At 37.1% G+C, this 144179-nt stretch overlaps 9 protein-coding genes and 1 long non-coding RNA gene across 20 annotated transcripts in view; 5 read left to right on the top strand and 5 right to left on the bottom strand.

The window, feature by feature from the left end:
- The window catches only part of olfm1a (olfactomedin 1a), a 12554-nt gene extending 5773 nt beyond the window's left edge, over positions 1 to 6781 (top strand). For 2 of the 3 annotated variants that reach the window (XM_083526651.1, XM_083526650.1), the window contains exons 4-6: positions 618 to 837; positions 3385 to 3491; positions 5151 to 6781. In XM_083526651.1, coding sequence (XP_083382777.1) covers positions 618 to 837; positions 3385 to 3491; positions 5151 to 5819 — 996 coding nt within the window. In that variant the 3' untranslated portion in view covers positions 5820 to 6781. Of the gene's footprint in view, positions 1 to 56; positions 427 to 617; positions 838 to 3384; positions 3492 to 5150 lie in introns of those variants that run through there. The other variant, XM_083526652.1, reaches the window with a different exon arrangement.
- Positions 6782 to 22425: 15644 nt separating this feature from the next.
- Positions 22426 to 29899, bottom strand: lix1 (limb and CNS expressed 1). Its single transcript, XM_083527588.1, has 6 exons — positions 29638 to 29899; positions 27565 to 27728; positions 26049 to 26189; positions 24255 to 24350; positions 23630 to 23707; positions 22426 to 23526 (listed from the first exon to the last, which is right to left on the bottom strand). The coding sequence occupies exons 1-6, from the start codon at positions 29681 to 29683 to the stop codon at positions 23131 to 23133; spliced, it is 921 nt and encodes a 306-aa protein (XP_083383714.1). The 5' UTR covers positions 29684 to 29899; the 3' UTR covers positions 22426 to 23130.
- Positions 29900 to 36188: 6289 nt separating this feature from the next.
- lrrc8ab (leucine rich repeat containing 8 VRAC subunit Ab) lies at positions 36189 to 44268 on the top strand. Its single transcript, XM_083526754.1, has 4 exons — positions 36189 to 36357; positions 37546 to 37846; positions 37985 to 40088; positions 42757 to 44268. Exons 3-4 carry the CDS (start codon positions 37992 to 37994, stop codon positions 43030 to 43032), a joined length of 2373 nt encoding a protein of 790 aa, XP_083382880.1. The 5' UTR covers positions 36189 to 36357; positions 37546 to 37846; positions 37985 to 37991; the 3' UTR covers positions 43033 to 44268.
- Positions 44269 to 48454: 4186 nt separating this feature from the next.
- Positions 48455 to 50719, top strand: ppil3 (peptidylprolyl isomerase (cyclophilin)-like 3). The gene is made up of 6 exons (XM_083526741.1): positions 48455 to 48542; positions 48763 to 48837; positions 49297 to 49390; positions 50060 to 50127; positions 50211 to 50329; positions 50405 to 50719. Exons 1-6 carry the CDS (start codon positions 48540 to 48542, stop codon positions 50529 to 50531), a joined length of 486 nt encoding a protein of 161 aa, XP_083382867.1. The 5' UTR covers positions 48455 to 48539; the 3' UTR covers positions 50532 to 50719.
- Positions 50720 to 52449: 1730 nt separating this feature from the next.
- LOC310718726 (3-oxoacyl-[acyl-carrier-protein] reductase FabG) lies at positions 52450 to 55270 on the top strand. The gene is made up of 8 exons (XM_083527708.1): positions 52450 to 52602; positions 52695 to 52865; positions 54046 to 54224; positions 54347 to 54440; positions 54571 to 54640; positions 54732 to 54768; positions 54860 to 54923; positions 55030 to 55270. Exons 1-8 carry the CDS (start codon positions 52579 to 52581, stop codon positions 55186 to 55188), a joined length of 798 nt encoding a protein of 265 aa, XP_083383834.1. The 5' UTR covers positions 52450 to 52578; the 3' UTR covers positions 55189 to 55270.
- On the bottom strand, positions 52876 to 54039 carry LOC310718731. 2 transcript variants are annotated; one of them, XR_014531252.1, is made up of 4 exons: positions 53544 to 54039; positions 53439 to 53500; positions 53101 to 53343; positions 52876 to 53045 (listed from the first exon to the last, which is right to left on the bottom strand). It is a non-coding gene; the product is annotated as an uncharacterized lncRNA (long non-coding RNA). The 2 variants fall into 2 exon arrangements; XR_014531251.1 differs by having other exon boundaries at positions 52876 to 53343.
- A 73-nt stretch (positions 55271 to 55343) lies between the features above and the next one.
- On the bottom strand, positions 55344 to 59854 carry zbtb26 (zinc finger and BTB domain containing 26). Of its 4 annotated transcripts, none has more exons than XM_083527701.1 (3): positions 59687 to 59831; positions 58410 to 58801; positions 55344 to 57838 (listed from the first exon to the last, which is right to left on the bottom strand). In XM_083527701.1, exons 2-3 carry the CDS (start codon positions 58413 to 58415, stop codon positions 56606 to 56608), a joined length of 1239 nt encoding a protein of 412 aa, XP_083383827.1. In that variant the 5' UTR covers positions 58416 to 58801; positions 59687 to 59831; the 3' UTR covers positions 55344 to 56605. The 4 variants fall into 4 exon arrangements, with proteins under 4 accessions (XP_083383827.1, XP_083383828.1, XP_083383830.1 ...); XM_083527702.1 differs by having other exon boundaries at positions 59708 to 59810; XM_083527704.1 differs by lacking the exon at positions 58410 to 58801 and having other exon boundaries at positions 59708 to 59854.
- A 3972-nt stretch (positions 59855 to 63826) lies between these two features.
- krt1-c5 (keratin, type 1, gene c5) lies at positions 63827 to 67685 on the bottom strand. 2 transcript variants are annotated; one of them, XM_083526703.1, is made up of 9 exons: positions 67609 to 67685; positions 67083 to 67481; positions 66893 to 66975; positions 66637 to 66793; positions 65154 to 65318; positions 64942 to 65067; positions 64287 to 64504; positions 64141 to 64166; positions 63827 to 64037 (listed from the first exon to the last, which is right to left on the bottom strand). In XM_083526703.1, exons 2-9 carry the CDS (start codon positions 67461 to 67463, stop codon positions 63928 to 63930), a joined length of 1266 nt encoding a protein of 421 aa, XP_083382829.1. In that variant the 5' UTR covers positions 67464 to 67481; positions 67609 to 67685; the 3' UTR covers positions 63827 to 63927. The 2 variants fall into 2 exon arrangements, with proteins under 2 accessions (XP_083382829.1, XP_083382830.1); XM_083526704.1 differs by having other exon boundaries at positions 63827 to 64040; positions 67609 to 67643.
- Positions 67686 to 72366: 4681 nt separating this feature from the next.
- Positions 72367 to 90651, top strand: ptgs1 (prostaglandin-endoperoxide synthase 1). Of its 4 annotated transcripts, none has more exons than XR_014531215.1 (12): positions 72367 to 72735; positions 72817 to 72912; positions 76634 to 76750; positions 79096 to 79236; positions 82447 to 82590; positions 82706 to 82887; positions 83004 to 83087; positions 83592 to 83838; positions 85168 to 85454; positions 87260 to 87407; positions 88641 to 89791; positions 89902 to 90651. XR_014531215.1 is itself a non-coding variant. In XM_083527624.1 (11 exons), exons 1-11 carry the CDS (start codon positions 72729 to 72731, stop codon positions 88991 to 88993), a joined length of 1806 nt encoding a protein of 601 aa, XP_083383750.1. In that variant the 5' UTR covers positions 72618 to 72728; the 3' UTR covers positions 88994 to 90651. The 4 variants fall into 4 exon arrangements, 1 of the variants encoding a protein (XP_083383750.1); XR_014531216.1 differs by having other exon boundaries at positions 72372 to 72735; positions 88641 to 89726; positions 89822 to 90651; XR_014531217.1 differs by having other exon boundaries at positions 72375 to 72735; positions 88641 to 89726; positions 89840 to 90651.
- Positions 90652 to 90753: 102 nt separating this feature from the next.
- Positions 90754 to 111058, bottom strand: LOC310718689 (cell adhesion molecule DSCAML1). Its single transcript, XM_083527615.1, has 22 exons — positions 110467 to 111058; positions 110216 to 110290; positions 105332 to 105449; positions 99964 to 100145; positions 98560 to 98823; positions 97430 to 97581; positions 96939 to 97092; positions 96623 to 96812; positions 96369 to 96463; positions 95501 to 95687; positions 95319 to 95416; positions 94819 to 94972; positions 94595 to 94713; positions 94327 to 94488; positions 93778 to 93894; positions 93640 to 93668; positions 93372 to 93438; positions 92684 to 93278; positions 92435 to 92595; positions 92238 to 92307; positions 91936 to 92134; positions 90754 to 91757 (listed from the first exon to the last, which is right to left on the bottom strand). The coding sequence occupies exons 4-22, from the start codon at positions 100061 to 100063 to the stop codon at positions 91353 to 91355; spliced, it is 3318 nt and encodes a 1105-aa protein (XP_083383741.1). The 5' UTR covers positions 100064 to 100145; positions 105332 to 105449; positions 110216 to 110290; positions 110467 to 111058; the 3' UTR covers positions 90754 to 91352.
- Between the last annotated feature and the right edge of the window lie 33121 nt (positions 111059 to 144179).

The following is a 144179-nucleotide window of genomic DNA, read 5'->3' as shown; positions in this document are numbered from 1 at the left end:
TTTCAGATAGGCTAGCAAGTTAGCTATTCAACAGTTTCTCATTTTCTTGCTTGCAGGGCTAAAATTATGAATTATGAATATCAAAGCTGCAGAGACTGAAGAGCAAGTTCAATCCCATTGTAATCCTGAGCTGGTCTACTGAACCTTTGCACCGTTTAGTTTATTTGAAGCCAATAAGCACTTTTAAAGCTCCATGTTGCGCTCTTTCTGTGCATGCCATTGTAGAAGCATTCCATTACTAGATATTAATTTCTGTTATGGTGAATTTCTTCCGTGTCTTTCCTCATTCAGGTTTGTTAATGCACATTTTGTTACCAGGGGAAAACTAAATAACAAGTAAACAATGTTGTATGTGATGCAAAGCATGTAATCACTTAAGACATTGCATTTTAAACATTGAAAAATAAAGGAGTTTTGCCAATTGTTCTTTGTGTACTGAGGAGTTGTTTTATGATTCCATTGTTTTATGATTTTATGATGTCCAATTCCACATCTGTGTTAGGCACACATTGCACTCAGGCTAGGTTAGACAGAGAGGGTATGTTAGGGCCAGACAGGTGTTTGGACAGGACGGTTGCACACATGCCTACTGAACCAAGCCTATTTTAACCTTACAGGCCATAAAAGCGAAAATGGAGGAACTTAGGCCAATGATACCAGTGTTGGAGGAATACAAGGCCGATGCAAAATTGGTATTGCAGTTTAAAGAGGAGGTCAAGAATCTGACGTCAGTGCTAAGCGAGCTGCAGGAGGAGATCGGAGCCTTTGACTACGAGGAGCTCCACAACAGGGTGTCAAATCTTGAGGAGAGGCTTCGTGCATGCATGCAAAAATTAGGTAGGCTGAGTTTGAGCACTAACATCAACACCCTCTTGCTAAACTTACATTGGTCAGATCTATAATCGGTCTGGGCTCACAGTAGTCAGATATATTTGCACAAATAGATATAACTGGGCTTTTAAGCACACCCAGATGATCAAACACGCACAATTCATCATGCATGTACAGAGCACATGACAAGCAGGATATTTGCTGAATCTTAACATGGTTAGGATGGATTATAAGACTAACTAGCCAAATACACAAAGGTAAGTTTAAATGCTTTTTGGACAGAATAGAAAACAGAGTGAATCTATAGTAAGCAAATACAAAAAATTTTTGTAAAATTGATAGCTTTTGTATGATCATTTCAGTTCTCTTCAGTGTATTACCTGTCGTCTGGGTATAATTCGATTTCAAGATACATATCTATTAAGATACATATAATAAATATCTATATCTATTACATCTAAAAAAAATTGACACAAGTGTACAGAAAATGAGATTTCTTTCATGATGCAGTAATACAGTTGTCATCCTCAATTTCAGACAGTCTGTGGCCTGACCTTGAGTGATGGATCTCTTTTTTTTTCACACCTAGCATGAACTGATGAGCATCAATCTGCCATAATGAATAAATCAAGGACTTCGAGCTATATAACCTTAGCGCAGTTGGGGGGAGGACAGATCCTCTATTTCAGCAAACAGCTCTGGGAATGTGGGATTCATTTTAAAGCAAATAGGACATTTTCACAGAAGTACAAAGGGGGAAAAAAATGTCATACTAAATAAATAAAGGACTTCTGGACACATAACCTTAATATAGTTAAGGTAGGATGGATCCGAAAATGCAGTTCTCCACTTAACACAAATTGTTTTGGGAATACACGATTCATCTCAAAACGAAATAGGCATTTTTCCACAAAATTACAAAGGAGGGAAAAGAATGGAATTGTAAAAAAAATTCCCCTGTGAAACAGGGTGGTTAATTATATATTTGGGTTGTTTATCTTAACTGAAACTAAACAATTATTTCTTGCAATAGATGCAATTTATCCTTTTTTTTTTTTTACATTAGTTTAGAGCTGGCACCATGCTAGGATTTCACTGCCATGTAAAACAGAGAGTGGGCTGCAAGCTTATGTTTTCTTCTGGGTCAAAAGCTACATCAAGCATGAAATATAAACATCTTTAAATAGAGGCAGGATTTAAAGAATCGCAGATTATTGCTCTTGGTATACTACTATCCTGCCTGTAGAAACTGGTCATGGTTCATTGTACTAAAAGAGGTTCATTGTTGGCTGTTCTTTTAAAACTGAAGCCAAAAGAATAATTTTGATGTCTGTCTCTTTCTCTAACTCATTCATGTATGAGCAATTTTATATAAACCAAAGCTATATGCACTAATTGGCTTGCAAGAGCTTGACTGATTATATGAAATATGTAGACATTAATGGTAGGAAAAATGCCCCTCCCCCTCATGCATACTCAAAAGCTCCTTTGAATTATGGTATCTGGCCTATACTACACAGTATATAGATGAGTGTTTTTTTTAAATGACTTAGCATAATTATTCACGCTATCAAAGTATATGAGCTCAATCTTGTTTACGGCACATTACAGAATAAATACAACATGCACACTGATCATGAGCTGTATCTTTTGACGTTTTAGTAGGTTGTATTTAGTTCGATGCATTTTGAAATCTTTGTTTAAAAAAATGATCATAATTCTATTTTGTACTTCATAAGCCTTTTTGCCAAGATTTGCCCATCAGATGCCTTCCAGTGATTGCCCATCTGTGGCAAATATTAAACAAATACATTTTAAACATTCATTTCCATAGAGGTTGCTTGAAAATGGGTCATGTCATGTTACCAAATCCTGCGTAGATTATGGGATTACATTGGTCAAATATCAGATCGCTGGTGTGCATTGTGCAGTGCATCGTGTTACAGTATTTCACACACTAAAATTTGTTGAATTCAGCATATTTCCAGTGATGTAAAATGATACTATATTTCATGGTAAATTTCATTCCACACATAAATACAGCAAAAAAATTCATAACCTATTTGAATAATATATATATATATATATATATATATATACACTATTTATATGAAAAAATACAGACATAAAAAAAAATCACTGGCCTGAATTGGTGGAAATCCAAGTTTATTTGAGCCAAGCTATACATATAAAGTTTCACTGATGAGCATAAAAATGCAGCACAAGGGAAGTAATAGATGAGCTAAAAATGGAGTTTTGGTAAGAAAATGCATTGTCTGGTGCTCCCTAAGGATGTCATATGAGGAGAGAGAGAAATAATGACAAGTGGAGTTTATTTTCAGCCATGGAAGGATGGCTGAAACCACTAGTGAAACAAAGAATGTGATCCTGACACTAGCTTAAGGGTGTTCTATTGTCTGTGTGTGTGTTTGAGAAAGACAGAGACGGTTAAGAAGACAGGGAGAGGGATGGGGAGATAATATTCCACATTTATGTCTAGCACTAAATGATGTCACTTATCTAATCTGTAGCAATTTTATTTACTATTTGCAGCATGCGGAAAACTAACAGGAATAAGTGACCCTGTCACTATTAAGACATCCGGATCAAGATACGGATCATGGATGACTGATCCCCTTGCCCCTGATGGTGACACAAGGGTAAGCAACAACAACAAAAAAAATGCTGTGTAAATGTTTTAAAGGAACAAATAAGATAATATAATAAATCATAAGGTGAATTGCATTAACATTGAACACTGTGCCTTTGACTTACATCTCCCCTTGCATGACTCTGCAGTTTCAGATCTAAATGCATTTTTTTTTTGTGCACCTTATCAGCATTCTTGTTTGTCAAAACAGTGTGTGTTCTGCTATTGTACCAAGGCTTATTTAGATGCAAATGTTGTGTATCAATCTCCAAAGATATCATTAACTTGACGGCTAAATCATTCCCAAAGCCCAATAAATGAGCACCCGTGTCGGTGCTTCTTATAGACTGCAGTTTTATATTATACTATTTTCCAATATGTTTATATATCAGGACTAGTCTTTCCTAGGCTATTTTATTTACCTGGGCCTGTTTTTTTTCCCCCAACTTTTTGTAATTTACAGAACATGGACGCCTCGTAGCACTTTGTTAAATATCAGTAGGGTGCTTGAGAACTAATCTAAGACCTTTTCTCATATTAATGCATAACTTCAAAGCAAATAGCCTGAGGTGAGCCTGTTGGAATATTAATTTCTGAGAGAGAAAAAGCTAATAAAAAAAGTACCTGTTTTATGTGAGGAATGAAAAGTCTGAATGTTGCCCTTTGACTTAAAAGCCACAATCTTTTTTAACAAAGGTTATCTCAATCAAGGGTTAATTATCATGTAAGGATGCTAATTTAGGATTGTGGAAATTAGTTAATATTTCAGTTTATAGATCCTCAAACACTTTCAGTTACCACTTTATCTTGATCAGGTGTAGATCTGAAACCCGAACCCAGGAAAAAGGGTGCTCGTTAGTATTGATTGTATATTAGGTATATTGCTTATTGAATTGCATAAATTTCTCACTAAACATACATCACTTTCAAATTACCAGCTTGATGGCTTATATCCAGTTTCATTAAATGAACAGAGGACTCGTGCCAATGGAATTTTAGATATCGACAAACGTTTGGCCGTATAGTGTGCATCTTTTGTATTGCAGCCCAGTGTAAGTGGCAAAAGCAATGCAAGAGTGAATTTACATTTTTATGTGCTCTTTATATGATCTAAACACATACTTACAATAGCAGTAGTGAGTAGATAGGGATTTAACCCTATCTACTTACAATAGCAGTAGTGAGTAGATAGGGATTTAACCCTATTTGCTCCAGGGGCGCTGTACCATACCTTGTGCTTTGACCCCAGCTTCCTGACAACCTGGGATATGCGAAAACCTTGCAAAATATGGAAGCTTTGGGTAACTGAACGTAAAGTCAAGGGTTCAAGCCCTGGTATTGCCAAACTGCCACTCTTGGACCCTTGTACAAGGCCCCAACCCTCTGTGCTCTAGGCATGCTGTATCATGGCTGACCCTACACTCTCACCCCAGCTTCCTAAGATTGCTGGGGAAAGAATTTCCCTGTGCGCTATAATGTACATGTGACAAGTTTTGTTTGAGATGTGTTTCTTGTTTTGATTTATTTGGCTCAATGTTAAAAATAATTGGTTGTCATATCTAATATTTCAGTTACAGTGTAATATGAGGACAGCTTGTATTATTTGGGTTTAAAAGCCTCTCTCTGTATTGTTATTCATTGATGAACATGCTGTTCTTGCATCTTCTAGGTGTATTACATGGACGGGTACCATAACAACCGCTTTGTACGCGAGTACCCGTCTATGGCAGAATTCATGAACTCCGATAACTTCACCTCTCATCGGCTCCCTCACCCTTGGTCTGGCACGGGCCAGGTAGTCTACAATGGCTCCATTTACTTCAACAAGTTCCAGAGCCACACTATTATTAAGTTTGACATCAAGACGTCGGTGATCAGTAAATCTAGCCAGCTGGATTATGCTGGCTTCAACAACCGCTACCACTACTCATGGGGCGGCCATTCTGATATTGATCTGATGGTGGATGAAGGAGGACTTTGGGCCGTGTACGCCACCAATCAAAATGCAGGGAACATCGTAATCAGCAAGCTAAACCCAATTACATTGCAGGTCATCAAGAGCTGGACCACTAATCACCCGAAAAGGAGTGCCGGGGAGGCTTTTATGATCTGTGGAACTCTCTATGTTACAAATGGCTACTCTGGAGGAACAAAGGTCTATTATGCCTTCCACACCAACTCCTCGACGTATGAGTACATCGACATCCCTTTCCAGAACAAGTATTCGCACATCTCTATGTTGGACTACAACCCAAAGGACAGAGCACTGTATGCGTGGAACAATGGACACCAGGTGCTGTACAATGTAACTTTGTACCACCTTATCCGCTCTGAATAGACCCTGTCCGGGTGACCTTCTCCAGCCACGTGAGATGTAGACCTGAAAAAGTGCTGAAGTAAAGTAGAAAAATAACCAGTGTTTGTTCAATAAAAGAAGACGTCAAAATATATTCAAAGTAATATTAGGCAATGATATAAACAGCTGCCAAAAGGTTATGCCTTTCTTTTTTAATATTTGGACACTGAGGTCACACTTTCTTTGATTGCATTCAGAATTTTGTATCACAGAGTACTTGTACAGCTTTGTCTATAAATAAGAAATACAGCATCCTATTGGCAGAGTGAGAGCGAGGTGGGGGAGAGTATGTTGAAGAAAGGAAGACGTTACTGTTTATTTACACTATCATAGCCTTTGTATCAAAAGCAATCGATAACCTTTCAACACCAACTAAAGATAGGAAGGCACTGACTGTTGGAGGAACCCTATTAAAAAAGAAAAAAGAAAAAACTATTGTTGTGATTGTATGTACTGTTCTAATTTTTTTAAGTTTTGCATGGACATTTGATAGCCCTGAGGTTCACATTGATAAATGTATTTCTTAGTAATATGGCACATGTATCTGAAAAGGAGAGTAGATTAGCAATGAGTTTTTACTTTATTTGCTGTGTTTTATTTGTCTACTTTTCATTAACATTAATCATGCATCTGAAATCTTTTGTCCATAGAAATACATTTTTGGGGATATTTTTTTTTTGGTAGTTTGGAATGTAATAAAAAGGAACTTATCAAAACAATATCTATGTCAGCAAAATTAATAAAATGTATTACAATAGAATGTATCAGAAATGTATTTATGAGATAGCAGTCTATACTTTGATTGTATTTCGAAAAACTGACTTTCACATATCAACTGTCTTCGTAGTTTAGAAGAGATTGATGGTGGCATCTAAAACTGTTGCGCTTGCATATGTGTTGTATCTGCAATGTGATTGATATCAATAAAAACGGTCTTTATTTTACATCTGCCTTGTCATGTGCGTTGGAATAAAAATCATAGCCATGTCTCAAATTTGGGGAGGAAAACCTTTGTCAAGATCTCAATCTAATTTGAAACGAAGCCTAAAATCCCAGGGGATGTATGGATTAGCCTGAAAGGTCTGATGGAAAAATGACTAACCTGAATTAATTCTTCTAGCAGCTGTGCCAGATTGTGATGACCTCATCTGTTAGACCAAGGGGAAACAGCTGATCAGGAAACAGACCCAGGCTGTGCCGTGTAAGACAAAGTGGCTCATTAGCCATGTGCAGTACCCTAAAGGCGAAATAAAATTGAATTGTCGAGGCTTCCAGTGCTACAGCAAAGAGAGCATCAATATTTTACCAGTGACAAGCAGTAGCAGCCTCTAAAAGCATACCGCTTTCTTGGCTGCAAACTTGAAATATAAATGGGTTTTTCTCTTATGTTTTTAACAAAACAATCATTAGCAAAAGTGCAGCTTCAGCAGAGTTCTGAGGTCTTTGGATATTACCCGCCTTCTACAGTTATTACATAGCATTTTGACATCTAGAGAAAACAGATTTAAAACAGGAAAGCTTTTAGTCTTAAATCATTCTTCTGAATATCATTCATTCTTGTTTTCTTTGTATCAGGCGTGATGAGTAGAAAATGTTCCTCAGAGTTCGTTCCATTATCTCAGTGAAGGATATGTACAACCGTAATTAAACACTTAAACACAAAGTGTTGGTCTTTTCTGTATTCTCTATACAGCATGGTTTTGATTTCAATATGAGGTGGGTCTTAACCTCAGCCTACATGCAGAATTTCAATCGTGAGTGGATTTTGACTCTTTATCTTGGAAGTGACCTTTCTGAAATAGTTTTCATTCTCACGCAATGAATGAAATAAAACAGGATTTAAATGACATCCATACTGCATCCTTTATACTACAATAGTAGGTTAGGATGTAATAACTAAATCAGTTTCTTTTTTATTGTTTTTTTTTTTTTTTTTTTTTTGCATTTTTGCATTTTTGCAAATTGTAACCAATTTAAAGCATTCTACTACAAAATCAGTATGCAAATAAACATGAGGGAGCACTGTAATAATGGTGTTGATTTCTGCATGCTGGTTTGAAACCGGTTATTTTATTGCTGTATGTGGTTTCAAACTTGCTGTAGAACAGATATTGGTACAAACTGGCCAGTCAATGTTCAATTAACTAGAGACCAAAAAGAGAAAATAAATTTGGCTTTTCCCCCTAATAAATTTGCAATAATTTATTATAGATATTTATTACAGTGGAACCCGGTTATGTCGATGTCCTAGGGGGTCGCCAAAAAGCATCGAGGTAACCGATGATCAAGATAAACGAAAATAAAAATGGCGGCAGTATATTAACGTGCTTGAAATTTCTTTATGTACATGATGTGCGTTAATAAATGAGAATGTGCATGCACGTGTTTTTAAAGGGTTTTTTACACAACAGCGTTGCCGCGATTTGTTTGATGAAGGCATGCTATAAAAATACATACAGTACATGTTTATCTGTCAGGAATCCACCTGCCACGCCCCCTTCGGCCCCCTTCAGGGTGTCAGGTGTTTTTACGGCCGCTTTCTCTGAAGCTCCCGGCTTCAATCGCGCACATATGGTGCTCGTTTATCATCATCACCAGCTCCTATTTAAACTTCCACACTCTCACTGTCCGTTATTGTTGGTATATGTTGGTTCACGGCGGTCGTTGTTATCGCGCATGCGTATCCCGGTACGTGTCTTCCCACCGGCACTCTCTCACCGGCTGCTCTTTTCTTCCCAAAGCGCACCGCGGATTAACACCCCCCCCCCCCCCCCCCCCCCGATCCTGCCGGTGTTCATTCTATGCTTTTGCTGCTCATCCCACGTTCCGCGCCGCCAAGCGCGGCCTCGCCTCCAGTTCATCGCATAACATTTAACAACAAAAGGCATATGTGCACTAACTAACAGCAGAGATTCACCAGTATACAACACAACACCTGGAACAGCTGTAAGGTTTGATTTTTCCCCCACTTCCGCGAGTTCTTCTGCGGCTGCACCGAGATAACCGACGTTAAATGGCAAATTTTTCCCCCCTTGTGTTCGAGATATCAGGCGACATAAAAAAGTCGACATAACCGATGAAAAATGCTTAGAAAAAGCGAGAAGTTGGCGTTTCCACTTCAAAAACGTCGACTTAAAAGGGTTGTCGAGGTAACCGAGGGCAAGATAACCGGGTTCCACTGTATTTACTTATCCCACCTTAGCAACCACTTTATGCTGGTCATGGCCATGGATTTACGAGAGAATATCTCAATCTCAAGGCAACATTCATATACTCATTTACAGATTATAGCTAGGGAGCTAATCAGAGTAACTAGTCTACCTACTAGTTTGTTTGGGAGGTTGGAAGAAAAACAGAGAACCCAGGAGACACCCAAGTAAACACAAGGAGAACATGCCAGACTCAAACAGTTAGCAAACTGAGCTCAGAATTGAACCAGGGAGCCTGGAGCACTTTGGCAGGGATGATACTGGCAATGAATTCATTGGTCAATATATCAATATATGTTTGAGTCTTCTCAACCATGTTTGTCTTGGTAGTTGCTGATGTCTCAAATGTGCATTGACTATTTTAACAAAAATAAACAGGTGTAGCCAATGATTTAATTTGTTTTTATTTTTTACTTCCATTTACAGCACCAGTTCCACAGAGACTGGGGTTTTTCCTCTGAGCAGATTTCTTAATGTCAGCTGCCAAAATGTCAGGAGAATGAACAAATATTGCATGTGTGTGGGATAAACTTTACATACCCCTTCTTTGAAAATAATACAAAGAAAGTAAGGTCCTGGTCCAGTACAATCTGTTAAGTATTTTGTCCTTATGGCTGAGCTATACAAAGAGACATATGTACAAACAATAAGTGGCCACCCACGCTAGGTGATAAAAGCTCTATGCACTTGCTTAGCAAATCATACATGCAGTTTGTAACACTGAAAGAGTTTGCAACAGCAGATACATTGGTTCATCTGCTCCATAATCACTGTTTAATAGTGCAGATGCTGTCCAGACCACAAAACTGGAGCCAATATGTCATTATTTTCCCCAGAGGCTAAATTAATTACTGTGGAAAAATGCTTAGGGATTACATAATGAGACCTTTTATTCGTCCACTCTCCGACCTTTTTAAATGAAAACAACAGGACCGATATTTAATATGAGTAATCTGTGAAAAATCCAGTCAAGCTGAAAAATTTCTTATGTTCTAGCAAGCTTACCAGGCAGAAAAACACAGCTGCTCACATATCTGTTGTTCAGCACTGTATGTCGAAAAAGATGGGTTATTTCAGAAAAAAAAAAGAACGGTTGTACGCCAGCAAATGATGGATGCAGGAACGAGGTGCGCAACTGTAAAGTCATCAGAAATGAAGACAGTCGCTGGTGGTCCCTGTAGGCATCCTAAATGTGCATTTATCTTTTAAACTTGAATAGCATGTAATGTCTTCCTCAGATGCTTCATTCCAAACCGCTCCCTCTCTGAATCCTCATGCTGTATTCCCTCATGGCTGGATTTGCTTTCAACTGCTGCTTTAATTGTGTTTTCATCTGATATTTTAGCCTTCTCATGTGTTTGCTTCTAAAGCTTACAAAGGCAGTTATGCTGCATGTTTTCATGCGCTCTCATTAATTAATAATCAAGTTATCAGATGCAATTAATTTTTATGTTGCAATTTTTTCTTAATAGTAATCACTCTGAGGCACATTTTATGCTTCAGTAAACATTGCCTTCTATATTGACCTTGTTTTAGATAATAATCAGATACAACTTTTTAACCGAGCATTCTTCTTAAAAAAAATATAATATTCGCTTACTGTTCCAATCATCATCTTTCTAGTGCATAATGACTTTACACTCCAGGTGTTTCAAACCACACTAAGTAAATTTTCGTGTCTGACACTTACACCTGAGGTAAAAATTCACTCACTTCTAATAAATATATGAGGTTTAAATCTCATTTCTGCCACCAGTGACAGATCTGCAGGTTTGAAGAAAGAAACCAGTCCCAGAGCATTTGTAACATTTTTGTAAAATACCATTTCAATGCAATATTTCAAAGCAAATATTAATGCAAAAAGAAAGCCCATTGTAAAGAAATGGGTAATGGGTTGAATACATGATATTGCATTTCATGTCTGTATAAATGCTGATGCAATTAGAGAAACTGAGAGACAGTGTAAATACATTATGGTTTTTATTGCTTATCTCACCTTATACTTACCATCCCCCATTTCTCTTCTGACCTGCGATGTGTGCACATACCTCTGCAGCAGCCCCAGAGCAACACCTCGCCTATGACTGATAATGGCTTTCAGTAAGCTGAGCATCTGCTCTATGCTATTTTTACTCCTTATTTCCTGTTCAGCTCTGTATTGGGGGGAAGTGCTGAGGGCAACACACCTTACAAAAACACTCACAAATACAAAAAGCTCCTGGAGGATGTCAGGATTAATACTGGTGGAAACATTTAGACATGTCCTTACTGAATAGCCTGGAAAATGTTTAAAAATGCTAGTCACTGTAATTTATAATTATTTATTTTAATGCTATGTTTTAATACAAGGAGTGACATTATCAGCTTTTAGATCCTCCGGACTGGCCCCAGGTTTGAATTAATTCCTGAATGTGTGTACATGGTGCCCTTTGATGGACTAAATTGTCATTCAGGGTATATTTCAGCTTCAATCCCATTGTTCTTTTGAATTAGCTCAATTAAATAGGGTTATTTTGTATGCTCTAGAGTTATAATTTCCCTTTACTGGAACTAAATGGCCTTGAAAAATATTCCTTCATGACAGTGTACCTCTGCACAAAACAAGGGCTATGAACATTTGGTTTGCCAAGGCTGGTGTCTGCCAAGACCTCCTTGACCAAAATCGGTGCCTGTTCTCACTAACGCTCTTGTGGTGGAATGAACCAATTCCCACAGCCGCACCCCATGATTCAATGAAAAGACTTCCCAAAAGAGTAGAGGTTATTATAAAAGAAAAAAAAAATAGATTATATTTAAAATTGGATGTTCACCAAGCACATATAGGTTTGACGGTCAAAGTTTAACCCCCTTTTCTCCAGAGGTGTTGACCATGTGTGATATGTGATGGAAAAAAATAGAGTTACTGTGCTTTAATGTGACAAAGTGACAAAGTCATTGTCATTAATTTGGACATATAGTTTTTATTTTGGACATGTCAGTATGTTTATGTAAATTAAATTTTTTACTTTTACCCAATGTAAATGTTTCTTTTTTAGTTAATTAACATTAGCTTCAATGTTAAGTTTAGCTTTAATATCTAAATACACTCGTTTATCAGAATCATTCAGATTCTGATAAATGATGATATACTGTGGCCTGCTTATAATACTGCTAGACTGACATGGCTGGTGCACTCTAAAACCCTGTCAGCTTTTTATCCTGAAAGCGCTTTCTGTTTTATTCTGTTTCAGTGTCAACTGCAGCTGAATCGAATCAGCTGAAGCTTTCTTTCATCTAATATTCATTGATGAATGTTTATCTCCTAAGTCTCTGTTTGATCAAAACCCACATTAGACCACACAGACAAAGCCAACTGCTGTCCTATTATCCTGGTTAAAAGTGCAAAACGTAATCCAGTGCAAAACTAAAACCGTGCAAATCAAATGAGTAATGATGAATGTTTCTCATTTATATGCTGCATGTCTGTGCAGTGTGGGATGTTCTACTTTCACAAAGATCCCACTCATCCATTTATTAACACCAGAATCCCAGGCTCGTGGTCTTCTCACGTTTTTTGCCGAGCCTATTTTAGGATTGGGAATGAAGACATAACTTAGTCACAAGCAAATAAATTTTAAAGACTTTAAAGCCATTACAAGTCAGGCTTCAAGAGCACAGTCAACAAAAGTAGAACAAAAGAACTGACAGTGAAAAGAGTCTTATTCCACTGGCAATTGGACTTTTACTCAGATGTACAAATCACAAGCACTACAGGAATAAAGATAACGAGGTCCCTTGAATTGAATGCAAATTTGCTAAGATGACTACGTCTCAATAAGTTTCCAAGACCTGAAACAAGGCTGTTCATAATTGCACTGTTACTATGTAACTCCTGTTTATGCTTTTGGTGCCCATATAACTGCAGTACATCATGCTTGATGTATTACAGAACATTGCATAAGCATCCTTGTGCCACAAGAACCTTATGAACACTACAACAACACAGCTGCAACAAGGTTTCTGTGAGAACTATTTTATTATCTGACCATAACCAATGTAAACTTTTTTAATTCAGCTCTATAAAACACTTATTTTTATATCTTGTGAATTTTATTAACTCAATAAACCCCAAATCATTTAAATTTGTTTGATGGATTCTTTTCTTTTGCTGAAGTAGTTCCCTCTGTCGAGTCACGAACAAGCTAGTTATTCACAAATCTAGATGAATTATATTTACCTTTGCTATTAATGGTTCACAGTGATGAATTGGCGTGTTTTAATTACATATTGAAAAGCAATTACCAGCTGTTCAGAGGGCACACAAAATGTTTGTTTCATTGGTCTTCTTAATATTGTAATTTGTCACAGGTGAAATACCAAATACAAAACCTTGTAGGCATAGAAGTTTTTTTTTTATGCTATTAATCACAACGTGTTGAGTCTTGGCATGATTGTAATGTTAGATTTGCTAAATATTTTCCACTTTGATCATCATGTGAATGCAAAAACATGATTGGTTTTGGTAGTTCTTGTTGCACACTAGTACACCCTTCTGAATTCATGTTTCGATAAATGAAAATAAAATTTAAATAAAACAAAATAATATAAATAAACTGGCAATGGAATAAGGCAGCTGGTAATCATAAAAGACAGACAAATGGATATACAGGCTAACATTCTGGAACATACCTGAATTTTCCAGCCATATCTGGTTCTTCCCTAAACTCTTACCACAAATATGAAGACACACAACTGTATCATATGCCTGTGGATTTGGTAGCATTACCTTTTTCTTTCAATTATACTAGTAGACTCAAACCTTCTCCAACATGACAGTCTTTGTACAAAGCCAGCTCCATGAAGATATAGTTTACATGGACTGGAGGATCTTCACTGGCCTGCTATAGAGCTATGATCTCAACCCTATTGAATTCTTCGAAATGAACTGGATCCCAGGCCTTTTTACCTAACATCAGTACCAGACTTTAAAAACACCATTTTAAATGAATGAGCACAAATCTTCACTCCAAAATCTAGGGCAACATCTTCCCAGAACAAACAAATGTTATTGTCAAATAAGTGTAGAATGGGATGTTTAAAAGGCACAAAAATGTATCTTACAGTCGTGTCCACAAAATTTTGTAGATATAGTGTAAATAGAAAGATAGGCTGAATGATAGAAATAAATGTACATGCCGATTCCTTGAATATTTTTCCACATTCTCCTTTTACTCTGTTCAATAAAGAATACATTTTCAAGAGGTTTATATCACACACTGTTGTTCTGTAAATATACATATTTCATACCCTTGAATTTTTATAATATTTTGAGATATGGTTTGCAGCTACAAGCCTTGTGAATCCTCCAACGCTTTTAACCTCAAGGTCTTCAGTTATGTGGGCTTGTCTCACCAATCAATACAGCACACTGTGCAGGATAAAGATAGTTCTAGAAGTCAATACACAGACCAAATATAGCAAGGCTTCAAAACAGAGAGACAGAGCGGACATTCTCTTCATCTTTGAGGTAAACCAGAGAAAGGGGGAGAAAGGGACACTTGCTTTTTAAAAAAAAAAACATTTATGTCTGTTGTTTTGATATTAAATTATATTTCATATTTTGAAAATTTTCAAATAGATTTTCATTTGTAGCTAATATACAAAACATGAAACTAGATCAGTGTATGGAACAATTTTTGTCTCTAGATCTTAATTTTTTTAATGTGATATTATTCCTTATCTAACTGTCCTACATTCTCCACTCTGGGAAATGTAATTTGGTGATGAAATCTCAAGCCACTAGCACATCCTTTCACTTACCACCAGCTTGTGCCCTAACTCAAGAACTTTCCTAACAGGAAGAAAAGACAGTACAGCAACAAATGCAGCTTCCAGAGAAGTAATTCCTCTTTTATCCTCCAGCATTAGTGTCACGCTCCCACTGAGAATACAGTGATGTCTCACAGAGTGGCTCTGTGGCACAGCAAGGCTGTGTATGACAGACTGAGCTATCAGTCTCACATACAGTCCCAGTAGACCCAACCAATCAATTGGCTATTTTAGGAAGAGAAGGTTTTGACAGGGAATCTTGAGCTGGGTTTGAGCACAAAGTACATGACTCGATCTACATTCGGTGAAAAACAGTGTAACTGACAGTGTTTACATTACATATACATTACATTTACAATGTACTTGCAAGTATGACAAGAGAGCTTTAATGAATAATATAAAACTAAACTTTAAAACTAAAATGGAAAATTTGGTCTGAGCTAAATATGATACTTGCATAAAGCTTTTCATTTAAAATTCTCTAGCTTCAATAATAAACAATATATAGTGTTTAAAAAAAACATAAATAAATAAAACAAGTATCATTATCTATTAATGTTACTTAGCCTTCAGAAGTAAATCAGTGTCCAAATGTGTGTAATATAGATGAGAATGAATGCAGCCTTTTACTACTCGTGACTGTTTGACACTTCTAGACTATTTAAAATCAAAGTCAAAATATCATTTTGAATTTAGTAATAAAAATATAACATTAATATTTATAGTGGTACCCAGTCAGACCTTTAGTGACTATCTATCTATCTATCTATCTATCTATCTATCTATCTATCTATCTATCTATCTATCTATCTATCTATCTATCTATCTATCTATCTATCTATCTATCTATCTATCTATCTAAAGTCATCATTCACAACTTGATTTCAGCAGGAAATACACATTTTCTATTTATTAAATAATTATATTACTGTCCAACTGATCCAAATCCAAGTTCCATTATAATCATGGAGCAGCATGCTCACTACACAACAATAAATACATACACTGTAAAAATTTACAACATAAACAGTATTTACAAAGAACTGCAATAAACTACATGGTATTAAATAGCACACAATCCAGGTTAAAGGTCATATTCACACATTCAACAATGGCTGATTGACAGTGGTGGTATTATACATTCTCCTGATATGAAACTCAAAGCCTTAACAACTGTGCCACCTGTACTGACTTTTTTTGCTGATAGGAAGTGCACCTGTTGTATTGAACTTGAACAATAACAATGAATCAAACAATGGTTTCCCATTGAAGAAAAGGTCTGTGCAATGGCATGTGTAGACCTATTCACTAGATATTAACCTATGGCCTCCACACTTGAGGCTCTGACATTAATGATGTACCACTACAAAAATATTTACGATCACAAACCATTGCTGTTTAATAGATTTGGTTACCTGGCTGTGGTGAGAAGGACTAACTATTTAGATTCAAGACCGGTGGCAGACATTTCAGTAACCATAATATTTTTTATTCATTAATTTTCTGCAATCAGTTTCTCGTAGTAAGGGTTGCTGTGGATTCATTTGTTTTTTCATTAGTTTTTACTTACCAAATACTACTCAGGCTGCTTAACTTGTGCCACTGAACTAATGTTTCTCAGGACACTGAACTGCGAGGCATGCAAGCACAAGTTTAATTTGTTGGAAATAAAGCAGGAGAGGACACACAAGGCTGGATGGAAGTTTACCAATTTATTCATGCTGAAACACATTGGCCACTGGGAATACCGCATGGCATTTGTGATTAGCCAAGTGGGAAATCAAGGGAGTTATACTGCTAAAAACCCTGATTAAAGACCTCATTTGCGTTCTCAACCTTCAATAATAAACAATATATAGTGTTTAAAAAAATAAATAATAAATAAATACAAATAAACAAAACAAAACAAAAAAACTGAGCTATTAACTATTCATGTTACATAGCCTTTAACATTTACAATTAAGTCAATGTCCTGCAAATGTGTGTCATATAGATGAGAATGAATGTAGCCTTTTACTACTCGTGACTGTTTGCCACTTCTAGACTATTTAAAATCAATGTCAAAATATAATTTTGAAGTCAGTAATAAAAATATAACATTAATATTTAAAGCGGTACCTTGACAGATCTTTAGTGGTTATCTATCTATCTATCTATCTATCTATCTATCTATCTATCTATCTATCTATCTATCTATCTATCTATCTATCTATCTATCTATCTATCTATCTATCTATCTATCTATCTATCTATCTATCTAAAATCATCATTCACAACTTCATTACAGCAGGAAATACACATTTTCTATTTAATAAATAATTATATTACTGTCCAACTGATCCAAATCCAAGTTCCATTATAACCATGGAGCAGCATGCTCACTACACAACAATAAATACATACACTTTAAAAATGTACAACAAACAGTATTTACAAAGAACTGCAATAAACTACATGGTATTATATAGCACACAATCCAGGTTAAAGGTCATATTCAGAGACTCAACAATGGCTGATTGACAGTGGTGGTATTATACATTCTCCTGATATGAAACTCAAAGCTTTAACAACTGTGCCACCTCAGCCAGCTGCTGAACCAGCTTTGATACAATGCCATTTTTTGTGTAGTTTGACAGATAGTTGTGCTGTAAATTTGCTGAAACCCAGCAACGATATTCCCTGAATGACTTTTTTGGTTGATAGGAAGTGCACTTGTTGTATTAAACTTAAACAATAACAATGATTCAAACAATGATTTCCTATTGAACAAAAGGTATCAATGGCATATGTAGGCCTATTCACTAGATATTAACCTATAGCTTACTGTCAAGTGTAGTAGTCATCTACACTTAAGGATCTGACATTAATGTTGTACTACTACAAATGTTTATGATCATGTTATTCAATATATATAGATATTTATAGATTTGGTTACCTGGCTGTGGTGAGAAGGACTAGCTATTTAGATTTAAGACCAGTGACTGATATGACAGTGAACTAAAAATTTTTTATTCATTAATTTTCTATCATCAGTTTCTCCTGGTCAGGGTTGCTGTGGATTCAGAGTGTGTTCTGGAAACACTGAACCCAAGGTAAGAATACACTCCGCAGGGTATGACATGCAGACACACACATGGGAACAAACACAAACAGACATACCTAGGTGTAATTTTAAAACCCAGAGGAAACCTGGGGGGAAGATGTGAAGCTCCACACAGACAGTAACCAAGCTAAATACTGTTATTTTTCAATCTATAGCTTGCATTCAAAATATTTCACATAAAAGTTTGTACTCCTCAGCATTCTGATTTTATTAAATTTATTTATCCTCTAATTCAGCAAGACGCAGTCATTCGTAATTACTTACAGAAACCTCCTGAACTTGAAGTTAAACTCCTCAGGCCACTGAACTAATGTTTCTCAGACCGCTGAACTCAGAGGCATGCAAGGACAAGTTTCATTCGCTGGAAACAGTAAAGGAGAGAACACACCAGACAGGATGAAAGTTTACCAATTTATTCCTGCTGAAACACATTTCCCACTGGGAATACAGCACTGCGTTTGTTGTAAGCCAATTGGGAAATCAAGGAAGCTATTTCCCTGAAAAACCCTGATTAAAGACCTCATTTGTGCATCTCATCTTATTATGAAGACACGTCTTTAGCCAAAAAAATTTATTTACTGTCTACCTGTGGTGTTTTTTTGAGGCAATTTTCTTTACATGGCTGACAGACACCTACTCGAATATTTTTGAGGGGTGAAAAAAAAAATTATATGTACATAAACAATACCTTACAGCTGAACCCTATTTTGCAAACACAATATTTTCTGACATGGAAAGGACAATAATTACTTATTCCTAACTGTTTTTAAAGTTATATACACTGATTAAGATGTATTTTGGCACCATTATAGCAAATTGCAAGGTCTACATTCTGATTTTAATGAAGGTATACTCCAATGCAGCCGATGCAGTCATTTGTTTTTACTTACCAAATACTACTCAGGCTGCTGAACTTGTGCAACTGAACTAATGTTTCTCAGGACACTGAACTGTGAGGCATGCAAGCACAAGTTTAATTTGTTGGAAATAAAGCAGGAGAGGACACACAAGGCTGGATGGAAGTTTACCAATTTATTCATGCTGAAACACATTGGCCACTGGGAATACCGCATGGCATTTGTGATTAGCCAAGTGGGAAATCAAGGGAGTTATACTGCTAAAAACCCTGATTAAAGACCTCATTTGCACAGCTCACCTTATTATGAAAGCATATCTTTAGCCAAAAATGGGAATTTAATCTCTATCTGCGGTGTTTCTTTGAGGCAGTTTTCTTTTCATGGCTGACAGTTAGGAGCAGTAAATAACAGTGTGACTGAGGCTCATGCTGGGTTTCTATTTTAGCGCTGTTCTCCTGTTAGTTATGTGGAATTGATGGCACTATGTCAGTGAAGACAGAGTGTTTATGTTGAACAAGACTTCAGCAATAAAGTGGGTGAGGATTCAGAAGCTCAGCTATGCAGAGAGGACAATCTGACAGTTCCATCTGCCTCAGATTTTTCAGAAAAAAAGGGGGGGAAAAACCCCACATTTTTTTCTAGTGCATCGTTTCACTTGTCAGACATCATTTATATAAAATTGGTCCCTTAGTGTGATGTCACTCTTCTAGAGCTAACACACAATTAGATAGATAGATAGATAGATAGATAGATAGATAGATAGATAGATAGATAGATAGATAGATAGATAGATAGATAGATAGATAGATAGATAGATAGTCTTAGATGAAACAGAAATCTGCCTTATACTACAAAATGAATTACAAAAAGTCCAGCTCATCAAACGGCAGCACATGGGCTGCTCATGCTGTTGACTTCATCACAAAACAGTGTGAATTAAAAAGAAAGAGGAGGAGAGAAGAGTGAGATGTCCTTCATGTGTGAGAACAAGCATGAGAGGTGGGAGAGAGTGTTGGAGGAAGTGCAGCCACATGGCACTGAAGCTGGGCCGAGTACACACTGCCACAGACGTCTTGACAGGAGGGCTACGCAAGGTTAAGTAGATGCAAAATTATAACAGTGGATGCAAAGCTTTTTCTTTTTAATACAGCAAGATCAAAATACAACCTTTTTTTAAGCGCAACCCTGCATTTGAGAATGATGCCGTATGAATTCAATTGAATCTAACTGTATACTACTACTATTATTAAATTATTATATAATTTGTTCTTATAATTAGAATAAAAATAAATAATTTATTTTTAGTATTATTATTAGTAGTATTAGTAGTAGTATTACACATTTAATTCATAAAAGGAAAGGAACATTGTAGCAGAGGCAGGAATACAACCTGGATGAAATCCTTCGCATTGGAACCTAAATAAGGAAATTTGCAACTAGGGTATATTTTTAGGTAGCTACTCCATCTACCAGCACATATTTAGGAGGTGAGAGGAACCGGAAGAGACCACAGATAGGTACAGGAATATACGTATAACTCACACAGAGACAGAAGTCTGATCTTAGGATCAAACTGTGGATTCTTGAGCTGTTAGGCAGCAATGCTTCCCCTTGTGCCACTGTGCTTTTTATCATTATTATTATTATTATTATTATTATTATTATTATTATTATTATTATTATTATTATTATTATTACTACTACTACTACTACTACTACTACTACTACTACTACAGAAAGATGTAATATCTTTCTCTTCCAATCCCAGGCAGGAGTTCCTATTTTGACAAGTGAGTGAAGACTAATAAAAAAAAAAAAGATTGTGATAAGAATAAAAATGATGTTCTATACTCACTTAATTCAGGTAAACTGATTTCATTTAATGACCCTGTCTCTTATCAATCAACTTTGATTGAAACAGCAGCAATAAATGTCGAGTTTGGTACTAACGTGAGAGATCATTACTTTTTGTTGTCATCTGACATGTGTTATCTGGACCAACAAGAGTTAGATGGCAGAAAGGAATCATGTACGTATTTTTTCAGCACTGCGATTTTCCACTCCACTCGCTAAAATTCAATTTCGCTGCCTATTCATTTAATATCTAAAATGGAAATATTTCACTCCTGTATCATCAGCTTCTAACTCATTCTGAAATGCGTAGTTTTTTCTTCTCACAATCAGTATTAGAACAGGACTTTGCAATTTACATTTCATTGCCCTGAGCTGCACACTAGAAAGAATGGAATGTCATGCTATTTGATTTAAAATGGGTTTTAACCCAGTAAATTGGAGAAAGCCAGTCACGTCACAAAGTCTGGTCCATCAGGCCTGTGACAAGCATTAGCTGTGGAAAATTACTCTCCCTCCCTGGAGAGGGGAAGGCATGTTCACTCGAAAATAGAGCTAAATATGCTATTATCTCGATGCTTTTCCTGTCTATACCTCTATAACTATTCAATTTGGCACAGCGCTTCTCCTAGAAAATAGCAAAATAAGCACCAACTGGGTCCCAACTGGCTGTTTGTGAAGAGCAAATTGACCAAAGCTGAAGTCGGCTTGCAGTGCAACTTGATTAATTTATGCAAAACTTATGCGTTCTGAATAAATGATTCAGTGTTAAAAAAATAACAAGGTGTTTTGTAGACTGCGAGTTTTGGCAGTGGGATATTTGATCATCCTGGACGAAATGGAAAGCAGATCGAGAGATGGAGGTCAATAAGGGCACCTCTACCAAGAACCAAGAACTGGAATGTAAAGTAAAAGCAGAAACAAGGTAGAAAAGGGTAAATTAGCATCTTATATAACAATATCAGTTCCCACATAGAGCACAGTGGAGGACACATGCCCATCGCGGCTGTAACTCATGATTTCTTGCCGTAGGTTCAACAGTCTCCTAGCAACCACTGCGAGAGAAAAAAAGTTGAGGGGAAAAAAATGAAATCTCGTATGGCCTACTTTTTTTTTTTTTTTTGCAATTGCTCAAGGAGTGAATGAACTGGAGAATCTTACACTAATGACTTGCTTTGTTTGTTCTTTTTTCCTCAGCCTGGGCTACTGCACTCACTAAATGGGAATAATGAGCAGATTTTGCATGGTTCTAATTTGTATCTATATCATTAGAAAGAATAAATTCGGCCTTAAGTTTTAATGTCCAGTGATTCGTTTTTCACATCGAACAAACCATTTGAACAAAACATACAAACTACAGATGCTGGAAGGAAACATCATATTTCCTGATATAATAATAGAAACATATGCTCCAGTATCAATCTTTTAAACAGTTTTAAATATTCACCATTTAACTTTATTATTTGTTAATGAACACCAGGTGTCTTGTGTGTCCCAAATAAAAAAGAAACATCTAGAAATTAGGCATTCACTATATGTACTCCCAATTATAAGATAGTTAACTGTATTATAAAATAAAGAAATTAGATCTAAATTAAACACAACACTAATAAATGCTGTCAAGAGTTTCATTTTTAAGTGTGTTTACGTGTTTTTTCTATAATAAATCATACAAATGATTATTTATTAAAATAACCAGAAATCTTCACTATCAAACATCAAATACACAACGACAGGCTGCATTTAAAGCACTTTGAATATTTTTTTCAGTTTATTTATTTAAATTCAGTTTATTATTCAGGAAGAAATGTACAGGTCGTGGGTAGAAATATATTTTCTACCCTAGTTGTAGATAAAACCATTTACAGGATATGGTGCCACCCTGTGGCCAAAGCTAAATCTATCAGGGGTTTCTTCACGTTCCCTTCTAAATCCCAAGGCAATAGAAATACAAAATGATTGTTGCTCAACACAAGCCAAGTTATAAAATTCTCCACCTAAACAATAAGAGAGCCGGCACTGCTCTCAAGAAGTTCAATCCCTAAATGTACTACTAATATGGTTACTGCTAAATAAATCAGATTTTCACAGGAGCTCATTTAGCTGCAAACTTATTACATTACAGTACATTGGAAAAATAACTCAACAAAGGAGTAGAAAATGTACAACATACAGGCTCTTGAAAGTAAGTCTTGAATTTTTCCCTTTACGCACACGCATGTTTGTCATACAGTCCTCACGAGGACCTTCCAATGGGATAATTATTAGTGCAGCTAATTAAGGCTATATGAACTCCTTATTCTAACCTTGACTCTAATCACAGTAACCAAAAGGAAATCCTTTGTCTTTTTTGTCTTGTTTTATTAATTAATGTTTTGTAGAAAACAAAACCAAATTTCCCCAACAAGGTCAAAACTGCCAGGTATATCGTATTCATGGTCTCCACCAAGACAAACACACACACTTCAGCCTATTGACTCTCTGTCACTCCCACTATCAAGGTAATAAAACTCACAATGTTCTAATGGGTCTATCATGCTACCCGCCAAACAATGGCCACCATGTGTGAGAGATGTCAAGGAAGCTTGTCGATTTCTCCAAGATTCTTCTTCCTCTCCACAGTAGGCCTTCAGTTCCTCAGAGGCGGCCTGACTAAGAGACAAGCTGAGGATCTCCTTCTTTTCTTTGTAGAAGCGAAGCTCTCGTCCGGCCTGCCGAGCCTGGGCCAACTCCCTAATGGCTAGCTGCAGCTCCCGCGAAAGCAGACCAGGCCGCTTGCTCTCCCTCTGCAGCCAGTCCAGAGCCATGTGACTACGCATGCACTCATCCAAGCGTTTCTCAGAGTAGTACCTTACCACCTCCTGTTCCACACACACAGCATAGTGAGGATGCTTTGTACACAAGTCAAAAATAAATATTCAAAGGTGCTGAAAGGAAAAAAGAGACTGTATTTTCAGTACATACCTGGCGACTGCATCTCCTCTCCCTAAACGCCTTCAGTGTCCCATTCCAGTGCAACAGCTGAAAAACTGTCATTAATTCCTTAAAAAGGGAACAGATTTTTGAGTAACTTAACAGTCATGATAATTCATTAGTTTTACATCTTGCTTGTAAATATTCATCAGACTAATGACTAATTCAACACAGATGTTCAACTCATCTCTAGAGCTTAGCACATTGGTAGATCAACATTTAAATCACATCAATCTAGCATTGTGTTTTCATAACGACAAAAATCATAAGAGCTTCATAAAACATTTCTCAAAAAGTTAACAGTGCATGTAAAATGTTTCTTAGGGTCATGACGAATCATTTTGGTTAGCATATGGAATGTATGTTAAAGAGCATGCATGTATTGTATTTGAAGTAGAGAAAATATTGCCATCCAGATGTCTGATGATATTACTCACTAAAGAGGAGAGACTGTTATCGACTTTTCTTATATTGTAGATCTAAGTGCATTACAACCAATAAGAAACATCATGGGCTATCTAACTGCATTAGAACCACTATTTCAAAACCTTGGACTATTGCAAAAGTATTTTCTCACCAAAATAATATCTTTGAAAGATAATGAGATTTTTCACACCTGAAATTCCAGCATGGTTTTTCCTGTGTTGGATTTCAGCATGAGATAATAAGCTCCTAAACTAGTGCTCGGGTCTGAGGCGTCCTCCATGTTACCCTGAAAACAGTAAATCACAGTGTGACTTCTTAGCCAGTAATCACTCAACTTGAAGGAGACACAAATGCAGTGGGAGGACTAGACCCTGCAACACGTCTTTTGCTTTGTTATCAAAGCAAGTTGTAATCGTTGCTGGGGAACAAAAGGCTCACACCAAACATGAGAAATGGCAGGAGATTGAAGAGGGACCACACACACGCATACACGCTGATCGTAAAAAGCTTGGCAAGTTTCAGGGGAAGCTGGGAAGTCCATTAGGAGTGTAGCAGACAGAACACTTTTTGTGGTTGTAGGTTTTGGAATCATCCGCATGCCTCCTCACTAATTTGTACTACGTGAATGCACCTCCTTGAGTATAAATGGTGTGAGAATGCTAATAGAATATAGTGAGGGATTTTATATATTCCACAAGAAAATCATAAGCCCATGCAATGTCGATTGTATGGCCATGTCACTATCTTAATCCGTATCTGTTTAGCTCTCCAAATATTTGTATTTCTAAGTTTAGGCAAGTTTGGTATAATCAGAAGTGTTTTTTGGATTTAAATATACCACATGAAATGCTGGAGAACACCAGAAAATCTCAGTGGTAGAAATGCCAGCACTGTCAACATCATCTTTGGACTTTGGCAATGACATTTCCAGACTGAATATATAAGCAAGCCTGTGCAAAATTATTGTTTTTTCAGTTGTGTCAGATTTAGTTGGTTTCAGTTTCACCAAATTTAGTTGGTTTTATTTTATAAAATATGGATCAAATTTAAAGTACCTCAACCCTAATTAGGCACTAGAACAAAACAGTTACAGGGCAGGAGACGTACAAGCCTCTGCTACCCAAAGGCTAAAATAAATCTTAAATCTTTTTTGCAGTTTTCAAACAAATTTATTTTGCTTGCTTTCCCAGGTTCCCTGGTGGTCTAGTGGTTAGGATGCGGTGCGCTCACCGCTGCGGCCTGGGTTCGATCCCCGGTCAGGAAACCTACCCCAGCCATTAGGGTTGCATAATCCAGTGCAATCTTAGTGCCGGTCCCAAGCCCGGATAAATGGGGGGGGTTGTGTAAGGAATGCCATCCAGTGTAAAAAAACATGTGCCAAATCAAACATGTGAATCATGAATATGGATGATCTGCTGTGGTGACCCCTAATGGGAGAAGCTGAAAGAACGTATATCTTGTTTGATTTTCCAGAATTATTATTTCTAAATTAATTATAGTAAGTATTATAAACTAAATTGTAGCAATATTTACCTCAACAACAATCAGGCACTTACTTAGGATGAACAAATGAACCTTGGAAATACATACACTGAATTACTTTAATGATTTTGTCAGCTGTATATGATACCACTCCCTTGGACCCAAAAGCTTTATATCTGCTTGATTGCCTGCATTAAAAACTAAGAGCCTCCTGTGTGTGTGTGTGTGTGTGTGTGTGTGTGTGTGTGTGTGTGTGTGTGTGTGTGTGTGTGTGTGTGTGTGTGTGTGTGTGTGTGTGTGTGTGTGTTCCTGCATCCCCCTCTCATATATGTATATGTGCCCAGTATATCTTTACTTAAATCTGTTAAAAAAAATTTAATTATACAAAAATTCTAAAAAATTATAAAACCCAATTCTAAAAATATTTGTTCTGATTATTTTGTTACATACATAACAATCAATACATTGCAAAACATGCAGTTAAAGAGTTGGGTTTCCTTACACTGGTGGTGGCAACAGCCTCCTGTATGCTGCGGGTGATGAATTCTGGAGTGATACGACGACAAGGCAAATCGTTGAATGTTGAGTTCATCAGAGCAATACGAGCGGCATCACGCCTGGCTTCTGCCTTTGTGTAGCAATACTAATAAGAACAGACAGATAAGGAAGTCAAGAAATCAAACAGAAATAATCACATTTTAATGTATGCTAATGCGAATGTATAGTAAAGGTTAGAATTTAGGGCTTTAATATTTGTGAGGAAAGCTCATACGCACATTAATTTAAAAAAGCTTTTCTCAAGCATAAGCCCTTGCCTGCACTAATCATAGAAATATGAATTAGTTTATAACTCTGGAGGGAGCAGAGTGAGTTTGGAGGCAAATTGAGCTGAGATCAGCCACTAGCAATGCCTAAAACACAAACACAAACATCATCCCTCTTCAAAAAGTAAGAATAAATGAATGATATGTACAAAGAAATAGAAAACATGTGAGGCTAGAAAGCTGAAGAAGTAAGGAATTATCAAGGCTTGCTGTTGAGCAGTCTCTTTGATAAAGGAAAAAGCTCAAGAAAGCCTCTCTATGGCGACATTCTGTTGTGTTCCGGACATGAAACGAGGCCATAGAAAAGGAAACGCTCGCAGGGCAGGCGGCGTGGAAGCCTCCGGTGCCCACACGCTGATCAAAGGAGCCGAAAGCTATTCAAGCAGGCAGATCAGCACATTGCCTTCAACTCCCTGGTGTTCCTCAGTTCCTCTAAAGGGCAGCAGCTGGCCCTCAGTGCTTCTCAAAAAGCAAACATCCCAAGCTTTAGCTATGGTTACAAACACCATGGCAAAGGATTCTGGATTATCAGACGGCACTCAACCATGCAATCTGTTTCACACTTCACACTTAGTGATTGAAAACGATTTCAATGACATTTGATTGGTATATATATATATATATATATATATATATATATATATATATATATATATATATATATATATATATATATATATATATATATATATATAGATGCTCACAATGATAAATGCAAACAAGATTTCTGAATTCTTCTGTTTATTTGGGTAGTACTAATCCATTGCTACACTAAAACTCCAATGAATGAATTTTACAATTACATGAACAACAATAAATAAACCGAAACCATTAGTGTGTTGTTTTTCTAGGTTCTGTCCCCTCAAGTGTTCCTCCTTCAGCTGAAAGAAATCATTTTGCATAGTGGCTTGGAGTAATTGAGCTAACAAGAACCACCTGTTAACCTTAGTTTTCACACAAGACTCTCTTTTCCTGAGCTTGAGGGATAGTGTTGATAGGACCAATTGAACAAAGGCGCAGGACCACACCAAAGACGTGCCCTTTACCCCATTACTACCTGACAAGGCCAGTATTGCTGCCAAATAGTCGACTGGAGGTTAATTTCCCACAAATATTCTGCACACTGACATTGAAATAGATCATCTGTCCTGGCAGCCTTCCTGCACAGTATGTGGTCACATTCAATTCGCTTACCTTGTAGTTGCCAAAGCAGCTCCCTCCCGGTAAGGTGACATAGCAGATAAATGGAGGTCCTGGTGAGGGAATGGATTCATAAACTACTAGATTCTCAGTCTCACTTGTGCCCCTGTTCACCTGTTTTTGCTCCCAGAATAGATGCAGCATTCCGACAACGTTCACTGGAAACACATCAACAAGACAAATATTTAATTGTGATTTAAAACTGTAATCTGTAACTGAATCGATCTAAAAAAATATTAATAGGACATTTGTCTTTCATTCAATTTAGAAATATCTGGTCTGGGTGAAAAGTTACTGAGAGACATACTGAGCCATGAGAACCGAATAGTCCAAGACTGCACAATAGTTCCCTATCTTCCTGAATTATTCATTTCCTTTTTATTCATGCAGCAGACTCCTATACTAATGCCTGTAGACTAATGTTAGGAATCTCCAAGGTGCATGTCAGACACCGATAAGAGGTGTTTAAGTTTAACCACCTATAACATCAGGCTTTTAAAACAATTGGTGGCAAAACAATGAGTACTCCTCTACAACCAAGTATCCCTCCATGAATGTTTATTGAGCTTGTGCCACCTGCCAAAGAATTCACCTTCTAATATCAGAGCTATAAATCAATAGGCATCAAGTAAAGAAAAATATGCCAAACCTCATGAAGAGTTTTATGCCGATATAGGACCAGATATTCTTTCTTAAATTCAAATATTTTATGTCTTGAGACATACTGCAAATTGATCATATATCAATGTGAAGGGCCAGCTTCTGTCAACACTGGGCCAAACAATGAAAATGGTTCTCAGTGTGAAATTTATACGCTTAGAACTGGTTTAGGTTTTTGTTCCAGTGCCAGCTTTGCTGCTGAAATGTCATCAGGGAAGAAACTTAAGTGTGTGCTAAAGGCATTCTCAAGTTTTGCTAAGTGTCCTCTCACTCTCTCTGTCTTCATTGTCCGAGTCGTTTGCACAAATCCCACAAAAGGTTCTGTCTGTCTCGTAACACATTACTGTCATCAGATTCAATACACACCATGTACACCACACATATTCGGCACAGCTGTGGTGTAGATGTGCCCTAGGATAAATATTATTTTCCAACATTTTTCCCCTAGTGTGTAAAAACATTGTTTTTATTATGTGGTTTCAGAGCTCTTCTAAATCTCCCCACTTTAGGTGTGCCACAGAGAGCTGATGTCATGGCTCAGACAGAAAAGATTTACCTCCAGCTTAGGCCTGTCACTTTTTTCAACAGCAGGGTGAGAGCTGTCCAACATCAACACAAGGGAACGCTTATTTATCCAATTAAGCAGGTGTTCAGGCTCTGAACATGTGTTTCAGACGAGCGTCAAAAGCTCAAGCGATAGCAGTATCTGTGTGATGGCTTCAATGTGTCATTTCATAACCCCAAATAATGGTTACAGAGGTGCACTTTAATCAGATCCATCTCATGGAGCGGGTCAGCAGAAATATTATGAGGAACAAAAAACAACACCCTGGATGCTGTTTTGAAGGGGTCATGTAGAAAAGAAAAGAGAGTTGTTGTATAATGGAGCTCTGTCTACATTTTTTGTTTATTTGAATAAAACTAGCCACAGAGAGCACTACCCAGCTATATTATTGAAATTCTATAGTCTAGCACTAAGGAGAGAAATGCTGAATATAACACACTGTTGTAAAATCACTACCAGAAATTCAAAACCAAACCAAACACACCACTATTATTAGAGACAAATTTAATTATTGGAAATCTGGACCTATTTTATTCTATTTAAAAAAACATGCTCTTGGTAACTTGTACTTCTCTTGAAACAGCTCAATAAACATGCAATAACATTTGAGAGAGTTCAGGGGACTAAAGTTTAAGCTCAATTCGGTTTTATTTAGAAAATGAGTTAAATTTTTCCTTTCATCATATGCTAAATTCTTTGTTCACATTTAATTTTAATAGTACTGCAGAACATGCAATCAGTTCATTCATTTTTATCCAACCTTGAGGCAGGTGATTATTATTAACCCCAACTCTGTGATTAAATTATACAGATGCAGCTTTGAATGATCAAATTCTACTTACAATCTTTAAAGGCTCTGTCATCATCTGAGTCTGGTGTAGAAGTCATCTCTCATTTCCAGCTGTAACTCTTGCTATGCTTGTGAGCTGTCTCATGTGCTCTGAGTTAAAGAACGACAGTTCTCTACAAGTTCCAGCTATGACTGGGGAAAGTTTGAAGGGAACTCTTCCCTTTCTGTGTCCTGCAGGCTCGAGTGGAGTGTGTGGAGCCCTCGCACTATGACTCCCCTTCTGTGGCTGGCCCACCTTTGTCAAGAGCTGAACTAATTAGCTGTGAGGCTGGCCATCAGACTTCACCCCCCTTCTCTACACACACACACACACACACACACACACACACACACACACACACACACACACACACACACACACAGCCTGCTGAACACATCCTCTGAGCTGAGTTGGGTAAGCCCCGACAAAGGAATGTAACCCCCTTCTCTGTTCATTCATGGTACGTCTTAAGCTTTCAGCATGCACATGCATCATCTCTAAGGCATATGATTAAAGTATATTGAGCAATGATTTGTTTTTCATACACCGTTAAAAGGGGTGTTATCATGACTATTATAAATTATGCAAGAAAAGTGCTATACATTTCTAAAGTTTCTAAAGTGCAATACATTTCTAAAATGCCTCATATTGCAAAACAAATATTCTGTTGAATTTAAGATTTATAGACCATGTGTGGATAAAATTGTCAAAACATCTCATTATTAACACACTCTGTCTTCCGTTAACTAAAGCAGTAGTGCAGCTCTGACCCTGGCATAGACCAGACTGTATAAAATCCATTTCAAAAGCATTTACTCTGCCTGAATGGTTATTGTTCAGTGAACAGGCCTCAGCACTCAAAAGCATGGTTGTGAATAGAGCCCTTGATATGAAGTTTTTTTCTTATACTTTTTTACTACTGCAGGTCTCCACATCAAGCATTTTAAGCTCTATTCAGCGTAAACCACTACCCAAAGTGCATTTTTAAACATCCTAATGCTCCTTTCTAAACTCCTTTCTAAACTTTCCTGAGTCTTTGCTTCTTGGTTTCTTGGAAATTGGGAGTCCATTCAGGGCAAAGACCTATTGTGAGAGTGCCTTGGGAAAGGAGAGAGGTGTTTAGCATAAATGACAATCACTTTTTTTGGGGGGATTGGTACAAATACTACTGCCTATTGAATGAGCAGTGAAGGATGACATGGAAACAAACATTGTACATGGTTCCAAGATAACATGCATTACCACATTAGAAATACGAATATAATTCTTTCTTGCTTTTTTTGTAACCTGCAACCCCACTAAAAAAAACATTCAAAAATGCAATGATTTTGTGCTGAGTTATGCTATGAAAGTTCTGAGATTGTAATAATTATTATTATTTAATGTTAGTAAATAGTGGGAGTGACATTACAGTGAGTTACACCCTATTCGGCTCAAAAGCAGAAATTATGTAATTCAATTATGGACAAAAATAATGCTCCATTTTTATAAAATCTTGAAAGTCAGTGCTTATTTCCAATACTTACTGACCTAACATGTATCATTGACACTGACATGCAAAGAAGTTTTCTTCTTTTAAAGTGCATGTCTGTGCGTGCATACAGTACATGAGAGCACCTGTGTGTCAATAAAAATCATAGTCCATACTCTATAACCATAGTCATGGTAAAATATTGTAAAATATCACACAGGGCAAAATCGAAACCTAAATATAATCTACAGTATGTAAGCCATTTTTCTGTATTAGGCAGTGTTTTAAAGGGTGGTATCAGAGCTAGGACAAGTCAAAGTAAGGGGTTATGTTAATATAACCTTCAGGCTTCCTGCATGAAGTGGCCCATGTTTAAGCCTCCTGCTGCGGGAAATGTAAACGGTTAAGCATGGGAGTCTGCTGAGTCTGGCACTGCCTTCTGAAAGAGATGCTGACAGAGGCTACATCATTTTGTTTCTCCAAACATAATTTGATTTGAGATTAGAATGGGATGCATCTATTAAATCTAAAAGAAGTAAACAAAGAAATAAACAAAGAACAGAAACATTGTCAAGCAAATGTGTGTAAATCTAGTATAAATAACATGATTTTTCTTTTCTTTTTTTTTTTTTTGAGTAACACCACACTTAACGATTGATGAAGCACATGGATTTATTGCTGTTTATTGAAATCAAATAACCATACTGGCATACAAAAAAATTATTGAGGAGCTTAAAATGAAATTACAGAATTTGCTAATTAAATAGGTGAGCCATATTTGGTAAACAATTTATTTCTAGCAATATACATTTGATACTCCTCATCCTCTATAAAATCTAGTATACAGTTAACATATACAAGTGCTGGTTTATTCATAATTAATATCTTTGGAGAATGATTATAATATATATTTAACATGAACCACGTAACATCTTTACATTCTTAGGTTTATGCATATGGACTTTATGTATGTGGTTTATTCTAGAGATAGGGATGGTTATGGGAAAACATAATTTTGTGTTGTGTAACCAATTCTGTGCTGATGTAGACACATGTTAAAGGTATTAACCTATTGATGGATCCATCTATAATGAAGTCTACTTCCAAGACCAAACCAGGTTTTTGGCTAAGACATTCAGGTACTTAACAAAATTAATGATGCCATTCATCTTCACAGAAGCCTGTGAACCACTGGCTGTGAAACAGCCCCAAAATTATACACTGCCATATTTTACAATGGATATTAGGTGCTTTTTTTGGATTTGACTCAGGATACATTGATTACTGAAAAAGAAACAAACAATGAACAAAGAAACAAAAAATGCAAGGCCTTCTCTTTTGGCCTAAACTTTATAAAAATCACTTACTTATGTTTTAATATATTTTTGTCCATAAACATGTATTAAATAATTCCCAAGTCTATTCCCTTGATTTCCTAGCGTTTCTATCCGGTGCACTGCTGCAAGCGGTGTCTGTATATGTTCCAATCAGAATAGAGAGTTTCTATCCAATCAGATTTCACATGTAGATCCCCCAACACATCTACATATACATGTTACACATTTGACTATAGTTCCAATAATTTATATATGTATATATATATATATATATATATATATATATATATATATATATATATATATATATATATATATATATATATTACTGCATACAGTGAGGAAAATAAGTATTTGAACACCCTGCTATTTTGCAAGTTCTCCCACTTAGAAATCATGAAGGGGTCTGAAATTGTCATCGTAGGTGCATGTCCACTGTGAGAGACATAATCTAAAAAAGAAAACCCAGAAATCACAATAAATGATTTTTTAACTATTTATTTGTATGATACAGCTGCAAATAAGTATTTGAACACCTGTCTATCAGATAGAATTCTGACCCTCAAAGACCTGTTAGTCTGCCTTTAAAATGTCCACCTCCACTACATTTATTATTCTAAATATCCACCTGTTTGAGGTTGAGGTCGTTAGCTGCATAAAGACACCTGTCCACCCCATACAATCAGTAAGAATCAAACTACTAACATGGCCAAGACCAAAGAGCTGTCCAAAGACAATAGAGACAAAATTGTACCCCTCCACGTGTAGGCTGGAAAGGGCTACGGGGAAATTGCCAAGCAGCTTGGTGAAAAAAGGTCCACTGTTGGAGCAATCATTAGAAAATGGAAGAAGCTAAACATGACTGTCAATCTCCCTCGGACTCCAATCTCCCATGCAAGATCTCACCTCGTGGGGTCTCAATGATCCTAAGGAAGGTGAGAAATCAGCCAGAACTACACGGGAGGAGCTGGTCAATGACCTGAAAAGAGCTGGGACCACCGTTTCCAAGGTTACTGTTGGTAATACACGTCACACACATAGACGTCATGGTTTGAAATCATGCATGGCACGGAAGGTTCCCCTGCTTAAACCAGCACATGTCCAGGCACGTCTTAAGTTTGCCAATGACCATTTGGATGATCCAGAGGAGTCATGGGAGAAAGTCATGTGGTCAGATGAGACCAAAATAGAACTTTTGGGTCATAATTCCACTAAATGTGTTTGGAGGAAGAAGAATGATGAGTACCATCCCAAGAACACCATCCCTACTGTGAAGCATGGGGGTGGTAGCATCATGCTTTGGGGGTGTTTTTCTGCACATGGGACAGGGCCACTGCACTGTATTAAGGAGAGGATGACCGGGGCCATGTATTGCCAGATTTTGGGGAACAACCTCCTTCCCTCAGTTAGAGCATTGAAGATGGGTTCGAGGCTGGGTTTTCCAACATGACAATGACCCGAAGCACACAGCCAGGATAACCAAGGAGTGGCTCTGTAAGAAGCATATCAAGGTTCTGGCGTGGCCTAGCCAGTCTCCAGACCTAAACCCAATAGAGAATCTTTGGAGGGAGCTCAAACTCCGTGTTTCTCAGCGACAGGCCAGAAACCTGACTGATCTAGAGAAGATCTGTGTGGAGGAGTGGGCCAAAATCCCTCCTGCAGTGTGTGCAAACCTGGTGAAAAACTACAGGAAACGTTTGACCTCTGTAATTGCAAACAAAGGCTACTGTATCAAATATTAACATTGACTTTCTCAGGTGTTCAAATACTTATTTGCAGCTGTATCATACAAATAAATAATTAAAAAATCATACATTGTGATTTCTGGATTTTTTTTTTTAGATTATGTCTCTCACAGTGGACATGCACCTACGATGACAATTTCAGACCCCTCCATGATTTCTAAGTGGGAGAACTTGCAAAATAGCAGGGTGTTCAAATACTTATTTTCCTCACTGTAGCATATATGGGAGTCATGTGACAAAAGAATAAATGACTCAGACCAGAGGACTCATGAGATGAACTACTCAATTCTGTTTCCTGTGTAATGCACTGCATAGCGTCTATGGGAGTCACGTGACAAAAAAAAACGAACGACTCAGTCTAGATTATGTCGAGAGGTTAACTACTCAATTCTGTTTCCTGTATATAACCTATGGAGATCTAATGCATGTCCAGTAGAAAATAAACGAATCACTCTTTGAGACTAATCATTCTTTTGAGTCACATTAAAGACTCGTTTAAAATGAGTGAATCGTCCATGAACGACCCATAACTAGTTTCCAGGGTCAAAGGTATCTATCTGCCTCGAGCTTTCACAGTCAGCACAGTGGGTACCGTTTAGCTTTCAATAAATATTGATTGAAGGCTGTTGCTTTAAACAATCAGATTAAGGCCATTTAGCAGAGTACACTAGTTATAGCTTGCAAACTACATCTGTAGAAAACAGTAGAAAAATTTAATTTTACATATTTTTTAATATTTAATAGATGTATTTATTCCACAGTGGCTGACATATACTTTATACATTTACCAGACAGATTTTTTGAGAAAAGCTGGACATGATGCGGAAAGGTCTGGCAAAAAAACAGTTCAAAGCAGTTGTTAAGCTTTTTCATGAACCATTTATACTTTTGTGGGGTGTTTTGTAGAATTTGCACAAAATCATACAATAAATGAAGTTTTTAGCTTGACTTTGCAAACTTTACTAAAAGACTAATAGTAAATCTTATGGTTTATTGATTGATTGAAAACCATTTTATGGCAATAAGTCAAAAAAGCTATAAACTGTATCTAGCAAAATGATTTAATGTAATAATCAATGTGTAATGTGTAGATACCTGGCCATAAGATTTGGTACGTGTTTTTTGAACATCCCGTATTCACCCCATTTGCTGTTACTATAACCTCCACTCTTCTGTTCCATGATATTTTGGAATATGCTTGTTAAGATTTGTGCTCATTCAGCCACAAGGGTGTTGGTAAAGTCAGGTACCGATGTAGGTGAGGTGTGGAGGGCTGGGGTGCAGTCAGCGATTCATTCATCCCAAAGATTTTCTTTCGGGTCAGCGCTTTATATAACCTATTGCAGGCCACTGAAGATCTTCCACTCCAACCTATATAAAGCATCTCTTCATAGAGCTGGCTTTGTGTGCAGGGACATAGTCATATTGGAACATCTTTGGGTCTCCTAGTTAAATGAAGAGAAAATTTCATTCAATAAAGCTGAGCACATCCTACACAACCTTGTTATAACAGTTTGGGAGGAACCAAATATGGCTGGAAAAGTCAGGTGTCAAAATACTTTTGCCCATTTTGTGTAATCCTGGATCCTGGAGACAAGTTCAATTAAACACCACTTTAATTGAAATCAAAAATAAACTTTCCTGTGACGTCATGGACGCAATTTCGATTAAAAACACCAGGAAATATGTTTCTTGATTCCAAATAAAGCGACTTTTATTTGAACTCATCTTCAAGGATCCACTACCTTTTTGGATTTTTCCTAAATTGGTAAATAAAGGACAATTGGTAATTATTTTATGATTTTAACAAAAAATTTTAAATAAAGACGAGTATAGACATAAATTGGTAAAAGCCCTCTCCTAAAACCGATTTCAATTTGGTTCATTTTTTTTGTGTGGTAGGGGTTTTGCTGTATCTCTTTCTGTCCACACGGTGGCAGTAGTGTTGTATTCCAGGCGCATTCCGCACACTTGTCTGAATGTTTACACAGCACCCTCCTGCTGCCCCTAGCGGTCTGGTCGTGAATCTATTCCGGGCAGAAGAAAGAGCGGCTCTTACCAGTTTATTCCCGTCTCCACCGGTGTCTTTCAGGGGGGTTTTAAAAGGGAGAACTGATCTAATTGGATTATGATCTAAAGGATGCTGATCTAAACATGATCGTCAAAAATAAAAACCCGGGTAAGTTTTTGACGGCTAATGTGATGCTTTAATGTTATGTCTGGATATTTGTGATGCTGAAAAACATGAATGTAATATCAGCTTTCCGGAGTGAAGGGCATGGGGGCAGGAGGGGTGGGGTTGGATGGGGTGAGCAGGGCGGGCACGGGGGGGGGGGGGGGGGGTACGGGAGGTATTCAGGGGGGGCAGGTAAAACCCATCATGGTTCTGTCCCAAACCGCACACTAACCTACTAACACCAAAACAACCAGTACTGTATACAGCGGGTTCTCCAGCATGTAAGACCACCAGGACTAAAGTAATTGCCCCCGACAGTCCTTTCTATGGTGCTGGTTCTGGGCGACTGTGTGGGTTAGTTAGAGAGCATCCATGTTGCTAAATCATGTGGTCTGCGTGACCTGCTGATGGTGTCACTGATGCTGGCAGGGTGGCAGTGTGATGGGGAAATAATGTGTGTGTGTGTATTTATAATATAATCAATTAAGATTTATTTATCTTTTCAGGAGGTCTGAAGAATTTTGTTTATTTCTGGTTAAATTGACATTATATTTAGGGCAAACACATCTCTCTCTCTTGTGTGTGTGTGTGTGTGTGTGTGTGTGTGTTTATTAGAGTATATGCTTATATTATAGTGTTATTATAGTGTTGTATATACATATATACTGTATGTGTGTGTGTGTGTGTGTGTGTGTGTTTTGTATGTCTGCACACGTTAGAGAAGTGGTAGCTCAGTGTTTAAGGTGCCTGTTTACTGATCGGACGGTTGGGGGTTCAAGCCCCACTATCACCAAGCTGCCACTCTTGCCCTCTCTATGCTTCAGAGTCTCTGTATCATGGCCGACTCTGCACTCTGATCCCAGCTTCCAAACAAGTTTGGATTTGTAAAGAAAAGATTTTCAGTGTGCTGTAATGTATATGTGAGAAATAAAAGTCTATTCTCTCTCTTTATATGAAATATGTACAGTATGAGAGCGAGAGAAAGATAAACACAAAGAAAACAGAGAGAAATATGATCATTCACATAACTAGGTCTCTCACTCTCTCTGTATAGATAGATAGATAGATAGATAGATAGATAGATAGATAGATAGATAGATAGATAGATAGATAGATAGATAGATATTATCTGTTTTCAGTACATCGAGCTGTCCTGGGGGTGTTGACGTTGGTGTGCCGTTATCTCGACAGGAAATCTGTGCCTCATCCTGACACGCCGGCCTGTGATGAGTGCAGATTCCTGACCGACCATGTGCGCTGTTAGGTAACATAACGGCGCACAGAGGAGCCACTGCTGAGCCTTTTCCCCTCCCAAAGACAAACAGGATCTGAACTTTGGGGTCATGGACTCCCTTTCCATAACGAGAAGAGACAATTCTTGAGTGTTATTAGCGGAAACGGTTAATAATAGCTGACAAGAAAGCCAAATTGTTCTCTTGGTGGAGCCTTGTTCTTTACAGATGAAACCAGCACAGAGAGACACCATCCTCTGGTAAAGCTGCTTTATTTTATTGTATTTTTTGTATATTTTTATATCACAAAATGCATAACAAAAAAGGTATTAATGTCCTGTTATTGACTGATTGATTGATTGATTGATTGATTGATTGATTTGTTTGTTTTATTTTAGAAAAACAATGATTCCCATCACTGAGCTGAGGTACTTTGTGGATACTCAGCCTGCATACCGCATTTTGAAGCCATGGTGGGACGTGTTCACAGACTATCTGTCGGTCGTGATGCTGATGATCGCGGTGTTTGGTGGGACCTTGCAAGTCACCCAGGACAAGATGATCTGCCTGCCTTGCAAATGGGTGGTAAACGAAACCTGCCGAAAGTATTTCGAGGCTGCCTTCGAGCCACAGGGAATCCGATACGACCTTGACAGGCACCAGTACAACTACGTCGATGCTGTGTGCTATGAAAACAAGCTTCACTGGTTTGCAAAGTATTTCCCATATTTGGTGCTGCTGCACACGCTGATCTTCCTGGCTTGCAGCAACTTTTGGTTCAAGTTCCCTTGGACCAGTTCCAAACTGGAACATTTTGTGTCCATTCTTTTGAAGTGTTTTGATTCTCCATGGACCACACGAGCATTGTCTGAGACAGTGGTCGAGGAAAGCGATCCTAAAGCTCTAGGGAAAATGAACGGCTCAATTGACAAAAAGGCATCATGTGTGAGTGAAGATGTGGAGGCCAGTGTTTCCATGCTGTCCACCACCAAGTCCCGTTTTGAGCAGGGAATCGTTGACCACTCTGAAAATGGTGTCCTGGACAAAAAAGAGGGTGAACAGGCTAAGGCTCTGTTCGAAAAGGTTAAGAAATTTAGGCTCCATGTCGAGGAAGGAGATATCGTCTACAGGCTGTACATCCGACAAACGATCATCAAAGTTGTTAAATTCATCCTGATCATTTGTTACACTGGCTACTATGTCCACAATATACAGTTCAGCGTTGATTGCAGTGTGGACATAGAGAATCTCACTGGCTATCAGATGTTTAACTGCGCCCATCCGCTTGCCACCCTTTTTAAAATTTTGGCTTGCTTCTACATAAGCCTTGTTGTTGTGTATGGGATGATCTGCATGTACACACTCAGCTGGATGCTCCGGCGTTCCCTCAAGAAATACTCCTTTGAATCTATCAGAGAAGAGAGCAGTTATAGTGACATTCCGGATGTGAAGAACGACTTTGCCTTTATGTTACACATGATCGACCAGTACGATCCGCTTTACTCCAAGCGCTTTGCGGTCTTCCTCTCAGAAGTCAGTGAAAACAAACTCCGCCAGCTCAACCTCAACAACGAGTGGACCCTGGACAAGCTCCGACAACGAATCACTAAGAACTCCCAAGATAAATTAGAGCTGCATTTGTTTATGCTTAGTGGAATCCCGGATACAGTCTTCGACTTGCTGGAGCTGGAGGTTCTGAAGTTGGAGCTTATTCCAGATATCACCATTCCTCCTATTATTGCCCAGCTCATAAATCTGAGAGAGATGTGGTTGTATCACACCCCGGCTAAAATAGAAGCACCAGCTCTCGCATTCTTGAGAGAAAATCTGAAATCCTTGCACATAAAGTTCACTGACATCAAAGAAATACCTCTTTGGATCTACAGTTTGAAAAATCTGACAGAGCTGCAGCTCACAGGGAATCTCAGCGCCGAGAACAATCGCTACATTGTGATCGATGGACTGCGAGAACTAAAGGGTCTCAAGGTTCTAAGACTGAAAAGCAACCTGACCAAACTGCCACAGGTAGTCACAGACGTTGGGCTCCACCTGCAGAAGCTCTCCATCAACAACGAGGGCACCAAACTGATGGTTCTTAATAGCCTGAAGAAGATGGTGAACCTGACCGAGCTTGAGCTCATTCGCTGCGACCTGGAGCGCATCCCTCATTCCATCTTTAGCCTTCACAACCTGCAGGAGATAGATCTGAAGGACAACAATCTGAAAACCATTGAAGAGATCATCAGCTTTCAGCATCTTCATCGACTCGTATGCCTGAAACTGTGGTACAACAAGATCGCCTACATCCCCATTCAAATAGGGACGCTGATCAACCTTGAGCGCCTCTGCCTGAACCGGAACAAGATTGAGAAAATCCCGAGTCAGCTGTTTTTCTGTCGTAAACTGAGGTATCTTGATTTAAGTTACAACAATCTCTCGAACATTCCAGCTGACATCGGAAGTCTTCAGAATCTGCAGTATTTTGCTGTAACCGCCAATCGGGTGAGTCAGAATGCTTCCGATGGTTTTATTTTCATATCCGTCAACTAGAGCAATTGTTACCAAAATAAGCCCCATAAAACCACAGGTCCCTGGGCATTTTTGCATTTGATATAGCTATAGCTTTAGCTTACCTTTACTGATCATAATTCTTCCTATTCTAATTTTTCTGCATGAAAAGAATTATGAAAATCAAACCCGTTGTCATGGTGTCAGTATTGCGTGATAGAAGGTCTAGTCAGCTTTTTGTTAAATAATGAATATTTATTCACAACTATTTGTATTAGTTGTTCCCCCTGTCCTAAGGGTCAAAAATTAACTGGTGAATGTCTGTCTAACGTCTGAAACCTATAGACATTTGTCTCTGAGCTTCTTCCCTGGTGATGCTCTGACAGCCCATTACTTTAGCAGTCTACATTTCCTGCTTGTTCTTATAGGGTTTCATGCTCCATTTTACCTTCTCCAGGTAAAAAGCAGCTTAGTTGACCTGGCCGTTGCAGAACATTACACTTCTTTGCATTAAAAAAGCTTGGGCTGTTTTTGAAGTTAGCTTCAATTCATTGTCTATCTGCACTGTGAGGCACCGTCCAATGCCATTTAAAGTATCTGAGCAAATAATACAGACTTTGGCCAGCATTAATATGATCAGTAAATAGGAGCAGTTCTACCGTATGACAAGGTGGTGTGCTTTTGTTTCATGAGCAGTTTCTTTCCTTCTCTAAATTCTTCAGTCTGGTACAAATTGTTCTCGTCTTTTCCTAGGATGTTGTTTTAGAACTACACACAGATATTTCTATCACCGAGAATGTGCTCGTGATCTGGCTAACTGTTCAGATGAGTTTTTTTTATGGTAGATGAATTATTTTGACATCTACCATATTTATTTTTTGTGATCTTTGAGAACTTTTGTTCTTTCTAAGCCTACTAGTGCTTTCATGCTTTTTATGAATGTGCCATATAGTTGATTCAGCCACATCTTTTTTTTTTTATAGATTTTTTTAATATACATTTTAATCCTATTGATGACTGGGGAGTCAGAAAAGTTCACAGCAACAGATTCCAAAAGTAAATGCCACATCTTTATCTTCTTGTAAGTGAAATAATGAGAGATTAACATCCACCTGGGCCTTAGAACAGCCAATTCTCTAGTTACTTCTGGTGCAATAAAAAGGATGGACTATACCTAGATTTAGATGTGAGAGTAACCTCAAATTAAAAGCTGAAAACCTTACTCTGGTTGAGAGCTAATATGTTTCAATGTCTAATTATTTTTGGATATACTTCATGCATTTTTACACCATTTTTTTGTTAAACTCTAGAGATTGTTGACTGAAAAAAAAAAAAAAAAGATCGAGCACATCGTATAAATGCGAGAAGAGTGTTCTCCTCTACGCTGACCCATACACCGACTTACTGAACTACAAAACATCTCCAGATGTCTACGATTTTTTTTTGTACAAACAAAAGAATTAAACAGATCATATATTGAGCTGCTGATCCACATAGCTCACAGAGATCACATGCTGGGCACAGAGCTGCATATCACTGTGGTGTTTAAAAGAACTTATTTGAAGCTAGAAAAACAGCATAAAATAGTAAAGATAGGCAGAGAATTCATTATTTCATTTAAATGACAGTTTTGAAATTTCTGTTCACAGTTTTTTAAATATTTTGTTCCCTTTTAAATGGCTTTGAGATAACAGAACAAAAAACAAAATGATTGTCTGAGGTGGTAACAAAAAGCTTTGAGTCTAGCTTTGTTTACTTTATTTATCTGCATTTACACACCTTTTAATTCAGGGGTCACCAACCTTTTTAAAACTGAGAGCTACTTCTTGGGTACTGATTAATGTGAAGGGCTACCAGTTTGATACACACAGTTTTCCATTTGATCTGAAATAACAAATTTGCTCAATTTACCTTTTATTATATGTTATTATTTATAATTATTATTAAAAATGTGAAGACACTGATCATGTTAATGATTTCTCATAAAAAATTATCAACAATGATTTATCAAAGAAGGAAACAGCTATTATTAGAAAAGGCCCGTGGGCTACTCATGTGGTCCTTGCGGCCTACCTGGTGCCCATGGGCACCATGTTGGTGACCCCTGTTCTAATTAGTCCCCTTGCACAGCAATACATCGCTCCCAGCTTTCCTGCCACTGGATCTCAGCAATGGTCTCAAAATGCAGATTTTTGTGCTGGATCTTCAACTGCGTAGTCCACGAAAGCCAAATGTGGCAAGTAGGGTGGGTACGGAAGTGAGATCATGTGAACTGTTCGCCGACGATTGTTATGCACAAGTAGCCGAATGATTTGGACGTTTTTTTGGGGGTTGAGCTCGGTGAACGTCTCCCACTCTTGAAGCACGCATGCCACTCAAAACACCTCGAACGACTCATTGTCATGTCAAAAGTCTCGGTGGCAGATTTGCCCAGTTTCACGCAGAATTTCACTCTTTGTTCTGACTTGCTGTCTGTCCATGATGAAATCGCAAATGTAGTGACGCAAGCGGTCAGAAGCTTTTTGATACCACCTCGTATTAATACAAACGAACAATTTTTGTAAAATTAGAGACAACTTTTGAAGTAGATATGCATTCTCTACAGTAAAATAATTCATTTATTCCTTGTATTATGATGTACATGTATATATTATCTGTGCAGATTGAAAAGCTTCCTCCTGAGCTCTTCCAGTGTAAAAAACTACGCACACTCAACCTGGGAAATAACTACCTGCTGAGTCTGCCTTCACGTTTCGGTGAGCTGATCAACCTGACGCAGCTGGAGCTCAGAGGGAACGGACTCGAGTGTCTGCCTGTGGAGCTGGGAGAGTGTAAACTCCTGAAGCGCAGCGGCCTGATTGTGGAGGAGGCGATTTTCAATACCCTTCCCACAGAGGTCAAAGAGCAGCTCTGGAGGGCTGAAAAAGAGGCAGCGTGAGAGCAGAATGCATATGAAGCGTACTGTCGCATTTGAATACTTAGCTGTACGGAGAAACAGAGCACATGGCGGCACAGAGCGGGGTTTTAGGATTTAATATCGCAAGCAACAGTTATTAATGATAGAGGTGGAGGAGAAAGTAGAGAACATGCTGACTTGAGTAAAAGCACCACCACTCTGGTAATACTTCTCTCAAATAAAACGGTAAAAGTATTCATCAAAAGTAGTCATTTCCTTAAAAATGGTTTGTTCTTGTTTCCTTTCTTGGGTTAAGCCACCAAGTGAGAGATGCTGAGGCATTCTACATTTATAGAGTGATAGAGTGTTATCTATAGACCAGGGGTTTCAAACATCAGCATTTTTGGAGTCTCCGAATGGCCACAATGTCAGGACATTTGTTTATTGTTTTTTTTTTTTTTTTTATCTTTTTTTTTTTGTGGTATAATTTTCATCAGTTAACATTATTAATAGGCTTTGAAATTAGAATAATGGCTACTTCTAGTAAAAACCAGAAAACAGAAGGGCTAACAAATTCACGTGTGCACTATGAGGTTCTAACATTTATTTATTAAACTGTTTCTCAAATATAGGAAAAGTGACATGACATGTAGAAAGATATTTAATAATAACTCGCACAGCCTTATCTCTGCCATCTGCCTTGTGATCAAGACCAACGCCTAACCTGTATTTTTTTACACTCAACAAACTTAGAAGATTTTAACCACAACTTTAATGCTGATAGATGGGAGCCCATGTGCACCGTACAGTCTAGACTCACATATATGGCTGATATATATATTATGAGTGTGCCGTGAATTCTATGTGTAATGGAAATTAGTAATAAGGAGTGTACTACAGGCAGTTTCAATATTGTTGTATGAAAAGTTCACACAGTCGAAGCAAACGATACAGAGAGCTGTATTCAGGCCCATGGGCTAATTGCTATAACCCATAGCAGCTTGTTGGTATATTTTATACAACCGGCAATCACGACTGACACTGAAATGCTCACTCAGCCAGAAAATGGCTTACCTGTAGTTTTTTTGGGTGTTAAGTCAAATCCTGTGGAGATTTTGGAGTTTAACGCGTTTACAGATTGTAATCACATGTTCATGAGAAGTATTTAAAACTGAAGAGAGTTGATCAATTGTGCCAGGGATTTTCATCTGTCCTCATAAGGATTCTCTGTCTCCAGACATATTTTCTAATTAGTTGCTCAATCATAGCTCTGAGCATCACCAAGTTGCCACTGCTGGACCCTTGGGCAAGGCCTGTAATCGTCAGCTGCTCAGTTGTAAAAATAATAATTTAAGTGTAAGTTGCTCTGGATAAGGGTGTATGCCGTATATGTGAGATATATATATATTATACACAGATCAGGCTTAACATTATGACCACCTGCCTAATTTTGTGTTGGTCCCCCCTTTTCTGCCAAAACAGTCCTTACCTGTCGAGCATTAACAGCAATACTTCAGCACTTGTAACTACAGTACCTCGTCTGTTGAATCGGACTCCCCACGTGCATCAATGAGTCTTGGCTGCTCATGACCCTGTTGCCGGTTCAACACTTTCTTCCTTTGACCACCTTTGATAGATACTGACCACTGCAGACCAGGAACATCCCACAAGAGCTGCAGTTTTGGAGATGCTCCAACCCAGACGTCTAGACGTCACAACTTGTCAAACTCGCTCACATCCTTACGCTTTCTAATTTTTCATGCTTCTAACACGCCAACTGCGAGGACACTATTCAAATGCTGCCATAATGAATAGATAATCAGTGTTATTCATTCACTGGTCATAATCTTACGCCTAATCAGTGTATAAATATACATTATATATAATATGTTATGTTATGTTGAACCACATACTCACATACTGTAATGAGAGAACATGCCATCTGATACGTTCCACCCCTGATTAATAGCATGAAGGATGCACTTTGTTGTATTAAGGTGTAAAGTAAAGTACTGCACCAGTATTAATATTACTGGATTCAGTATTAATAAAAACTGAAATGTATTTGGGAGTGCAGCTCATCGAAATTCTCCATAGCGGTGATATTCTATTGAAAACGACTGCACACAGTTCTACCTTCAGTGAATCAATGCATCACGAGCACTTTATAATCCTGATTGTGACCAAGGATCACAATTATTACCTTTAAGGTGCGTTTAAAAGTGTACATCGGAAGCCTGTAAAATAAAATGGATGAGGGCAAGTAGGAATTTTATTTGCGACGTATAAACGTGATAACAATATTATTTAGTTTAATATGTTACCCAGTCTAAATGCATGCAAGACGTGTTTGTGAATGTGTGTGTTTGTACACTTAATATAACCTGGCTGTCTTGGCACTGTAATTGGCTATACAGCCATTTTTTTTGATTGGTTAGATTATGAAGATAAGCTGTTCTGCTTCAAGGAAGGGGTTTGTACCACAGGGTTAAACATGTTCATTCAGTCCACTTAATAATTTCAGCGGCGAATCCTTTGTTCATTTAAGATAAAAAGGAACAGCTGAGCCACCAGTTCGTACACTGTCCATGTTTGTGTATCTCTCCACTATAGTATGTGAGACTCGGGTCAGTATTCGGTGTACTGTAAATGTTTTTGGAGTGTATGCATGTTTACATCACTCGAATCAACAATGCAAATACGACAAACATGCTGAAACCTGTACACACGATTTTTTCCTGTACACAAACTCACACACACACGTGGGTGACTATCAATCTTTTTTTATAGACGACGACTTTTATTATTGCGTTCCGTTATTCAGTGTCAAAATGATAACTTGTGCATTATTGTACAACTCCTATGTTCAGTGTTCCACATTCACTTTTGCACTTAACCTCACTGAAATTGACAAAGTTTCCGTTTCATTTCACCGTGAAGAAAAATGCACTGCTGATGAGACAATCAGAGACATATTGTGAAGTGCCATGCGCTCTGCTGGCCTGCGTTCATCTTTATGTAAACCCACTTTATTAGAATGAATGTTGTAGGTCATGTAGCACTGAATTTTCATGTAGCGAGTTAAGCTGCTCCTCAACAACCTTTTTTTTTTTTTTCCAATCATGCATTGTTACTTCAGTGTTGATGTTGTATTAGTACAATACACCGTTCCCTATAGAGTTTCCCATCAAATTAAAGTATAACTCAGGTAAATTCTACTCTGCTTCATACTCACTGGTTCATGATTCTGCTTCACCTTCTATGTGATTCAATGCCATTTCTACTTGTTCATTTGTATGACATTTGCTATGTAATGGTTCTATACCTATAATTCTCTTTCTCTGGTGACTTTAAGGGTCGTAGTGTGGACTGCTAGCTAGAAAAGTCCACTGAAATCTTTCTATCGGTATATTATTTTATGATTTAAAACCTTTTAAACACAGAAAATCTGCATCTAAGTGTTTTGAATGTGTACAATTCTCCTCTTCCAGTCTCATGCAGTGTAGCCATTTTCCCTCACTGACTAAAATTAATATGATTTCTTGTACGCTGTTCTTTTTGTTTGTTTTTGCTTGATTTGCCCAGACAGCACCAACTAGTATTGTAAAAAATATTAGATACCACGCGTCATGTACATTTTATTATTCTGGCATCGGTGTGCGGATGTTTACATCCTTTTTTCATTTCCTAATCACTTGTCATTATGTGGTAAATGTAATTGAAATTTATTTGATTGAAAATTAATAAACTCGAATGCAATGCATTTCATTGTTTCATATCAATGTCTTTTGAGTAACACTGAAAACGATTCACTGCTGCGGAAAATTACTGTAGAAATGCAGCTGTGGTGTTGCATGTCTTCCCAGCTGGTGTCATTCGACCATAAATGTAGCTGTTCAATGGGGAGGTGGGAGCTTAGTGATTTAAAGTATTAGACTTTGGATCCAAAGGTGGTGAGTTCAAATCCCAGCCACACCAATTTGCCAATCCTGGGCCCCTGCTCAGGGCCGTTATCGCCATAACTGCACAGTTATATTAATGAGATCAATTGAAGTCATTATGGACAAGGGTGTCTGCCAAATGCTATAAATGTATGCTGACAATGTAGCTTGAATCTCATAATCTCCCACATCATTCAGTCACTCCACGGACTTCCTGTAGTTCCTCTAGCTCCTTGCGTACAAAACCAACAACACACCTCCAACTGCTTGTGGGTTTTTTATCAAATCAACACTTTTGCTTTAAACCTTTATATTTCTTCATGTTTTATATTTGTTTTCATTGCCGCTTAATGGTATCTACTTATCACCTACATACAATTCAGTGTCAGTAGAACAGCAAGCAGAACATTTTGAGAGTAATAACTGATGGAAGAAACTACCGACTCTCACTTGCCCCAACACCTGTAGCCTTAATTGCGCGATTATTTTAAGTAGTTGTAAAGAAGGTTTTGGGCTCATGATAATTGTGATAGATATTAATCAGTTTTACTCATTAATATCATTCTATTAATAGATTGGTGTCCTAAGAGTAACATTAGAGTCTTTTCAGAGTTGATGAAGGAAGAGTCTTGTGATGATAATAGAACATTATAGCCATAATAAATCATAGTACTTTGGATACTTGAATAAGTAATGGAGAGTGTGTTAGAGAAGTGAAGAAAAGAGTGCAGGCTGGGTGGAGTGGGTGGAGAAGAGTGGCAGCAGGAGTGATTTGTGATAGAAGAGTATCTGTGAGAGTGAATGGGAAAGTTTATAGGACTGTGGTGAGACCTGCGATGTTGTATGGATTAGAGACAGTGGCATTAAGTAAAAGACAGGAGGTGGAGCTGGAGGTAGCAGAGTTGAAGATGTTGAGGTTTTCGTTTGGGAGTGACGAGGATGGACAAGATTAGAAATGAGTTTATTAGAGAGACAGCGCATGTAGGACGTTTTGGAGACAAGGTGAGGGAGGCAAAATTGGGATGGTTTGGACATGTGCAGAGGAGGGACATGGGGTATATCAGTAGGAGAATGCTGAGGATGGAGCCACCAGGAAGGAGGAAAAGAGGAAGACCAAGGAGGAGGTTCATGGATGTGGTGAGGGAAGACATGCAGGTAGTTTGTGTGACAGAGGCAGATGTAGAGGACAGGGGTGTGTGGAGACAGATGATCCGCTGTGGCGACCCCTAATGGGAGAATCCAGAAGAAGAAGAAGTACATTTAAAGGCAAATACTTTTGTACTTTTACTTAATTAGAAGTTTGAAGGGAGCACTTTTACTCGAGTAATATTAGACCTTGTGTCGCTCTACTTTAAATTAAGTACAGTACATCGTACTTCTTCCACCACTGTGCATTGAGTAGACAGTGTATTTAGCTCTAGGCCTCCAATTTCCCATTGTGTTTTTATAACATACGCAACCACTAGGTGGCAGCAAATAGAGGCAGACACATACAAGACGCGGAACTATAGTTTGTTGTTCGTGTTTTTCCGGAATGTTTTTAATGAGGTGCCGACACCGGGACGTCCACCAAAGTGGAGTGAAACTTTTAATATAAATCTGTTTACAATGGTGAGAATGTTTTTCATTATTGGGAATTACAGTATATCGAATAATCTTATTAAACAGTACGTAATATCTGGGTTAGTTTTATAGTTTAAACGTTTAAATACACATTGCACGTTTATGTACACGAGTGTAGTGTAATGTAGTGTACTGTCTTCCTGCTTCAATACACTATTATTGTAAATATATACTGAATATTTTACTAAAAACTGATTGTTTTTTTTAGTCTGTTACTTTGCATACAGATCTCGGGGATCTCAAAATTGAGCTGTTCTGTGAGCGGACTCCAAAAAGCTGTGAGGTGAGCACAAGTTCATTTTATACAACAGTCCATGTTTCATACACAACTGTCCATGTTTCATACACAACAGTCCATGTTTTATACACAACAGTCCATGTTTCATACACAACAGTCCATGTTTCATACACAACTGTTCATGTTTCATACACAACAGTCCATGTTTTATACACAACAGTCCATGTTTCATACACAACAGTCCATGTTTCATACACAACAGTCCATGTTTCATACACAAAAGTCCACGTTTCATACACAACAGTCGATGTTTTATACACAACAGTCGATGTTTTATACACTCCACATTTCGTACATTGTTCATGTTTCACACAACTGACAACATTGTTACACAATGCATTGTGAACCTGTGTGGTGATCGTACCAAATGCATCTCTAAGTTGTTCGCTAGTGTGCTTAAATATTTTGTGAAAAACTCACCACTATAACTTGATCATTTCACAGAATTTTCTAGCCCTGTGTGCCAGTGGTTTCTACAATGGATGCACCTTTAATCGAAACATCAAAGGGTTTATGGTCCAGACAGGAGACCCGAGTGGTAAATATCACATAATTTTCAAATACCTGGTGGTAATTTGTTGGTTGATGCTGTATTTTTAAAAATCATTTTTTTCCAGTTTTTCCTGTAAGAGATTAGAGGTTGTGTGCCGCATTGATAGTATAAAAAAAAAATCACCAGTCTCAGACAAAAAGGACACTGATCAGATTTTGCTGTTGGCTCCAGAATCCATAATTTTTTCCTCACACCTTGTACATCCAAAGTAAATGCAATTGATGCAATGCAGCTGTAAGATTCCTATTGCAACAGGTACAGATGAGGGAAACAGACATACGGACTAAAGTACTGCTGCATTGGTGTCTTTAGGTGGAGGTGAAATCCAGCCTTAGCTGCTCTCAGCCTATTGTTTAAATGCATTGTGGGTAATGTCGGGAAAATGTAAAAAAAAAAAAATGTGACCAGTTTGTTGATGAAATTTAAAAATTTTAACGTTTGCTCATAATTTAGTCAAGAGATTTTGCACTGTTAAAGATCGCATTATTGTTATAATTATTATATAATCATTCAGAATTACTTTTTAAACCATATATATATATATATATATATATATATATTTTTTTTTTTTTTTCCCTATATACTGTATGTGCTGATATTACATACCCCCAAGCAATGATTTCTTACAAGTTTTTTGCTTCTATCTTATTACAGGAACAGGAAAAGGAGGAACAAGTATCTGGGGAAGAAAATTTGAAGATGAATTTAGCGAACATTTAAAAGTACGTTGACTAACACAAAATAGCTTTCTCTGTCTTTAAAGAAGACATTTGTTGAAAGTGTCTTGTTTCTTGTTTTTAAACAGCACAATGTCAGGGGCGTGGTGGCGATGGCAAATAACGGCCCTAATACCAACGCATCGCAGTTCTATTTCACCTACGCCAAGCAGCCTCATCTGGACATGAAATATACAGTATTTGGAAAGTAAGTCATCATTTGTTGAATCTGGTACTCTGCATTGTATCAGATCACTAATTACCTTCGCTTTGATTTCTTTAGAATTATAGATGGTTTGGAAACTCTGGATGAGTTGGAGAAACTTCCCGTCCATGAAAAGACGTTTCGGCCTTTGAATGACACCCGCATCAAGGATGTGACCATTCACGCAAACCCGTTTGCTCTGTAACGTTCTGTGGATCGTAATGATCTGTGATGATGGTAGGGTTTAATGGTTGTATAGAACAGACTGTATTTTGATTCAGTTGTGTATTTTTTAATATTTTTTCTTTTTCTGTATATGTTCTTATCACATACGAGAATAATTTTTTTTTCCATAAAAAAATGTTTATCCTAATTAAAAATAAACATTGTGTAGAGTTTTGTCCAATTTTTCAGCTCTATTATGTACAAATAAATGTCTTTTGAATATATATATATATATATATATATATATATATTAATTACACATTTATACACATTTTTTGGACATTTTACTTTTTTGGACATCTTTTCTCTCATTCTTCCTGTGTTATGTTTGGGTCATTTTGACCTGAGAGTGGCTTTTAATAGTAGTTAAAAGGTTGGTTGGATGGTTGACCCCACATGTATTTAATACAAAGAAAAGCCCCAACAAATTTTAAAGCTAATTAAAGTTTATTTCTAAAGCACTTTACACAATGGACATTGTCTCAAAGCAGCTTTACCCAACTTAAGAATTAAAGTGAGTTATGTGTACAGTGGAACCTCGATAGTTTGTAACTATTTATTTGGACCCGGACTGAGAGTAACTCGTGAAAAATCTGAAGCCGCGAGTGGCTCGAAAGTTCGGAGTAACATTTCAAAACAGAGTTTGTACTTATAAATTACATAAAAATGTTTGAAAAACTATTTAATTATTGTATTATTCATTTAAAGTAGTAAATAAAACATATATGACAAGTAATTCACAATTTTTGTTGAGAGTACAGTACATGTACAATTCCCCTTTTGCCCATCAAAAGGAGAGTCAAAACCTCGCCATTTTTTGGTACTCGCTAGGGGTCATAGAACGTAACCCCACGAGTATTTAGGTTGCACTGTATTTATCCCTGATTAGCAGTCTGGGGTGACTGCGGCAAGGAAAAACTCCCTAGAGAGTTTATTTCATGTTATAGGACCACAAGGCCTTTTTGCTCTCATATGTAAAGACAGACTTGGAGATGATCCCAGGAGCACGTGTGTCATCTAGTATGACTGACTTTACTGTCTTCACTGTTCCCATCAGTGGTAGACTGTCTGCTGTCCTAAACCCTTTTACTGACTTACATGTTAATATATTTTTGTCCATGAAGGTCTATTAAATAATTCCTAATAGTCCATTTTCTTCATTCTCTAGTGTTTCTCTTGCTGCTCCTTGCACATCTGAGTGTCTGTTTACATTGGAGTTTCTAGTCAATCAATTTTCAGCCGTCACATTGTCTTTCCTGGGGTCGACGAAATCTGCTGTAAGTCTGGCAGAGTCAGCATTATAAACTTGTTATAGCATAAACTCTGTTGCTGTAAAAAATCAGACTGCGACTTGTGTGGCAGGCCATGCATTTCATACCAAGCATTTCAGTGGTGTCCTACTTGAACCAATTCACCTTATAATACCATCATTATGATGTCACAGCTATAGAAATGATCAATAAGCTACAAATACATAGTACAACAGAGTGCAAACAGAAACCCAATGAACACAGTTCAACAAGTCTCCTTTCACTGTAGCCACAGCTGCACTGCCCCTGTACATCATCTCTAACAGAAGCCTCAACATTAACCTTATAAAATGACCCTGGGTTTTCAGTGCACTGGTTCCCATTAATGTATTTTTTTTCAAAACATGAATGATTTGTTTAGACATGATTTTGTTGTTCATTGCAGTTTTAGAGTTCGTTTTACATTAGCATGACTTTTACCACACTTTTAGCCAGCTTTGGGGACTTTTATTTTTAACATTTCCTGGTTCATTTCGACCCGGAAAAATTGCAATTTATTAAATAATTGATTTAAATTTTGTTTCAGTAGGTATATTTGTATATATATAGGAAAACTATCATAGTTTTTTATTTTTTATTTAAGTGTAATATTCCATGTATAAATGTGTTCGGCTGGTAAGTGTGAGCCGTGACCACGCCCACTCGTATAGGTTACGTTCCAGAGGAACTTGAACGGTGTCTGTTCACATGAGAAACACGTGAACGCGCTCTACAACGATGGCAGCGTCGGAATCGGTTAAAGTAAGTGTGCAGTTTACAGATGATTCCTAATTCAGGTGCACATTGATGTGGTTATGTGAAGTGATGGGGCTCACGGCGCTGTATTCGGCCAGGTTTGGTCGATGAAGGATAAAGTGGCGCTGATCACCGGAGCGAGTTCAGGTATCGGAGCTGGAACTGCTCTGCTCTTCGCCAGACTCGGGGCTCAGCTCGCGCTCAATGGCCGTGACATGGACAACCTCAGCAAGGTGGCCAAAGAGTGTGAGGAGTGCGGGGGCAAAACGGTGAACACTACAGTCACAATTTAACACTTATAGGGGAAAAAAGCCCTATGTATTTATAAAAAGACTACAGTGCTCTCATAATCATCTTTTAATGCCTACCTAGCCCAAACCTACCTAACTACCCACCCGTCCACACACCTACCTACCTAGCCCAAACCTACCTACCTAGCCCAAACCTACCTACCTACCCTTCCACTCACTCACCTACCTACCTACCTACCTAGCCCAAACCTACCTAACTACCCACCCGGCCACCCACCTACCTACCTAGCCCAAACCTACCTAACTACCCACCCGGCCACCCACCTACCTACCTAGCCCAAACCTACCTACCTACCCTTCCACTCACCTACCTACCTAGCCCAAACCTACCTACCTGTCCACTCACCTACCTACCTAGCCCAAACCTACCTACCTGTCTGCCCGCCCACCAATCTACCTAGCCCAAACCTACATACCTGTCTGCCCACCCACCTACCTACATGCCCGCTTACCTACTTACCGACCTACCTAGCCCAAACCTACAGACCTGTCTGCCTGCCCACCTACCTACCTAGCCATCCACTCACCTACCTACCTAGCCCAAACCTACCTGCCTAGCTAGCCCAAACCTACCTACATGCCCGCTTACCTACCTACCGACCTACCTAGCCCAAAGCTACCTACCTGCCTGCCCACCTACCCACCCACCTTCCCACCTACCTACCTGACATATGCATCCGGTGTTCTATTTAATACAGATATGGTGACTGGAAAGGCCACCAAAGAACACGGAATAAATTATGTACAGAATAGTTTAAGATAACTTGGTGACATGGTACATTGTTAGATGTAGACATAAGAAAATGGCTTAATTGTGGCCACGAAGGGATGCACATGGTAAGCAGTAATACTCTTTTTTTGCATTCAAGCCATGATTGTTTGGAATTAATAGGCTCATAGTGTGTGAGGTAAAAGCATTCCTCGCATCATTACAGCACCCCCACCAGTGTGCATAGTTGACACAAGGCACGGTTTTAAATTCTGACCATGCCATCTTTGTGCTTTGGCAGTAATCAAGATTCAACAGAGTAGAATGATTACAATTACATGAGTTCAATTAATAAGTAATAAATACAAAGTCATATAATAATTATTAAGTATGCAGTCTATATGTGTACATGTTTGTTTGTTCTCTCAGCCACTCTTGGTACCAGGAGATTTGACTGATGAGGACACAGTAAAGAAAACTGTCACGGAGACCATTGCTCACTTTGGGCACCTGGATGTTCTTATTAACAGTGCAGGAATCCTTGCTATGGGCACCATAGAGACCACCGACTTGGCACAGTATGATAAAATGATGAATGTTAATGTCAGGTAAGAACTGATTTAGGTTTCATTTTTCTTCCTTTGACATTGACAGTCTGCTTGGCATATAGGTTTTTTTTTTTTTTTTTTTTTGGTCGTTCAAAACCGTAAAACCTGTGTTTGGGTTTCAGGTCGGTTTATCACCTTACACAATTGTGTGTGCCTCACTTGATTCAAACCAAGGGCTGCATTGTAAACGTTTCCAGTGTAAATGGCCAACGATCAGTGAGTTCGTGATTTTCTGCAGGAAATGAGCTGCTTTATTGAATTGTATAAACTTGTAAACGTGTAAAGTTTTTGGTTTCTATAATCGCTTCTATAGTGAGCAAAATTTTTGTTACTTATCGTCCTGCAGTTTCCTGGTGTGCTCGCATACTGCATGTCCAAGTCTGCCATCGACCAGTTTACACGCTGTGTTGCTCTTGGTAAGGAAGTCTTTATTTGTTCATCTTTCTAGAATGTTAAGATAATGGTGTAGCATGTGCAAATGTGATGTATTCTCAATTTATATCCCAGAGCTTGCACCAAAGCAAGTACGAGTCAATTCTGTTGGGTAAGTTTGTTGATCCTCTAACTTGAATAGTGGGCAAACATGACCTGCAACGCTGTAATATAATCATCTTCACTGTTGACGTCTTGCACAGGCCTGGTGTGATCATAACAGAGGTCCACAAGCGTGCAGGTCTTGATGAAGAACAATATAAACAGGTCTGATGTGAATCTTTTAGTATTATATCATCTAACATTTCAAACTTGATGACCAATATTTAACTATTATTGTGCGTGTTTTCTTTTTCCTTTCTTGTTTCCATAGTTCCTTGAAAAGTGTAAAGTCACGCATGCACTTGGCAGACCAGGTGAGGTGGAGGAAGTTGCTCAGGCAATTGCTTTCCTGGCCTCAGATGCTGCTACCTTTATTACAGGTGTGAATCTTCCAGTGGACGGTGGACGCCATGCCATGTGCCCAAGATAAAGCTACATCACCTTAAAAATGGCATTAGCAAATGTAAATACAATTTTGGAAAAAATTAAAGCGTGGTTACAAAGATCCAAAAGTTCTTGTAATATTGCTTGAGACACTTTTAAAATCCTTATTCCAAATAATTCAAAATGAAGTGAATAAACTCATTTATAATTAAGACACTATTATTTAATGAATCACAAGTTTGCCAGTAACCTCACAGGTAGATTTAGAAACTTATTCCACATGGTGTCCCAAAAGTCGTATCCAAAAAAGAAATAAACATTTGAGTCACATGCATGTTCCTTTTGTTTGTATGCAACAAAGTAGGTAAAAGGTAATACATTTGTTAATTTCTGTCTCTAATAGAGGAACTTATGTAAGACAGAAAATAGGCGGGATGATGTTAGCAGACTGCCTCCCACCCATAGTCAAACATGGAGGTAGAAGTGTAATGGTTTATAGTTGTTTTGTAGCAGGGAGTGTATACCCACATTTCAGGTGAAAGGAACATTTATAACCAACATGACAACCATCACATACTTCAACATCATTCAAATCCATCTGGAATGCAGGTAAATGGAACCAACTTCAACATACAAGACAACAATTACCTGGAGCATCAGTGTTTTATCTATCATGGAATGACCTGTTCAGTCACTACACCTAAACAATATTGAACTGCTCTGGGCTGGATTGCAGGGTCAGAAAGAAATATCCAACTAGTGAATAAAACCAATTTGGCAAGTTGTCAAAGAGGCATTACATGGTTTACAGATCACAAGAGGGTGTTATTCATGGTAAAAGTTTTTGTTTTTTTCAATGAAAATAAAATTTCTGTACATTTATATATTTGTTTGGTCAACGTCCATTTAATGCATACTGTTAAATTACCTAATCAATCTTTATATAAACAAAAGGAATGTGCATGTGACTCTCAAAAACCATACAAGTCTAGGTCTATAAGGCATACTACTTCTATAAGATCTTGAACAAGACTTTTGGGACCCCTGTAGTGAATTTACACTGTTGGAAAAGACAGTGGAGGACACGACAAGAATCGTAACCGAGGTTTCATGCGTATTTTGCGGAGATCCCACTAAAACCACTTAACGATAGCCGGCATCTACCGTGAACAGAAGAGCTGATGCGTTTCAACAAAGTGACGTTTGATTAGGGAGGTGAGAAAGGATACAAACTGAGCAGTCAAGGGTTAAGGACCCAACTTTGTGTACCATTCATTTAAAACGATTACAAAAAACAGCAGCTGTTGAAAACAGTACAATGATCAACTATACAATAACACAAATAACGGTGTTCATATGATGGGTACGTATTAACAATTAGTGTGCATACAGGGTCTTGCCTTATATACAGGATTTCTAATCCATTAACGTGTTAACACGAGTCTTTAGTAGCCGAAGTAGGTTCAAAACCCTTCGAGCATGCTACCTTCGTTGGCATTGTCAAAACTGTTCTTGCCATGGATCTGCTTCAAATGTTTGCGCAGGACAGGTTTGTGAGCGAACACCATTTCACAGTAGTTGCAGCGGTGCGGTTTGTCTCCGCTGTGCAGGTTCAAGTGGTCAAGTAGCGAGCACTTTTGCGTGAATGTCTTGCCGCATATTTTGCACTGAAACGGCTTAATTCCGGCATGGACACGCATGTGCCGGTGCAGATTCCCTTTCTGCGTGAACGTCTTGCCACAGAGGAGGCACATAAACAGCTTGTGCATCTTCAAATGGTTGGCATAGTTCTCCAACTGGCGGAAGACGCGAGCGCATTTCGGGCACTGGTGGTACCACTGCATGGATTTGTCTGTATTTCGAGAGCAGCTCCACACATTCTCCTTCCCCAAACCACTGGGACCAGGAGAGGAAAGTGCATAGTCGAGAGTGGCATTAGGAGTCATCTCAGCAGGACGCGTCTCTACAGTCGAGTTAATGAGCGAGTGCTGGGGCTCTGGGGAACACAGTGCAGGGGACCGAGCAGGACCACTTTGCAAATTTTGAGACATCTGCATTCGATCATCCACTGATTCCACTTTAATGATATTGATAGGGCTCTCCTCTCCCTGACATTTCCTCTGAAACATAGTAGGCGATCTTGGTTCGATGATTACATCGTCGTCATTATCGTCTTCGATCACGTTTTCCACCTCTTCGTCGTCATCAAACACTGTTTGAATATGTGGTGGCTCTTGTTGCTGTGTGTTACTAGTGGACGTCTGATGAGAATGATGGGAGTCCTCAACTTTCTGAGGCTTGATGAACTTATTCAGGGCTTGGGTGCATTGCTCCACAATGTGGCCCATCTGTAAGAAACTGGCTACAGTCAGATAGTGGACAAGTTCCAACTCTGGGAACTCGAGTGTCCCTGTATAACAAGATAAAAGAAGTCTCCGTCCGACTTCTGCGTCCTGCAGCGTCGATATCTCGACTTCATGAGAGTCCTGAAGGAAAAACTGGTCTCGAAGGAAAGGAGAGCCGGCCGCAAACACAACTTTGTGACCAGGAATCTCAATGTCGTTGATGTGCACGATGACGTCGCAGAAACGTCTGTCCTTTCGAAGCACATCCATCTTCTGGAGCATGGAGTCACCGAAGGTGGCGAAACTGAATTGCAAAATAACACCATCCTGTGCCATGGCTGGCTGTGCTACCTAAAAAACACAATGTCTATTAGCAAAACAATCAGTTACTTTACATTTGTTAAAAGAACTGTACTGTGTTTGTCCTCTTGCATCATTTATACAAATATTATTACTTGTTTGAGGCAATATATACTACCAAGTTGTTCAAAGTGACTGCAATATTATGCTTTATTTTTACAAACACACAATTTCACCTGTAATGTTTACCCCCCACCCACACCACACACTTTTTTTTTAAAATAATTTGTCATAGACTGCTAAAAGGATTCACTTGTGACTGTATGGCGCAACAGACTTTCTTGGACATTTCCTTCCCCAATTGCCAAAATTACACTATTGTTTAATTTAGATGTTTCTGTGTTGTGTCAAAATACTGTCAAAAAAGTTACAATATGACTGCATGATATATAGTTTCATTTCAGACCTCATTTCTCTGTCACTTTTGGCAAGAAATACATATTAAGGATTAAATCAAGGTGCAAAACTTTCTATATATTTATAATATACCTAAACTTACAAAAGACACCAGTCTGATGTTAAAGTAAATATGATGAGATGATGTTCTTACAAAAACAATTACCTCCATGTTACATTTTCAATGTTGGGCATCAATTAAATCAGGGGGGATCCCCAAATACAAGGGCCTCAGACTGATACCAGACAGTGGATCATGTGTTACCAGAAAGAATAAAAAATTTTCCAAGGTGTTTTATTTTACTTTAAAGAGATAGATAGCGGATAGTGATAGTGGATCAAAACTTGGTCAATCACACAGCAATCCACCAATCAGGGTCGAGCGCTCGCTCCTTTTTGAACTTGTTTTGATTGGCACTTGGTGTATCTACTTATCACCGACATACAGTTGAGCGTCAGTTCAACCACAAGCTGAACATTTAGAGAGAAATCAATGATGGAGGAAACTCCAGACTCGAACTCGTCCCAACACCTGTGGCCTTGTTTGAGTGATTCTTTCTGAAGTAGTTAAAAAGAAGATTTTGGGTTAATGATAATTTGAATAGAAATCAATCAGTGTTTCATTTATTAATATCGTTCTATAAATAGATCAGTGTGCTGAGAGTCACAGAGTGTTTTCACATAAACAGTTGATTAAGAAAGAGTCTTATTATAGAACATTATAGCCATTATAAATCATAGTGCTTTGGATACTTAAGTACATTTGAATGCAAATACTTTTGTGCTTGTATTCAAGTGAAAGTGTAAAGAAAGCACTTTTACTGGAGTCATATTTTACAGAGTGTAGCTTTACTCAATTACATGGTTTGTGTAGTTCGTCCACCACTAATTAACTTCCGGCTATGCCAATTTCCTGCACTTGTTTCAGTCGCAGGTTTTATGCATCAATTAATTAAGCTTGCATTTATTATGCATTATGGTGCATTACATTTTTCATAATGTGTAATAGTTAAAATTAATAATTAAACCATATAATATGTATTATAATAATACGGTTCGTGGTGCACAAAAAAGGGGGTTGAGGACCGCAGGACTGATGAACATCCAATATTAAACAACAAATACAAGTTAATTATATTTATATTAAACCTAAAACAATGCCTTTGATGATCAAATAGCAACAACCACTACCCATTGTATCACTATTGCAATTAAGAGGGAAGACCACAGCACTTTATCAGCTACACAACAACAAAACCAGCCTAGCTATATGTTAGCCAGATAGCTATCTGGCAACCTGTGTACACAATGATCTGTACTGTACCGATAACATAAAGACCATCGTAAATGCCTTAACATTTTACAAAACAGCTCTAACATGATTAAAAAATACAGCGATATGACATGACACCATATTAAAGAAATAAAGTAAAGCGAGCTAACCGTCACGGGCCGGATTACTACCTGAAACCACGGCTATCTCTCCAGAAACCGCATACTAACATACTACATAGTGCGGTTATGGCAGCGCGCCCCCAACAGGTCCCGTACTATGTTGACGTACTACTTAGAATCGTAGTACATACATTTAGGAAGTACCTAACGGCGCAGACATGTGAAGACGGAAGTGGGCGGGGCCACGGGGCGGAAGCGGTACATTTATTTGAAGAAATGTGTTTTATAAAACAACAAAAAAGCCTAAGACTTCAATTCAATAAATTGCTACTTTCAACAACAATATTTATTTTACATAAGTTTGATATTCCATTTTTTTTATTATACCGATATTTTTCCCTCAGAAAATTTATCCGCATATTTTGCACAAGGTGGCAGTATACGATCATTTAATTATATGAGCCAGGTGGAATCATTAGCCACAGGTCCTGAAGTATTTAGACAGTGTTACAAGTCTGTAAACATTCCTCTGTATATCCATAGAATTCAAAACAAAGCAATTAACATGTGATTAAGTGTAGACATTCAGTTTAATTTATTAATAATGTGTCAGCTGTTTACGAAGTGCATTTATTTCACACTCACTCCACAGGCTTAAATATACCTGGAAGGAAATCTTTTGCAAGTCAACCAACTTACTATGTTAGTTTAACTGTAGAAACTTAACATACATAGAAGAATTGTTTGTAATACCTGGATGAAAATTTTTTGCAAGTCAACGAGTGCCTGAAGTCCATCGTTATCACCACATGCTGGTTTTCCTCACTTGAGATCCTTTGCTACAGCCACCTTCTGATTCTTTCTGCCTTCAGTTTTGTCTCCAGTCAGTCAAAAGCATGTTCACTTGGGTTGAGGTCATGTGACTGGCTCGTCATTTAAGAACATTTCATTTCTTTGCCCTAAGAAGCGTTTGGGCTATTTTTACAGTATGTTTTGACTCATTGTAACACTTTCAAGTTCCTATTATCATGATTTGGGGAGGAATCTCAACACAGGCACTGGAAAAAGACACAGTAGAAACTCAGCACAGACAGTATTCCCAAGGTCAGGTTCAAACCAGATACCCTGGAGCTGTGAATTGGAAATGCTACCCACTGTTTCACCATAACACCCCTTTAGAGCAATCAGTTTCTAGCAAGTATTAGCATAACTAAAGAGCAAATTCATATTTACACTGATCGGCCAAAGCAAAAAAAAAAACCACTGATAGGAGAAGTAAATGACATTGATTATCACATTGCAGTGTTGCAGTAGCAGCTTTTTAGGGGTGAATGTAGCAAGTGAACAGTGAGTTCTAAAACTCTCAAGGCTAAATTATGATGGCTACACGAGTGGTTTAGCACGTCTTTAAAACAACAAGTTAGGTCTTGGCAGTCATGGATGTTACTTTGACACATACCACCCACATTGTTGTAGACCATGTTACAGGTCTTCATGGCAGCAGTATTCCCTAATGGCAGTGACCTCTTTTAGCAGTATACTTCATGCACACAACAAATATTTTAAGAAATAGTTTGAAGAACCTGACTGGAAGTGGTCATGGGGTACCATGCATGTTTTTGCAGCCCCTACTCTTGGCTCACCATCATTTGTGGATAAATTGTATGATAATAAGGTTTTAATATTGAATATACAACCTTTTTAAATGATATTCTGACATAAGAACAAATATTGGCCAATGCAAACCTATAGCATAAACAAATTCTTGGTGATCAGACACAAAACTGTGCACACAATAAGTAAGTCAGAAAAGATCACAATCAGTGGCAGGGGGAGGAGACTTATGCGTACACACTACATGTTAACGCTGTCATTGGCCTGGTGACGGAGATTTCAACTTAGCAAGTCTGCCCTTGAAACAAAACAGGCACGTCTAAATGTGAGAGGGGATAAGGTCAGTGGATATAACAATGAACACAATTCATACTGTACACAATCATGTCAGAGCAAGTAAAGAGCACAGTGAAATTACTCATTTTACCTCAGGCACAGAAAAGGCAGACTGGTAACAGGGGCAGGTGCCTTTGCTGTCATATAAATCCAATGTCCTGAGTACAAGCTCAAGTTACAATCTGTGTGGATTTGGGAATATTCTCCCTTTGTGTCCTGAGGGTACTCTAATTTGATAAACTGTCTATAAGCATGCAGTTGAATTGTCTTGCCTTATGCCCAGTGTTTCTAGGATTGGCTCTGAATGAATGATGACTGATCAGGATAAAGTAGTTAGTGAAGATGAATGAATGAAATAGTTATCAGCCTCATCAGATTTACATGATGTCCATAATCATGTCTATAAACAAACTAGAAAATGCCCACCAGACTTATGCAATGTGACAGCATGCAAAATGTACAAATGTACTAAGCGTGAAGCTTTGTAGAGGTTTTGATTGGAAAATGTATTGCAAATGAAATGTGCAGCAATATAACCACAATATGCTTTTTATAGCATGTGGCCTCATAGGGGCATTATTTGAGCACACCTTTCTTGATTTTGTTCTGTCAATATTGCAAGTTGAGGGATGTGGTTTCAGATGTGAGCCTAAACAACTCTTGAGTGTGATAAATGATCATCATAATAATACTGTGACCCAGAAAAACACACTAATGTTCAATATCTTGGTCCTATTTCACTTCCTCTTCAGGGTAGAATCAGAGCTGGCTGTAGAAGTCTAAGTTAGAAAAATAGTTACTATTGTATATTAAAGTAAAAAAAAAAAGCTTTTTCAGTACAACTTTGGCAGGAACAGGCCAGGGAGAGTGTTTCACACACAATCCAGAACAAAGAAATGAGATCTGACACCAGTTTATGTTTTTAGTGAGGCTGATTCTTTTCATGGGGTCCGACAGAGCGGCCAGGGTTTAGCTCTCTCCTGGGCTTCTATACATTGTTGTCTGTGCTTGTTGGCAAGCACAGACTGGTTTCTGTGCTTGCTTTTCAATCTATTACAACACAGTACTGTAATTTAAAACCACACACCACAGATAACCTAGCTGTTTAATCCCACAAACTTAATCCTATTGCCTTCTGCTAGGTTTGTTTGACCCACCATATTGTGGATTACAAATATAAAAAGCACACTATATTGCTAATGTGGACACCTGACATTTTTATGTATGAAAGTTGAAAAGTACACATAAGCTTTAGGCATACATTGGCTATAATCAGGCACAAGAGCATTAGTGAGGTCAGGAATTGATTTTAGTTTGATTGTAAAAGGTGTTTATTGGGGTTGAGGTCATGGCTATGTGCAGGCTACCAAAGTTCCTCTGCTCCAAATTTGGCACACACTCCCTTCGTGGACCCTGCTTTAAATTGTTGATAAGTTTGGTCATGCCTGATTCACAAGATCAGGCCTTCTTCCATTGCTATATGGTCCAGTTCTGATGCTTAAGTGTCCATAAGTGTCCAAGTCCCAACCACTTCATACCAGTAATACACAATAAGACCTGACAATTCGAAGATGCATCTAGCAATCACAATTTGGCCCCTTGTCTAAGTCACTTACTCATTTTTTTCAATTGAGAACTAAATGTTAATTACTGCCTGATATATGCCACCCCTTGACAGATGCCATTGAAATCTAATAATAAAATGTATTGACTTCACCTATCATTGGATTTACTGTTATGGCTGATCGGTGCAACTGGATTTTTAAGATCTGAATATCCTTTGCCATAGATTTTATTTTTGCATACAAGAAAAAAATGTCTCTCATTAGGTAATTTCATATTTAAAAGGAGGCATAAGACACACCACAACAAATTTAAATATATGTAAATATTTTTATTTATTTACTTTATCCTCATAACATCTAAGGGAGTTTTTCCTTGCCACAGTCGCCATGGCTTGCTCATCAGGGAAAAATACACATCGTTCACCTTGACTGTTTAATTCTGTAAAGCTGCTTTGAGACAATGTCTGTTGTGAAAAGCGCAATAGAAATAAACTTGACTTGACTACTCCGTAGCTATCAGCCTGTACCACAGTTAACCAGAGTATCTCCAATATCCGTTGTTGTACTTCACATTTCAACTTTAGTGTTGAGAAGTCCAAAAATAATGTTATTAATCCAAATGTAAAAAATTACCTTTAGAAACAATTGCTAGTTGTGATTAATATGCCAAGTGTTTTATTTCCAAAGTACTGTTTATTAAATTGCAGATGTGCCTGGGAAAGAATCACTACTACACTGGAGCAGTAATGATTGTAAATGCTTCTGAAGGGAGGTTCACTTGCGCTCCTCAAACTGTTCCACCTCACTTGATTCATCCACCACTTTACCGTTGACCATAGTCTGGGTGACCACCTTTACAATCTTGCGTGTCTTGACCTCAGGTACTTCTTAAAAATACCAAAAAAAAGCTGTTAGTTTTGTAGTCTGGATTAAGAACATAATAAAGATGAGGTAATTTTAAATGTTTTGCAATAATGCTTGACTTACTTTTAGGTGCTGGAGTCTCTTTGACCCTAAAACACACATAGAAAAAAAACAACAAAAAAATGTCATTTATCTGCCAACATACCCTCCTGACATAACCTTAATTTTTATTCAGTATAATCTAATAATTTCTGTTATTCTGTACTTACACCTCCTCTCCTTCCAGCAGTCTCCTGTAGGTGGCGATCTCCAGCTCCAGGTTTTGTTTAACACGCAGTAGCTGTTCATAGTCAGTTTTGGTGCGCTGCATGTCCAGGCGAAGTTGTGAGAGTTCATCCTCCAGCTGTGTCAGTGTTCCCTGCATGTTTTCCAGCTCAAGGGTGTATTTATTGTTTGTCTCTCCAAGGTTCCCCTCCAGAACACTAACCTGGAATTGGTTGCAAAGATATATCCAATTAATATTAAATATGGCGACTGGAGTTATACCACTTCCATAAAATGCAGATGCCTCGAGGTGTAGCTTTACAGAAATGTAAGGAAATGGCCAAGGAGAAATTCACTCGCAAACATGACTGTACTATGGGTCTTTATATAGGATAAGCTGTTCGAACCAGTAGCATTTCATTCTTTGTGAAGTAATACATCATGCACTGGTAAACACAGTTAATTACAGTTTGTGTACACATCAAGGCAAACAGCAGATGCGGTAGTCTCTTCCTTCCTGAGCAGATAAATGAAGTGTAGACATGGTATTGACACAATGTTACTGACTGAACAAAGAAAAACCCAAACAGTCTGATATTTTGTGGGTCAAAAGTTTTTAGGGCCTTGTTTTGCTTAACACTAGTTCTCTTTCTCCAGTACCTGTTTACGCAGGCTGTCCAGCTCCACCTCAAGCCCCTGCAGGAAGCGACGTCTTTCACTGAACTCGTTTTGAGCACATCGTAGAGCTTCATTACTCTCCTTTACCTCCGACTGCACTGTGTCCAGCTGAAATACATACAAAACCATGACCATTTAACCTGTAAACATTAAGGAATAAATACCCGAATTAATGTTTATTCATTTAGACTAACCTTTTTTAGGTACCACATTTCGGCATCCTCCTTGTTTTTGCGAGCGATGCCTTCATACTGGGCCCTCAGTTCAGCCATGACAGCTCCTAAGTCTGGCCCCTGTGCTGCATCCACCTCTACATTCACCTGCTCGTTGGCCAAACGGGCCTTCAGTGTGTTTATGTCCTACACAGGGTATAGAAAGTCAGTAGTTTTTTACTTGTGTATGATGCTCTGACTTTTACAGTCAACTCTAATTTTAAAACAGGACTGTACACAGGCAAAATGTATGAATATATAAGGAAAATCAATGAACAAAACTAAAGAATTTGAAAACAAATAGCACTCAGTCAATATTATGGTAATGGGAGTGTTTTTTATCTTCACAAACAAACATTGCTGCAAGCTGCTTACTACTTATCATCTGTGAGAATGTAAACTGAGGAGCAGGAAATGTAGATACATCGAATGATCTAAATTTAAAAGCTCTAACAAGTCTCGAGAATGTTTTCATTAAGGCTTAGGGATTTCAGCTTGCTCCTTGACAATGGTACATATTATTAATTTCTTCTCAGATTGATTTCTAAATCTAAATCGCTTTTTTTAACCAGTAGCTTTTACCGAATTATTTCTGCCCGACAAACAGTTTTAGTTAAAATCTTGATAAATGGGAATTATAAGATAAGCTTTGTGTGAGACGCTTATACATGAAGCTGGGCTGAGAAAATGCCAAGGTTGTGCCAACTTCATGGATTTCAGGAATAGACTTGAGCAAAACTAAAATATAATGCACATAATATAATAATACAGGTTTATTAAAAAAAATTAACCGATTTCATGACGCATTGCTTCAGTTCTCAAGCATTGTCATGAAATAAGTCGGTTTACTTATAATCAGTCATTTACATAAAAGTTGATTGTGAGTATAATACTTGTGACTTGGCTGGAGTTTTGTATTACTTTTTATTAATAAAATATTGTGTAATGAAATTGGTTCATTCTTTTCGAATAACCCTGTAATGTATAATCCATTTAATTATGTGTTGCGTAAAATGCTGTCATTGGATATTGTGTGTTTGTAATATGGATAAATTGTACAGCTGGGAAGGCACCACACCCACTTGTATAAACACCCCCACCCCTTAGGTTCAGAGTTTTATCTCACTGTGTGTGTGTGTGTGTGTGTGTGTGTGTGTGTGTGTGTGTGTGTGTGTGTGTGTGTGTGCGGGTGGGTGTTAGTGGCGGTGGGTGTGTATTTGTCACTCTTGCAGCAATGGTTACATTGGGTGTTTCCGTTTACTATACACATCAACAGCTGTTGCATGTATTACACATAAACCACTCGAATTGTCATAACAATGTACAATCTAAGATTAATGCAAATATAAATAAAGGACTTGTATTTATTTTACACTGTAGATAAACATTGCAGACTTTATATGACTACCGCTCATTGTCATTTTCTACTCTAAGTAACCTGTCCATCATTTGGTAATAACATTACCTCTTCATGGTTCTTCTTCAGGAAAAACAGCTCTTCTTTTAAACTGTCCAGGTCTCCTCTGAGGGTTGTGTTAATCTGGTCGTGCTCTTGTTTAGCCCTGCGAAGAGCAACACAGTCCCTCTCCACTGACTGACACAGAGCAACTTCTGTCTCCCATCTGTATGAATGTAAATACAAATGTACACATATTTTATCCATACATATGATGAGGGAATTTTTCAAATGTTTTTATTTTTTACTTATATGCAGCACTCACTTAATCCGAAAGTCATCTGCAGCTAACTTAGCGTTGTCAATTTCCAGCATAATGCGAGCATTCTCTAGTGTCTTTTTCCTTACCTAAATACCAAACACACAACAGATGTTAATGTAAATCCATAATAAGCACTAATAAATTTGTATTAAAAACATTGCATGAGTGCTAGTACGTGAAAGCCTGGTCAAACCTCCTGTCCAATAGCATGAGCTTGAGCGATCATGCCTTCTATGTCATGACCTTTGGGCATCCTCTCCAGCATGGTCTGCTTGATCTTCAGCTCCAGGTCAGCATTGGACTTCTCCAGTGACCGCACTTTGCTGAGATAACTGGCCAGTCGATCATTGAGACCCTGCATTGTCTCTTTCTCACTAGTGCCATTCAGAGAGAGGTTGCTTAGTTTGTTCAGGCCGTTGCCCACAGACAAGGAACGGGAGAGTGAGAGTGTGCTCGCTGAAGAGATACCAGGGGCTTTAGAGCGGCCCCGAATGCCTCCATCTCGCAAAGAGGAGCTAGAGAAAGATGGCTGGCGGGCTGCAGAGTATGTATGCGTTGTGATGCTAGAGGCCATGGTGGCAGTGATGAAGAACTGTAAAAATGGTAAAAAAGCAAATATGGCACATTTTAGGAACTACACACACATACACACAATACACATACACTAGAAACTGTTCATTAAGGTAATAGAAAAATATTGAAGGAAGTAAAGTACTTACAATGCGACGTTCTTTATAGAGGACACAAACTGTGTGAATTAAACCCTCTTGAAACAGGTGTAGTTTATATGACACTGGTTTCTCAGGTAAGGCAGGACATTAGTCCCAGAGCTCTTCTTGGATTCTGATTGGCTAGAAATGTGCTGTGGCTAGCCAATCAGATTAGTCCACAGATTGCATGCTAGTTGTAATTTTTGGATATTGCCTGAATACAGTTTATGGATATTAGATAATACATATTAGAGCAAACTCCAAAACAAATTATTAAACAATTGGTCATCTTTTTTTTTAAATTACCTTATTGATGGGAAAAAACAGTGATGGATGTTCCAAAACCAAATAAGTATAATCACATTAAATGTAAGCTTGTTTTATTTGAAGAAAATATCTAGAACTAAATATCAAGAAGTATTAAATTAACACATGGATAAATATTAATGGAATGAGTTGCATTTTGAATGATCAACTGATGCAGATTTAGAGAACCTACAGGAACATTTGCATTCTACAGCTCTTGTTTTTGTTTATTGCCATACTGAAGAATTTGCTCCAAGGCACCAAACAAAAGAAACTAAAGATCTCTGCTCTGTCATCTACAGTTTACATACACTAAATATCTGGTCAGTTTCGCATATGCTATAATGAAGAAACCCCATTTAGCCAGCCTTGCATAACCTGTTTAACACACTGTTAGTTTCGACTTCGTTTTTCTAGGTGAAAAAGTCCAGTTTTAGGCACATTGACACCAGGGTACTTAAACCTGAAACCACAGAACAAAGTCTCATAATGGTATGGCCCTTAAAGGGGCACCAACCAGGACAAAGCCTGTACAATAGGCATGCCCCAAGGGCAGAAAGGAAAAACTCCTGAGAAATTGCCCACCCAACATATTGATGTCTGGATAATAGAAACCATCCTCTATTATGCTGCATGTAATATTCCTCTTTATTCCCCAAAAAAGAAAGTATGAATAAATGGTTGAAAGCTGAATGATATCAAATAGAGATATTAAATATCAAACAGAGAGAAACACCTGAAACTGATTTTATTTTGTAAATATTTTTGTCTCACTTATTGTGAACTAACAAGAAAAGAAGACAAACGATAGTGATAGCTTGTTTTCCTTTCTTGTGTTCCTCAGTGATTTAAAGCAGTACATTGTGTTAGCACCATCATGTGGGTGAAGAATAAATTGCACATTCAGGTTAATATTTATCAGTAAATATTATATAAATGTTTGAAGGGTTTGGAGTCACCATAGCAGATTATCTGTCTCCATACTACTCTCCTCTACATCTGCCACTTTCAAATTAACCACCTGCATGTCTTCCCTCACCACATCCATAAACCTTCTCCTTTATCCTCAGCATTCTTCAACCTATATATCCCACGTCCCTCCTCTGCACATGACCAAACAATCTTAATCATGCCTCTCTCACTTTGACTCCAAAACGTCCTACATATGTGGTCCCTCTAATAAACTCGTTGTGAATAATGGCATGTGATGAGTGGAGGAGTATTCTCACTTTGCACTTAGTGTTTATGGAAAAACCTCCAGATTTACCACTGTGACCAGACAAAGTGCTTACTAATGAAGAATGCAAAATGATTACTTTTATTTCTTTTTGTTTGTAATCAAAACGTAAATGCAGGCAACATGACTACAAGAGAACACAACATTTTGAGTTAAATTGTCCTATATTTCACTACAACTCAATAGAGTTATAAGAATAAGGTGTCATATGAAATGTCATTGCAATGATAATATGTGGGTGTGGCCAAACACTATAGCAAAAACTAATGGCAAGCAGAAAGTTGCAGGCAAACTAGGAAGCTGCAATCTTATTTGTTTTGTAAATTGTTTTATACCATTGTCTGGTTACCATTGCAATGGTAATGCCAGCAATTTACACACTGGTGTTGAAGATAAGGCTATTTGAAAGGACCCGAAAGCTCTTTGATGCCTGCTTGCTGTAGATTTATCCAAAGCAGCTGGAAAATATGGTTGAGTGCTTAGGGCTCTGCCTGAAGCCACTGTACTGCTTAACGTCTATATGTATTAATTCACAGATCAGACAGTCTTATTGATCAGCACATAAAGTATATTTAAAAGATAATGTAAGTCTCTTGAAATTGTAGCAATCTCAATCTGCTCCAGGCCCAGGAAAGCTAACAACAACTGTATAATTGGTGCCCCAGCTGAGATCTTGTAAACCTTAAGTCCTTGCAATAGTCCCCAACTCCACCTCATAATAATTTGCTAGCGGACAAAGACCTTTTCAGGTGACACAGCGGGGAAGTTGACTATAAGGTAAAGGTATGCAGCCTGGGGAAACAGAGCAATCACCTCAATCTTGTTAGCAAGGTGTGGTTTCGGGTGTGGTTGTATGCAGCCAGCAATATCAATTGAAAAAGACAAAAAAAATGTGGTTTAAGACAATTTGGGAAGGTGTTGGAGATACTGGAAAACACTACAAGTTTGTCAGGACCTTTTATTGGCTCTGCAGTATTTATTTTATTTTTTGTGGTTGACAGCTTATTTTTTAACTGATAAAATGACAAGACATTTGAAAAATGAGACATCATAAAATGTTGATGACCTGACTAAAAAACCTTGACCGGAAAACTTCTTAATGAACAAATTGTAAAGATATTGGCCCTAATATTGTAATAAAGCCACCTTCTGATGATAATTCCTATTTACATGCTTTAGCCAATTAACATGAATGATATTTCATTGAATATATTTCACAGACATAGAATGTATATATTTAGATATATTTTTCTGCATTTCCATTAACACCAATCATTGTCAATCTTGCATAAAGCCTGAGAGTAGACGTGAGTTTTTGGGGTCCTTGGTTCACTGAGAAAGAAAACTATTTTGTATTAGCCCTTGGCTTTCTGCCAAGAGAGAGCGAGAAAGGCTGTTTGTTTGCCATGCTTTGACTACTACATTCACAGACAATCGTGCATGCATTACAATTAATCTGGTGTTTTGGTGTTCTTGCATGACTGCATTATTTCTGCAGAACCTAAACACTAGAGATTTGAATCTGCATTAGAAAAGCACAGGATAACATTTAATTTAGGAAAATGACCCATTAGAGCCAATATCAACACCCCAGTTCCTGCAAAACATGGAGCTGCTAACGAGAAAAGAAATGTGTGCTTTTGCAAGATTTCAGGAATCTGTAATCTGAAATGTATGAAAACATTAATATTTAGGTGTGTTATAAATTTATAAAAGTATTTCAAATGTGAATAGTCTAAAAGTTTTTTTTTTACATTTGCAAGAAAGATTAAGACTAGGTATATGCATGTGAGAGATAGATCCTGCAGGACGAAACAAAATGCATGAGCATGAAGGAATTTTCTTTTACCTTAAAACAGTATGTTTGTTAAGCTTATGATAGAATGTTAAGCTTATGATAAGGGTTGCCAGGTTTCACCCACCCCAAACTACATCTCAAGAATTGCACAAAATGTTTTAAAACAATTTACAAAAGGCCACTATTAATGCATTTTGTTTTTGTTATTACATGTTTTGAGAAAAATGTTGCTCAGAAATATAGTTGCCATGCTTCATATGTCACTCAAGATAATGCGATTGCTAAATTTCCTTTAGAGTTCATGAGTTAAGTATTTCCTGTAAATGATCTGATAAGTAATGATGACGTGCATCAGGTCTTCAAAAAACCAAAAAAAAGCGAACGCAACAGGACCAGATGGAGTTTCACCAAACTGTCGAGAAAACTGTGCCGACCAGTTAGCGTCCTTTTCACAGATCTTTAACAGAGTAAAAGTAAAATTAAAAAATTTATTTTTTTATCCCTGCTTCACTAGTTTGTTAATTATTGCCAAACAGGAATTATATTCAAAATGATTGGACATAGAAATGTATGAAATCAGTATCCAATCATAATTATGTTACTTAACTTTAAAGGTTACAAGCCACAGTAACATGTCTCACTCAATCCTATTGTACAAAGCCTGGTTAACATCTTGCATGTGCACTTTTTTATTTGAACCTTTAAGCTCTAACTCTTATAATGATTTGTAATAATGATACTTCGCTGTTGATTCTACCAACATTATGCAATATCTATTTTCCTATTATTCATAAAATTAAGTATAATGTTAATACAGTACAGTACTGTATATATAAAATAGCAGTTTTGAGGTGGTGTATCGCTGCCGGTTTTGGAACGTAACCACGACGAAAAACAGGGGATTACTCTATACCATTTTATTATGAGAAAGCTGGTGGATTTGTTTCAGGAAACTCAAAAAAGTCAAGCAGACAAAAAGGTGTTCGCTTAAATTTTTTTTATATTAAAAAATGACATCATTGTTCATAGTTTCAGAGGAGAGTTTTATAGGCATTTATATAATTTTGTGGCATATACATAAAATAGTGTTACAGGAAAAGAAAATGGGTTGCATAGTGAAATCACTGTACTGGTTGGGTCTCTGGAATAGAAGGACAGCACTATAAATAAGTGATAAATGAGCTTTTATTAACTTGAATATGAAAGGTATAAATCCAGTTATAAATTCCAATAGGAATATAAATCTTGCTTTAATCGACGGAAAATGTGTTTGCTCAAAAATTATAATGCAACAATTAGATATATGAAATGTTTACTAGGTCATTATGCATCAATGACATAAACAAAACCTCGGTGCAAGAAATAGCAAAAATCGGTCGCATGGTGGCGCTAAAAATGCTCTAATTTCGAGGCTGCTCTGTAACCCGACACTTATATTTCGAGCTTTATTTGCAGTGTGTGGATGCGGTTTAAATATGAATGTATTGCATGCGCAATGAGCTTCTCAGCTTGGGGAGGAGGTAAAAGTTTATCTTTGCTCTTGAAGAAGGTTGGGTATTTGCCAGCTGTTTTTTTTTTTTCTTCTGCAAACCGCCTTTACTCAGCTCGGTTAAGCATCTCCGATCTCATAGTCAGCAGAAGTGCAAGGGAAAGAAAGTGCAGGGCTGAGAACAAACGCATGCGTATTTACGCACAGAATACCGCACTTGGCTTGGCCATCCGTTCCACTACGCTGCTTATGAGAGAAACTTCAGCTGTCGGAATCGCTCTTTTTACTATTCCTCTACAATGAAAAGTAAGTGTTGAGAAGTTCTTTGTGTGGTTGTTCTGTAAATGTATATAACAACCCCCTTTGTGCTTCCTCTTTCTTCTTCAGCATTAAGCAGTTTTCTCCTCGTGTGGTTGTGCACTCTGGTGCAGGAATGGACATTATCCAGCGGTGAAGAAGAAAACTCTTCTCCAGCAAATAGTAGTAAGTGTCCAAGTGGTAATACATATAAGTGTCCTGTTTATAGCTGCGTGGAAAACAAAATATCATGCAAGAATAGAAAGAATAAAAAAATGGTAATGCCTCCAAGTCTCATGTATTATTGCGACATGGAGAACATGCTTGTATCAGTGTAACTTGCATCTTTTTTTTGAAAGAATATTTCACTTTAGACACAATGGGGGCAAAAAACAAACAGGAAAATTCCCAGCTCTGGGAAAACACTTACACAACAGGATTACAGGTTGTTTATTAAAACCCTGGAGACAGTTAATAATTAATGATAGGTTTGTGTGATCTTGTGCTTATAAACTTTGTTGTCTTAAATTAAACTCCTTTTTTAACCCTCTGTCGGTATGCATGAGAAAGAGCATGCCTGGTCTTGAGTGAGCCGGCTGAGATCATCAGTGTCTGACAAGTCTACTTTCTCACTACTATATCAAGTCACCCAGTAAACCCCCTAAAGGGTTGTAGAAAGCCAATAAATAAAAAAACGTTCATTAATGTATTCTTTGTGTGGTTAATGGTACATGGAAATATATTTTTTTACTTAAAGCTTGCAATTGTGTAACAGGCCTTATCAAACTTTCTATCAGCTGATGTTAGGCAGCTGCAATTCATTGGTGGTGGGCTGGGGGTGGTGGTGATGATGGTCGGTGTTTGGGGGTGGGCTGGGGGTCCTGGATTTCCATTCCTTTTTTTCCTGGCTACTTGCGAGTAATTTACAGCTGTTAATGTGTAATGGCTGTGAATGTGTAATAAAGCTGCATGAAGTAATCTTTTAGAGTTCCTGTCAGAAGGGCATATGGTAGTGTGGATTATGCTGTATATCACATAGCAGAAAACATTCCTGAAAGTAGATAAGCTACACTAAAATTGCCCTGGGCATGAATGTATTTGTGAATTTGTATGCATTTTGCATAATGGGACTCACATCTCATCCGCTACTATTTTCTCATTCTGCCCAGTGTTCCTTGGAAAGGCTCGGGGTTCATATCACCCATAACCAGAATGGAATACTTGCTAAAATTGAATGAATTAAATTTTTTTCGGATGGCTAACGGTACTTCATTTGAAACCATTTCTGAATTAAAAACCACTTAGTTGAACAGTTCTAGATTAAATCTTAAAGCGGTTTTGAGACAAACAAAAGAGATCTCTGAACACACACACACACACACACACACACACACACACACACACACACACACACACACACATATATATATATATATATATATATATATATATATATATATATATATATATATATATATATATATATATATATATATATATATATATATATATATACCATTAGTAGGACTTTGGTGGTCCGGTATTGTCTTGTAAAAAAAATACAATTGTATTGTAACTTTAGCACTCAATCTTATCAATCTTACACAAAGAGTGTACTACCAGAAGGAGGTAACAAAGCAGCTGTAGATTTGCTGTCATACTGATGCATATTGTCAAATTTGCCACTTAATTCATTCACTGTGCCATGTGACTTCAGCGCAGAAGTTAGCAGCACTTATCACAAAACACATGTCTAGAGTTGAGTTCCTGTGAAAATTTTCGCTTGAATTGATCGTGGGAACTATTTCTAAGACAAACTACTTGGACAAACTGTAGAGTCTGGTTATCTCTCATGTGATACATAAAACCACAATTAATTTAGAGGTTATGTTATTTTAGGATTATGCCAATCATTAAAACAGAGAGAGGAAGTTATATAACAATGGCAAGAGATTAAATTGTTTGAGTCATATATCTTTATTAGGGTCAGTTTTGTTTATGTTACATTTTTTAACATGTTAATGTTGAAATAAGCGGACCAACCAAGTGTGTTTGGACAGCGGTAACGTCCTCGAGGCCTGCTGCTTTACCGAGTAGATGAACAAATGCAATATGTTCTTCATGAGAATTCAAAATTCATGTTTCGCAAAAAACAATAAAGTAAAAAAAAAAAGGACATATATCACAAAAAGCAATTGTTTCAAGAACTTTTGTTTTATACATAAAATTCATGAATATACAGTATATATATATACAGTGAGAAAAATAAGTATTTGAACACCCTGCTATTTTGCAAGTTCTCCCACTTAGAAATCATGGAGGGGTCTGAAATTGTCATCGTAGGTGCATGTCCACTGTGAGAGACATAATCTAAAAAATAAATCCAGAAATCACAATATATGATTTTTAAACTATTTATTTGTATGATACAGCTGCAAATAAGTATTTGAACACCTGAGAAAGTCAATGTTAATATTTGGTACAGTAGCATTTGTTTGAGGTCAAACGTTTCCTGTAGTTTTTCACCAGGTTTGCACACACTGCAGGAGGGATTTTGGCCCACTCCTCCACACAGATCTTCTCTAGATCAGTCAGGTTTCTGGCCTGTCACTGAGAAACACGGAGTTTGAGCTCCCTCCAAAGATTCTCTATTGGGTTTAGGTCTGGAGACTGGCTAGGCCACGCCAGAACCTTGATATGCTTCTTACAGAGCCACTCCTTGGTTATCCTGGCTGTGTGCTTCGGGTCATTGTCATGTTGGAAGACCCAGCCTCGACCCATCTTCAATGCTCTAACTGAGGGAAGGAGGTTGTTCCCCAAAATCTCGCAATACATGGCCCCGGTCATCCTCTTCTTAATACAGTGCAGTTGCCCTGTCCCATGTGCAGAAAAACACCCCCAAAGCATGATGCTACCACCCCCATGCTTCACAGTAGGGATGGTGTTCTTGGGATGGTACTAATCATTCTTCTTCCTCCAAACACGTTTAGTGAAATTATGACCCAAAAGTTCTATTTTGGTCTCATCTGACCACATGACTTTCTCCCATGACTCCTCTGGATCATCCAAATGGTCATTGGCAACTTAAGACGTGCCTGGACATATGGTGGTTTAAGCAGGGGAACCTTCCGTGCCATGCATGATTTCAAACCATGACGTCTTAGTGTATTACCAACAGTAACCTTGGAAACGGTGGTCCCAGCTCTTTTCAGGTCATTGACCAGCTCCTCCCGTGTAGTTCTGGGTTGATTTCTCACCTTCCTTAGGATCATTGAGACCCCACGAGGTGAGATCTTGCATGGAGCCCCAGTCCGAGGGAGATTGACAGTCATGTTTAGCTTCTTCCATTTTCTAATGATTGCTCCAACAGTGGACCTTTTTTCACCAAGCTGCTTGGCAATTTCCCCGTAGCCCTTTCCAGCCTTGTGGAGGTGTACAATTTTGTCTCTAGTGTCTTTGGACAGCTCTTTGGTCTGGGCCATGTTAGTAGTTGGATTCTTACTGATTGTATGGGGTGGACAGGTGTTTTTATGCAGCTAACGACCTCAAACAGGTGCATCTAATTTGGGATAATAAATGTAGTGAAGGTGGACATTTTAAAGGCAGACTAACAGGTCTTTGAGGGTCAGAATTCTAGCTGATAGACAGGTGTTCAAATACTTATTTGCAGCTGTATCATACAAATAAATAGTTTAAAAATCATATATTGTGATTTCTGGATTTTTTTTTTTAGATTATGTCTCTCACAGTGGACATGTACCTACGATGACAATTTCAGACCCCTTCATGATTTCTAAGTGGGAGAACTTGCAAAATAGCAGAGTGTTCAAATACTTATTTTCCTCACTGTATATATATCCATATATATATATATGAGAATCCATATATATTTGTCTTTTGTTCACAGTGAATCCTTGTTGCTACTACCCATGTCAAAACCGGGGAATCTGTGTGCGATATGAACTAGACCAATACCAATGTGACTGCACCAGAACTGGGTACTATGGGAAAAATTGCACTACCCGTAAGTAAACCTTTATTTTATTTTCTACTGTTCCTGTTTTGATTTGTTTTAGTTCCTGTTTTTCGTTGGATTAACACATTTACATAAATATACACACATACATACATATGTTGTTATTTTATTATAAAAAAAAAGACTGAATAGTTACTGGATTAGGTCTAATTTCATAGAGTATATGATCAATATGCTTACATTTCAACATATATGGTAGCTTTAATATAACTTAACACTTTAAAACAAACATTATGCCCAAAACACATTGATTTGAGTCTTACTGTAGTGTCTGTAGCAAACAAAATTATGCACATGAACAACTAAAACATGTACACACCTTAAAAGCATAGTTGTTGGAGTTAGTGTTGCAGTGCTTAGTTTACCAGCAGTTAGTATCTAGCGGCTCATACCTCTGCATTGTATGTACTATTACATTCATTCTTCAGTGATTTATATTTTTTTATGATCAAAAGCTAAATAATGGATTCTTAACATTTTGGTACGAGTTGTAAATCCTCTAAAGACAGTGTTGGACAGCACACACAGACTAAGAATTTCAGATTAGTTGTGTAAGAGCTCTAGATAACAGCAGCTGTGTCTGTAGGTCAGAAAATGAGCTTGGCAACATTATCTCTTTGGGGCTAATGGAAATTCATGGAAATAGAGGGAATATTCTGTTGCCTGAGGAGAGATCTAGTTACAATAAACTAAAATGTAGTACAGGTTGTTCCCATGGATTTTATGTAACTGCTGGATTCAAATGGATGGGGGTGTGTTTTTGCTCAGACAGACATGATTATACTTACAGGGTAGGGAGGGTGTGATTTGTTGGGTTGAAAATAAACCATTTGATTAGATAAAAATATGCAATTCTATCTTTCTTAAAATATGCAATTATGTAACATTACCTCAGTAACTTATGTAGTTCTTTGTGTTTTATATAACATTACATTTGTGACTAAATGAAAAATTTCATTTTTGCACAAGACAAAAAAGACCGAGTGTTAGAACAAAACAGCAGTAATAGCAGTTGTGTGGTTTCTTCTTCAGACTTATTGAGTGTTCATACTTTCTATGGGGTTTCAGTAACAATACATTGCTTAGAACCAGAATCAAACAGCATGTAACTCCTACTGGACTTGGTATATGACCAAGAGTACACTGGCAGGATTAGAAATTCTAAAACTAGAGAGCAAAATCTATGGTAAATCAATGCATTGTACCTAAAACAAAAATAATCCCTATTATGTCCCACTATTGGCTGATTTGGTAATTAGACAGTTTAGTGAGTGAATAATCATTTGAGAGTTTATACAGTAAAATCATTAAAAATGCAATGCCTTTTAGGATTCTTACAGTAGCATCAATGATTCAATTAAACTTGTCTGTTGTTCAAGTCTGTTGAAGTTTAAACACAAGCGGAAATAGTAGTATAAGCTTTTTCATTATAATTTTAAAATCACTTGTAGTTTACACACATTTAATTTATACATTTTACCTCAACTTAAATTATAGCATTACAGAATTGTATTATTGTGTAGAGTAATCAGTCCAAAAGCCACATCATCAGCTACTATTTACATGTTTATGCTGTGGAAAAGCTGGACCCAGATTTCAGGTGTTCACATAAAATTTCTTACGTCTGAAAACACTTTCAAGCAAATTACAAATTGTACATATCAGTGGTTTAGATGTTATTTATAAAGTAATAGAGAGTGTGTTAGAGAAGTGAAGAAAAGAGTGCAGGCACGGTGGAGTGGGTGGAGAAGAGTGATAGCAAGAGTGATTTGTGATAGAAGAGTATCTGCAAGAGTGAAAGGGAAAGTTTATAGGACTGTGGTGAGACCTGCGATGTTGTATGGTTTAGAGACACTGGCATTAAGTAAAAGACAGGAGGTGAAGCTGGAGGTAGCAGAGCTGAAGATGTTGAGGTTTTCGTTGTTAGTGACGACGATGGACAGGATTAGAAATGAGTTTATTAGTGGGACGGCGCATGTAGGACGTTTTGGAGACAAGGTGAGGGAGGCGAGATTGAGATGGTTTGGACATGTGCATAGGAGGGACATGGGGTATATCGGTAGAAGAATGTTAAGGATGGAGCTACCAGGAAGGAGGAAAAGAGGAAGACCAAGGAGGAGGTTTATGGATGTGGTGAAGGAAAACATGCAGGTAGTTGGTGTGAAAGAGGCAGATATAGAGGACAGGCGGGTGTGGAGACGGATGAGCCGCCCTCTGGCGACCCCTAATGGGAGAAGCTAAAGAAGAAGAAGAAGTGGTTTAGATGTTATTTATCACACTACAGGCCTGTGTGTATCTCAAAATGATTTGTTTCTTTTTTCTTGTCCTTAAAGCTGAGCTCTTGTCCAGGGTCATTGAGCTCTTGAGGCCAAATCCTGATGTCATCCATTACATCCTGACCCATTTTTACTGGCTATGGAGCTTCATCAATAAAACCTTTTTGAGAGATTGGATCATGTATAAAGTCCTCACAGGTAGGTTGTTTAAAAACTTTTCACTGTTCTCTCTTTCCTTCCGGATGAAATAGTCAGTGCACCCATTTCGACAGAATACAACCACTAGTGGTACAGGATATTCTGATGTCATTATTATCTAATGTCATATCTAATCATATTTAATGTGAAATCCAGTTGATGAATGCTATTTAAACATTTTGTGGTCAGTACGTATTTATGTTGCAGTCGACAGATGCTTCACAGCTGATGAACATAAGTGCAACCTTCAATGCACTGTCCAAGATAAATATTTGCAAAAGTCAGCTTAGTCATATCCTTCCTCATTGCTGCATTTGTGAAGCTGGGAATCTGGTTTGCTCCATTTATTTATGTGGTTAAATCATAATCTGGGTCTCATACATAGAAACATGTCAGACTTCTGTAATGTTTTATTGTTCAGGGATGAAAATGACAAGCGATGAAAAAAACCCCACTTCGTTTCAAAATGTCTGCTTGCATCCTCACAGCATTTAACAGTGTCCTAATGATGTATTGTGCTTCCTTTATGTAACAGAAGAAAACTAAGAATAACATAAATGTATTAATATTTTAGGCTGATTTGAATTCTAATAATTTAGCATAGTTGGTGAGCTATATTAGTGTTGCTTGCTAATTCATTCATTTAAACATTTATTCAAGTTATTGATTCAAGATATAAGTGGAAGGGAGGTGGTACAGTTGCTCAATGGTTAAGGCATTGGCCTCTGGATCAGAAGGTCACAAGTTTAAGGCCCTTGACACTTTTGCTCTGGAAAAGCGTGTCTGCCAAATGCTATATAAGTTATGATGGCTGGACTTTTTCGACTGATGACGATTTCGATACGACAAAAGAAATATTATGATACATTAATAGCTGTCAGGATGTACATTACACATCTCCTGCCTTCTGAGATGCCTTACTCTGACCAGTGGTTGACAGAGTTCAGTTGTCTCAATGTTAGAGCATGTATCTTTTTCTGGGTTTTTTTGGTGTTTCAAAGCCCAATTTTAGATTTTTTTTAAAACTTTTTTTTGACATCATCAGACATTAAAATGGTGCGCATCCGGCTCAGTCATCCATTTGTAAACTGGTGCTCGTGGATGTGCCCGCTGCTACATACATATAACCTGTAAAGTTTTAATTATTTAGCAAATTGCAGCATACTACCCCACACTGATCAACATTCTTTAAGATTCCTGTGTAGGCAAGGCCATGTCTCGAAATTTTTTTTTGTGTATATATATTTATGTTTATATAATAGGTGTGTGTGTGTGTGTGTGTGTGTGTGTGTGTGTGTGTGTGTGTGTGTTTAGGTATCATTTACAGTTGTAAATTGTCTGAAAACATTTTACTAAGTTGCTAAAAAAAAAATGCCCTTAAAATCGTACCAAGGAAAGAGGAGGAGCTGAGATAACAGAAGTGTAAAAGAGCTGAGATAACTTAAGGGTGTTGATTTCTCACGATGCTGCTGCTTAGAGTTGTGCTCACAATCTAACACAATCTAACCATGAAACCGAACGCTAATACTGAGAAACGCAGATTCACCATTTTTAATAATCTGCATTAGGGTTCATGTATCGCTTCCGTATGCTCTGGCTATGATACAGAATGGTTTTAAAAAAAGAATAACTACATTAGACAGTATGTCAGTTTGCCAGAAGACAGACAACTTCACTTAGGAGATAAAGAACTGAACATCAACAAAGTAGGGGCCTATGTGTACATAAGGAAACAAGTATGCATGAAATGTTTACAATGTTTTCTCAGCTAGCTTGACTTCTCTCTTGACAGATCTGTTAAGAAAATCCCCACAGACAGAACATCCTGCTAATATTCACTCAGGCCAAGACTCGCTTTATCACTTCCTGTAATGCAATGTACAGGGTCTTTCAGCCCCCCGTTGTTATGGTTACTCGTGTAGTCCGCAGAAAGTCTTCAAATTCCTCACATCTCTCTGCTGCTGCCAAGGGTTGTTGGCATGTAAGCCTTCATATATTCACTCTCCACTAACCTTTCAGAGTTGTTCACCAGAGAGCTGTAATGTCAAATCAGTCCAGTGAGTCATATAGTCAAACAATGACTTAAAACCAGTCTGTGTGAACAGTCAAGTGTGAACGAAAATGTAAAAAAAGAAGTGTCAAATAAATTCAAATGATAATGGCATACACACAATGCGTTATATTGATACAGAGTTTTAGCAAAACCTAAAGGAAGAACTTTAACTTGTGTTCATGGCAGGCTCCAAAATATGCTCCAACCTTTCAAGGTCTATTAAACGAGAGCAATTTCAGCGGAAGAAAATGGTTTTGCAAAGGAACTGTAAACCCGACATAACATAAGCCACAGAGTGAGGTGTGACTTTGTAGACAGTATTGCAATAACTAATTGATAATAATCGGTAATGAAATTTGTTATCAATGAATGACGTTAAATAATTGGTGGGCTGCTCAAGTTAAGGGTTAGCGTGATGGTGAGTTAACACAGCAGTTTACAAAATGATGGAGGATTTGACAGGGTCAAACTGCAGCAGGTAAAAGTGTGCATCCGAATAAAGGCGAAACATCAGCACGGTAAGCAAAAATCCTGTAGAATCCTCGTCATGTGAAAATGGTATAGATTAATGACGTGCTATTGTATAAACTCTTTGTAACTTTGTAACATATCTGTTTTTAAAAGTGTTTAACTGCGTTTTTACTCTACATTTTAATGTTTGTTTTTTTAATGCTTTTTTATGATTTGTCATTTAATTATTATACAAAAAGGTGGTATTATGTTTTGTATAGATTTTTTAAGCCTGGTTGTCAGCCATCTGCAGTTATCATTAAAAACAATACAAATGTTGATTTACACAAATTGCTTCACCTTGTGTACTCAAATGCTTTTTTTGTTAGTTTTTCTTAACAGAAAGAAACAATCCAGTATGAGTCAATTTGTTAGAGGAGAAATCCTCTGCACTGCTCAACAAGCAGCTACTATAAGCTTTATAAAATGTCAGAATTAAACATAGTTAAAGTTAATAAGTATACTTTTATACATAAATACCCTGAATTAGAGTTTATATAGATATAATAAGCAAAACGTCTGAATAAAAAAAAGTTCAGATGTAAAACAACAACGGATTAATCGGAAAATAATTATTCAAGTAATCGATTTTCAAATTGATTGATAGTAGCAGCCGAAATTATAACCCTGTCTCCTGTGTCTCACAGTGCGATCCGACCTGATTCCCAGCCCTCCTACTTATAACTCAAAGTATGGCTACCTGAACTGGGAATCCTATTATAATAGCACTTATTACACCCGACTTCTACCTCCAGTGCCGCTGGACTGTCCAACACCTATGGGTACCAAAGGTAGGGTAGTCAGAAAGAATAAACGTCAATTAATAGCAGTTAAATGTATTTATAGAGTACACTACTAAAGTAATTTAATACTTTTAAAAACTGTTAATTTATTTTCTCTCTGCAGGAAAAAAGGAGCTTCCCGATCCCAAACATTTGGTAGAGAAATTCCTTGTGAGGCGGGAATTTAGGCCAGACCCCCAGGGTACAAATTTAATGTTTGGCTTTTTTGCTCAGCATTTCACTCACCAGTTCTTCAAAACCCACAATCGGATGGGGCTTGGTTTTACCAAAGGTCTAGGTCATGGGGTGAGTTCTTCCAGAAAGTAGAAAACAGTAAGAGTTAGTTAATTTGGATATAATTTTTATAGTCAAAAAGTCTATTGAAAATTAACATTGAAAATACTATTTTATTTTATAAATAGGTAGATGCTGGCCATGTCTATGGAGATAACCTTGAACGGCAGCTGAGTCTCAGACTTCACAAAGATGGGAAGCTAAAGTACCAGGTACCGCCACTGCTGTAAAATTGGCATGGTCTTACATCTTTTCTTTTTTGCTCTTATTTATTTCTTATCTCCTTATTTGCTTATCATCAACTTTTTGTTGATACAACCAAATCTTTTAGAGATTTTAATCAGGAGAATGTTTTTTTTTTCCATAGCTGTGCCACATGTTCAGCTAGTGATATCTGAAGATATGCTTATACTTTTTTCTAAGGCGTGGAGATTAATGTTGCATAAGTGTTTGAATGAATCATAAGATAAGAAGGATGAAGGAAGGTTTCTACACCCATGTAATGCTTTGCGTCCCCCTTTTCTTAGAAAAGGCTTATTTACCAGTTGGTAGGTCCGTATATTGTGTGTCTTGGAGATGAGCATGCAGAATACAGTAATTAGGTTTAAAAAGGAAGCCTGAAATTCTTGCACATTTTGCAGAAAAAGAAAAACCATCCATGGCACCATTTCATTGGTTTAGTTTAACTGCTGTTTTACAATGTCCTGTGTTGGCAGATGATAAATGGGGAGATGTACCCACCTACAGTGGCAGAAACCAACGTGAACATGCATTACCCTTCATCCGTTCCACCCGAAAATCAAATTGCTATTGGTCAGGAGGTGTTTGGCCTCTTGCCAGGATTGAGCATGTATGCCACCCTGTGGCTACGTGAACACAACCGTGTGTGTGACATCTTAAAGAAAGAGCATCCCACCTGGGGAGATGAGCAACTATTTCAGACCACCAGACTTATTATTATAGGTAAAGTTGTGCCACATTTTCCTTTTTTTGCAGAATTTATTGTTAAGTGCTAATAACATTTACATTGACAGCATTTAGCAGATGCCCTTATCAAGAGCGAGGTACAAAAGCTCTTTGAAGTCTCTATCAATAAATAAATCAACACTGGATCACTAGGTTGCAAACTTAGAATTCCAAGACCCTAAAACCATGTTGGGAGGAATTATAGAAACTAGAACAATTAAACTAGCATTTATTTTTCCAGTTTGTATATATATATATCCAATTTATATAACAAACTGGAAAAATAAATGCTAGTTTAATTGTTCCAGGAAGAGGTAGGGCTTCACCTGTCATTTGAAGATAGCCAGTGACTTGGTTGTTCAGACCTCTAGGGCAAGTTCATTCCAGCACCTCAGTGCTAGAACAGAAAAGAGTCTTGGTTTATACTTAAATTTTACCCTGAGAGATAGTGGTACAAGTTGAGAAAGATCTGCTAGAAGATCTGAGGGAGCATAGTGCATTGTGACTAGAACAAAAAACAAAGGACCATTTGGGAAGGAATCACACCCCCATAGTCAGTTTATGAAAATTTTTGTGAGGGAAGAGCAGGCCAGGACAGCTAATAACAAGGTTGCCATTGTTACCTTATTTTCACCAAAGTGCACTAGGAAAAAAAACACAATAACTGCAAAAACATGTTTAAGATGTCTGTACATAAAAAAATGTGTGTGCGTTATGGTGATTGTTGGTTCCCACACAAAGGCTGAAAGAAAAGGAAACTTTGCCTCAGGTTTTCCAGTCTTTATATGTTTAGGTCTAGTTTAAAGATTTTTGCACGTTTAAAGAAACATAGTTGTGCTGGAAATTTCATGACATTGGACAGTGGTAGCTCTGTGGTTAAGGTGCCGGCTACTGGTCGGAAGGCTGGGAGGTTAAGCCCTGGGATTGCCAAGCTGCCACTCTTGGGCCCTTGAGAAAAGCCCTCTGTGCTTCAGGGGCTTTTTTTTATCATGGCTGACCCTGTACTCTGACCCCAGGTTCTGAACAAGCTGGGATATGCAAAGAAAAGAATTTCACTGTCCTGTAATGTATATGTCACAAATAAAGGCTGTTTTTGATCATTGACTATGTTGTACAATTTTAAAATTTATTCTATGGCTAAGTCAGCAGTTTAATTTATTATTTTGTTTGGCTGAAAAACAGGAGCGAGATAGAAATATGGTGGTCTAGACCATATTGAGAAACCCCCTGATCAGAAAGCTCTACAAGAAAATACCCAGAGATACTTTCAGTACTTTTTTGTATCATTTTTCATAAAATGTTTTCTCAAATTTGCTTGCTTTCCAGGTGAAACGATCCGGATAGTGATTGAGGATTATGTTCAGCACCTAAGTGGCTACCAACTAAAGCTGAAGTTTGATCCAACCCTGCTCTTTAAGTCCCAGTTCCAGTACCAGAACCGCATTGCCGTTGAGTTTAATCATCTTTACCATTGGCATCCATTAATGCCCAACAGCTTCTTTATTGATGGAAGAGAGATTCCCTATTCTGAGTTCATGTTCAACACCTCCTTACTGACTCACTATGGAGTGGAGAAACTGGTTCAGGCTTTCTCATTTCAGCCAGCAGGACAGGTGAAATTTGCATCTCTTTTGACTTTTAGTAAAGATAAATCAATTTATGTTTATTTTCAATCAAGGAAGTTTGACAGAGTGGTTTTATTTACACTTTCAGTCAGGTTTTATGGTATTGGTTTAGACATTTTTTTTAATTTGACATAAGAATAGCCTGTAGATTTTGATTCGCATTGTGGTCTTTAAGAACATAATTGGTGCAATGTTGCGTAGTCTCAAAAAGGAAGTGTTGTATTTAGTCTTTTTGAAATGTGTTTATTTATGAAATAGACTGTGTGAAACCAAAGTGCTACGTGCTCTTTCCCAAAAACCGTTGCTTCAGCTGTTCATATTATTAACATGAATCTTCTTGTTTAGTGATGATGGGGAAAACAGGGTGCTCAGGAAATTATTGCTACATTTGAACAAACTTATGTATGGATGTTTCAACTTGTAAGACATAATATCATATATTTAATTGTAACGAATAGTATATTAACACATTAGTATTTATTCAATTGTAACAAAACTGTGAATGTGGTCCATCTGTAAATTAATATCTATAAACTCTTTTGGAAGTACACTATATGGACAAAAGTTTGTGGACACCTACCTTCATATGTGCTTTTTGAACACTACTTTGCTAAAAGACTTCCTATACAATTGTGTGTCTCTTACTTTGTGGTGACAGTTACCACATATGGCTAGAAATGTAAGGTGTCCTAGTACTTTTGTCTGTATAATGCATATTAAATTCTCTGTGTATGCACTTTCATTTTATATGTGACCCCAGGTTTTGGACAAGCTGGAATATGCAAAAAAAAAGATTTTCACTGTCCTGTATATATATAAAGTGCATGTATATATAGATTACAAACATTCCTTTATGCTGTAACTAAAAATTATTATTCTAATGCCCAGAGATGTCCTGATGTGAATGTCTGAATTGTTGAGACCAGGACTGAACCATTTTTACACACGTATTAGAGTAATAGCTATGAGAATGCAAACCCAATTTGGTGTATTCTTACAAATTCGATTACAGCAACTGCAACATTGGGCTAACAGTTATACGCAACTTAAAGTGTTGCATAATACAGCAAAAAGAAAAATAAAGGTTATTAAAAACCACAAAGTTTAGCCAAACTGATAATCATAGATTATATTCTGTGAAAACACTGAGGATTTTCAGCCTTATATACCCAAAAAAAAAAAAAAAAAAAAAAAAAACACCAACACATTAAAAAACACATGCTTCCTGTAGTTTAACACCCTCACACTCACAAAATATCTTGTCTGACTGTGATTCTTGGGAGGAACTTGAAAAGTATAGAGAAAAATGGAAAAGTATGTCAACACAGTTTTTGTACTAGAACAGACATACCCTTTAACTAACACAGCAGTTATGATCTAGTCACAGGCTCCATACCAAAATTTTATCTGGTGACAGCATACATTCTAGATTTTAATGAACATTTTAGTTTCAGGTTTGCTGGTGTACTTTATGAGCAGTCTGCAACAGGAAGTGGTGTCTTTTATCTTTTTTAATGTATATTTATTTATAGAATAGACTGTGTAAAGCTGAAGCTGAAACTTTTTGTCATCTTCTCCCCTAAAACTGTAGCTTCAGATTGTTCCTTAAAGCTAAACAGGATTTGTTGTGACACTTGTATAATGTGCTTTTAATTGGTAAGAGCCAATATTGGGTAAATGCAGTTTTTTATATTACAAACTTAGCCTGCTGACTTATCAGTTATATGCAAAGTAGATGCTTCTCATTTACAAGTGTTCTATGTGTGCTTTATTTATTTATTTATTTTTTTCAGATTGGAGGTGGTCATAATTTACCACAGATTGTGGCCAGAGTAGCTGAAGGAGTCATTAAAGAATCTCGGGAACTTCGGCTACAGCCATTCAATGAGTACCGCAAAAGATTTAACCTAAAGCCATACAAATCATTCTACGAATTTATAGGTATTTACATACACATATGTGCTTATATTTCATATCAATCATATATTATGACATGGTTCTACTTATATATGTACTTAAAAGAATTCATGATCCATATTTTGAACCGTGAGGACTTCTAGGATAAATATACAATTACTCTATCCAACTACATTATATTGACAAAAGTTTGTTGACACCTGACCATAACATTCGTATGTGCTTTTCGACCATACCACTCCACATTTATTCTCCATTTTCTGTTATAAAAAACCTCTACTCTTCTGGAAATATCTTCCACTAGATTTTGGAGTGTGCTTGGGGAGATTTGTGCTCATTCAGCCACAAGGATGTTAGAAAAGTCAGGTACTGATGTAGGGTCAGTAGGCCTGAGTTGCGGTCAGTCTTCCAATTCATTTCAAGGTCAGAGCTTTACAGCAGGCCACTTAAGAGCTTCCACTCTAACTCACATAAACCATATCTTCATCGAGCTGGCTTTGTGCACAGGGGCATTTTTGTGCTGGGACTGGTTTGTGTCTTTTAATTCAAGAAAAGAGGTAATGCTACCCTGTTAAAAGGCAACCTATACAATTGTATGCCTCCAAATCTATGGTAACAGTTCAGGGTAGAACCACATATGGCTGGTAATGTAAGTAAGTAAGTGGTAATTGTCCGTGTAGTGTATCTCTCTATCTGTATGTGTATGTGTCTGTCTATCTGTGTGTCTGACTTTTTTATGTTAAAGGGAGATAAATGGATGCCATTCACTTTATTTCTTTTAAATCCATTTTTCATGAAGCAAGAAAAAAGAGAATGGCGACATTTTCAAAAGAATATCCAAATAAGTTGCTGCGTAATAATGATGTGTGTAAATAAGCTATACTTTATAGTCTCTTTACAGTTTTGTAGTGATGTAAAAAACCCTCTCTGTAAGTAACTACTGAACATGGCAATACAGATTAAAATCTGTGGCAGCAGACCATTATTTTGCTACTCAGCAACTTTATTATAATATGGGCTTAAGGCGAATAATAATTACAATTAAAGCTTATGTATTAAAAGTTAGCATTTAAGCAACAGCAACAAAAAACTTTATTTAATTTATTTTCTTATAAAAATAGATAAATATTGGCCTATTCCACTTTGTTTAATTATAAATTGCAGATACATAGCTAAAATGCTTATCATATCACATCCTGCTAGTCTTGCAATCTTATGCTCGATTTGTGGCAAGTAAATTTTTTAAATCTTTTTTAGCTGATAAGAAGACCGCCCATGAGTTGGAAGAGCTCTATGGAGATGTAGATGCGATGGAGTTCTATGTGGGTTTGATGCTTGAGAAGACAAGGCCTGGCGCCATATTTGGACAGAGCATGGTAGAAATGGGGGCTCCATTTTCCCTAAAAGGTCTTTTGGGAAACCCTATATGTTCCCCCGAGTACTGGAAGCCCAGCACGTTTGGCGGTCAGACTGGCTTCAACATTGTCAACTCTGCAACTCTGCAAAGACTGGTTTGTCTCAATACTAAGTGGTGTCCATATGTATCCTTTCATGTACCACCACCAGGTTATCAGCAGGAGAAATCAGAAGACTCTCATGCTGAATTGTAGAAAGAATAGTGATGTAATAGTATTAGAGATGTGAGAATCAGGCTGTCTGGGATGCTGCGCCAATAAAATGTGTTTACACAGTCGGCTGACATAATACATTATTGTATTATATTATGTGACAATTATATTTAACTACTGGATGGATATTTCTATAAATCCTTCACTGGGATAAATATCTTGATATGAATATGATACATATTAAATGCATATTTTAAAAACTTTATTAAATCAGGATGTGTTTTATAAGTTTAATAGCCCCAGGGAACTTTAGAGTGACTTTTAATTGGGTTAATGTTAGTGAGACACAAATAAGTAATATGATTATTCTCAAAGTCATTGTTCCTGAATGACCTTGTGAATGAAATGAAACTACACATTTATAGAGTATGAGCACCCAAGTGAATAAAATTCATCTATTTAGCAAAAGAAAAAATATTACAATAATTTGTCTGTACTCCCTGGGACATTAATGATTTTTTCACTGCATAATTATACAAAGGAAAACAAGACAGTGCTAAATGTTTACAGGCACAATGTAATGACATTGTATTGTAATGACACATGGCCGTAAAAGAGCATGCTCTTGGGACCAACACTCTTAATGCTCTAGCACAGTACAATCATTGTCAGGTGCTAAAATTACATTATTCTTTTTCTTTCTTCAAAGTGGTTTTCTGATTGTGTCATACATTTAAATAGGTGTACTTCTGTTCATACTTGCAGCGATCCAGTAGTCTCATTTTCTTGTTCTTGGCTAGACGGAGGGAAACCCAATATGGCTGTCGCAATTCTTCCTCAGTGTTTGATTAATCGTGCGTATCTGTTCAGCAAAGTTAAAGAGAATAGTTATTTGAATTTTTGTTATGTCAAAAATGTTGTCAATTCGGTCTCTCCTGACCTAGCACCAGCAACAACATCTCCATTGGCCAGAATGACCTCTTGAGCTGTATCTACATGATTTTATTCATTGTGCTGCTGCCACATGATTAGCTGAATGGATAATTCAATGAATGAGAAGGTGTAGTGTATATATGTATTACAAGGCTTTTTTTTCTTGGTAAAGGTCTAGACTTTACGCAGTTGCAGTAGGCTTGAGAATATTTTGGTCTGAGAAAAGTAATAAAGCAATCAGTCTTGAACAGCTTTCACACAGGCATTATTCAAATATGAATTATGGCATTATTCATTATTCAATATGTTGACAAGGAGAGTTTTGGATCCATGCCTAGTATTGGCAAATGACATTAGTTAAATGTATTGTCATTAAAAATATTAGATTTGTATCAGTAATTTCTTTTACCTAATAAGTTGTGCCCAGTTATGCACTAAAGCACTGTGTCAATGTATTAAGAAGTTCGATATTGAAAGGTGTTTTTTTTTTTTGACATAGCATATGGTCTAATAATATTTAATAAGAAGTGATAATTTTGTCGAAACTCCTCAATTTTTAAACTGCTGCATTTGTGAATAAAAACAAGGATCTACTTTTGAAAATGGGAATTTGAAGAGGATGTAACATTATATTTTCGTTTGTTGTTTTCATTTTGTTTAGTTTTTTTTCAATTGCTCATTTAAAAAAAAAAAAAAGGCTTTTCCTGAAATAAATGGATAGATTAATGCGTTATGAAAAAAAAATAATAAAATCTTTCTTGAAGATATACAGACTTCTTTGTGAAAGTGATTTCCTGTGTGAAATGTTTACCTTTGAAGTTTCATTCACAAGCCTGTTTATATTGGCTAGCCAAAAAAATGCACAAATACAACATCAGCATAGACTTTTATTAAACGTAATATTTCAAAAGGAAACCACAATAATCTATGAATTTCCATAATATTTCCACTGTAATACTGATATTAACACAAAGCAGATTTGTTCAGTTGTAAGGTAGCACAGCCTTTGGTAATGTAAATGTAACAGTCATGTTGATTTGTACTAAAAACCTCTTACTGCTAAATCATTCATTTTTTACTGTATCACTGCACACAATTGCAGCTAGCTTTTGAGGCAATTCATCTCTGAAATATTTATTACTATTCTATTAAGTACAATAAAATTAATAAAAATGTATTAAACATCATGAATTCATTTTATTTGCCATTCCTATAGCACACACACATATAAACAGCTTTTTTTTTAAGTAACAAAATATTTGTAGCATTTGACAGTTTATTTTAGTATCTATAAAGAATTCATTATATACACATATCATAGCCCAAAAAGTAGAACATAAAAAAAAGCTAAAAAAAATAAATAAATAACACCCAAACCAACAGCACCTTATAAATCAGACAAAAAAGAAACCTTGATAATTTAAAACTGATTGAGACATGTTTTTTTTTTTGTTTTGTTTTGTTTGCTTTATTTGCTATGATGCTTAGACAGAGCACTTTGATCGTGCTCATGCCGAGAATTGCTCTGAGGTCTCAGAGGCCCATACTGCGTCGTGGTTGAGGGGTAGAAATGCACATCAACAGCCACAGAGGTCAGGCCAAGGGTGACACAGTGGGATAACATGAGGGGACAGGAGGCATGGGAAAGGCTGATACTGTGGTGTACTGGAGTGGTGGACGAATCGCTTGTCTGCAGGGTCAGAGAAGAGCGGAGACCCTCTTCCTGTGTACCCACAGGGTTGGAAGGGGGTGGTGATGGGGCATCCCTTTGACACTGTCCCAAATCATGGCGCTTCCAGTCCTCCGTGCACTGAAGCTGGATGTCAGATGGGAGAGAGGGCGTGACTTTTCCTTCCTCAAACGAGGTCTCTAACTGAGGTATAGAAGTTATAGAATTAATTATCTACAACTTGGACAACATTTCTCAACCATCATCTGGAATAAAAATCTAAACTGTGATTGTAGCTAAAAACAATTGCCCTTCTAAAATCTCAAATCACCACCACCAGCCATGATGGACAAGCTTACTTATAAACCAAAGCTTCACTGACCTGCTCCTCCTCACAAGGCTCTGTATGTGTTTCCACTATAACTGGCATGTCTTGGCTTGGCTGGCCTTCCTCTTGTGTGTCACCATAACATGACTCCATTAGCAAGGTGGATGGACTGGAAGTTGGGGGATGGGCTCGTATCTCTGATGTGTTTGGACTTTGCTCAATAACAGCAACCATGTTGTCATCCTCAAATGCTCTGCAGCAAACACAAATGTATTAAAAAAATCCTATTTAAAATGATTTTAGATTGGTGGTTTAGGATGAATTCAGACTGGCATTATAGTATTACTCAAACTCACTTATTATCGTACGTCCTTTCAACGGCAAGACGTTCACCGTGCCTGCAAGGCGCGCCAAGGCCTCTGCGAGCTTCGGTGAAGAGTGCCATTATTTGGTTGGTACAATATAAATAAAGAAATTAAATGTTATTTATAGGATCGAATAGATTCAAAATTTTACATCTGTTAATTGTTTTATATATTTTCAAGATTATTACCTGCTCGTCCAGTAGTTACAGCTGCAGGGTCATTTTTCCGAAACAGAGAATAGAAAGCCATGGTAATGAAAATAAATGCCAAGGAAACTCCCACCCCTACTACTATTGGAATGTCATGTTTTTCAAGCACGGGCAGCCAACTTTGCGACTTCCTCTTCTCCCTGATAACAGATTGTAAAAAAATCTTCAAAACAGGGAGAAAAAAATGAAGGCTGTAAAAAAGCGTTTTACTACCACATAATGTACTACCTGGCATTGTTGTCTGTGGTCCTCATGGGGGCCTTTGATGTGTTTTTATTTAACATTTCAACTAATTCTGTATTATTTGCCTGTGATGCCTTGGTGGCTGTAACCTGTTCAGCAGGCTGACTCCAGTATTGGTGGACCTTCATGGGAGTTGTGCTGGTGATACTGTTCTTATTATACAATGTAAATCCGGAGGTCTGGGTTATTTCATGGGCCTGAGCCAATGAGCTGGTAGAGGCATGAGCTTCCTGTGAGCTTGTGTGCTGGTCAGAAGGTCCTTGAAATAAAATGTGCTTAAATGTCTGGCTGGGTGAAGACAATGACAATGGCTTCATGTGGCTCCAGTGTAACATTGGCTCATCTGGACGCTGGGTAATTAGATTAGCTGGAGTAACAAGTGCATGCCTTTTCTGTGTTCGTGTTTCTAAGAGTTTGGAGTAAGGAAAGACAGACTGTGGTCCTGGTGTTTTTAAGAGGTCTTTGTATTTCCCTTTTTCTCCTTTGTTAATGCTGTCATGGTCAGAGACGGATATATAGGAAGAGAATGGGGTAGGAACCCATGGGGTAAAATCTGTTGGTGAGTTTTTCAGATAAGTATCTGTAAATGTGAGAGTGGAAGAAAAACTCATGCTTTAATAAATACAATAGACACAAAGTACCTGTCTTGATTACAGAATGGATTTGTTTTTACCTTTATAGGGTTTAAAATTCTTGAAGTCATTAGGATTTGTAGGTTCTTCTGGTTTGATTTCTAGGATCTAAAATATTTGTAAAAATAAACCCCCAAAAAGCCTGAGTATAATAATAATAATAATAATAATAATAATAATAATAATAATAATACATATAATATTAATTATAATTCAGTAAATACAGTAAATGAATATGAACAAGACACATATTTTACAACGGGATGAGATCACAACACTATATATACTATGTATACTTATACTACTCACTGTAGTTAATATATCCTCATCAGTATCAGCTTCAAGTTAGAAAATTACATCAATTAGTGCATTATAACAGTTATTTAATTATTTATAAATGCATGTCTAGTGCAAAAGAAAATGTTGTCTGCAACAAAATTACTTTACCAGAGAAAACGGTTATTGTGGTCGTCCTTCTATCATGACCAATGTTGTTTTCAGCAGTGCAGTAATATTCTCCTGCATCTGACTGGTGGACATTTGAGATGTGCAATGTCTCATTATCTGCAGGAAAAATAAGCTTTCAAAATCCAAAGCATTCATGATGTTAGACAACACATTAAAAATGTAAGATAATTAGAAACAAAACGAATTTGACAAAAAGACAGGAGGCAGAGCTGGAGAATCCTTTGGGTTCTAAAGGAGATACACAGGATTTCAATTGAGTTTATTAGAGGTATGATAGGGTGTTTTGGAGACAAGGTGAGAGAGGCTGGACCGTGTAGAGGGATCCTGAGGTGGGAGAAAAAAAGGAAGGCCAAGGAGGAGGTTAATGGATGTGTTGAGGGAAGACATGCAGTTGGTTTATTTGAAAGAGGCAGATGTAGATGACAGGGTGGTATGGAGACGAATAATCTGCTATGGCAGCCCATAGCGTGAGCAGCTAAGAGAAGAAGAAGAAGAAGAAGAAGAGGAAAGAAAGAAATAATCACTTGCCATCAATGCGAATGCGTGGTGAAAGTGATAGAGGTGTCTGCAGGGCGCTTCTTTGCCAACTGTACTTCAGTGGTGGATTTCCAACAGCCCAACATGGAAGAATGACAGTAGCTCCCGTGGACACATTGACTGATCTCTCAAATAACACAATGACCGGCTTTGCTAAAAAAGCATTTTAAAGTTTATACAGTACAGCATGATTAAGGAACAAATTCTCATGACCTTACATGGACATACAATATGAATATTTTGTCTAGGTCTCATTCACCAGCTACTTGTAGAGTAGTTGTTTTCTCATCCTGTCCCACAGAATTGGAGGCTGCACATGTGTAAAATCCTTCATCGTAGTTTCTTACCGAGGAGATGTAAAGAGTTGCATTTCGCACCCTGTGAGTAAAGTGGCATCTTTATAACAAAAACTTGTAACACTTCTTATATAAAAAAACATGTCATGGTAACCTAAAAACTGATTTACATGGAACAAATGCATACCCCTTAGTAATTTTGCCTCCTGTTTTTACCGACTGTCCACGTTTTAACCAGTCAATAGAAGGAACAGGGTGTCCTGACACCTGGCACTGAATTATTACCTCTGCTCCGACTGTTGAAATCACTGCCAGGGGCCAGATAGTCACAGATGGAGGGGCTGTCAAAGCAATCACATAAACCAAAAACAATGTTTCAAAACTGTTTCAAATGTTGGTAAAAAAGGAATCCTGAAGTCTAATCATGCTTGAAAACAAAAACTAAGAAGTCCTGCAATGGTAAAACTATTACCTTTTGCAAATAGTTACATTAAAGTGAAATGTTTTGCGCTTCCTTTGGTTTATGAATAAAAAATGGCACATATGCTTCTGTTTTCCAGTCTATCTTTAAAAAGTACTGAATATATAATAATTTAAATATAGGTGCACTCATCCGTATACAACCTTTTATGTACTGAAACAATATATAACGAGTACACTCATTATAAGAGGTAGAATATACCATACCTAGAACATCCAAGAAGATTTTTTTGGACGTTATAGCCCTTTGCAGGAAGGAATTTGAAGCCCGACAAAAATAAGATCCCCTGTCTGTCTCTTGCACACTGAAAAATAAAAAGTTTTACAGCATACATTATTAAAGCTACTAACTTAAGTAAACTCTGGTCCAAAACAAAGTTTAAAAGCACCTGTGAAATAGTAGATCTCCATTAGGCTGGGTTGAGATGTGTGACCTGGACCAGAGAATCCGGTTGTTTCTAAACCAGGACACTTGAGCAGGGGGTCGGCTATGTGGAGGTCTGCAGAACAGTGTCACCGAGTCACCCTTCCTCACTGTTTTATTGACAGACTGGAGGACAAAGTTCCAGTTCATCACTATGCAGGAGAAAGAAATATAACAACAAAAATGGTTAGGATGTGTACTTGATTGAGTTTAATTCTCACCTGACAACAATTCATTATACTACTTGAATACTAGCTTACTTTCTGGTTATTTGCATACTTTGGTTGTGTCCGCAGTTTGGCTCTTGCGCTTTTTTTCCAGGTTTTTTGTTCATGCTCCTTTGGATTTTGTCCCCTAATTTTACTCATTTGTTATTTTTAATCTTTGTATATTCAAATAGCTTTAAAAAACATGACCATAGATACATGGATGACTGCAAATTCTATTAGAATAGTTCATAGTAATGTGCTTCACATCCATCTACTCTTTTTTGTAAACATGAGACCAAGATGAAAGTAGAGAATTCCCAGTAGTGTTGTGATTTGCCAATTTCTATCGATGGTTCATCGGAAGTTTTATTTTCTTACCCACTTATTTACCTATTCTGATCTGAAACCACATCAAGAGCACAGAAATCTTAATTTAATATGTACTTATTGCCTTATTGGCCAACAATGGCATCACGGCTAAGATTTAAACAGCCATTTTACAAGAACCAGCTTTCAGTTACCTGCCCTTACGACACTCTATTTATTTGGTGTACTACAGCGGGCACTTATTTTTACATGGTTTGTAGGCATGCATAAATTCTTCAGAAGATGACATGAGGGTACCTGCAGGAAGGAGGTAAGCTGGCTGTGATCTGAGTCTCTCCTTGCCATTGTTAGCCTCACAGTAATAGAAGCCTTCATCTTCTGGCAAAACTCTTCTGTGGGATATATAGAACTGAATTGGTCCATTTGTTACTTTTATATAAGCATGACACAATCAAATGTCCCATGCGTCTCAATGAAAACACTTTGAATAATGTTTTATGGAATAAACTGATATGCAAATTTTTCATTTTCATAAGAAATGATAATGTCACTCAAAAACAAGAAGTTGTCCATGATCACGTAGGTCCCATCGTGACGTATTGGGTAACAGTAGGTCCTCTTTGATCCACTGCACTTTGGGAGTAGGGAAACCCTGGACTACACAGTGGAGGATCGCCTTCATTTCCACAGCAACTGTGATATTTTCAGGACCCTGTATAATCTCAAGACTCATGCTTAGTCCTGCAAGTAAAAATATTTAAAAACGAAAGTAAAAAGTGAAAACATCTGAAGCAACATGTTTAAACAAAAATTCCACAAAAAAGAAGCAATGGTTTTGTAAACTGTTACGTGCAAATGATCACATACCACTGACTTTTAATGTGGCTGTGCCACTTTTTTTGCTTATGTTAAGCAAAGGATTGTGGGTAACACAGACATAATGGCCTTGGTCTGACTTAGAGACGTTGGTCAGGTGCAGAGTGCCTGATGTTTTTTTCTGACTTCCCCCTCCATACTGACCCTATAAAATAAATCAGACGTTACAGCCCTGAAGATAACTTTTTGAGGAACAGATTTTGGTAAATGTTTTTGCAGAATCATTAGTCCCTTAAATAAAATAAATTGATTTTTTTTACTCATATTCTAACCAGCACAAATATATCCAAATATATCTTTTTACAATGCTGGCTCACAAGCATAGTTGCAAAATCTTTATGATAGTTTTGTGACCATGTAATAAACCCCTATAGTGACATCTAATGGACTGAGAATGAATTGCAATTTTGAACGTGGAAAATCAAAACCTTCATACGATTACAATGTGTTTGTTTGTTTGTTTGTTTGCTTGCTTGCAGTACCTGTATCTGAGTTCCTCTTGTAAAAGTGTGGCTGTTTTTCAGCCACAATATGTGAGCAGATGGAGCGCTGTCCCCTGACACACACTGAAAAAACACGTCCTGACCTTTAATTACATTTTGAGACTGCGGACTGAAAAACACATTTTCCAGATCTGCAGGAGACATAAAACCAAATCTCAGTTGGAGATATATTGGCAGAGACATAGATTTACAGTTGAAAATGTTTCATAGAGCCAGAATAATTGCACAGACTGACAACATATTCTATAGACAGAGATATACAGCAGTGGTGTAAAGTATTTGAGTAAATGTACTTACTTACTTTACTTAAGTAATTTTTTGGATACTTTTGAATTTTACTGAGTTTTAAAGAAATAAGCAACTTTCACTCTCTGCTCAACTACATTTATAATTTCATATATATGTACTTTTTACTTCACTATATTTTAATAGACAATGACCGTTACATTTTGCATGGCGGCTTTTTCTGCTGTAGTTTATTTATTCTGCAGAGAGTCAATATTGTCATTGCTATTTTATTTGTCCATTAAAAACTAATGGTTCTTTTTACTTTGTGACATGATGCCATAATGTTATTTGTTAATTGAAGAGCCCTTTTCGAAAGATTGCTTTACAACTTTGTTTTTGTTTTTTGATCAAATTGTTTGATCTTTGTTTCATTCTGGCATTTTGAAGAGGCTGTTGTGTTGACTTTGCTTAATGCAGTGCCGAGGTGTATACTTCAATTTGTATCCTATGAAATAAAACCTCACAAATCAACTGTTTTTTGGCTTTTCACTTACATGTGTCTTGGTGTTGAGGACTAGTGCCTATGTTTAATATAAGTAAAATACTATTGTATTACTGTTTTTTAAGTACTCTAAGACTTTTACTCAAGTCACATTGGAACTTTTAACTTTTTTTTTAAAAGTAAGTATGATTTTTCAAGTACTCTTTATACCTCGCTCTACCTACTAAACATGATTTTAATAACATGGATGAAATCTGTGTTTCTACTGACATCATTTATGGCAAACTGTAAATAAATGAAATGTTCTTCTGCAAGCCCTATAGTCCAAACCCCTTGAAAATAACTCTGTCAGGATCGACTGCATGTTGATGATACATACATGCTTGGCTGACTGTGAGATAACTTCTGATCTGTTTGCTTCCCTTCCTTGCACTGCAAATGTATCCTCCTAGGTTTTCCTCTATGAGTGAAGAAATAAATAGAGAGCCATTGGCCAACTGATGAACTCCAGCTGACAATGCTCCATTTTCTTTTTCCCACTTCACCGATAGCTCTGTCTGTGGGCTTATGTCATACACTGCACAGTGCAGCATCAGCGGCCTGTTCATAGCCCCTACAACATCTTTCGGTTTGATTGAGAACACTAAAAAAAAAAGGAAGAATCAGTCAAATATATTAAAAGGTAGGGATTCATTAGTTTGTTAAATAAGTTATTACTTATACATTAATTAGCATTTTTTTCTATTAATGTGATTTATTTATGATTATATGTGCACGGATATATGTGTGTCAGTGTAGAACATGGGTCCCCAAACTATGGCCTGTGGGCCAAATACTTATACGCATAAGTAAGTAAAAGTTTCCAAGGGTTGGTGACCACAAGCCTAGAAAAAACTTTTACTAGGTCAAATTCTGCCACTAGATAATGCTGAAATTGTCTTATTCGCATGTATGTCAGGCCTAAATAAAGTTGTAGAAATTTTACATACGTTATATACATATATATTTAATAAAATTCGCATGTGATTTTTGAAAATCCCATTTTAATTTTCTTCTAAGATGTTCCACTAGAATTTGGTGTGGGCTTGAGGAGATTTGTGCTCACAAGTGTGTTAGTAAAGTCAGGAACTGATATACGGTGAGGAGGCCTGGCGTGCAGTTAGTGTTAACTGCACACTTAATTCCAAATTAATTCCAATTAATTCAGTAGAATTAAAGTCAGTCATACTATAGAAATGGGTTTCCTTTTTTGTAATTTCTCAGAAATTATTTGAAAAGTATATTTTACAATCTAAATATTAAACATATTTTTTAAAGGGTAATCTCCAAGTGAACACACATGCCACCTTGAGGAAACAGGTATTCTGAAGTGTGCTGTTGCTAGGTTACTGTCTGAGCAACACCACATTTTGGCAAACAAATGCAAAATTAGCATAAGACACATTGTGCTATCAGGGCCATATTATTGCAAATGCTATCAAAATGTCTAAAAATACAATGGCAGCTGTGCAAACGGGTCCACTCCTTAAAATAATCCAGAATCCAAGGTTCTACATTTGATTTGATCAAAAATATTGAGCTTTTTTTCAGGATGAAATTACATAATCCAGTGACAGGTGGAATGAGGCAGAGATGGACTGAGCATCTATAAAAAATTAAGCACACTAAATATGCTTACTAGATGCCTGGCATGTCAGAATAATTCTGCAAAATATTTATTTGGACAAGGTACGTTTGTTAGTATATATTTAATATATTATCTTGTAGTTTACAACATACAAACCTAGTTCAGTTTGAGATGGGGTGATGCTGAAAGAATAGAAAAAAAGGACCAGCCAGACCGAGCAGATCATCTGGCCCGAGGTGTGGAGAGGAGACAACATGCTAACCTTCTCCCTCTGTACTTTTCACTTGTACGCACTTATCCATAGCATAGCTCATTATCCGGATAGCTGTATCTGTACTCTGGGGAAGAAATTACATCTTGTATTAATTAATTAGCATTTAACTTGTGGAATTATGTATGTATGTATGTATGTATGTATCTATGTATCTATCTATCTATCTATCTATCTATCTATCTATCTATCTATCTATCTATCTATCTATCTATCTATCTATCTATCTATCTATCTATCTATCTATCTATCTATCTATCTATCTATCTATCTATCCATTCAATTATCCATCCATCCATCCATCCATCCATCCATCCATCCATCCATCCATCCATCCATCCAGTCATCTATCCATCCATCCAGTTATCCATCCATCCATCCATCCAGTCATCCATCCATCCATCCAGTCATCCATCCATCCATCCATCCATCCATCCATCCATCCATCCTCGAAAGTGTATTTAGCTTTAAAGGTTTGATCTTTAATAAGATAAAATAATTTTTATGAACTTTTTGAAGTGTTTTGTTAACATATAGCAATTATATGTTCTTCTGTCTTCTATGAAATCGTGAAGGTTTTGCATGATTTTAATCTTACTAGCCAATAAGTCTGCCCACAGAATACTCTCAGCAGCTGGCCTTTCCTCTCCACATTAGCTCACTAAATATTCCTATTTTGGTCATGTGTTACATGCACCATTATCACAACCCATGCTTTGTACACTACACGCCTCTTTAGTACCTTCAATGGCCTGGCCACTTTAATGTGTGCAGCCGCAGCCCCTCCACTCACCGATTGTGACATGAAAAGAACAGGCCTGCTTTGTACCCAGAGGATCAGTTAGCGAGCCTGTTAAGAAACGCTTGTTGTCTGATCGTGTGGGCTTTCATAACTGTGTGCCCATGTAAGGTGCTCATAGACTTTAATGATTACCTAATTCGACCAGTGCTAGAGCAGACGCGTCCCTCATACTACAAAAAAAATTTATAAAATAAAATCACGGAAGGGATAAAATATGAGGTCGTGGTTTGATTAATTCATAAAAAATATCTATATGTTAAAATGCTTTGGTCCATCCAGTCACACATCTATCCTCCATAGATCCATCAATCAAGGCTTTTTTTGTAAAACATCATTCAGCATGTTTATATGCAAGATCAAAGCAGTACAATGTTTATGTACAATAGCAAAACCATTTGTATACAGTAGCTTCACAAATTCCAGACATATATATTTTATTCTAATACAGTAATTAGAGATATTTATTTCTGCATGATTTATGTTAAAAAAACAATGGCCGTGATCAAGTGCACATCGGGGCTATTTATTATTTTTACATTAGAAGCTTTAATTTTGCAAAGTGACATTTTTGTTCTTTAATATTGTTTGCAATTCTCTTAACACTTCATGACATATACCCCAAAAAATATTATGTTACAAAGAAGAATGCCATCATACACCATTGTCTGTAACTATGAAATGTTTGTAGCTAATTACGCAATTTTCTTCCAAGAATGTAAATTATGATGATTACTTTACAACAGTACTTCTACCTGACTATGCTCTATCACATTCATTTATGTTTTGCAGTCACTCAGTATGTGGCAAGTGCTTAGCTCTGTAATGGTTGACTGCAGTGTCATGAATGAGTACTTGAAAACCATGACTCATCGGGCGTGAAGCAGAGACAGCGGGTGGGTGAGCTAATGGGACTTAACACTAAGAGCTGGGGGTGTGTGTTTGCTTTGGCTTCACAACACCACATTAAATGAAGGCTGCCATCAGTTCATTAATGTTATAATTAAACTCTCTTTTTACAAATATCATTTAGCATTCAGGAAAAGGCTTACTATGCCAATTTCAATTGCAGCGTATTCAATAGGGTATATTTACTTTGACAATTGAATTTGTTCATACTGAGTATTTTTTTCAATAGTTTTTTGAGTATTACACCAGAAGGGGCTTTTGTATACTGCCATCAGATCACTTAAAGAAACTTGATGTACGTAAGTGCTTGGAATACTGAATGATCCGTCTAATGAGGGATGAGTGATTAAAGATATCTTGGCTTAATATTTTGTCTGGTAAGCATTTATGCAATACTTGTAGCTTCCATTGTTCAACTGTTTAGAGTGTTAAGTTTGTAAACTCAGCATGCCCAGTCAGCATTAACATGTCAGTGCAATTCACTGCAAATGAGTTGCAAGTGGTGAGTTCTGCACATACTGTAGTTAAAATCCCAGCAGAAGATGTCGTGGACACTGTACAGAGAAAAGAAAAAGGAACAAATTGACTGTCAGGGAAAATTAATTGTGACTGAAAGAATGTCATTGTGTTAGCAGCTCCACCCTAGCCAGCAGTGCAAGATACAGTCGGGGATACCAATTAGACCTTATTTGCAGCCTCCTTCAGTGACTGACTGTTACATCCTAAGTGTCTAAAGAAGCGATACAGAAGGTCTTTTCTCCCTGCTGCTATTAGACTTTACAATCAGAGCTGTTCCAAGTGAACCAGTTACCAAAAATGTACAATAACACTAATTTAAAGGTGTACAATATTACCCATGTATGTGCAATATTACTTATGTGCAATATGTTTGGAAGCGTAACTACTTATTGGAGGTCTCATTTTCTTTTGTATTTATGCACTGCAATGTATATACTTTTACTACGTCTCTTTTTTAATATATTTGCACATTTCTATGATCTTATCTTATCTTATCTTATCTTATCTTATCTTATCTTATCTTATCTTATCTTAAGGGGTGTTCACTCACACAGCAGCTTGCAGTCACAAAGCAAACGAGTATTCCATGTTTTAAGATTAGATGTGAGTGTGTCCAATAAATCAACAATATTAACTTTAACAAAAAGTTAATACCTTTATGCAAATATGGTGTAACTTTTCAGGAATTACCAATGGAAATAAAGATGGTAAAATGCATTGTGACCCATCTCCTGTCACCATACTATAGTGCCAAAAAAATGGGAGAAAATAAAAAAGACAGTAGCTAGCAATTGTCCATTGATTAGATTCTGGAAAAATAAATGTGTGACATGGCAAAAAGCACACTATTAATAATTATTTGTTGACTTGGTACTACTTTGTGTCTGAAATGCTCAGCCTGAAATAATCCTGGATCCTGGAGTATCTCATCCAGTCACAGTTCCTGTACTGGTGACTTGCAGTTATAATCACTGTATATGTTTACATAGCTTTAGCCCTACTACTGCTAATTAGCAGATGCCAAGAAATTTACAAAAAAAACAACAACAACAACAACAACAACAACAACAACAACCATGAGCTGATAATGCAGTTAAGACCTGACCAGAGGTGAAAAAACAGGAAACCCATCATGCCTGAACGCATATGCCTGTTAGTCAGACAGATGGTGGGTGTTACATAACCACAAGGGTAAATAACGTGTGAACAGGCTTCGCTTGGCTTAATATTCTCTTAGTATTGTACATTAAAATATAACACAGAAGACAAGGGAACTTGTGGTAGACAAAGGGACTGGATTATGGCAGTGAAAATGGAAAACAGAGAACAACTTCAGCCAACAGGATGTGAATACTATAGGAGATGGTGTCAAAAAACAAAATGATAAATGAATGCCATAGCCACAAAGCACAAGTCAAAATGCAAAACCAAATGAAGGATAATGAGTGCTATATAGTCTCACAGCATTCTCCAGAAAAATTATTATTAGAAAAATAGCTCTCATCATGATATAAGATGATAAGAATTACTAATCAGCTCCATAATCACAAATTCCTGTTTAGTGTTTGTAATTTTTATTATTTAATTTGAGAAAGTTTTTGTAAAGGTTTGTGATGTATTTGATATTGCCAGGGTGTTTGTTAGAAGAGCACATATTTTCCCCATTTTATTTTTTATAAAAATGTATCTATGATAATAAAGTATTTAGTTATGCAGGAAAACAGGCTTAAACAGCTTTCATTTGGAAAGAATATATCTTGACAGGCTATAAAAGTTGCAATGCAGCTTTGATTATTATCTTCAACTTAGTACAAAACCTCAATCCTGTTTAACTGGACTGATCCTTTGGGTCATTTTTTGTGATTTTGTTTATGAGGATAAATTGACCCAAACCATGGCAAAATAAACATAAATTTTACCAGTGCGGATGTTTTGTTGCTTTGTTACCCATCAATAGTAACAGATGGATTTGCTTTATTGTGGTTTTATAAACAAAAAAAAAGAATAACAAGTGTTTAATAAGTGCTATTACTATGACTACCAGTACTCTACATTAAGCTAATACTACTAATGGGAGCAGATCAGATTCATAGCCACCATTTGTAGTCTCTTATTTATAGTATCTCGATAATTGAGGGATATATTAGCATTTGCTTTGTACTAGAGTGGTGCAGGGTATGTGCATATTTACAAATAGAAAGATGCACACAGTTCTGCAGTTGGTGCACAGTGCAAAGCAATATGATATTCATAAGAATTACCTGATTTTGACATTTAATTTACGAATTAAAATTTTACTTTCACATATCTTTTAGCTTCAAGCGTTCCAGCAATGAACAAACTCTATGTCAGCGAGCTCTTCATAGAATTTTTGAAACCTCTTTAATTGACTACAGATCATGACAAGACTCATGGCCTTTAAATTTGTTGTTATTTCAAGAAATGTTTTAGAATTTGTCCAATTTAGCAAAACATTTTATAATGACGGTTTAAATTACTATTTATTTACATATGCATTCTGATGCTATGAGATGATATAACTAGATATAAGTTTTCACAATAACAAACACATGACATCCCTGACAACTGGGACAAAAAGTAAAAAAAAAAAAAAAAAAAAAAAAAGTAAATAAAATTGATGATGATGATAATAATAATAATAATAATAATAATAATAATAATAATAATAATTATTATTATTATTATTATTATTTAATATTTTATATATATATATATATATATATATATATATATATATATATATATATATATATATATATATATATATATATATATATATATATATATTCATTCTTTTTTCTTTCTGTAGATAGATAGATAGATAGATAGATAGATAGATAGATAGATAGATAGATAGATAGATAGATAGATAGATATTTAAACAATTAAAAAAAAAAAGATTGCAAAGATCACAATAAATACACTGCAGAAATAATCTGCAACTTTACATACAGTGTTAGAAATATTAGATAAAAAGGAAATAACACTAGATAAAGAGTACTTACCTATAAATGAGAAAGTGTTCAGTTTCAGTGCAGCATCTCTGCAAGCTTGTTTTGCATTCACCCTCCTCTTCGAGTGCCCAGGGTTACGTCTCATCGGGCGGGTGCACGCACACGCACACTCACACGCACACGCACACAAACACAAGCGGAACGTGTTCATGTCACAGCCTAGAGACGCTCAAAAGGCTTGGAATAATATGAGAGCACTAAAGCGGCCCTCATGCATGTATTCAAGCCTTATTTCCACACTGCACACAACAACACAAGTCCACAAATAAAACCTGCCATTTACTTGCAAGTAACACAGAGTGAATGCAAGTGGTATGATACATAGTCAAAGTTTCATTCAAGATAGATTTAGTTCAAAGTATCTTAAAGAGGGGCCTCTATTACAAAGAATCGTTCAGTAACTTTGACAAATATGCAAATTAGCAAATAATAAAACTATGTATCTGTAGCATTTCCAGCAGTGGCACACAAGTTAAATTCAGATCAATTCGTTTTTATTTGTATAGCGCTTTTAAAAATCAACATTTTCTCAAAGCAGCTTTACACAGATAATGTAGAAGAAAGAATCATTAAGATTGTTCTTTATGAGTGCAAGTTTGTTAATAATGAGCGAGCCTGAGATGGCATAAGGTAGAAACCTTGAGAGGAAGCAGACTCAAAAGTGAACCCATTCTCATCTGGGTGGCACAGGATGTTCATTTATTACAGCGAAATATGATGATAATCAAATGCAAACTGTAGTCCTGCGTCAGTGTAACAGACTGTTGACATGAAGTCTGAATCCATCCTTAAACCTCCTGTGTTACTCAGCTGCACAGAGTGGCCTCCAAGTATCATTGATTGAAAGACAGGCTCAAGTAATAACTTTTCTTAAATGAAATTTGGATTATTAAAGGCACAAATTTTTACTTTTTTTCAAAGCTAATGCACATTCTGAAAATCAGCCAAAAGCCTATAACCATGCTAGTCACACCAGACTCTGGTTTTCACCGTGGAGACCACACTTCGTACCCTCTAATGCAAAATCAGACACACTCAAAACATGCTTTTTTTTTTATCTTGTTAAGATAATAAAAGCATATACAGGTTAATGCTATACAACATATGTGTGGTCTTGCATTTTAAAGACAAAAAACCCCACTGCATATCTGCAGTATGGCATTAACAAAATAAGAACAAGATCAGCCATCATGCTTGTTTTTTTTGTTTTTTTTCATTCTGCCAGCAAAATTCTTTGCAAATGTAAATTGATTTCTTTCGCCCTACCAATTCAGCACAATCAAATGTAAATTAAATAGACCGATTTCTAATCTATGCAAAGACTGCAATTTTAATTAACTAAACAAAGACCAATTCTGCCAGCTAATGTGATGTTCGCACTGTGGAACATCAAACACACAAACTCATCCAAAGAGAAATTATTCAGTGCTATTTTATGTTGCTGTGATAATTATCTGTCAGATGCTCACACCTCTACATGTGTAGATATAGGACAGGACAGATACAGGACAAAGAAAAACATGGGAATCACAAAGGTAACACTTTATTTATGAATCAGAAAATATACAGGTGCTACACTGGGCACTGAAAACACAGAAACAGATCTGGAGTGAAGTAAGGAATCATTTCATATACACCTAAACACAACCCAATGTCTGTTTTTCACGTCTGACTTTCTTAGTTTTAGGTTTTAAAGGTGAAATGCTGAAGCCTGACAATCTGCTTACAGGTCAAGTATTTCCCACATGCTTGTTTGCTTTATTTCCAAGACCACAGAGCACATAGACATACTGATTCTGATGACTATGCTAAATTTTCTTGCTTTGTATTACAAATGCACATGTTATACAATGACATGGGTTAGTTCACTATTTGGATTTCACTTGTGCACCACTGAAATATATTTGGTAAATGTAAATATCATTTTAAACATCTATTATAGTGTCTACAACCACAACCTACACGTTATCCTAAAATATTCTATTAAAAACTTTATCAAACATGTGATAAAACATGTTTTACATGAGTCATTCATTAAAGGTTTATAAATATGTATACTTTCATGTCCCACAACATTCACTCAATCCTATAACACACATTATTTTCATTCTATTATATACACTTTCACCCCTATGAGACATTTGGAATATTCCATAACAGTAGGTTGCATCACGCAAATTTTCTAAAGCTCATTAGAAGAACAAAGTACATTTTCTAATACTTTTAAATCTTCTATTATGATATTGACTGACAAGATCAGTTTGTAAGTACAACCCTGTCACCCAAATTGCTAAATGTTTTTTTTAACATTATTTTTTTTAATTAACCAAATGCTGTCATCACATTACATTAGATATTATTTATTTTAATAAAGCAAAGCAAAAAAAAAAATTATAAACACAATTTTTGGAATGACTGCACATTTCAAAGCATTTTATTTCTTAAATACAATGCTATTTTATGGCATGTTACATTTGTTAAGGAGTTATAAGGGGAGAATGTTGCCACAATCATGAAACCACACACAAAATAACAATAATAATACCTATACATCCTGTATACCTGTAATATACCTTTACATCAAGCTAAATATCCAGTGGTGGACAGTAACAAAGTAATGTAATTCGTTACTGTACTGTACTGTACTGTACTGTACTGTACTGTACTGTACTGTACTGTAGTTTTTAAACGTATTTGCACTTTACTCAAGTATTTCAGTTTGGGGAGATTTTTACTTTAACTTCACTACATTTCAAAGTCAAATATCTTACTTTTAACTCAACTACATTTAGCAAAATCAGCCGTTCCTTTTTCTTTAAGTGGATAAAACCTTCAGTCACACAGCAAGCCACCAATCAGGGTAGAGCGCATGCTATTTTAAAATTTGTTTTGATTGCCGCTTGGCAGTGGTGGATTTAGGCAGAGGCGACATGGGCAGCCGCCCAGGAAGGCATCTTGCCGGTTAGGCGGCACAGGGCGTCCACGCCAAAAATAAATCGACCATTTGCACAGTCGCGTCCATTATTATATCATGTTGCAGGCAATAAATCTGGTCGGGACTCGAAAGGTGTGCACCCATTATGGGTGACAAAAAAGGTCTAAACCCTCAGGAGCCAAATTCAGGTGCATAACATTGTAATTTATAGCATGCAGTTTATCATAATGTGTGTAGCAACAAAACAATTACAACCTAACTAGCAGTTAAACTAGTACTTATTGATTTGGTTACCTTTAATTGAGGTGATAAAGGTCATAAAGGTTTTCTGTGATTGTACTGAATAGGTGCTAAATTGAGTTCATTAAGGGGAATCTCCAGTGCAGCTTAAAAGGTTCATTTAAAAGATACACAGGTATATTATAAGGATATAGATGTTGTATGTATCTTATGGCTACAATTAGCCAAAGAGTTTATGGTTCTTGGCTCTGAGAGTTTCAAAAAATTGTGCATAATGACATGTATAAAATTGTACAATAAATGCATTTAGGGTGATATTTATATATAAAAGCAAGATGTCAGAAATGTATTGTTGACTGCTTTGAGAATATGTTTTACTGTTCCAGTGACAGTGGCTGAATCAAAGAGGAGCTTCTTAAAGCTAAAATTAATCAATAGGGGAGTTGTTGGGTCATGGTGTGGATCACCCAAGGTGTCATTCAAGCTAGAACCTCCATTGGTGGTATCTACTTAGCACAAACATACAGTTCAGCATCAGTTCAACATCACACAGAACATTTTGAGAGGAATAAATAATGAAAGAAACTCTAACTCTAACTCTGACTCTAACTCTAACTTGACACAGCACCCATGGCCTTATTTGTGCGATTGTTTTGAAGTGGTAGAAAAGAAGATTTAGTGCTCATGAAAATTTTAATAGATATCAATAAGTGTTTGACTCATTAATACCATTCTATAACAGGTAGTCGTCGACTTACGACCTATGCAACTTAAGACCATTTGACTTTACAACCACAATCGCTAGCCACGGCACATCCATAGTTACTCGCAGTAACAAACCTGACGAATGTAAAAATAAGAAACAAAATGGTGTAGATATGATACAAATAGCATAAAATGAACAAAGAAAATGATGATATACAATATAACAATAATGAAAGAAAATTATGATAAAAAAACTACTTAAAGATTTTTATAACATCATTTCACAGTACTGTACATATAGCCTACTCTCCTTACGACCGAATCGTGTTACGACCGGTCTGTCGGAACCAATCATGGTCGTAAGTCGACGATTAATAGATGTAATAGATGTAATAGATTGGTGTGTTAAGAGTAACAGAGTATTTTCACATAAACTGAGTTGATTTAGCAAGATAAAACATTATATAAGACATTATAGCCATAATAAATTATAGTACTTGGATACTTAAGTACATTTTAAAGACAAATACTGTTGTACTTTTACTCAAATAAAAGTTTAAAGGGAGCACTTACTTATTGTATCTGTACTTTTACACTGCCAATAACAGATTTATTTTATTGAACTTCAAAAAATGTTGTATTTACCCATTTAAATGCAATTGATGTTATACATTCATGTTACACAGCTAGAACAACAAGAAATTACACACAATCGTGCAGAACATAAGAATAAGGGCATATGCTGGATGGATTGCACTGGCCAAATCATGATCAGACAAACAGAATGCTTGCTCAATCAGGTGATGTGTTTCAGCACTAATACCTGTAAAAACATTATGCAAGATTTTATCAGAGGTGAGATTTAGTGAGATAAATATGAAAGAAAATGCAACACAAAATGTGCTTTAGCCAGTGTTTATTCAGGTGTACATTAGAGGATTTAATAATTTCTTAGAAATAAGGCAAAATCATTATTTAAAATTTTTTTTTTTTACCATTATGAATCCACTCATTCCAGGCATGTAACTGATCACTGTCATGATTTACACTGGGCTCTGAAAATTCATGACCTGAAAGCAACAGCAACAGAATAAAACATCAGATTTATCTAATTCTTATTAGTCACCTAGTCAACAATATGAGAAAATGTCATTACATTATTTTCATTTGTGCAAGTTCCTTATAGTTTCAAGAGTATATGAATAGGAGAGCAATAACGGTTATTTTAAGGACGAACGGTGCTCACCTTTTGAGTGATCCAGGAGTTTTCTCAGCTCATGCAATGCTTGGGTGAGGTTTTCCAGTCGATGATGCAAGTATGCATTTTCACCTCGTAGCTTCTTTATTGTATCCTGAAGCTCATACGAGAAGGTTGTTTGTGTTAAAAATGGAATAGTCAGCACTGTGACAACTAATTGTACAATGAACATTTTACATTAGTGTTAGGACTTTGTTAACCGTTTAAAAGAATACTGAATTTAACACTGACCAGAATTCTGCTGATGTCTATTTATTAAGCACTTTTTCTAGAGCAAGTCGATTTTAAATGCCCTATAGTGATGGGTCTATTTTGGGCTGGAACATGCATTTATAAATCAATTCACATTTCATGCACCATTAACTAATCTCAACAGTATATAAAGATTGGTCAAATGCTGAACTCATTGCAGATATCTTAGAAATTAAAAATAGCTAGAATATAGTCAGATTTATTTAAATTACCTATGAGATTACATTCAATCAAATATAAGCTTATTAAACATCTCTAGACATTTTGTTCTTTTTAAAGCTTAAAATAATGTTTTTCATTTTACTGGCAAACAGGTGAAACAAACAAATGCTTACAATCAGTAAAAAACTTTTTTTAAATTAGGTGAAATAATCACATTATTTTCTATAGATGTTACTTATCTTATATTACCTTTCACTTGCTAACATCATATCTTTTTGTAGTGCTGAAGTTTGACAGACTAGCTTTGCAACTAGTTTACTACTACTTTGCTTTATAGTCCTTATCTGGTCAGCACTAGTTGTGAATGACAAGGATCCCTGGCAGATAACTGGCTTCACACAAGCAGCTACTAATGTACATTAGGCAGAGATTGAATTTGGGCAGTGATGTTCACCTGGGTATTTGCCACAATATTACAAGGAACTGGTACATTTTAGGACCAAATGGAAATAGTTTAGGAGATAAGAGCGGCACTCCTGCTCCTTCCCAACATCCTGGACGTGTTCTCTCAACTTGTGATATTTGGCTATCTCCTAAACGATTCATCTACTAAAGTTCAAAGTGTCTCATAATTAATTGTAAAAATAAAATATTTTTATATATAACTTGATTTGTTGCACTTGATTCACTGCTCTCCTTGATGAAAGTGAATCATCTAAAAGTCAGGAAAGTTTTCCAAAGTTGGAAAAGAGATCCTTGTTGCGCATGTTCATACCGATCAACATGTGGACTGTTAACATCTGGGAAAACGCTTGGTCTAAGTGGAAAACAATTTCTGGTCTCATGATACATAGTCCTGAATTAAATCTCATGTCTGTGATCAGCCTCTGTGATATAATTTGATCTGAAACATTAAAGTGTGACAAACATGCAAAAACATAAAGAAATCAGGAAGGGGGCAAACACTTTTTCACACCACTGTATTTCAACATCCACTGTTCAGAGGAAACTGTGCAAGTCAGACCTTTTTGGTTTAATTGCAGCAAAGAAAACTTTACTTAAGTAGAGCAACAAGCAGAACCACACTACCAAACATTTGCCTGGTAGTGTATAAGATAGTTTATTTAAAAATCAAACACAAGACAGTGAGATTGGAAATAAACCACCTACTTTATATAGTTATAATATCACTGTCAAATATTTTGTATAATAATGGACTTAAGCAGGAGCATAAATCACACAATAGGGTGTGTGGGTTTGTGGTATGTGTGTCTTGTTGATGCTTGTTGAATTAAATTAATATTTGCTAAACACATAAGAAATTCATTCAATTATGGCAGTGCGGGTGAGGCAGAAATTGAGATGAACACCCCTGAACAATAGTTAGAAACATTGCAGTAACAGTCATTGACAATATATTTCCATTAGCAAATCCAGGCATAAGACACATAATGAGAATCTCCAAACCGTTTAAAAGAAACTTTTGACTATTTATGTTATCTCCCTTGTCTTGTGCAGTATAATGAATTCAAATTTCATAATGAAAACTCGTTTAAGATTTCAATTGCATTTTCTTTTCCCTCGGTTTGCTTTTCAAATGCAATTATTAATTTTTTTTTTGACTTTTTAAATGAATGAAAAGACTATTAGAATACCTTTATAGCACCTTCAATGTCTGGCTCATCCCCTCTCCCTTATTAAATTAACAGCAAAACCTTCAAAGTTCAAAGATAAAGAGCGAAAAAAAAAGAAATTATCGGCTCACATTCATCATCCACAGTCTTAACCACAGCTTAATTTACAACTTCACAGCTCTCTCTCATGCTTCCTCTTTTCTGTGCTCAGTGAGCATGCCCAACCCCACTCTTATACAAATATCTTTATGGAAAAAAACCCTGGCTAGTATTTTGGGTGACTATCTAACACTGTTTCTAAGAAACAAGATATCTAAGAAGCATGATGAATAATTCTTAAGTTTTATCAATAGGTTCCGGGAAGGCCAAGACATATGCAGAAGCGTTTGATACATATCTTCCCTGCCGTATAGGGGCAGGGGCGCCGTTAGGGGGGGTGCAGAGTATGCCAGGCATATGGGCCCAAGAGAACGCTAGGGGGCCCCAAATCTAAAGTCCCAATCTCGACTGTACATCTGGTCATTTTTTTAAACCTCCTGCTCTCAGGAGACTTTTCACTTACTATGTCCAGTACATGCGTTTCAGACTTACTTATAAGTCTAAGCAGCTATGTGGGCCGCAACTAGGCAAACAATGTCACATTGGGTGAGGGATGCTATTACCCTAGCTTAGGTCAAGCTCCACCTCTAGGAGTTAAAGCCCATTCAACCAGGGTGGCTGCATCCTACAAGGCTCTTGCCAAAAGTGTCCCCTTGCAGCAAATATGTGATGTGGCAGCCATTTCTTATGCGCATGTTTATCAGGTTTTGTGGTTTATGTCTATGCTACTCTGCTTTAATTGAACATCCCGAAGACGTGTCTGAGACCTCTTCAATGTTTGTGTCACTTAACAACTTAAAGGGGTCCAGTGTGTCTGTGTTGGTGTTCTCGTTCCTGTAGCATTAGGAAACGCAGCACTAAGTGGAGCTTTTGATAGGGAACACCTCAGGTTACTCGAGTTTAACCCTGTTCCCTAAAAAAGCATGAACAAGATGCTGTGCCTCATTGTCACACAGTGTGCGTGTTTGGACATCAATTCAGACAAAGACAAAACCAGAAGGTGTGTTCATGGCATGTCTATTTATAGCCTCGCAGATGCGTGCATTCAGACGATGTCACCCGCTGAGGTTATTTAAGCTAAATCCTTGATGTTTGACATACATGCTTTACAACCGAACAAACAAAGAATAGCATTATAAAACACAGTATCTTGTTTCCGCCTTTTCAGGGAACAAGGTACACTCAAGTACAGTGGTACCTCGACATACGAGTGCCCTTACATACGAGTTTTTTGAGATACGAGCGGTCACTCGGTCGATTTTTTTGCTTGATACGCAAGCAAAAACTTGAGATACGAGCTCGAGACGCCGCTGCTAGATGGCGAATCGAAGCCAGAAAGCGAAGATTGTGTCAAAAATTAAGATAAGCAAAAAAGAAAAAAGTTAAAATTGTAAAGTTTAGGGATACGTAGTGTACAGGAGTTATAGTAAAAAAAAAATTAGTTTTCCTTCCGCCTCCGCTTATCGCCTCTACCCATCCCTCCCACCCCCCGCACACTCACACACACACACCCACACACACACACCCACACACACAAACACACACCCCACCTGCGTTTTCGTTAGCTCAAGTCGTCTCATCTCCAACGAAAATACACTGAATAAAACCTTATTATATCTTTACATTCTCTTTTATTATGTTTTTATACAATATTTGTCATTTATAAATACATTTTTCCTATTCAAAAACAACTGGGGTGGCATTTTGGGGGCTGGAACGGATTAATTTCATTTCAATTAATTTCAATAGGGAAATTTGCTTTGAAATACGAGCAATTTGACATACGAGCAAGGTTACGGAATGAATTAAACTCGTATGTTGAGGTACCACTGTAACCAGAGACGTTTCCTATAGTGTAACATTCAGGCTTTCTGATTGGCTGCCAGCTCTTGTCTGTTACTGTGAAGCCAGACCTACCTTCTGCCAAAAGTTAGTTTGTTGGATGAAATATAGCACATAGTACAAATTATCCACCCATTCTAATGCAAAATTTAAGCAATGTACATAAAAAATATGCTGATTTGAAAGCTACTGAAGTATATATAGCAATGTAATCTTATGCATTTTTTTTTGTTTAACTCAAGTAATAAAATGGTTCATGCGGGTAATATTAACTGAAAACCAGTCATTTATTTTGTTATTTTTACTACAAAAAAAAAAAAGGTATTTAGCAGGTTGTAGCTAAATATAATGTCAGTGTTTGTTAAACAATATCTATAGTCTGATGCTTGCTAACTAATGTAAAATCCCTAGCTTAAGTAAATGCAAAATGTTTTAGCTAAAAATAAGATATATTATCTGTGCTGATTGCTATAAATCCTCTGAAAACAATTACCCTGTCTTGCTATACAGTGTTATTAGAAAGCAAAAAGCAGACTATTTGAAATGTTAGTTGTCTGATGGTTATTGATGGTATTTTATTTTCATTGCACATATTACCTTTCCATATTGCTCTGAATCAGTGTATGTGTATCAGTGCATCAATAACATCAACAAACACTTCTGTTTCTGTGTTTAGTTTTCAGCACAGTAAACACAGATGCTTGTGTTTTGTTTGTCTCACCAGGAGCAGTGCAATATCTGTGTAAGGATGTTTTTAGGTTAGTTTTCAAAAGTTAATTAAGACAAACTACAGCTGTTACAGGACTCGATGCTGGGACAGTGTCTCCATCTAGCGGTTACACAAACGTATAAACATAAACGTATATACATTTTTTTTATTTTATATATATTTTTTTTTTTATGAACACAGGATGATTACATGTATCCCTTATTGCTTGCAAATGTATGCTGAGATCTTCCAAAAAGTCACTTTGTGGCCATATGATGTATTATTTCATACAAACTCTATTGTCATCCAGCCACCATTTCCTGCACAACACTCACATCACTGCAAAATAAGGGTCATGGTGATGTCCAGGTAGCAAATGGCTGCAGTAGCCAGAGTTTATTACATATGTGACGTGTGTCCTTGCCAAAACCTTGTCAACTGGCCAAACCTTCCCAACATCTGGATCACTACTTCTAGGTGCACATCCCAGAACCTGCTTCATCATTGTGCAGTCGCTCACTTTCGAGAGTAACACCTAGCAACTGATCTATCTGACATCAGAAATATTGTCTGGATGAACCAAAGATGCCAGTGTCTAAAAACAGGTAAGAGGACCAGCTAGACCACTCTGTAGCTTGTTGATTTGTTCTTATGTCACATGAGAGCTTTCTTGCACTCAACTACACTAGTGGCACATTTATGGATGTGGTGATGGAAGACATGCAGGTGGTTGTTTTGAAAGAGGCAGATGCAGAGGACAGAGTGATATGGAGATGGATGATCTGCTGTGGTGACCCCTAACGGGAGCAGCCAAAATAATAATAATAATAATAATAATAATAATAATAATAATAATAATAATAATAATAATAATAATATTGATGATGATGATGATGATGATAATAAGGAAATAAAAAAACGGCTACTGGCATCACAGGGGTTACATTTGTATTTGTATGGCAATGGTCAAGGTCAATGTCATATGATCAGGTCATATTCTTGTTGTAAGGACTTGGCATGCATGCACATAAGCTCAAGAAGGTATCTGCCACTCCTGACAGGTATAAGGAGTGAAATTTAGCTTTTACCTGTATGAATTGATAATGACCTATATGTGAAAGAATTATGTTAACACATTAAGTGGAAATTCACCTGTAAAAACAAGAGTAATGCAGTTATTTATTTACAAATTTAAAGATTGAAACAATAATTAATTTACGCCATGGCTACACGATTTAACCTTTTCTAAAACAGGTTAAAGGAAGTCGCATTATCACATCCTCACGTTGTTTGTGCTGTCTTTTCTTATAAAATATTTCTTACACCTAAGCTAAAGGCATGACAGTTTGTTGTGAAATTGAAAAAGTCGGGATTTGTGACACATTTCATTTGCAAGTGTTGTAAATTATGGTTTATGAGTTATTTTTAATGTAATTAATTTTGAAATTATAATAGATTTTAAAATATACACAGTATACACAAATATACACAATAAAACTTATAATATACACAATTTTTTAAACTAGACCAACAATAAATAATCTGGGATTCCCTGGAAAAAAAAGTAAATGCTCAACAGTCGCCTGCCACAATTCATGAAGTAAACTGAAGTGAACTGAAGTAAAGTTACATACTTCAAGTAAAAATCTTGAAGCATATTGAAGTTAGTGCATCTAAATATTTTTAGTTCTACTAAAATGATTTAATTCCTACTACATTCCTATTTTAGCTGTTATCCACTAATGATTGCCAGTAAGCTAAAATGAACATAGCCTAGTGTGTGGATGATTGTAAATAATTAGGCAGGAGATAAATGCTTCAAGATTTCACTAATATATGTGTGTTTTTTGTGTTTAATTTGGGTAGCTAATTTAGAAGTCATTGATCTACTGTATGTAACCATAAAACCGAATCTTTCTCTGTGTGGCTTAAATTCTTGTGACAATAAACATGTGTATGCTAAATAACCAAATGCTATATTCAATAACCACATGTAACCAAATGCTAAAATAAAAAGTCTATTATTACATAAAATGATGACAATTGCCCCAAATTATTAAAGGGACATATATATAATATTGTCTCTATAGTCAAGTGTAAAATCTCTTAGACCCACACATTGATAAAAGGCGTTTGCACTTACATTTATGCTAAAGAGAGAACAAGAGATAGACCCTCCGATAACTGTGGTCAGTAGCAGTCTTTATGAAGATTAATGAACAGTTTGATGATTTTAGGCCTCTCCATGAGATCAATGAATGCAATCCTCACAGGGACAAATAGAGGAACATCTCACACACACATAGACAATACACATACAAACACTGGCCATGGGGTGCATGTTAAATGTCCAGGTGGTAATCAATGTAAAGAAATTAGCTATTGATTGTGTATGGTTCAGTAATAGGTTACCAATGGGTTTGCTCTTTTAGAAAATTTCAATACCCTCTCCATGGGGATAAAAGCATAATAACTCTATCCAACCACAAATGAAGCTGTGAATACAAAGACCAGTGGCCCATAAACCTACTGTGAAACTTTTATGTAATACAAAGATCATTAAGTATTTTATGAGAGTCTGGACTTTGTATTGGATTTTCCATAAATTTGATGTATATTGATCTATATAGAAAAAAATAAATATTTGAATATATTTTTTTTGGAACATGCATACGGATTACCATCTTCATTCGAAAATGATACTTTAGTATTCTTACTTATAATTCATTCAACAATTTTAAAGGGAATTGTGTATGTTAAATTTTTACTGGACATTCAAAAATTAGCATCATAAATCAACCCCATGCAATGTATATACAGTATTAAGTCACCTGATCTTTCCTGCTATATGTGGTTCTTTACCAAACTGTTAACCAGAGCTTGATGCACTTAATTGTACAGGACGTCTTTGGATGCGATATAATACAATTTTGCATTCACTTGAACTTGGAAACCCAAACCTGTTTCAGCATCGCAATGCCCCTGTGCACAGTGAGCTCCCTGAATATAAAGTTTACAAGTTTTGGAGAGGAAAATCTTAAGTGGCCTTTCTATAGAGCTCTGATCTCATTCCTACTGAACACATTTAGGATGAGTGTGAATGCTGACTGCACCCCCAGGTCTCCTTACCTACATCAGTACCTGCCTTTCATAATACCCTTGTGGCTGATGAACACAAATATTAATAAGCACACCAGAATCTAGTGGAACATCCTTCCCAGAAAAGTGAAGGGAATTATAAGCGCAAATTGGGGCTATATATATATATATATATATATATATATATATATATATATATATATATATATATATATATATATATATATATATTTTTTTTTTTTTTTTTTTTGATTTAGAGGTTTTGAGATGGTTTGGACATGTGCAGAGGAGGGACATGAGGTATCTCAGTAGGAGAATGCTGAGGATGGAACCACCAGGAAGTAGAAAAAGAGGAAGACCAAAGAGGAGGTTTGTGTATATGTTGAAGGAAAACATGTAGGTATTTGGTTTGGAAGAGGCAGATGTAGAGGACAGGGGGGGGTACAGAGACAAATGATCCACTGTGGCGCCCCCTAATGGTAGAAGCCGAAAGAATTAGATTTTTAGTCCAATGTCTGTGGCCCCAGATACTTTTTCAGTAAAACATAATAGGATCTTTAAAGCAACTGAACAGTAAGTAACAGCTACATATAGTTATATAATACTTAAAATAATATATTATAGTTAAAAAAAAAGGAAGGAGTATGTTTTTTTCAAGCAAGGTTTTATACAAGCCTATCTGTTTGGCGATTAATCACGCAAGGTGAAAAGTGTCCACTCCTCCTCTGGCCTAAAGGACTTCCTGCATTACTTATTAGCCAGTGTGATAGAGTTGCTGTTTCTAGGTAGAAGATGGAACCCCGGCAACATTTGGGGAGCACCGTCATAAATCAAGTTACAGATAAGCCTTTCTTCATCCACTTAACGCTGGTTCCCTCTGCCTTAAGATCATTACAGTAAAAAAAGTGACACATTTGATTGATTAAAATGGTGCCTGGCGACGTGGGGTAAATCACACTAAGTGATGTGACACCCCAGTTCCTCATATCATATTTCTGTCAGGACAATGATGGTAAAAAGGGTTGTCACTGCGTGATATCTGACAACTCGAGCCATTCAGTGCAATACAAGACCAGATTTACTGCTGGGTTAGAGAGAACTGCTATAGAAGAGCTTGAGAAAAAAAAACCACGAGGCTGTTGTTGTGTAATGTCACTTCTCAAACAACCATAAATTTCATTAAAGAGGACTTGTAGATCTCTAACAAACTGTCATCCATGAAGGTGTTTACCATTCCAACATGTCTTCCAAAACTGTTCGACACTTGATTCGTTTAAATTGCAGTGTAGATTCTTGGCCTAGTGTTAATTCCTTTTATATGAGGGTGCATTGATATCATTTACCTTTCATTACCACCAGAGGGAGCAAGATTTACAATGTACAAAGGTAAAGGCACATACAACTGCAGACAAACATCTGGTGTTTTTTCTTTAAGTGTGTGCATGTGTGTGTCTGAGTGTGTGTCCTTAGTGACAGTTTATTTCCTAAATTCTTGCTCTCTTTCTCAACTAGACCACACCAACTGTATATATACAAACCACTTGAAATACTTAAAACCTCAGTCTTTTTATGGACCCTACACTGTCCAAGTCTTGTTTAGACACAGACATGCAAATGTCTCTGTGGAGAATGGAGTGATGAATGCGAATTAAGGGGTGGAAACTAGGTGTGGGTGTGTTTCATTTGAATGTGCAAATGAAATCTGGCCGGCTCAGCATGAGTTAACATGGCCCTGATCTCCACATTAATCATGAAGTGTCTTACTTCAAGAGAATGTTAATGTGTGACCAAATGAGAGCGAGTGAACTGATGCCCGAATGCAGACCTGCTGTATTGCGTTTTCTTTTTGTGATTTTAGCACAATAATGCTCTGTTAAACGGCACAGTTCTGTTAAATGGCATTGTATTACTCACCTCATTAAAAAAAAAGTCAACATAATTAAAGCCTAAAGTTATTTACATCATTAGTTACATCATTATCACATGATAAATGTCAGCTTTAATAAATCATCAAATAAAAAAATACAGTAACAGTAGCTAAAAAAATCAAAATATTGTATTATGTATTATGACATTTATTTTGTGTGACTGCAAAACTACATTACATTATGACATGTGAACTATCTGAACTTGCTTTCAGCTTTACCTTTGAATTTGGCTACCTAACAAGTAAAAAACCATTAAGATGTCGGTTCACTGCACATTTACCCATGTTTAAACTATGTCTCCTGAGATTATTCATGTAGCTTATTTCATTTATTTAAAAAAGTAATACACTTTTGTTGATACTTATGGTTTATTAATTCTAAATTACCCAGTTGTTTACTAGTTACTATTGTGTGTGAATATGGCAGTAAAAAGACTTTAAATTTGTTCCTTATAATTATAATTTAATCTCCAAAGAGTGAACCAGTGGCAGCTGTGACAAGGAAAAACTCCTAGATGGCATGAAGGTGTAACCTTGAGAGGAACTCAAAAGGGAGCTCATCCTCATCTGGGGGGCACAAAATGTCAATTGTGTAGTAGTAGATTGTTGATATTAATTGTCTATCCTCAAAGTTTTTGAGTTGCTTAGTAACTTCATGGATCTTTAGGTGATGCTGAAGTTATCTTTGATTATCAGAGATAACAAAACTGTAAGTGCAAACATTGATCTTGGAATTGAATAAATTAATAATAACAGTAATAATAAAACTACTACTACTAATTCTACTAATAATAATAATAATAATTATAATAATAATAATGATAATAATATAGAAAAATGGAAAACGCCAAACTGGAAAAACTAAATGTTTATTTATTTATTTATTTATTTATTTATTTATTTATTTATTTATTTATTTATTCATTCAATTAAATTTATTTATTCTTTCAATTTAATGTATTAATTAATTTGTTATTTTTTTTGCAACCCATGTATTTTTTTCTCAAGATATCTATTAGTCTATTTTTTCAAGCAAAAGGAAAAATCTGTGTGACTTTTATTTTTTCATTTTGCACACTAATAAAAATCCTCTAAAAAAATGTTTGAGATCTTTATTACACCAGTTTATAAATCCTTAAATTATATGTGAAGTGGATTCTTTCTTGTCTCATGTACTGTTTTGTGGTAACGTTCGTGTGCTGTCAAATGTGCTTTTGATGTGATGCGAATATATTTATTTTTCTACCAATTGTGGATGATTGTCAAAAAATATTCCCAAAAGAACAAAAAAGTCATATTGTATCGAAAAGTATGAGAAATGAAATAAAAGCAACTCTTATGCTTTTTCATTTCTTTCAGCGTTTTTTTTGGCCACTAGATGGCACTGTTAGCTCAACAATATCTATGTAAAGTCATACTCCACATAGTAGAAGCAGTGCAATAATTTTCATACTGAGCGAAAGTCGCCATTGCTGTTATCTTTTAATAGATTTGTACATGGGAGGAAAGCAGGTGCCTCTTGTTAATGTGTCCAATTGGCCGAGTTGCGTATGGAATGTGGCACATCCATCACTGTCTGGTGCAGTGACACCCTGTCATCCGCCCTGAGCAGGCGCCGAACAGATGAGGCTCCTCTTTGAGCGCCTTGCATAGTCGACGCAGTATGCACACACTTTGAAAACACACACACATAATTTCTATCTTGTGCAAATGATTTTGTGGTTGTGGTACTGTAGCACTGTGATGAGATATTTTCATGAAATCTATGAGAATCATCATGGTATATAATGATGCTAAGTCTATAACGTGTGGCGACAGTATTATCAGGGCCTGCTATCCAGATACAGAAAATAATAATTCACTCATGGTGAAACTGTTTTAGAAAACCTTCAGGTCTGTGTACATGATATGAGGATAAATATTTAGTGGTGGTTTATTATTTATCGCTTCCTTTGCCTGAGGTGAGGTGCTTTAATTGTGTGTTTCCCCGTTAGTTTTTTTCTGACAAACCGCAAATCTCTCTGGAGAATCCAGCGCAGTAAATCGCATTATAGTCCATCACAAGATCAGTTTATTTGCTTGTACCTGGTATGTATAGACTGGCCTTTCAATACAAGAGGGGAGAAGACTTCTCTTTGCAGCACACTATATGTACTAACACTTCCTACGAGGAAAGCTTTTACTGTGTTAATACCTTGTTAGGGCTGTTTCAATCTGAGAGGTCAATGTCAATACCACTTAAGAACAAGAGCTTGATTTTACCACTGTGGATTTGTGCAACCTCTACCTTACCTTCTCATATCTCCCTGAAGCCCATCTGACCCACATTTCTGCTTTCAATGCCTCTAAAAGTATAAAAAACTGATTACATGAATATGGGAACATTTTGATGCAAGGCACTGACACACTGGCCCTTGGCCCTCGTCTTCGCTTTATTTTTTTCATTTTCTGATTTTTTTCTTTCACTCCTTTTTATCATGGCATAACTTCTGAGTTCAGGTTCAGTGCTTGTTTTAGGTGTTTTGAAACTAACGAAGGTGCTGATGTCAGAGGTCCTCCCGAGGCCCCTTATATAATGCGGCACCTTTTTCTTGAGACCATGCAGGTAATTGCAATCGTCAAATCTATTTGAGCATCTTTGTATGGAAAATAACACATGCCCTGTGCTCTGCACTGTGGTCTGAACAAGTCTTTGTGGGGTTTTCCTTCCTTTATGTGTGCTTAAGTGCATGGATGCCGGTAAAGGCATTCACAGTAAAAGGCCGCGAGTTGGTCAATGGAAGTGGTGGTAATAAAACACCACCACTTAGTTTCTGTGGGTATCAATTTAGTTGAAATGTAAGTTAGCCCACAAAAAAAAAAAAAATATGGCTCGGCTACCAGGCTACCAGTGCTGATGATAAATGATGACCTAAAGTATGAAATTAGATACAAATAATGGACTGTGTGCCTTCATGCTAGTTGAAATAGATACTTGTCAGAATAAAGCTGTTGAAATATCTCGGGAAGATATAAAAACAAAGCGGCTGTCGTGCTTTAAACATTATTCTGTTGATTTTCAGTTGTTGGCTTAATCTTTTTTCTTTTTTTTTGAGTTGCAAAAAACCCCTTTAGAAAACTTCTTCTTTTCATATTACAGATTAAAAGCTCACAAGGCTTGACTGAATGGTTTGATGAATGTGAAAATGATGTAAATGATATGCTGTGGCTTTCACAGTCACCAGAACTCAACCCAGATAAACACCTCTGGGAGATTTTAGATGGACGTGTTAGACGGCGTTCTCCACTTCCATCATCGCAACACCAGCTGAGGGAATATATTTAGGAAGAATGGTGTTCATCACGTCTGTAAAGTTTTAGAGACTTGTAGAATTGATGGCAAGGAGTAACTGTTCTGGTGCTTTGTGGTGGCCCAAATCCTTAATAAAATGTATTGCTTGATTCTTTCATGTTAATTTATCACTTGTCTGGAGATACGAGTTGTAATCAAGCTAATAGACTATACCAACTTTTAGATGACCATTCCTGCCCTCTTCCTAAGTCAGGGAAATTATAGTAATGGTCTACTATTTGGAATGTTTTTTTTTTCTCTCTGGCATTAGCCATTTGAGGGAAGCTATGAGCGAAAGAGCAGCATGATGAGACATCCTTGCATCTCCAAGCTAATTTGGTTGTGCAGGTTGAGTGCTCAATTTTGCACTCAGTTGCTTTGCGAGGTTAATCATGGGACAGCAGTGTTTATGTTACAGTAATATGGAATCGACTCCCCTGCTGCATCTAGCCAGCTCTGAAATATGTGCTCAAAACCCCCCAAACTCCCTTGCTTCCCGGAGGGTTGGAGGGGTGGGGGGGCGAAGAAGAAAGACAGACAAACGGAACGTGGAACAAAAGACAGAGGCAAGTCGTGCCAATTAGTTGCTAATGAGACAAGCTCATGAGGATTTCCAAGCCCACAACGTGTTAACGTTTACCTCGGCTGTCTCTCTCTCTCTCTCTCTCTCTCTCTCTCTCTCTCTCTCTCTCTCTCTCTCTCTCTCTCTGTAGCTCTGCTACGGAAACACACTAAAAGAATGTCTTTGCTGTGATTGCTTACATATGGCTGTGGGGCTTTCACTCTCAAGAGGTGAACAGGAAGGAACGCCTTACTTATGGTCAATGTAAAACCGGCAAACCGACATGCGGAGACCGCTTCTTTTTATTTTTCTATCTTTCTCCAGCACTCCCCCCTTTTCACCTCACTCTCTCAAAACTGCCCTCAATGGAATGAGGGAAAGGGAAACACAGTTGCACAGCATACGCTCTCAATTTTCTCCGAGTGGTGAGCCGGGAGAATATATAATAACTGAAAAATAATATGTCAAGAGAATAAGCAGTCCTCCTTTCTGCCTAGGCCTTTGTGAAGCATTTATCAGAAAAGTGTGACTAAGACCTGGAAATGAAATGAGTTTTTTTTTTTTGGTTTTAAATGTGTCTCTGATGCCTGGCATGGACTACATGACGGTGCTCCAGTGTTCTAGTTTCAAGAATATCAGTTGATTTATATGCTTTTGTCTTCACTACCTTAATACCAATGTGTATCACAGACTTAAACACCGGTGACCCTACTGATATGTAGCACACAGAACACTAGTTTATCCCTGCAGCAATAATGACTGAATGGAATTGGAAAACATTAATTGTATTTTGTGTTGGGGAGCTGCGTATATTGTGGCGCGTTAAATAACTTTGCCATTGGACCTATCCCTGATAAGACTGGAATGCCAGTGGTTCTCCCTGGGATTGCTTTTATTAAGCCTACTTCTGTCTGAACAAATTCATAAATAATTAAATAAACAGTGAAAATATTATTACTTTTGGCAGCAAGCTTGTTTCACATTTCCTGTTGGCCTATGTAAGGTTCTATCTAATTAGCTTTCTAAGGAGTCGTCCTGCTTTCTGCGAATCAAGTTTCCTGAGTTAGGGAGGCTCTCTGAGAGCTGTTTTTCTTATTGATTGAACAAGCACAGAAGTAACGACTACACGCTGGAACACTTCCAAAAAAAAAAAAAAAGAATGTTTATTTTTGACCTGCTTATTTCTTATTTCATCTTCATGGTTATTAATGCCAGGATCTAGTTAATCATGCTATTTCATCAAAAGCATAAATCTTTCTTTGGCTTAAATCTTTTTTTCACATCCACCATTCAGTTAGTAAAACCTGCGTCTTAGGCCTTGGACCTCACTCACACATGCTTAACACCCCCACCTCAGGGTCCCACCCGCTCCACCTTCTACCTTTCAAAGGCAGTTGTTAAAACCTTGTGGCGCATTAACGGAGGCTGAGGGCACTAGGTAACCCCTGAGTTTTTATTTGTCACTTTAAAAAGACCGTAAACCTTGAGCTCCAGGAACAACCTCTGGCACCCGGAGCTCCCTTCGTGCTCATTCTTCTCATTAGAGCTTTTGCAAAAAAAGAAAAAAAAAAGGAACTCGTTCAAATGGCTTCTTCCTCTGTGATGCGTTTACTGTTAATTAGTTTGCTTTGTAAGGTTAGACTTGCGGACGAAACAACTTTGAAAGTGTTTGGCGGCCATCTGTGTGAGTGCGGCACTAACTACGTACAGATGGGCCGCACTCAAGACAGGTTGCTTCTAAGGGGGAAAAAAAAACAGCGAGACGGTTTTGGTTATTTTAACAAGATTTATGGCCTGACTCGCAGGTAACCATTTCAGCCATAATGATGATTGTTAGTCATCTGTCAAGGAAAAAAAAAAAAAAAACCTGTGATCGAAGCCAAACATGGACTGTGCTAAAATGTCTTTTTCATGCATATCGCATTTGAGGGATATAGTCCTTAATCCGAAAAATTTATTTAATGTGTTAATCCAAAATACACGGGTTGTTATTTTTTTACTGAGCAAAAAGTGGTGGTGTTTTGTGCTGTGGCACATATTGAATCAATTGCTTGGCAGTAACTTGGCAGCAACTAAAAATGCTTCATTTGGCCAAGTTAAAATGCCATTACTTACTCAGTGAACCAGGTAACTCAAGAAAAAAAGGTACGATTGCCAGATAATTGTTGGACAAGGTCACAAAATTAGCAAACATAATCGAATAAGGGCACTAACATTGTAATTTACTGTATGCCCTTCCTCCATGGTAGAACAAGGCATGCTGTTTTCTGGCTGAAACTAATTCCCATGGGAATACAATGCTGGGATGTAATACGTTATGTCGGAATTGTTTAGTCCATGATGAAATAAAACAAAGTATTTACGAGCAAAAAAATACAAATATAAAATAATATTAATAGTAATCATATTTTCTAATACAGCACTAATTTGTACAAGTGTTTTTTAATCTTCCAAATTGTGATTCTTAAAAAAAAAAATTTAAATCAATAATCTAAATTCAAACAAACATCAGAAAATATAAATATAAAAACTATTAGAAGGGGTGACTCCTCACAGGCTGGAAATTTTACATAATATACCACACAAAATGAGCAAAAGTGGATAAAAGAATAAGAATGATTTTATTATATTAGCATTCTTTATTAATGCATTGATTGATTTTTTGTTTATCATTTCCTGACTAATTTAAGCGATCTTAGTTGATTTTTCTCCCTTTATTCTGTAATATGTATCTGGTGAAAACTGCTTGCTGAATTGCCCTTGGCTCATGACCACATACATTTCGAGTCTTAGTGCTACTGTCAAGCTTTTCTTACGGCTTCATTCGTTTAAAATAACCTTTACAAAATAGCTTTATATTCAATTTTTTTTTAAATGTTACAGAACGTCCTTTATGTTGTGTTCACATCTCTGACATTACATCTTGTTTTTCTTGCGGTAGATATCATCATTAACGCTTCCTGCTTTTTGATGTGAACGCCCGAAGAGCCACTAGAGCAAACGAACCTACTGACATTTTGTGTGTTATTTTTGTTTTATAACTGAATAGGGCTGAATAAGGCTCAATCAGAAAGAGAGAGGGGAGAGAGAGAGAGAGAGAGAGAGAGAGAGAGAGAGAGAGAGAGAGAGAGAGAGAGAGAGAGAGCTTTATTAACACACTGGATCAGTCAGACAGCTTTTCACAGAGGAGTCATGAGTGGTTATATTTAAGCGAAGGGAAAAACTGTCCACTCAGCAAAAGTCTTCACTAAGGGGACAAGGAGAGAATGCTACTGTACTGTAGATAAGGAGCTAAAATAGAAACTGCGCACATTGTTTATTTTATTTGTTGTAAACAGTGACAAAAAGTTGTTTTTAATAAAAAAAATTTAAGGAAAAAAGAAAATGATGGATGAATATTAAATCATATTTTTGGTCGACATGAAATTGACATTTGAATATTTAAATTTAAATTTAATTTCAACAAAATTTCTATGATTTTCTTTTATATACAAATTGCATGTTTATTTATTTACAGATGATTTTAAACATGTTCAGAACATATTAATGTTTACTATACTGCTGTTTAAAAATGTTTCAATTTTAACTATTTCTAAATTGAATTCAACACATAATTTTTTCTATTTTTTTATTTTTATTTTATGAACTATTTATCCCTTTCTCGCTCTCTTTTTTTATGTATTTAATTATTGGTTTATTTTCTGTATAATTAAGACATATTAGATTTTTTGTAAAAGCAATTCTAAACAAGTCTTCTTCTATTTTTCTACCCTGGTCGTCTAGATTAGCCCGTAGTCCATGCATTTATATAATAATCCTGTCTGCCTTTTCTGTTTAGTTCTTTCCTGTCCTTTTCTATTTTCCCCCCAAGGTTTTATTTGGAAATGGCTCCCAGGTGTTCGATAAGACTGTACTGGACATGACAGCAGTGCAATCAAGTGTATAAATTTAATTGCAGACTCATTTGGGGCCGTTTATTAGTCAGTTAGGGGCACCCCGCTCCACTTGAACCCTGTTATTGTGTGCCTGAACATCTGTTTGCCTCTTTTTAACTATTTGTTTCATTGCATAGTTTTACAAACGCGTGCCTTTAATGGCCGTGCTGTAATATAGCTAAGGCATGGCGGGTTTTATTGTGATTGTTGCCTTTTTGTATTGCATTTTATGTTATTTATATTATAGTCTACATGTTGGAATGCTTACTTTAAGCACATGAGTTTCTTGTCATTAAGGTAAAAAATTACTGACTTTTGCAATACTGTTACTGATTATATTTATATATACTGTGTGTGTGTGTATGTATATATATATATATATATATATATATATATATATATGTATGTATATATCTAATGCCACACCTGCATCATTCTTTTAAAACAGTTGCTCATTTCATAATGACAAGTGTGGGACAGTCACTGTCCTGCATCACGACCTATAGTCCTGTATGCAGGCTTTGTCTCGGCTTTGTTGAAAACGCAGACTGGCTGCACCCCATTAATAAAAAGCCACAGAGCACAGTGTTAATTGTTCCCATGCATGAGGCCCAGAAAATCCGATAAATCAACTGGCTAATTGCAACAAATTGTGTCCTGACATTAAGCTATGATTCCACACCAACAAATATTCATCAACAGTGCGAGCAGCTCATAAAACACCAAGCTGGCCATTTCCCAATCCACCATATATATTTCCCATCACAATCCTGCCATTAGTCATCCATATTGTTTATCATAACTGATGGAATAGGATTGCCGTATGGACCGAGGCCAAGCGTGTGTTAAAAGTGTGCTAATGCTCTGCAAGGAACCGAACAAATCTCGAATGATCAATTCGCTTCCTAAACACTGATTTTATTCTCAAGTGCCACCGAAGTTGCTATTAATTTATTATTCAAGGGCAACAGTTATGAGTAGCTCATCTGCTCTATTGCTCTCAACAGTGCTGTTTTTGAAAATGTCAATAGCAATACCTATTTGTTTTTTGGCACAGGTTAAAAAAACTTGCTTGTTTTTTCTTTCTTTTTTTCTCTCATGTGTGCATCAAAGGCTAAATATGTCTTAGCAAAGGTCAGGGCTCTGATTTGTTTTGGGATTGTTTGCAGGGAATTTTGATTCTCCGCATTGATCAGTTTCCCACCGGCGACATGTGTGTAAATCGATGGCGTATCAAGAAGAGCCCTCCCACTCTACAGGAAAAGAGAAAGAGAGATTGTATGGCATGATAAATTCTGCACACTGCCATTTTGAGCCCCCTCCACCTTTTGGATGTGAGCCAGCTGATAGATCATAGTACACTGCCCATGCTGTTTGGGTGCAGTAGAAAAAAAAAATAAAATCCCTCCCACATGCTAGCACTCTTTAGCATTGATGGCTTATTACTGGGTACTGTGATTTGGCTGGATGTGTTCAAGGATCTCCTGTGCAGAGGAAAAGGTCAGCAGCTTTTAGCCGTGGCTCTGCTGGAATACTAATACTGTCCTTATTCAAATCGTGCGCTACAGTGCTTATTAAATAGATGGGCTGCGGTGCTTTAATTTAATAGTGCCGACGAGAGGCCACAGCTGCAGTCAAAGCTAGATTAGGTGCTTCTAGACCTAGAGATCAAGCCGGAGAGAAGAAGTGATTCTGCTGAATAAAATAGTGATGTGCAAAAAAAAAAAGAATAAACATACTGTAGTTTAAAACAAGGGGAATTCTCCAGGATCTCATCCTTTTCCATTTCCTCTCTCTCTCTCTCTCTCTCTCTCTCTCTCTCTCTCTCTCTCTCTCTCTCTCTCTCTCTCTCTCTCTCACTCTCTCACACACACACACACACACACACACACACACACACACACACACACACACAGTAAGAATTGATCCGCTGAGTGCTCGGCCGGGGCTATTAATGCCGTTTAAAGCGTGCCTGTTAAAATCGAATGTTGTGGTTTCATCGTCTCGGATTTGCAGGACGGTCTCGTACGTCTCCATTTCAAGATGGTCCCCTGTCGCCGCTTTCATTTGATCAATAAGCTTGTCTGTGAAAACAGGTCATAAGTGCATGTCAAAAGTAAAACGTCTTAAATGTCCCTGATGCATTTTTTTTTTAACCACAATACATCTTGAGAAACTTCAATGCATTCTGTGGCTGTGTGATTCTTACTACTACTTTTTTTTCTCGGTCACTAATGAAATGGTCAGGACTATTTCACATTGATGTCATGGGGATTAATAAAATGTTATGTCGTATTGTGCCACTGTGCCTTGTTTTAGCCTGTAATTAAGTTAAGGGTGTATGCAGTGTGCTTGTATTTGTGTGTATGTGTGTCTGTGTTTGTGTGTGTCTTCTGCTTTCTGATGATACGAATATGAAGATGATGGATACAATGAACCTGCACACAATCGCTTCCCTATTAGTTTGCTTAGTCATCAGCACAGTGGGCAATAAATAACACACACACACACACACACACACACACACACACACACACACACACACACACACACACACACACACACACACACACACACACACACACACACACACACACACACACACACACAGATCTGACTCTCCTAATGTTTTTGAGAATCCCGATAGTATTCCTCAAGCACAGTCATAAATGATGATCCTGTATGTTTCTCATTGTGAGTAGGTGTGTATGTGTGTGTGAGAGAGAAGGAGAGAAAAATTGAGGATTCCAAGGAACCTAGAGAGAAGTGCTATTGATACATGTGGCATACTGTACAGTGGGTTAAGAAAACAGACTCTCCCCTGAGTGAGCTGTGGAGTCAGGATCGATAAGGTGCTGGAATTCCTCCTGACGCTCAGAGAGAGTGATCATACAACACCGACAGCATGCTGCGTGTCATAGCGCTTCACCTGCAGCATGTCACTGAGAATGTCAAAAGAAAAAAAAAACAAAGAAGTGAGGAAACCAAATAAAAAATGTGCTGTTAAGTTTCAAATGTAATCCACACAATTTATCCCAGGAAGCTGATTCATGCATAAAGAGCACTGAATTGGACTCATAAATGTATGTTGAGAGGAGACGATGTGCTATTAAACAATTTTATTATTGTACTGTCTTACATTAAGTGTAAGAAAGTCTAAGAAGATGTCACAGTCATCTCAGAAATAGAACAAGTACAATACATGCATGTAATAAGCATATAGTCATATTTACGCATGCATTTCTATGTGCTGATTATGGCATTTTTTTTAAACAAATATCAGAGTCCATTCTTTGTCCCAAACCTGTAAATAATGAAAAATTTTAAGATAAAACTTGGGCTGGGATTTCCACTTCTACATTCTAGAGGAAACCTTATGGAAAAAAAATAAAAAATTCAGGGTTATTCATTGTCTTTTATTCCCACCCACTGATAATGTGGCGGGGTTATTTCCTGTGGCTATTAGAGACAATAGCCGTAAATTCCATTGTGCCGGTTATTCATTGTTTCACTTCTTGATGTGGGAGTGTGTGTTTGGAATAGCGAGGCAATACATAATGGTTCAGTGATAAGAGTCCACATTAATTCTATTGTCTCAGCTTTCCTTTTTACACATCCCCTTTTCCTTCACAATTACTGCCTCTCTCTGTGTGTGTGTGTGTGTGTGTGTGTGTGTGTGTGTGTGTGTGTGTGTGTGTGCGAGTGAGAGTGTGTGACCCAGTTCTTGGATATGATTACATACAAATGAAAAAAAACAAACAAAAAAACCAAATTAAATAAATACAACTAAATATATATATATATATATATATATATATATATATATATATATATATATATATATATATATATATATATATATATATATATATATATATATATATGTATGTGTGTGTGTATACATGCCATCTTCATACAAAAGGTATTCATATACACAACATCAAATAATCTTAATATGGAACTGGACATCGCCTCTTCTCTTCTCCTTGTGCAAGTGTTTTCTCCACGTCATTACCATAAGATAACAGCGTGGACTCCTTGCTGCCACCTTGCCGTCCTCTAAGCCATAAATCAGAGTGACTATGTCATCATGGTGAGACGCTGTGGAACTCAGGGTGGCGGCGGCTGGCGTTGCTGGTGTGAAATCACTTGACCCTTCAGCATTAACCTGTCCTTCACCAGTCCTCACTCCTCCTCATGCCTGAGAACAAAAGAGGGACCCTATTGATTAAACCGCCCAGCGTACACTTGATATTACACACAGGCTTTCCCACTGATGTTCCTGTAACTCCTGCATGTGTGTGTGTGTGTGTGTGTGTGTGTGTGTGTGTGTGTGTGTGTGTGTGTGTGTGTGTGCTGGGGAGAGAGAAAAGGGTGACCACTGGGTCTCTAGTGGGAGCAGTGTTTTGTCATCCTGAGCAGTGTTTACTTTTTCTCTCCTCCCACAAACACACACACACACACACACACACACACACACACACACACACACACACACACACACACACAAAACATGCACACAGCTCCCCATGGAGTGGATCGATAAGCGCAGTGGTGATGTGGTGTGAGGAGTGTGAGCTCTGGAGGATGAGTGTGTGTGTACAGAAAAGGTCTGGGGTTAGCATCCATTCTCATCACCTCTGCTCTGTGTGTGTCTGCAGGCTAATTCACTCTTTACCCGCGCTGGCATGGCTCTGTAACCGAAACTGGCAAGGTTTTTTTTTTTTTTTTTTTTTTTACCCAGTTTAGTTTATACAATATTGAAGACAACTGTAATTAAAATAGTTTTATTGAATACAATATTGTGTACCTATTTTATACAAATGATGTTATATATTACATGCGTCATTTGAAATGCAGAACTGTGGGACGATCTCACAGAACAACAGAGCAAAAGAAATAATTGCAAGTTGTATTATTTTAGAAAATCTCTTCAAGGAGAAAAAAATCTTTTTTGCTAAAATTTCAATTGAATTAGAAATTTTTACAAATATTTATAAAAAAGAAAATCTATGTTTAATTCCTTATAAGTTGGTAAGACATTTGGATATTTTTTTCACCAGCCTTTTTACATTTCCAAGTGTGCATGTGTATGTGAAAGCGTGTGTGAGAGAGCGAGAGAACAAGATAGGAAGTGAGATAGAGAGATAGAAAATAAGGAGATATTGTGCAGTTCCAAGCTTTTATTGTTTTCTTCCTACATGGAAAAGTCCTTGCTAGAACAGCCACGTCTCTGTCACGTCCCAGTGGCCGGAGAAATAGAGCGTGTGAGTGAGCCCCAGTCCCACATGGCCAAACACTCCTTTATTCTTGCCTTTTCTCCTCCCTATCCATCCCCCCATATTTATCTCGCCACTCCGTCATGTTCTTCACCCCAGTAAAATAATTAATTACTCCGTCCTGAAATGATTTATAGTTTTACTGACATAATTAATGATACACATCAATTTTCCTGCTTAATTGAAGGGGCTCCAGAGCAAGACTTGCACAGTTAAAGATTTAGGACACATAAAGGAGCGTTTTCTTTTCTTTTCTTTTTTAACTCACGTTCTTTCATCTGTGTATAGTAAATTTTAATACTTTGGGAACGATCTATAATGGCGTTCAATAAGCATTAGATAAACATCTAGACACGTGTTTTTCTTGTGTGCATGCACTTGGATGCAGACGTTTCGTGCACACGCTACATTTATGTCCATGTCTATAGCGATGTATGATTCATGCTGCTGCATGGCAGGCATATATAATTCTTTCACTACCCCCAAGACTATAGACAACAAGGTAGAACATGAATATTTAATTTGCTCCGAGAAAGTGTAGGATATACTGTCATACTCTGCATTTTAAAGAGGCAGGCCTCACTGAGCCAGGCAGGATGCTGGGAAAATTTATCCTACATTGATTTGGTTAGGACTAATAGTTTTATATGTATACTTTCATTATTTGGGTACAAGTATAATATTTTCACTTCTCTTTTTCTTTAGGCTAGCTTTGATTTTTTTTAGTTAATATAATGATCCTGAACAAACACACAAAGTATTAACATCAAATACATCGACTTTATTAATAAATGGTACCAAGACTGTGTGTGTGTGTGTGTGTGTGTGTGTGTGTGTGTGTGTGTGTGTGTGTGTGTGTGTGTGTGTGTATTGTGAGAATGAGTGACCATGGTAACGGGCAACCATCCCTAGTTATCTGATAAATTCTGTTACATATGAGAGTGATTGACAAGTCTGTTCCTGCACAACTAACCCACAGAATTTAGCAAGTCAGTTATTATTATGCAGGGCTGTATGTCAGAGTGTGTGTGTTTGTGTGTATGTGTGTGGTATGTGTGTGAAATGATGCACTTTAACGTCTCTTTTGGAGGTGTTCCTCTAGTATTTGCATGTGAAACATGCATGTTTTTCAGCCCACTGTGTTTCCACGGTGCATCGCTGTGGCTTGACGCTTTTTTTCTGTTACACTCATGCGGTCTGGATATCAGAGAGAGACTCTGTTTACAGAGGACGTTTGTGTGACAGCATGAGATGAACAGGAAATGGACAGAAGGTGAACGGAAAGTGGGCAGGTTTATAAGAGACGAGGCTTGACCTGAACTTTTGTGTAAAGACTAATGAATAATATGGATAATCCTGCTCTGGGAATACAATTCACTGGTATTAAATGTATGATTTTTACAGCTAGTTTTACCATGTTTTTTTTCAAGGATGCTGTAAATATCTGAGTGACTTTAAAATTGACTTGTGTGCCTAAGAGTTAAAATAGCAGCCTTTTTCAGTACTTTATTTGAAACTATATTATAAATTACATGAATGCACTTAGTTTGATGATCACCGTCTTTCAAATACTGTTTTGGAAATGTAGTATTGTTTGTGAAGAATGTATTCTGAATAATTATTTTGAAGCTGAAAAAGGAATAATTTGTTGTATTTGCTCAGGAGAGGGCAGCGTTGTTCCATCAAAGCCCAGCCAGCTGGTTCCATATGAAAAATCATGTACGGTTATTACGAGACCTGATTCTTAGTTACTTGCTTAGTTACTTGCCTTGTGTAGGACTGAGTAAGTTAATAAAAGCCTTCAAGCTTGACACCATTCTTAGCGTTTCTCACTTAGATCAGCAAAATTAACTTGGTTTAGAGAGAAGATTTGATATTTCTTTTCTTTTTCTAATAAAACTAACATTTTTTTTTTTATTTTGATCTTTAGCATGATCATAAAATAATAAAAAGATGATAACTGTTTCGGCTAAATAATTCCAGACCACATTTTTTAGATACATGACAATTTTGAAAATGTATTTTAATTTGTATGGGAGTAATTTTGGAAATGATGATGTATAAAGGATTACTGGACTGGATGGTTAATTGTGAACAGAAGGAGAATGATGCTTTAGGATATTACATACATAAAAACTATGTGCAGATTAAAATATAAAATGACACGGAAGAAAATATAAAAAAAGAAATAAAAGGTTTTTTAAAATAAATAATATAAAGAAGTAAATATATAAAATATATGTAGTCGTGTGTGTGTGTGTGTGTGTGTGTGTGTGTGTGTGTGTGTTAGCGTGTGTGTGTGTTTGTGTGTGTGTATATATATATATATATATGTATGTATGCTAATTCGTTTTGTAATATTCCACTCTCTGACTAATTTCACTAATTTGACAGTGTTTATAGAAAAACGTTCAGAAATGCCGCTCGTCCCGGGTCACCTGCTGTCTTTCCCCATTCTCCAAAGTACTTTACCTCCCTTTCTTGTTTTCTCTTTCTCTAAAGTGTGCCCATACTCATACACACACACTACCCTTAACCCTTCCTCCTGAGTAATGGCTAAGTTGGAGTGCTGGTCAGCATATTGTCACCTGGGTCCCATTAAGAATATTCTTGCTTCAGCACTCACCCCATCAGCTTCTGCCCCTAACCCCCATCCCCCCGCCCCCTTTACATCCCACAATCCTCGGCCTTGATCCAACGAGTGTTTCTCTCTGCTTCTTCATCTTTTTAAAAAAATCATTCAACAACAATGAAACAAAAAGCCTTTATTGTATTTTAGTGATGCCTAAGTACCATCTCTGTAAGTGGAACTCTTTAGACATAGGTGGGTCTGGGCAGAGATGTTTGGGGAAAGACAAAGGCTGTGGGACATGTGTGTTAGAAACGAGCTGTGTGAACAAGTAGGATCCAGGCTCAGGGGCCTCAGGGCAGCAGGGCTTCGGGTCAAGGCTAGCTGCAGAAGCAGCTCTTTGTCTTAGGATCCAAACTATTGAAACGCTCTGGGGATGGCTGCTTAACTGTGTTCTGGCAGCTCGCTCTCTGTATTTGGGCAAAACAAAACAAAAAAAAGCACAGCAAGACTCGCTATGAATTTCTTTTATTTGTTTCTTGTTTTAAATCACACAACATTTTTCTTGGAGTACATTTCATTCACATTTTCTTCTTGTTTTGTTTTAATTCAGTAATCGCATACGTTGCAAACTTTATTTCAATAAATTAAATCCATTCATATGTTTTATCATGCTGAATTCAGGAAATTGATTTTACATCTGTTTCCTTCCTGGTTTGTGGGTGAATTCAGATTTGCACCACTTGATGTCCAGGCCACTTTATATGATACTGCCAAAGTCTGTAACCAACAGAGAATTACGAAATTGTTCTAGCATCTGCGGGATAGTTTTGTTGGCAGTTCGGCGCTACATTGTCTCTCTAAACACATCTTAACATCTTTCCCAAAAAAACATATTTTTGACATCCCCTTGGCTGTGCTGATCCACGTCGAATATTCAGAATGGTCTGTTGAGGACATGTATATATCAGCACCTAATTTCACCAATAAATGCTCGATTATAAAGAAGGTGTCCAGGGATGTGGTTTATGTGGTATGTGGAAGGCATACGACGCCACTATGGCCCCTGGATGTGTTTTCTGTGGTGTACTATAGATTTTTGATGACAGTAGTATTGCTGGAGTTACCAGTCTCCTGTCTCTCACCCTATTCTTAGCAAAGCAAACCATCACGTTATTGTAAATTCAGTCACTTCTTATTAAGCGCCGCTGAGTTGAGCCAAAGAACGATGGTGATTTTTTCAACAGGAGATGAGTACGGTTTGTCTGAATCCATTAAATGTTCTCATAGTCCCCCCCCCCCCTCTCTCTCTCTCTCTCTCTCTCTTTCTCTCTCTCGCTCTCTCTCTCTCTCTCTCTCTCTCTCTCTCTCTCTCTCTCTCATCTCTGGCTCTCATCTCTCGCTCTCACTCCCTCATCTCTCGCAGACTTCAGTGTCATTGTTCTGTGAGGAGTGGGCCCCGTCGCACCCAGTCCCTCGAATATGACATGCGCATGGTGGGACATGGCAGATCCCTTAGAAAAGGCAGCCGTGCAATCATCTACACGCTGTAACCTCACGCCTGCCATTGTCACATCCTCCGTCCACATTCATTTGTGTCATACGGTGGTTTCGAGTGGAGAACAAAACTACATTACCCTGATTAAAGCGATGTGATGAGTGCACTTGGCTACCTTCAGCAGCGTGTTATCAGCTCGTGCACGTTTCCCTGTGCTGTTAGATCATTCCTACGTCTTGTACGTCTTACCTGCTCTCTGTGAATCGATGTATATGCCGATGATTCATTAATCAGGAAACGTATGAAAAAACAGAAATAGGGATATTGTTTTATTTAAAAAGCAGACCTTTTTTTATATTAAACTAAGAATATTGCATTACTTCCTTGATTCAGGCAGGCTCTGCACAAATCCCTCTTCTGCCCTGATTTGACAGAGTATCTTAAAGCCCTAGAGTGTGTAAAACTCCTGTGTTGGAGAGAGAGAGAGAGAGAGAGAGAGAGAGAGAGAGAGAGAGAGAGAGAGAGAGAGAGAGAGAGAGAGAGAGAGAGAGAGAGAGAGGGGGAATGAATCTGCGTGTGAGCTTATCTCATCGTTGACTGGCTTGACCTTGCCCCACTCTCAGTATCCTCCTGTGTTTGCGTTTCACCCAGCTGTAAAATTAGATGGAACAAGCCCACTGTAAATCAGAAATAGCAGACTGCGCTGCCCGTTCCTGTCCGAGTTTCTCGAGAGTGCCTGACCTTAAGAGTCCTCGGGCTGTTGAACGGAAAGCTCTGGCAAAGGGTTGACAGGAAATGTGAAGTGACTCTCGATCTAGCAGACAATCTAAATAGTGTGTGCCTTTGCTATATAATATTGAACATTGAGCTCTTGTCAATTTCATATAAAAGTTAACCATCTTTAGCCTTTCCTGCGCCTAGAAGCAAAAGTATTTGTATCGAGTGTAATTTATCCAGGAGGATTAGTGCAGTGTTTACACTGACTCATTAACTTCTTTTCCTGACACAGGTCATATATATATATATAAAAACCTTTTCACCTTCAATAGAAAACTAAAAACACTAAAAACACTAAACTAAAAATCTTCTAAAACATGAAACAAACTTGTTAGGCCTGCGTGATTTTTAACAGTAGCAGAAATTACTGATATATTTTTCCAGAAATATCTTGTTCAAAGATTAATCACACTGTCCAGGTAGCAGTAACAAGTCTAAGCTGTTTTACTACTTGGTAACATGTGCTGTTTACTTTATAACAAAAGCTGGAGAAAAATCTAACCTTACACTTTTAAGCATATACCAGTATTACAGTACAAGCTTCCCACACAGCTGTCTTAAAGTTATGGAGAGAAACAAATGGCCTGAGTTTAAAAAATCATACTCACTCTCTGTGAAATTTTTTTTTTTTTTTGGAGTGATGGTATTCACAATGTTTGCAATTGCGGCAAACATTGTTTGCGGCTAGCAGCATTTTTTAGCTATTTATATTTATTTTTTTACATTTCAATTCACTCAAGTTACTATTCTTCCTCTTATTCTTCAACATATATGTATTTAATTTTGAATGAAGATAAAGTTCAACATTCTCCATAGACCCATTTCATTCTTGATTTGGATTTGTAATTCTCACTGTTATTCCAGATTCCTGTTCTTGCCTGACCAGAGCTAACTTAATTTTGTCTTCCCCTGTGAAGTCGGTGATGCTTTTCTGCTTAGCACGGCTGTACAGAGTGGTTATTTGAGTTACTCTAGTCTTCTGGTTATTCTTCTCTTACCTTTTCCAGCTCCAAGATGTTCCTGAAGCAGAATTGTTACTAGCTGAATGTTTTTTATAAACTGTTTAAACTGTCGAAACCAAAGTTGGTGGTGTGGAAAACTCCCAGGAAATCTCCAAGTGATGAAATACTCGAACCAGCCCATCTCAAACCAACAGTAAGTCGTTTCTCCAGAAACTCAAATGTTTTCCGTATTCTGAACTTTAATGTGAACTGAAGTTCTTTAGATTAACCGAAGCTCTGCTGCCACATGATTGGCTGACTTGCATGAACTGCATAAACAATCAGGGTTGCAGGTGTTCCCTATTAAAATGGCTGCTGAGTATCCTTTAATATATAATGCATAGGAAATGAGTACAAACCTGACATGTGAAAATGAGTTTTGTTTTGTATGCCCCAGTCTTCCTGTTATTTACCCATGCTCAGAGCTAAGCACTTGTTCCAGACACCTGATTTACAGAGAAATGCAGCTTTCTAACGCTGTCAGGCTTTTTCACCTTTGCCACGGCAGGCGGCTGAATTTCCGCCTCTGAAATTCGGTGTGAATGTTTAGTCGCAGTCACCTCATTTCTGATTTTTAATAGCAGCGTAGGTCCTTAGCCACAACAAAGGGATAAAAAAAAAAAACCCAAAACAAAACTCACTGTAGGTCTCAGCGGAAAGACCTTGGACATGACATGTGTCAGCGAATGATAAATTGGCTCAGTGTCTGTTCAATTTCTAATGCAAAGCTCTAGAAAGCAGGAGGGTAAAAGAGGAAGTGAGAAAGGACTGAGCAAGCGAGGGAGGGAGGGTGGAAGGAATTGTTGGACGTTTGGGTGAGTTGAGAGCCTCAGAGGGTGTGTTTGTTTATGCATGTGTTTGTGTGTGGATGTGCAGAAGCATTTGTGTGTGTGTGAATGTGGATGTGTGTGGACCAGATAAGACTACTGAAGTTTTGGTGCCGGTTGCTGACTTTCCACCTTTTATAGGTGCATTTTGGCAGCCAATCAGCTGTGTGATAAGGAGACAGAGGAATGGAGAGAGAGAAAGAGAGAGAGAGAGAGAGAGAGAGAGAGAGACAGAGAGGGAGAGAGAGAGAGAGAGAGAGAGAGAGAGAGAGAGAGAGAGAGAGATGGGGAAGAATATGACAATGAATAGGATTTTATGACTGGGGATGACAGCTAAGTCATCCACAAGAACTAACAAACTCTCCTCCACACACACACACACACACACACACACACACACACACACACACACACACACACACACACACACACACACACACACACACACACACACACACACACACACACGCCAAACTCTTTCAGCTGCCTGTAGACTCACATCCTCTGGTTTTATCTGGTTATTTATTTCTGTCTCTTTGGCAGCCTCAGTAGTTGCATCCATGAAAAAAAGAAAGTAAAAAAAAAACCGGGAAATAAAAAGGCCACAAAAAACAAGTCTGATGAAGTGATGATGTTCCAAGAGATGCTCCGCTAATAATCTTCCACTTCTAATCAGTTGTGAAGAGTTGGCTGCCTGGTGTATGCTGTGTACTGGGAAAGACAAAACAGTGCTGGCCAAATCCAGCTTGGTCCTTATTAGACAAATTAGTGTGTGTCTTTCAGCGCGTGCAAGTGTGTGTGTGTGTGTGTGTGTGTGTGTGTGTGTGTGCGTAAATACATGTGTGTGTATATGCCGAAGAAAGAACGAGTAATACATCCTGCAGCTTTGGTTAGTGTCTTTACAATTGATCTGTGTGGGGACAAAGCTGAAATTATGCTAATGGCAATCTAATCGTAGAGCAAAACGTTGGTGTGAAACGCACTGGCACATACTGCGTATAGAAGCTCAGTGCTCTGTGGATGCCCCCCCACTGCTTAGCCTTTTCTTTTTCTTTTCTTCTTATAGAAGTGGGGGTGGTGGCACACTCTAATGTTCAGTAAATGTGGAGTAGGTAGAAAAAATCAGGGAGTGTGAACATTAACATTTTTCCTTTTTTCCTTTTAAAATCCATCCTGACAAATGTTTATGTTCTTAGTGCCATGGATTGGATTAATATATACACAGCACTGTTTAACAAATATTTTATGCAATAATAATCTCTAATATTATATACTTTATATTTGATTTAATATACTATACAAGTCCAGGAATATTACATTTACTTTAGAGAGCAACGTCCTACAAATAAACAGTCTTCAAAAGAAATTAGCCCAATCTCTATACTATATCTCTATACTAGACATTTACATTGCTGAGAAAAATTTTTGATTTTTTTTTTTTTTGATACACAAATTTAATCAAAACACAAGTTACATGAATCAAAATAAATTAAATAAATAGAAATATTTATTTATTCATCTTCAGTAGCCACTTCATCCTGATGGTAGAAGATCCAGAGCCTATCCTGGAAACATTAGTCATAAGATGAATCACAGGTCATCATACACACACATTCTGACACTCATTCACACGGAGACAAATTTGGAGCCGGCCGACATTTTTTTTTTAGATGTGGGAGAAAAACAGAGGACCTAGAGAAAACTCACACAGACACAACTCAGTGTCTCAATTCAATACAAACACAAATAATTCAAATACACATATAAATAAATAGAAGACCATCTAAAATATAAAACTTAGAATAAAATAAGTTGGAACAGAATAAAAAAAATACCTGAATGTAATAGATGTTAAAGGACAAAATGAGATCAGATAAAACAGAAACTGATTTTTTTGGGGATCAGATGAATAATCGGAAAACCGATTTATATGTCATATGGTTCTAATAGCATGTAAGTAAGGGTTAATAAAACAATCAAGCAAACAAACAACAAAAAATGTGCTCATGCTAACATTTGAATTCTTATTACAGGTATGATTTAAAGAAATGAGGGCAGAGAATCTCAGTGGAATAAGTTTAGCAAAAATGTTAAAAAAATGTGTATAATTTATACAGTTTTCTTTTTAAAATTGTAATTAATGATTGTATGCCTTTTGGTCTTTACAAAAGAATGCTGTTTAATGGTGGTGGAAAATGTTCTATTTATCAAACCATCTAGTCAACTCTCATGCACTCGGGAAAGGGGGCGGGGTTATCCTATAATAGACCACTCTGTTCAGAACATAAATGCTTTATTATAGTTTAAAGGTGATCAGACAAAAGAACATGGTATTGATTTGCAGCAAATCTCTCTGCTCAATGAATTTCCTTTGAATTCAGTCTGTACATGTTCTGTACATCACTGATTTCTTTAAATGTCTTAAATGTACTAATATGTGTTTAGTTGTAGATTGTACATATTGAGTGTGGAAGTGTGTGCATGTGTCTGTCAATTCTAAAAATCAATCCATCTACTTGCGAGTACCTAAAAAACAAGCATGCTTTAGTGCTTCGCTTTGGTATATTCAGAACCCATGCCCATGTGTGACACCTGTAGGGTAGGTTCCTTTGCTTTCCTGGGCTTCAAGTGAAGAATACTGGAGTGCAATTGTGTGTATGTGTGCATGTGCATGTGTGTGTGTGTGTGTGTGTGTGTGTGTGTGTGGGTGGGTGGGTGGGTTGTGCGTGTGTCTCTGCTCATTGCTTCTCTCCTCCATGGGTCACCGAGATCCACAAAGTCCCATCCCAACTCCTTACCGCTATTTACCTTCTGCCGTCCACCGAGAATATGTTATATTGAAGTTATTTTATGCTCGGCTTACCATTCTCAGTTTCACTTTTCTGCATCATGTCTCTTCGGCTCTCCCCTATTTTCCATTCTTATTTCCTCTGCAGTTGTATTCCTCCCATTTTGGAAAGGGCAGAGACAAAGAGAGTGAGAGAGAGAGAGAGAGAGAGGGGTATTATTTAATTTATTCTGCTTTCTGGTGTCTGGTATTCTCTAAAACCTGACAAACATGTTTTTCTAGCTTTCTGAATAATCACTACAATATTACATTGACACAAATAATGGATGTATAGCAGCATGTACCACCATGTTGTTACTATTCACGAATCAAAAGGTACAAAAAAAAGAGAAAAAGAAAATAATTTTAAGTATAAATAACTTTAAGAATATCTACAGTTTGCTGCAGAAAACAAAATCATCCTTTGTACTGGTATTGAAAAACTGCTATTTCAGGCTATTATATTATATATTATTAGGCCATATAATATTGCCAGGCCAGGCTCAATTAGAAACAACATAAAAAATAAGAAATGTCATAGAGCTGAATCCTTGATCAGTATATTTAATGCAACAAAAGAAAAAAAAATGTTTACTCTAAATGTGAATCACATTAGTTAAATAAGGGTAATGAGCTAAAAGGCAGGTGTGCGTGTGTGTGTGTGTGTGTGTGTGTGTGTGTGTGTGTGTGGATGTGTGTTTATATGTGTTTGACCAAAACGACTTTATTCTCACTGATATACTGATATCTCATCGATACAGCAGGAGGACGCTTGCAGATAGTGAGTACACATGTTTACACAGGCAGTAACATTTGTAAACAGTCTTAAATTTGTACCCTTGTTTTTTCTTGTCTGCAGAAAAACAAGGCAAAAACACATACTCGGGCATGTTAGCATGAAGCGAATGCTGGATAACGCTGAGTTTGCGAGTCTAAAAAGAATGGGAGATTCTTTACGTCAGCTTTCTCAGATTCTGTTTTCTTTTTTTTATTTTAGCTCTAGCACCCTTAAATGAATGAACCCTTCCAAGTCCTTTACCACAATATAAAAGACAAGCACATGTTCAGCGTGATCGTGCATCTGAATTTGCTTTCTTTGCTGTCATATTCGGAATGACACGAAGCCCTTAGAACTTCCTGGTGCACTGGGTCGTCGAAAGAATCCCGAAAACGTGCTTTTGTTTCGCGTGCTTCTAAAGTTCAGCTCTCTAATAAGACTGGGGCGAACGCGCTGCTTCTAAACAGCTCTGCCAACGCTTTTGAAGAGATATTAGAGAAGCAAATGAAAGGACAAAGATGTGCTATGGAATACAAAAGTTAATAATCCCAGGGTTTGATGAATGGCTCAGCAAATGCGTCTTGATTTGGCCC

Source organism: Silurus aristotelis (assembly GCF_946808225.1).
Source record: "Silurus aristotelis genome assembly, chromosome: 23".
NCBI lineage: Eukaryota > Metazoa > Chordata > Actinopteri > Siluriformes > Siluridae > Silurus > Silurus aristotelis.
This window is presented reverse-complemented; position numbering and strand designations above follow the sequence as displayed.

Excerpts from the sequence above, each read along its gene's own strand:
- lix1 (XM_083527588.1), bottom strand. The coding sequence starts at position 29,683 with ATGACTTCTACACCAGACTCAGATGATGACAGAGCCTTTAAAGATT. Across the intron at positions 27,729-29,637 it reads TGACAGAGCCTTTAAAGATT|TGAACGTTGTCGGAATGCTG; the intron begins GTAAGTAGAATT and ends ATGTGTTTCCAG. Across the intron at positions 24,351-26,048 it reads AGGCTGTTGCCACCACCAGT|GGTAACATGGAGGACGCCTC; the intron begins GTAAGGAAACCC and ends TACTGTTTTCAG.
- lrrc8ab (XM_083526754.1), top strand. The coding sequence starts at position 37,992 with ATGATTCCCATCACTGAGCTGAGGTACTTTGTGGATACTCAGCCTGCA. Across the intron at positions 40,089-42,756 it reads TTGCTGTAACCGCCAATCGG|ATTGAAAAGCTTCCTCCTGA; the intron begins GTGAGTCAGAAT and ends TTATCTGTGCAG.
- ppil3 (XM_083526741.1), top strand. Across the intron at positions 49,391-50,059 it reads CCAGACAGGAGACCCGAGTG|GAACAGGAAAAGGAGGAACA; the intron begins GTAAATATCACA and ends ATCTTATTACAG. Across the intron at positions 50,330-50,404 it reads AAATATACAGTATTTGGAAA|AATTATAGATGGTTTGGAAA; the intron begins GTAAGTCATCAT and ends TGATTTCTTTAG.
- LOC310718726 (XM_083527708.1), top strand. The coding sequence starts at position 52,579 with ATGGCAGCGTCGGAATCGGTTAAA. Across the intron at positions 54,225-54,346 it reads ATGATGAATGTTAATGTCAG|GTCGGTTTATCACCTTACAC; the intron begins GTAAGAACTGAT and ends TTTGGGTTTCAG. Across the intron at positions 54,641-54,731 it reads TACACGCTGTGTTGCTCTTG|AGCTTGCACCAAAGCAAGTA; the intron begins GTAAGGAAGTCT and ends TTTATATCCCAG.
- krt1-c5 (XM_083526704.1), bottom strand. The coding sequence starts at position 67,463 with ATGGCCTCTAGCATCACAACGCATACATACTCTGCAGCCCGCCAGCCA. Across the intron at positions 64,167-64,286 it reads CTGCTGGAAGGAGAGGAGGT|GGTCAAAGAGACTCCAGCAC; the intron begins GTAAGTACAGAA and ends TGTGTGTTTTAG. Across the intron at positions 64,041-64,140 it reads AGAGACTCCAGCACCTAAAA|AAGTACCTGAGGTCAAGACA; the intron begins GTAAGTCAAGCA and ends GGTATTTTTAAG.
- ptgs1 (XM_083527624.1), top strand. Across the intron at positions 72,913-76,633 it reads CTCTTCTCCAGCAAATAGTA|TGAATCCTTGTTGCTACTAC; the intron begins GTAAGTGTCCAA and ends TTTTGTTCACAG. Across the intron at positions 83,839-85,167 it reads CACCAGACTTATTATTATAG|GTGAAACGATCCGGATAGTG; the intron begins GTAAAGTTGTGC and ends CTTGCTTTCCAG.
- LOC310718689 (XM_083527615.1), bottom strand. The coding sequence starts at position 100,063 with ATGTTGTCTCCTCTCCACACCTCGGGCCAGATGATCTGCTCGGTCTGG. Across the intron at positions 93,895-94,326 it reads ACCACGCATTCGCATTGATG|ATAATGAGACATTGCACATC; the intron begins GCAAGTGATTAT and ends TTTTTCCTGCAG. Across the intron at positions 93,439-93,639 it reads ATGAGGATATATTAACTACA|ATCCTAGAAATCAAACCAGA; the intron begins GTGAGTAGTATA and ends CAAATATTTTAG.